The sequence below is a fragment of the Tenrec ecaudatus genome, chromosome 8 (assembly GCF_050624435.1).
Source record: "Tenrec ecaudatus isolate mTenEca1 chromosome 8, mTenEca1.hap1, whole genome shotgun sequence".
Classification (NCBI taxonomy): Eukaryota; Metazoa; Chordata; class Mammalia; order Afrosoricida; family Tenrecidae; genus Tenrec; species Tenrec ecaudatus.
The window spans coordinates 87,360,496-87,491,628 of record NC_134537.1 but is presented as its reverse complement, the minus strand read 5'-3'; the positions used below and the strand labels follow the sequence as shown (position 1 = coordinate 87,491,628).

The window sequence follows — 131,133 nt, the reverse complement described above, 5'->3', positions numbered from 1 at the left end:
AGACAATAGAATATCCTAGTCTCCCCGCCTCTGCAGGGGATACATTTGAAACTGCAGGTATTTCCAGATTTTATACATATTACATTTTGTCATGTACATACATATGACAAATTTTAATTTATAAATTAAGCACAATAAGGGACTAACAATAACTAATGAGCAGGTGGTGGTGCACTATGGCAATACACTCAGCAAAAGCGATCATTCATGCCCTGACACGGGGAGCTAACTGATACTAGAGTTCATCACAGTGTTTGCTAAACAATTTCCACTGGGAGTTGGCCTCCAGTAGCTAGAACTTTGGAAAGGGACAAACCACATATAAAAGGGGCTGGGTAGGCTACTGTCGCACATAACTACAAAGAATAAGGTTCTCTAAACATTTTATAACATAGACAAATCTGGAGGCCACTATTCTGAGGGAAATGAGACTATTACAACGCGAAAAACATGAGGGGAAAGGTCAAAAAGTACTGCTACAAGATGATAAAAAAATAAACCTTTATTAAATGAAACTGACAAAATAGGAAGGTATTGTTATTTTTCACATTTCATTCTAGTCTGTACTCATCTGAAAATGATGTTTCCATCTCTCCAACCCACCTCCCAGAATTCTGAGCTCTTTGATTCACACCACTTCAAAATGTCACTCTGCGGGACCCTTAAGAAACATAAATGTGTTCATTTGAAATGTACTTTGAGCTTGGGGAACAAAAAGAAATCTGAAGAGGCAAGACCATAGCTATAGGGTGGATAGGGAAAGTTTCCCAAGGAAATTCTCAAAGGACAAACCTTGCTGCCCATTGTTGTGATGGGGGAAAAATGTATTGGCACAACTTTCCTGACCTTTTTCTCACCATCACAGTTTTTCATGTTCTTGTAACTTCTTTATAACTAACACTGTAATTTTCCTCTGAAGGCATAGGGCTATAGTCTTATAGTACAACTTAAAGTCTTTTAAGAAAATCTATCAAGATTAACCCCTTGGTAGTCCCTCACCAGCAGCCCCACACCTGCAGAAGTCACCATAACCTTCTGAGCTTACTTACTTCTGTGCTTGAATTTACCTGGATCAGCCTATTCCCTTGGAAAGCAATCGATCAGGCAGTTTTTGCAGGCACCTGAATGAGATTAAGTGTATTGCTGAGAGAACATTTACACCGTCATACAGTAATGAATCTGGAGGACATTAAGAGAAACATTCAAATGTACTGTTTGCAATAAGCCCATATATGTATTAACTGGAACCTTAATAGCAATACAGGTTTATCTTCATAGTGCATGACCTCACTTTTATAAGAAGACAGAATGGAGAGCTGAGTAGACAATTGGGTGTTGTTTTTCCTAGTGATGAGAAAAGTTATATCAAATATGAGTGAATTGTACATAGCTTGACCCAGGCAAATTATGTCATTAATAAATAGAAGAGAATTAAGTAAAAAAGAAAAAAGAGGTTTTCAATAGAGAATATAACAAATATAGCAAATACAATCTTGCAACAATAACCACATGTATGGGTATGTGCCTGCATATGTGTATACATATAGATGTATTTATATGTAAATATATGCATGTGTAACACATATATATGTATATATTCACAGATATAAATTAAACCACATAGTGAAACAGGTAAGTGTATTTCTCAGACATGAATAAACACTTTGTTGGATTAGTATTCTATTTTCAAAGGCATATGGCTGTAGTCTTATAGTACAACTCTGTCAATTGGTGTGTCAGTCCAGATAGACTAAAGAAACAAATTCATAAACATGAATATGTGTATAAGAAAGCTTTATGTAAAAGAGCAATTATATATAGAGAAACATATGAGCCCAGTTGAGATCAGGTCCATTAGTCTGATATTAGCCCTTATGTCCGATACTAAATCTATAAATTTCTCTTCAGATTCACACAACACATGTAATGGTGCCAAGTGCAGGAAGATTACAAGTCAGTGGGTAGAAAGTCTTGTGGATCCAGTGGCAGTAGGGGCATCTGAGCACTGGAAGGGGTCTTCCCATGGCTTCTTCAGCTCCAGGGCTCTAGTGTAGCTCCATGTCTTGTCAGCAAGCTTGTCTAACAAGGAGTGAGGATGTCCCAATTCCAAGAGCTATTTATCTCCTTATCACCTCCAAAAGAGGTCATCAAGCTGTGACCTGATTGACAGGGTAACCTCCACCCTTTCCCTCTTAAATCACAAATTGACAACAGATTATGTAACTACTACAGTGCAATTGGTTCATAAAGTTTATATTCTACATCCTAGCTTGGTGAGGAATATCTTGGATCTTAACATCTTGGGAGACCCCTTCTAAGATATAACTGCTGATCTCTACTTGTCTACAGCAAAAGAGAAAGAAGAAAACCAAAGAATCATAGAATAATTTAGTCTATAAAACCAATAGTATGCAAAAACAAATTGAAAAAAAAGTCCACCAGAAGAACTACATTGTGCCTGGCTATCTTTATAGACTCTTATGATTAGGCCACAATATATAGTTCCTTCTAGAACGGGAGAAAATGTGTTCAAGAACCCAAATTCCTTAGTATCTAGACCCACGAGATCTGTTGAAAGTATGTGACTTGCCAAAACTATTGCCCCAAACTACAATTTGAACCACAATTATACCCTAAGGTCACCCTTTAACTAAATAAAAAGTTGGCTCATAAAATAAGGACTATTGCTTGTGAGTAATGTGCTGCTTCAAACCATGATTTCTATGAGACAAATGGTCAACAATTAGTCAAAAGTAAAGGTGAGATGATCAGGAAGCAGGGAAACTACATAAGTGGACACAGAACAACCAAAGAGAAATTAATGAGAATGTTGACACAGTGTGAAAAATATAACCAATGTCATTAAACAATTTCTGCAGAAACTGTAAATGAAAATCTAATTTATTACATAAACGTTCACCAAAAACAAAGTAAGATTAAGTGTGTCTTGCTTATAGCCATTATGATATGAATAATAGGGAGAAATAATCTTCTATAATTGATAGAGATAGTCTTCTATAATTGATAGTCTTCTATAATTGACAAACTAGTATTCAGTTCCACAAAGAAATAGTCTGACATATGAGCAAAATTTTAGCATATATTTTTGTTGTTTTAATTTTATTGATTAATCTAAACAAAAATATCAAACAATCTTTATACCAGATACTCATGCATCATCTTGAAACCATAGTTAATCTACAGATAAAATAGGTAAAAAGAAATCAGTGAAAGCAGTCTACAGGAATCAAGTGGCTGTGTGGGATTTGCAACAAAGTGTGATGTTTATTATTATAAGCTGTGTTCTGTAAATTCTTTATAGCAGTAAAGTTTATAATACATGTGTATATTTGAATATATTCATGACTATTTCCCCAGCAGCCAATTGTTAAACCCTTACAAGTGTATACCACTAATTAGACTCCACTCTAATACTGTGGTTTGTAATGTTTGGAAATGCAATGCAATCATTTCCTCTAATGTTGGCAATGTCAACAGAATACTAGGTTAGAGTATGCTAGGATGAGTCTATTAGTTTATTCCAGTGGTTCTCAACCTTCCTAGTGCTGCGACCCTTTAATATAATTTACCATGTTGTGGTGACCCTCCAACCATAATATTATTTTTGTTGCTACTTCATAACTATAATTTTGCTACTGTTATGAATTGGGCAACCCATGTGAAAGACTCACTTGACCCTCAAAGGGCTCGCAACCCTCAGGTTGAGAACTGCTGGTCTAGAAGAATGAATATCACCCCTTTTCAAATCTCACTGTACTGAGTAAACTAAACCAGGTGCATAATCTGACCCTTCCCCCTGCCTTTTTCTAAAAAGTTCCTTCTAAAGAATTTCTCTAGAATTTCTCAGATTTTACTTTAATTGGGCAATTTCAGTTTCTTTTTTATTTGCTTGTTTAATAAATCATTGTATTGGGGACTCATACAACTCATCACAATCCATACATCCATCCATTCTGTCAAGCACATTTGAACATTTGTGGCCATCATTTTCAAAATATTTTCTTCTACTTGAGTCCTTGATGTCAGCTCCTCATTTTTTCCTTACCTCTCCCACCCTCATGAACCCTTGACAATTTATAAATTATTATTTTTTCATGTCTTGCACTGACTGATGTGACCCTTTACCAACTTTTCTTTATCCATCCCCCTGGGAGAAGGCTATATGTAGATCAATGTGATCCGTTCCCCCTTTATCTCCCCACCTCCCTATCCCCTCATGGTATGGCTACTCTCAATTTTGGTCCTGAGGGGTTTGTCTGTCCTGAATTCCCTGTGTTTCCATATCTTATCTTTACCCATGTACATGCTCTGGTGTAGCCAGATTTATAAGGTAGAATTAGGGTCATGATAGTGGGGGTGGGGTGGAGAGGAAGCATTAAAGAACTAGAGGAAAGTTGTATGTTGGTGCTATACTGCACCCTGACTTGCCTGTCTTCTCCCTGAGACCCTTCTGTAAAGGGATGTCCAATTGCCTACAGATTGGCTTTGGGTTTCCACCCCAGTCTCCCAGCTCCATTCATATTGACATGAGTTTTTGTTCTGGGTTTTTGATGCCTGATCCCTGGACCCATCAACATCTCATGATCACAAAGGCTGGTGTGCTTCTTCCATGTTGGCTTTGTTTCTCAGCTAGATGGCCGCTTGATATCTTCAAGCCTTTAAGGCCACAGATGCTATTTCTTGAAATAGCTGGGCACCATCAGTTTTCTTTACCACATTTGCTTATGCACCCATTTTGTCTTCAGCAATCATGTTGGGAAGGTGGGCATCATGGAATGTTGTATTATTAGAAAAAAGTGTTCTTGTGTTGAGGGAGTACTTGAGTAGAGGCCCAATGTCCATCTGCTTCCTTAATACTGAACCTATAAGTATATGTACATAAATATAATTCCCCATGATTATATAAATATATTTACACATGTACATGCCTGTATTTAGATCTCTATAAATGCCCTTTGACTCCTAGTTCTTTTCTCTATTTCCTTTTAGTTTCCTCTTGTCCCACCATCATGTTCAGCCTTCATACGGGTTTCAGTAACTCCTCTCAGTTACATTGCTCTTGTTCCAGCCCTACCAGGCCTCCGACACTCTCCTCGCCATCGATTTTCAGTTAGTTGCTTGTTATTCCCTAGTCCCTGGGTTTGTTAACACCCACTTACTCCCCCCTCCCTTCTCCCATGTTCCCCTGGGACTGTCAGTCCCATTGTTTCCTCCTGGCTTATTTATCCGGACTGTCTTATCTAGGTAGACATGCAGAGATAATCATATGCAGAAACACAGACAGAGCGAAACAAAACAACAAAAGAAAATAAAACAGTAACAACAACAACAACAAAGCCAATGACCGAAAAAAAGAAAAGCCTATAAATAGATCATGGTCTGTTTGTTGAACTTTACAAGTGTTTTCCTGTTGAGTCTGATGGGGTGCCACACCATGGCCCCACAATCTATTTTTGGTACTCCCTGGAGACTCTATTGCTCTGCTGCCTTTGCTGTTCTGTTGCACACCCTTAGTGTTTTGCCTCGGTGTGGTGGGGTCAGATGGGGAAAAATTCCCACACTGTGTCTTCAGTGTTGTCTCTTATAGCACTTTGAGTCAGTGAGGGACATCGTGTTTCATGGTGAGGCTGGCACTTTGGCCCTCTCTGTGCATTGGCTGCTCTGAGCAGGAATATCATCCTCAAGGCCCAATTGGTGGGTCAGGGTATACTCCACTCTCTCTCCTTCCCCCTTTGTTTGCTCCTGTGTACTCTGATGAGAAATGTCCTTTCCCCTCAATTATAGCTCCAGTGCTGCCCTGTGAAGTGAATTCTTCTGTGGGGAAGGGGGACTGTCCACCTAGTTGGGATTGGGGCTGACCACTCAGGCCTCTCTATCGGTCCCTACTTCATCATGGTGTGCTAAGTTCTAGTCCTGGAGCACTGAGTTGAAGTCTGGTCCCTCTTTCCCTGTGGAGATACATACAACACCTTCCCCTTGGGTGGGTTAGTGCCCTGTTCCTCTGGCTGCCCATGTCTTTTATCCGCCCCCCCCTTCCTTTTTAGTTGGCTACCATATGTCCCCTGGGTTTAGTCTGGTCCCTGCCATAGTACCTGGACCTCACCACAGGAATGTTTGTATACAGTAGCTTTTTCCCTATGTCCCTTTTGCATTGTTGAGCTGACCGCAGCGGACTCCTTTTGTACTTGTCCTTTGTGCTTGGCTTACTTTGTACTTCAGTTTCTTAAGCATGGATTCACATATAGAAAACTCGGCAAGAAGGAGTCAAATGTTCTGTTTTCTTAGCACCCTCAAGGAATATTAATACTTTCAGCAGGATATTCGACACGAGCGGTATGAAGTAGACAAGTCTTTTTCCAATTCTGCCTGCCAGCATCCAAACGCTGAAAGCAAGTGTGTACTGAGGAAGAGGGGTGATGCATAACATCAAGTAGCCACAATACCTGAGTCCCAAGCTCCTTTCTGGCTAAAATGCCCTTTTATATAATTCTCAACTTTTAATTCATTCCTCACTGTTTATAGATAGATCTGCATTCAGAAAACATATTTAACAAAAATTTAGGCTACTTTATACAGGCATGTATAATTGACAACACAAAACAACGATTTAAATGAAAATATTTCTTTGAACTTATCAGAGGTTATGAAATTATTAAGAAAAAAAGACAATGCTTTTGTTCATAATTAGATATTATTTTGGAATCTTCCATATGGTTGTTTGTAGACTAAACATCTGGTTAGTTTACTTAGATCACACAATATTGGATAGTTTGCTTTTAATGTTGGAAATATGAATACAATTTAAAAGTTAAATGTGATGTGCTTTTAGCATCTAGCAATTATCTTTTAAAGATATAATTTGGTTTCTAAATGAAGAAGACATAAAACATTACTATAGTTCTGTCCTATAAATTAATTCTGAGCAGATGATAGGACTTAATTAGACTTTTTAATCTATAAAGAATCAAATAAAAATTGAAAATGAAATTTAAGTAAATATTTCAGAAAGCTTGAAATGTTTAAAAAGTAACTTTAAGAAGTGAGGAAAAAAATAAGTCACTGTTAATATTCCTTTCAATGATCTTTTTCCTGAAGTAAAAAAGGAGTTTAAACTGAGCAGAAGCAATGCTTTTAAGATAAAGCACAGAATTCTCCACAAATGTCTGGAAAGCCATCTAGATCATTGTTATAATTGTTCCTAGAATTCTCTGGAAGCTTTCATATTGTTACAATTACCCAGTAGAAAGGCTGCTCGGTTCTTACAACAACAACAACAAAAGCCTAGCTGACATTAAGTTGATTCCAACTCATATTGACCATATAGGACAGAGGTAGAACTGCCTTTGAAGGTTTCCAAGACTGTTGCTCTTTATGGGAGTAAAAAGCCTCATCTTTCTCCAATGGAGCAGCAGGTGGTTTCGAACTGGCAGCCTACAAATTAACCACCCAACACATAACATATATAACAACTACACTGCATATCAAATAGAAAACAAAAACCAAGAAAAATATCTTTAATACCTAAACAGATCTACTCAAGCTTCTGACATTACAGATGCTAAGGGGAAAGTAGCTGTGTATAATATGTATGTGTGCTTGCTTTTTGTCTTTCCTCGGTAGATTATGTTCAAACATGGAAATATCTTGAAGCATCCATAAAAAATTGGGAAAACAGGAGAGGGAGAGAAAGACCAGGCTTCAACCCAATATGCTAAGATGTGAATACAACATACTGGCACATATCAGGGTACCAATAGAGAGGTCTGCAGTGCCAGCCCCAATCCCAACTATGTGGACACTGCCCCACCCTCCCCAGAAGTATGCACTTCAGAGGACAGCACTGAAGCTACAACTTGGGGAGAGGGGCAACGTCTGATTAGAGCACACAGGAGAAATGAAGTGAGATGGAGAGGGAGGGGAACACATTCTGGCCCACCAAGCCCCGAGGATGATATTTCTGCTCAGACAACGCACAGAGAGGACCATAGGGTCAGTCCCACCATGGGACACGTTCTTCACTAAGCTTTAGCGCTGCAGGGGACAACACTGCAGATACAGTGTAAGAACTGTGACCAATCTGACCCCATCACACTGGGGCACAACACTACGGGCATGCCATAGAGCAGCAAGGGGAGCAAAGTGATGAACCCCACGGAGAATTCTCAAAATAGACTTTGGAGATAGAGTGTGGCACCCAATCAGACTCGACCGGAAAACACTCATAAAGACCAACAAACAGACCTTGAACTATTTATAGGCTTTTCCATTTTTTGTCAGTGGCTTTCTTTTTGCTGTTGTTATTTTGTTTTTCTTTTGTTGTTATTGTTTTTATTGTTTCGTTAGTTTTGACTTCCTTTGTTGTTTTGTTTGGTGGACAAACAATTCATGCAGAGACGAAAACAATGGGACCGATGGTTCCAGGGGGATATGGGAGAAGGGGAGGTGGGAGAAAGGAAGGGTGGAGGTGGGGAAACCAACCCAGGGACAAGGGAATAACAAGTAAACTAAATTCAATGGAGAGAAGGGAGTAGAATGCCTAGTGGGGCTTAATCAAGGGCAATGCAGTAGTGAGGAATTACTCAACCTGAATGTAGGCTGAACATGATGGTGAGACAAGAGGAAAGTAAAAGGAAATAGATGAAAGAACCAGAAGGCAAGGGACATTTATAGAAGTCAAAATACAGGCATGCACACATGTAAATATATTTACATATAATGAGAGGGGAACAGATCTATGTACTTATATGTATATGTTAAGAATTAAGGTTGCAGATGGACATTGGCCCTTGACTCAAGTACTCCCTCAACACAAGAACACTTTGTTCTAATAATGTGGCATTCTGTGATGCTCCCCTTGCTGACAAGATTGCTGAAGACAAAATGGCACATACGCAAAAATGGTGAAGAAAGCTGATGGTGCCTGGCTATAAAAAGATATAGCATCTGGGGTCTTAAAGGCTTGTAGATAACAAGCAGCCATCTAGCTGAGAGGCAACAAAGCCCACATGGAAGGAGCACATCATCCTGGGTGATCACAAGGTGTTGATGGGACCAGGTATCAGGAATCTAAGACCCAGAAAAAAATCATACCCAATGTGAATTGGTGGGGGGTAAGGGTAGTGTGGTGGTGACCCAAAGCCCACCTGTAGACAATTGGACATCCCCTCACAGAGGGGTCACAAGGAAAAGATGAGCCAGTCAGGGTGCAGTATAGCACTGATGAAACACACAACTTTCCTCTAGTTCCTTAATGCTTCCTTCCCCCCTATCATGACTTTGATTCCACCTTACAAATTGGATTAGAACAGAACATGCACACTGCTACAGATAAGAGCCAGCAGCACAGGGAATCCAGGAGAGATAAACACTGCAGGGTCAACAATGATAATAGATATACCAGGTGGATAAGGGGAAGGTGGGAGGAGAAAGGGGGAATCAATCACAAGGATCAAAATATAACCCCCTCCCAGGGGGACAAACAACAGAAAAGAGGGTGAAGGGCAACAAAGGATGATGTAAGATATGAAAATAATAATCTATAACTTATCAACAGTTCATTAGGAAGATTGGTTGGAGGAGGGAGGCGGAAAAATGAGGAGGTGATTATCAAGGGCACAAGTAGAAAGAAAAGGCTTTGAAAATGATGATAGCAGTATGTGTACAAATGTGCTTGACACGATGGATGATTGTGTGGATTGTTATAGGAGATGTAAGAGCCCCTAATAAAAGTATTTAATTTTTTTTAAGTTTGCAAATTCATTTTCCTAATATGATAGAGAATCATCTCTGGCTGGGGGGATCTCAATAATATAATCAAAGGCAGTTCAACTACCCATGAGAACAGCGTGACGTATGGGTGTACGGGGAGAGAAAGGGGAGAGATTATGCACAGCCTAAACCAATACTAGGAAAAACAATTAAGGTAATGGGAATTGTAAACCTCTGGCCAGAGAAATGGAATGTCCCAAATGGTGACCTGGCGGGGAACTAAATGTTGTGGGTCCTGTACATCTGAACTAAGCCATGGTGCTAATCACCATACAGACCCATGGCATCTGGGCAGTTAACAAGGAAGACAGTGAGACAGAAGAGTGGGAGGTATTTGCATGACGGTGTTGGTGAAAAATATCAAAAGCACCACGTACTAAGACAAGAGCAGACATGTTTGTCTGGGAAAGATGCTCCTGAGTGCTCCTTTGAAGCAAGGATGCCGAGACTTCATCTCAGTATTTTGGACAGGTTGTCAGGAGAGACCAGTTTCTGGAAAAGGACATCGTGCTTGGTAGAGGATCACTGGAAACAAACTGGCAAAGCCTCAAGGAAATAGATTGACACCTTCGCTGCAACAATGGGTTCAAGGTCAAACAACCATTGTGAGAATCAGACATGGCCCTGCTGTGCTTTGTTCTGTTGTACCTCCGATTGCTATCAGGCCAAATAGACACAGTGGAATGGAACAACAAGAAATGCTGGCCGAAGAACCTGAAGCCTTCCTAGACCAGTGTGTTAGTCTGGGTAAATTAGAGAAACAAATCCACAGAAACTCATATGTATAAGAAAGAGTTTTGATGAGGGCAATGAATGTATAGATGTGCTTTACACAAATTGATGTATGTATGGATTGTGATAAGAGTTGTATGAACTCCTAGTAAAATGTTTAAAAATATGTATATGTACATAAAAAGAGAGAGTTTTATATAAAGGGTAAGTGCACATCTAGAAAACATCCCAACCCAGTGCTGCCCAAGCCCACAAGTCCAACATAAACCCATATGTACAACACCAATCCACAAAGTCCTCCTCGATCTCACAAAACAGACACAATGATGCTGATTTCAGGCAGAGAGCCAGATCAATGAATGTGTAAGCTGGCAGGGTCTCCACATGGCTGCCCCAGCACCCAGGGCTGCATTAGGTTACGTCCACATAGCTTCTCTTCAGTGATGTCTTGAAGGAAGTCAGCTTTGACAGCTGAAGCAGGCTAAGGTAGCTGCACCCTGGTCCAACCATCAGAAAGCAAGTGACCTGAGAACTAGAAAGGCAAGGCTCATCGAGCCATTTATCCCTCTGTCCTTCAACTAACCCCACATGTGTTTATCAGCAGGTTGGCACAATAAACTAACTACTTCAACCAACATCCTCAGAAGTGCTCATTCTTAGGTTCCCTGTAGTTCAAAGACACAAAGAGCTTTTTTTTTTGTTTGAATCATTATGAGTATGCTTGATATATAGAACATTTAATGTATGAACTCTGAACAATTTTAAAATAAATCACACATAGTCACAACAAGCATGCTTACAAGGGGGAAATATAACAAAACTAGCATTGCCATTTTGATCCCATTGATTGACAATCATGTCAAGGATTTCTTTATTTTTTTATTAAAAGATCATTTTATTGGGGGCTCTTATAACTCTTATGACAATCCAAATACATCAATTGTATCAAACATATTTGTACATATGTTATCATTATTTTCTAAATATTTACTTTCTATTTGACCCCTTGGTATCAGTTCCCCCTTTTTTCCCTCCCTCCACCCAACATGTCCACTTAACACTGACCACTGTCTCCCTTCCCCTACAGTTTCTGTTATTTGTCCCCCGTCAGGAGGGGAGGGGGGCTTATGTTATATGCCAGTCATTTCAATCAGTTTCCCCTTCCACCCCTGCTCTCCCCACTCTCCCCCTATCCCTCTGGTATCGCTGCTCGCTACTCCCACTCCTGTTGCTGGATTCTGTGTGACATGAGCTCTTATCTCTTAGCTGTACCTGTGCACATGCTCTGGTCTAGCCTGCAGTAAAAGGCAGGACTGGCGTCATGATAGTGTGGAGTGAGGAAGACTCAAGGAACCAGAGGAATATTGTGTGTTTCATCAGTGCTATACTGCACCCTGGTTGACTCATCTTTTTCTTGTGACCCTTCTGTGAGGGGATGTCCCATTGTCTACAGATGGGTTTGGGGTCTATGCTCTGATCCCCCTCATTCTCAACAGTATGGTTTTGTTTGTTTGTTTTGGGTCTTCTGGTGCCTGTTACCCAATCCCTTTTATACCTCATGATCACACCGGCTGGTATGCTTCTTCTATATGGACTTGTTGCTTCTATGTTCAATGGCTGCTTGTTTACTTTCAAACCATTAAGACCACAGACACTATATCTTTTGATAGCTGAGTACCATCCCCTTTCTTCACCACATTTGCTTATGCACACATTTTGTCTTCAGCGATCATGTTGGGAGGGCAAGCATCATAGAATACCAGGGTGTTAGAACAAAGTATTCTTGCATTGAGGGTGGGCTTGAACAAAGGCCTGAGGTCTATCCACTACTGCAGTATATTTCCATATATGTACATAGGCCAATACCTCTATTTTGTGAATTAATGTATGTAGTTATATACACAGCTATGCTTATATTTCTATTCATAGCTTTGCTTCTTAGATCTTTCCTCTATTTCCTTTTACCTTCCTCCATTCCCGCAATCAAGCTCACTCTTCTTCTGCTTCTTAGTAATTCCTCTCAGCTAGATTACCGTTGCTCCAACACCCCCAGGATCTCTACATCCTCATTGTTGATTCTAATTCCCTAGTTGTTCCCATCTATGGCCTTCTTTGCTCACCACTCCCTTCCAGCTCTTCCTCTCCCCTCCAAGGCCCTCTGGAACCATAGGTCCCATTGTTTTCTCCTCAAACTTGCTTCCTTTGCCTATCTTATCTAGGTAGGCAAAACCAACAATGACAGAGAGAAAATAAAAAGAAAACCAAAGATCAAAGAAAATAATAACTAACAAAAAAATCAAAGCATATATAAGTCTAGGTCTGTCTGCTGACTTTTATGACTGTCTCTCCACTGGTCTTGGGGAGTTCTGGGAACTTCCCCTCCTAGCCATGCCCATTTTGGGAGCTCCTCAAGGGCTTTGTGGCTTTGGCTTCCCTTCCGTTGCTGATCTGTATGTTCCCTTTTGGTTTGCCCCACTGTGGAGTGTTCAGAGCAGACTAACTCCCTGCCATGCTCCCCAGTATTATCCTCTGTCGTGGCATGCACCAATGAGGGGACATCATGTTTTGCTGTTGTCAGCCCCACAGCCATCTAGAAATGAGCCTTAATCTTGAAACTCTCTTGAACATGTTCGCCATTTTAAGTAATTGTGTAAACAATAGTGCACACTGACAGCCTCATTTCTTTACAGCTTTGCCCTTCCTTAGTCCCTTGAACTCTCAAGTTCACCAGATTCCTGACCCTATCATATTACTGGCTCTCTTTCTTCCCAAACCACAAATAACCTCCTCATGGTCAGAAGCTACTGGCTATCTCTTATCATTGTCTTATTTTCAGCAACTCTTCATCCTGTTAATCCTCTCTCTTTGAAACTCTCTTCCCTTGCACGAGAGGGCTTCAATAAGTTCATGGAATTAAAAGATCATGGAATTTTCCTATGAGCTTTTTGAGAGTCTCTTGTATCCCATGTGTCCTTGTATCCCTTGTGTCCTTCATAGATGGAACAGAGAAGATCCTTTCAAGATGGACACCGCCTATAAAAGCAGCCTGTCACTGTGACCATCAGCTATCAACATACCAAAAGACTAGTGGCTTGCTTGTGCCTCTTCAAGTTCACCCACTGTGCAGCAGTTGGGATTTGCGAGGCTGATCAAGGAAAAAGACCGTAAGCTATATATTGAACAGCAGTTGAGCGGCTTTACTGGAGATGATGTTCCTCCCTGTAGGAGACATTCCAAAAAGAGTGGCATGGCAGCAGGGGTGCTACCCAGAAGGGGAAGAGGGCAAAGGAGCACTCTGGGAAAGAAGACTTGGAAAGTGTCTAACTGATTATTTCAGTCAGCATCCGAGTGGAAAGTTTCTGTGACAGACAAACATTAGACCAGAGGGCAAATATATCTATATTTAGGTAATGCTGGCTGAAACTTTGCAGGATATGCAAAACAGGCAGGCTCTAGATGGCTAAAAATACAACAGCAGGTGGGCTTCTGGGCCCATGGGGGCAGAGGCCAAAGGACCACATGACTGGAAGGCTGAAGAGCAGAGAGATATTGGCTGTGGGTTGAGGACAGGTGCTGCTATGGCCCAAAGACTGGAACCTTATTATTTTATGATCCTGGCTTGTAGAATCTCGAGCCTTCCCTAATAAACTCCCATCATTGTGAGTACTGTCTGGGATTCTGTGTGGTCACCGTAGCACGTTACAGATCCTAGCGGAAACAGAGCTCTGTGGGAAGAACAGTTAGTGTTGGAAAAAGGTAAGAGAAGGGTGGATGGTGGAGGCATGTCTGGCCTCTGCCTGGTGCCAATCAGTCCAGTGCTGGAGTGAAGCTGAATTCAGATTTGCATCCCAAAGAGGTGAGAGATGCAAACACCCACCTCACACCTCCTCACCATTATCACCACTTGGAGACAGCACTAAAAGGAAAGAACCTTTCATTTCTGAAATCCTAGTGTTTTCAGCAACTTTAAAGACCCATAATAATGAAGCCATAAGAAAAACAACTCTGTAGGTGAGAGAAGAATGTCTGCTTCCTCGGGTATAAAGAAATCCACAGGATGTAAGGAATCAGAGCAATGTTAGAGTCCAGAATAATGATTCTGTGGATAGAAAAAGCAACACAAAGAGGGAGAATGCAGGCTGGGTGGTCCCATTCTGCCGTGTGAAATGAGAAACTGGGCCTTTAGAAGAGCTTTCTCCAGTACAGGAAAACTCACAAATCCACTGCTGCTCGCAAGAGCACACCCTAGCCTTAATATCCTGGGTGTGATCTGCTCTCCCACCTTCCTTCTGCTGCTGCATTCCAAGCATCCCTGCGAGACTTATTGATCCCCTAATACAAAGAGATTTTAAGTGAGAGAAACCAAAATAGCTTCATAGTTTCTCCTAGAAAATCTCTTGGAGAAAGATGTAAGTGGTTCTGCTCCTGGAACCAGTCTCAGATCCCTCAGGGCTCATCTACCTGTCCTATCGGGTCATGAGGAGCCAGCATCCACTCAGAGGCAATGCGTTTGCTCGGTACAGTGATGGGATCCAAAATATAAACAAATGATATTGTGGGGAGAAGAGGGTCCCCAACAAATCATCACAGGCCAGGTAGGCGCAATTGTACAAGGATAATAAGTAAAGATTATAGTAAAGTCATGGAGAGCATGAGAGGTAGGGGAGAGAGTCAAATAATGGAGTCAGACACCATTCATGGTAGCATGCTTACCTCAGCCCTGCTTGGTGGTCCTCGTGGGGGGAGCCCAGGCACAAGAGCAGGACAGCCCCCACTTTATTGCTAACCCAGGGTTATATCTCATTAGGGGAACATGATTACAGGTAACCACATGTCACAGGAAGGGGAAGTACAATAGGCATGCACATCATAGTAGGAAGGGATATATGATAGGCATAAGCATGACAGGAAGGGGATGAGCCAGGGGTGTGCCCATAGGAATGGGAAGGTCGAGGGGTATACATGTGACAAGATGGGCAGACCTTAGACTCATGATGGCAGCCTAACCTTGATTATCCTTGGGCGGGTTTGACCGATGTCTCCTACAAGGAAATAGACAACTACTATCCTTATCAGAAGGGAGTGGGCCCTACTTGTTGTGGGAAAAACAGTGGTGTCTGCTTGCTCTAGATGGCTGATAGCTCTTAGAAAATATGGCCCCTGATCTATTCTTGATGACCTCCAAGTGTACAGCCATTCGTAAGCAGCTAAGTTTGGCATAAGTTTAGGGGAGACAACTTTGGAGAAATCCTTTGTTTCCCATATAATGTGATGAAAGTTAGTTTATTATTTCATACAGATAATACTTAAATAAGAACAATAAGAGTTCTCCCAAAATAGATTGTGTTATAAGAGTTTTAAAATATATTATCTCTGCAGGTCTGTCTTAATAAGATAGGCTGGATAAACTATCTAGAGGAAAAACAATGGGGACTGACAGTTCCGGGGAACATGAGATAGGGGGAGGTGGGGGTAAGGAAGTGGTGTTAACTAACCCAGGGACAAGGGAACAACAAGGGATCCAAATTGGTGGTGAGGTGGGAGTGGCAGGCCTGGTAGGGAATGATCAAGGGTAAGGTAACATAACTAAGAGGTATAGTTGTAAGCCAGGTGGGGACAGAGCATGATAGTGGGGCAGGAGGAAAGTCAAGGGAAATAGAGGAAAGAGCTAGGAGGCAAAGGGCATTTATAGAGGTTTAGACAAACACATGTACATATGCAAATATATATATGAGGATGGGGAAATAGATCTATGTGCCTATATTTATAGGTTTAGTATTAAGGTGTTGGAAGGACTTTGGGCCTCTACTCAAACACTCCCTCAATGCATGAATACTTTCTTCTATTAAATTGGCATTCTATGATGCTCACCCTCCCGATACAACTGCTGAAGTCAAAGCGGGTGAACAAGTAAATGTGGTGAAGAAAGCTGATGGTGCCCGGCTATCAAAAGAGATAGTGTCTGGGGTCTTAAAGGCTTGAAGATAAACAAGCGGCCATCTAGCTCAGAAGCAATAAAGCCCACATGGAAAAACACACCAGCCTGTGTGATCACATGGTTCTGAAGGGATCAGTTATCAGGCATCAAAGAACAAAAAATCATATCATTGGGTGCACACCTCCATGATATGATCGCTGAGGACAAACGGGTGCATAAGCAAATGTGGCAAATAAAGCTGATGGTGCCTGGTTATCAAAATAGACAGTGTCTGGGATCTTAAAGGCTTGAAGGTGAACAAGTGGCCATCTAGCTCAGAAGCAACAAAGCCCACATGGAAGAAGCACACCAGCCTGTGTGATCACGAGGTGTTGAAGGGAATAGGTATAAGGCATCATGAGAAAGAAAAAAAAAATCTTACCATAGTGAATGAAGGGGGAAGTACAGAGTGGAGACCCAAAGCCCATTTGTCGGCCACTGGAGATCCCCTTGCAGAGGGGTCTAGGGGAGGAGATGAGTCAGTCAGGGTGTGATGTAGTTTCGATGAAGAATACAGCTTTCCTCCAGATCCTAAATGCTTCCTCCCCCCCCAACTACCATGATCCGAATTCTACCTTGCAAGTCTGGATAGAGCAGAGGTTGTACACTGGTGCAGATAGGAGCTGGAGGCACAGGGAATCCAGGGTGGACGATACCTTCAGGGCCAGGGGTGTGAGTGGCGATACTGGGAGGGTAGAGTGTGAATAGGTTGGAAAGAGGGAACTGATTACAAGGATCTACATATGACCTCCTCCCTGGGGGACGGACAACAGAAAAGGGGGCAAAGGGAGACGTCGGACAGGGCAAGATATGACAAAATAATAATTTATTAATTATCAAGAGCTCATGAGTGAGGAGGGAGCGGGGAGGGAGGGGAAAATAAAAGAGGACCTGATGCAAAGGGCTTAAGTGGAGAGCAAATGCTTTGAAAATGATGAGAATAAAGAATGTACAGATGTGCTTTACACAATTGATGTATGTATGGATTGTGATAAGAGTTGTATGAGTCCCTAATAAAATGTTTAAAAATAGTTTTAAAATATGAATGAAAAAAATTAAATAATACCCAACTAAAAGCAATAAAACTGTTAAGATATTTTCATATTGCTTCTTGATTGGCATCCTTGCTTACAATATTCTTCGCTTTATCTGAGCATTCGGCTGTGTGACTTCTCCTGAACCTTCTTCACTGTGGGAGCGGGATCCCATTTCTTCAGAGGCAGGCCAATCGACAGCAGTCATTGTGTTTCATGCGTTAGAAACAGGTGACTTCTCTCCTCTGAACATACTCTGTTCCCCTGTGAAAATCCCCTTTTACGTTTCTCCTGAATGTGCAGCAATTGTCCTGGCACTATTTTTAGCTCTCTGAATGCTTTCAGAAATGGTGTGATACACTCATAATATCCGGAGGGGAATTTGCGGGGGAAATAAATCCAAACGGAAAGACAGTGTCATCCTCTGGTTGTGTGGCACATTTTCTCTTTACATTATATGTTTATGTACTCAAGTAACAAACACAAGGGAATAAAAATGTAGTATTTCATTAAAAATACAAATTTTATGAACTGAATAAATAAACATTGCAAGCAGAGTTCCATCTACATCGTTTTGCCCATGGATGGGAAGAATATCATTATAGACACTTGGAATACGCTGCTGCACAGGTGGACATTAGAAAAAGTGTAAGGCAAGATATGAAAATAATAATAACTTATACTATATGAGGAGTTCATGAGGGTGGGCGGGTGGGGGAGGAGGGAAAAACACCAAGGGCTCAGGTGGATAGTGTTTAGAAATGATGATGGCAACACATGTACAGGAATGCTCGATGCCGTTGATGCATGGGTTTTTATAAAAGATGTAAACGCTCCCAATTAAAAAAGAGCATAAGGCCTGTAAATGAGTGATTCCCACACTGGGTGACTGCCCAGCACGCACCTTTGAGAGAGCCCGGATGACAAGCGCAATTTTGACAACTGATTCACTGAATTCAACAAAAAATTAAGTATTGATTCTGCTGAACCACTGGCGTGGGGGCATAGCTATAGTTAAGCGCATTTGTCCCCCCAAATCATTGTACTGCATACCGAAACATCACAATAACGTATTGTGCAACACAATTGTCCTGTTTTGAGAGTGCAGCTGTCCACTGTTATGACCAAAACTAGTCCAAGGATGGATATCCAGCTGCCTTCCACGCCCTTTGTCCTCCTCTTGGCGCCTCGGTCGTAGGTTCCACTGCATTGCTATTTGCCTCATTTGGCTTCTCCATCATCTGTAAAGCCTTTTCCACAACTGACAGAAAGCCACTTACTTCCTAGACTTCAAGTTTTGACAAGGAAGTTCCCTTAGTCTCGGACAGGGAATGGAAGCTTATCACCTCCTTCAATAAGGCATTGCGCCCATGGAGCAGGAGAGATGCGAACTAGAGCTGTCCACGTGGCCTCTGTTAGAGGGCCTCCTACACCAAGGGCTTTCTTCATCTCTCAAGTTACTTAGCCTGTGCCCAAGAGGATGAGCCACGAGCTGCGGCCAGGCAGAGTGGAAAGAAGCCTCTGGGCTTTATAATTCTGAGCTTGAGCTCAGGTATGTGAAATCAAAGTGGACTGACCTTGTGGACAAAAACCTACGACTTTGAGCGCCCTCGTGTGGCTAAAACTCTTACAGAAGTAAAATAAATAAAGCCAGCACTGTCTTGCCAGTTTCACTTTTAGGAAACATTCTGGCTATAATTATTCCAAGACAGGTTTGTCTGTTTTTCTGGCACTCCATGGTAGACCCATTATTCTTCTCCAAAACCCTAACTCAAATGCATCAATTCTTATGTAGTCTTCCATATTCATGGTCTAGCTACTGACCTTATTCTGGGCTTGGCATGTGTTACTTGGTCTATATCCTGAGGTCTTGTCTTTAGTCCTGCAAAGTAATAACCCTCCTGTCTCTTAACTAATACCCTCCATCCAGAACTCCCGAGGATGAGCATGATACAAGTATCCTCTTTTCCCGCTCCTCATAGTCAGGGTTATCATTTATATCTTGTCCAGGTAACAAAGTTTGCTCACTAGTAGAATTGTAGGATGACTCTTACAGTTTCACCTTGCAAAGAGCTATCTCCATAATTGATGGAAATGCATATTAATTGTATTTAGTAATCAAAAGAGTTTATGCATTTTTATTTGCTTTACTGTTGCTTGTTGATGTGCTTAAGTGTTAGGGGTGATATTTCTTTCCTTCATGGAATAAATCAAAGAAATGGCCAACTTAAGGAAATGTAAATTGTGTCTGGACTATTGCAGGACCATATTGTGGATATGCATCTACATTGTATACACGTAGAAGAGCGCTGGCGGCAGAGTCATTAAGCATTGGATTACTGTCTGCAAGGGCGGCGGTGTAAATGATCGGGCGCTCCTCAGGCGAAAGATGGGGTTTCTACTCCCTTCGACAATGACAGTCTCAGAAGCTCATAGTTCCACCCTGTCCGACAGTATCGCTATGAGTCAGCATTGACTCAGTAGCAGTGAGGGTTACATACATAAGCACTTCTATAGATTGAGCACATTGTGGTTGTTAGGCTTGAGCGGGCTCTGTCCTCACCATGGCGGATCTAGTTCAGACCCCTGTTGCAGGCATGAGGTCAATCTGTCTCCGCAAAGGTCTTTCTCTTTTCATTGCTCCTCCACTTTACCAAGCACGATGTCTTTCTTCACAGACTGGTCTCCTGAGTCCATGTTCAAAGTCCACGAGACAAGGTCTTGCCATCTTCACCTTTAAGGAGCATTCTGATGGTAAGCCAAGACACGTTTGCTCATTTTTCTGACAGCCCCAGTATTTTCAATATTCTTCACCAGCACGATACATTTAAAAGTATCGACTCTTCTTCAGTCTTCCTTATTCAACATCCACCTTCCACATGCAAATGAGACCATGAGAAAGATGCACCCTTTCCCTCACAGTGACATCCTTACTCTTCAACACTTTAAAGACAGCTTGTGCAGCAGATTTGCTCGACATGATACATTTTTTTTTAAACTTTCTTGACACAGGTTCATGAGCATTGACTGTAGACCCACGTAAGATATAATGGGGTCAAGTACTGGGAAACCGATACTTACGGTTAACTCCTATGATAAATGGCAGAGAGAATTCCATATTCCCCTCCTAACTGCCCCCAAAAATGCAAGTGAAAAGAGAGGATACTCCCTACCCATCCATCAGCAAATGCTACTTTGACCATGACTTCCCTTTATCTCTCCGACCCAGCCAGCCTAAGATCCTCTTGTTTCCATAAAACACCAGCCAGCAAAGGCACCATCAGAGGGGGCCACCGGGTAAGAAAAGGTGACCCGACAGATGTCTGGCAAACTGGGAAGCAGTGCCAGGGGTGAGGGGCTCATCTGGTGTCTTTCAAGTAATATGTGTTTAGTTACAATATGACTTAGATTCTTTTCCACCTTAAGATTTCTCAAATTGAAACCGACTGCAAAGAAACAACTCGGAAGGGTCCATTGCTCTGAAATCAGTCCCAGCCCACTGCCACTGTGCAGGGCAGGTGAGCACATCTCTGCAGGGTTTCCCCGGCTGTAACCTGTACAGGAGCAGTCTCCTTATCTTTTATCCACAGAGTGGCAGGTGGGTTCAAATGGACAACTTTCTAGTTGGCTGTCAAGTGCACATACACATCAACACGTACACACATACACCCATTCACATGCACACATACAAACACACACACTCCCATATAGTCTCCCCTTTGCTCCCCTTGGGAGTTATTATTAAATCAATGTTGTAGCTAACTAGAATGCTCTCTGTAAACGGAGGAAGCCTGCTAGTTACCTTGCCAATTCTAACAGTGCTACTGGTCCTGACTGAATGCACTGTGAAGCCATGTGTGTGTTCCGGTGACCATTTTGCTGCCTGAAGAAGTTATGTGGCATGATTCTCTTTTATTAGGCAATTCTGACACCTGCTGTCAGAAAGAGAGAGTTTCCCCTCTAGTCCACGACAGGCCTGTCCTGTGGAGAGAAAGGAGCCCCAGAACAGGACAACCTGTAGGAACAAGTGAGCAAACCATCCCCGAAGTTCCCTGAACATTGAAATGTTGGTATTGGATTGTAGGAATTCCTGCTGCTACAAGCCTTGTAGGTTGCCTAAGGCCTTTCTGCCCCCTTTGGCTGTTTTTCTTAGGCTCTGGGGATGATCCCGAGACGGGTAGATAAAAAAAATGATGTGCAGATATCTGTCCCATCCTTTCGGCACGAAAATAGCAAGCCTCTCTCCATAAGCGTGTCCTTAATTTTAATACCATTTATTAAGGTATAATTTACATAGCATCACATGCCCAACAAAATCCTCAAACCTCCCTGAGATTGTGAAGCGGAGCAGGACCACCTACACTATCGTGGATGGAGAGTCAACTGCTGCAGCCGTGTGTCGAGTCCTGTCACTGCGTATCTCCATCATGTTTGCTGACCCTCCTTTTTACCAAGCATGGTGGTCGCTCATGAGCATATGCCCAAAGGAAGCAAAAAAAAAAATGTGTCCTCTTTGCTTCCAGAGAACATTCTGGCTTATTCTAAGAGCGGCATAGTCCTTCTTCTGGAATATAGAACAGTATATTTGATATCATTCAACAACACTGCAGTTCAAATGTTTGAATTCTTCTTCTGTCTTCCTTTACCATTTACTCACTTTTCCAAACATGTGAGGTGATTGGAAAGGCCAAGGCTTGGGTCAGGCACATATTAATGTTCAAAATGGGATATTTGTTTTACAAAATTCTAAAGAGGTGTTTTGCAGCAGATTTTCCCAGCAGCATGCACCTCTCCCCCTCACTCCCGGTCATGAGAAGCAGCATGAATGTCTGCAAGCATCGGCAAATACCTCTCGTGGATCAGAATCAGCTCGATGGAAAGCTAGTGATTGCTTTGGAGCATGAATTTTAACTGATGTTTTATGTACCAAATTAAGCTGTAAAATTTCTTTTTCATACCTAGTTTGCTGAGCTATTTTTAAAATCATTAATGGGTACCAAAATTTATCAAATGTTTTATTGCTGTTATTGAGAAGATTGTACGCTTTTTCATATTCTGTTACTATAATATGCTACAGAGATTGATTTTCTTAATGTCCAGCCAATTTTTAATCCCTGAGGCAAACCCCACAAGGCCATCAAGAACAGCATTTTCATTCCTTGCTGTATGTTGCTTGCTTATAGTTTTGAAGTTACTCATATCTGTTTGTGTGGGAGTTTCCGGCTGCAGTGATAGGTTGGTTTTTACTTAGAGATGAGCGTGCTAGAGCATTTCTGAATTGCCACATTTTAGAAAGGGTCCATGTAGAATTCCTCTGATACTGGATAGAATGTAATCAGCAAGGTGTCCTGGGATTTACGTTTTCATTATCATAAAAAATTTAACTTCAGAATATTTCTTCCAATTGATATAAGGCAATCCAAGTGATCTTTCCCTCATGGAATTCACTTTGTTAACTTCAATCTTTTAAAGAGATTTTTCCATTACTTCTAGGTTTTATATCTATTGATGTGCTAGTCTGGGTACATTAGAGAAACAAATCCACAGAAACTCATATGTATTAGAGAGAGTCTTACATAAAGGGTAAGTGCACATCGAGAAAACATCCCAACCCAGTGCTGCCCAAGCCCACAAGCCCAACGTTAGATCATATAACCTACCCCAATCCACAAAGTCCTCCTCCATCTCACAAACAGATGCAATGACGCCGACTGCAGGAGGAAAGCCGAGTCAATGAATGTTCAAGCATCTCAGCGCTGGCAGGGGTCTCCACATGGCTGCTTCAGCAACCAGGTCTGCATCAGGGTAGGTCCATGCGGCTTCTCCTCAGGGATGTCTTGCAGAAAATCAGCCTTTCCAGATGAAGCAGGGAACTGGTTAAGGCAGCTGCACCCAGGTGCGACCATCACAAAGCAAGAGACCCAAGAACTAGAAAGGTGAGGCTCACTAAGCTATTTATCCCTTCGCCCTTCAATTAACCTTGCATGTGTTTATCAGACAGGTTGGCACAATAAAAACTTTAACTGTCTCAATTGGTATAAAGTTTTACAAATTCTCAGTTCACTTTTAAATGCCTGTCATATCTGTAGTGCATTCACCCATTTGTTAGCATTATTGGTCATTTGTGTGTTCTGTCACTTTTTAAATGATAAATTTAGCCAGAATTTTGTTAATTTAATATTTTTATAAACAGCTTTGGGATGGATTGATTTCCTGTATGTTAAAATACTCAAGTTTGACAAAGTAATATTTTAAATAATTTATATCTGAATTCCTCTTCCTGACCACCATTTAGTTTTAATTCTGTGGAGAACCAGAACATTTATAGGCATCTCATTAAAAAGCCCAATGAGATATCCAATTAATACATTGAGAGATTTAACTGATCACCTTTGTATTTAAGTGAGCTTTGTTTTCTCTGTATTGAGAAAACTCAATAAATAACTAATGAGAAACCACAGTAAATAACTAAACCAAACCCAAACCAATCCCCCCTGCCATCCTACCCACAGTGACCCTAGATGGGGCTTCGGAGACAATGCACATGACCGAGGCAGATGGCCTCATTTCTTTCATGGAGAAGCTGAGGGTTTGAAGGTCTGACCTTGACATCAGCAGTCCAATGTCCAAGCCATAGTGCTACCAGGACACCTCAGATAAGCAAATACTTCAGGTTTGTTGTGTGACTGGTGTGATGAGATCTACTGTGTCTCTCCAAAATATGTACAGACTCGATGGGGCCATGATGCTCAGTATTATATAATGACCCCACATTTTGTGAGTTGATGTAATCGTCCTGTGTTGTAGATCCTAACCTCCACGATGTTACTAGGGCAGCAAGAAAGGCCCTCATCCTCACGAAACATGGGTGATTTTAGCAGCCTGTTAGGAGTGAGTCAATGCTCTAGACAGGGTTGGAAGGGAGAGCAAGAGCGTTTATTGCATTCTGGTACCCAAGAAAAACAAAATGAATCTTGACCACAAAAATTATGCTTCCCTGAGCAACAAGGAATCAATAGGGAAAGGGGATTTTAGAGATGAGGCTTGGGGCAGGAGATGGGGAGCAATCCAGCCATCTGGTCTCCAATTATTCCCTCTGTTTGGAGGGGTACATCCACATTCCAGCTTCAGGTATTGTTTTGTTTTTTTCATCATTTTATTGGGAGCTCATATAGCTCTTATAATCATCCATCCATCCATCCATCCACCGTACATCTGCACATACATAATCAAGCACATTTGTACATTTGTTTCCATCATCATTTCAAAACATTTTCTTTCTACTTGAGCCCTTGGTATCAGCTCCTCGTTTTGTCCCTCCCTCCCTTGTGAGCCCTTGCTAACTGCTCCATAGCACGACACAGTACCGTTACTGAGCCCTTTCCTGCAGGCGGAGATGAGTTCATTTTCATGGACTGTCAGTAAGGAGGTGCTCTACTCCCATAAAGAGTTACAATCTTGGACACCCACATGAACAGATTTATCCTGTCCTATAGGGTCGTTATGGGTCAGAATCCACTTGGTGGCTGTGTTTAGTTTTATGGTTCAGTCTATCTTGCATCTAACAGAAATCCAATTTTGAAACAAAGGAGAGTAGAACAACTGTGCCCTGGGAAGCTCCACTTATGGTCATAAGGCACGATGGAGTCGGTGGAATCAAGTTATAGCTTGAGTCCATCTTTTTAGAGATATAAAAGAGACTAATCAAGATGAATCAAGTAAGCAGGTATCAGAGATCTGACTACCATGAAGAAAGGAGAGTCAGAATTGGAGCCTGCATTTGGACCTGAGGTGCCTGAGTTGAGAACTTCCTAGACCCAAAGAAAGGTTGTGGCCAAAACTCATGGAGAACTCCAAAGAACAGCATCCCACAGATACTGAAAGGAAAAAAGCGAGCTCCCCACAGAACCAACAAGGAAAGCCTTTGTCCTAGAGTGAGTGCTCTGAGTTTGGGACTTAGAGCCTTCTGAAATCTGAGACATTGTGTTTCCGTTTGTCAAAGCCATCCACTTGTTGTATCTACTTAAAATATATATATATATGTTATATATTTTAAATATATATTGTAATATATTTTTACAAATCAAAATGATAAAAAGGGTGAGCTATTCTGCTATTAATCAAAATACTGGAACTGTAACATAATTTAAGATTTCATTTATTAAAAACACAAACTGTAACAGCCTGTTCCTTGAAGTAACAATTCCTTCTATGCTCAATCAATAAATATGTTGTAACTCACTGAGGCAGGAAGTAATGCCACTAAACTAACTGGCCAAGCCTGAAGTATCTCCCATAAGATGTCAAGGGTTGCTGGTGTGGCAAGGCCAGGCATGACAGCAATCCTGAATTTAAATAAACAGGCAGCATGAGCCTTCAAGAAACTGAGGTCTATTGATCCCTGGAGAAATGTGTGGTTGTCAGATGCCATTGAATAGGTTCCAACCCATAGAGACCTTATGTACAATACAAGGAAACTCTGTCCTGTCCTGCACTATCCTCACAATTGTCCCCATGCTCGAACCCATTGTTGCAGCCATCGTGTCAATCCAGCTCACTGAAGGATGAGCTGCCCTTCTACTTGACCAAGCATGATGGCCTTCTCCAGGGACTGGTGTCTCCTGACAACATGTCAAAGCATGTATGACATATTCTCACCATCTTTGTCTCTAAGAAACACTCTGGACATACTTCCCCCAGGTAGATCAGTTTGTCCTATTAGCAGCCCATGATACGTTCAGTGTTCTTCTCCAGGACCACAACTCAAATGCATGGATTCTTCTTCAGTCTTTCTTTTTCAATGCCCGACTTTCACATTCATATGAGTCCATTGAAAATACCATGGTTTGGGACAGGTGCACCTTAGTCCTCATATCAACATCCCTGCTTTTCAATACTCTAAAGAGGTCTTGGTCAGCAGCCTTACGCATAGCAACTCTTCTCTTGATCTCTTGACTACCGCTTCCATGAGCATTGACTGTGGATACAAGCAAGACAAAATCCTTGACAACTTCAATCTTTTCTCTAGCTATCATCATGTTACCTATTGGTCCAGTCGTGAGGATTTGGGGCTTTTTGACATTGAGTCTGAATGCACACTGAAAGTTGCAATTCTTGATCTTCATCAGCAAATGCTTTAAGTCCTTCTCACTTTCAGGAGGCTAGGTGTGTCATCTGCATATCACAGGTTGTTCATAAGCCTTCCTCCAGTTCTGGTGCCAAATTCTTGTTCGCGTAAGCCAGCTTCTCTGATTATTTGCTCAGCATAGAGATTGAATAAGTATGGTGAGGTGATACTACCCTGCCACGCACATTTCCTGCTTTTAAACCATGTAGTTTCCCCTACTCCCAAGGAAATTATCTTCAACTTCTCCAGGAGTTCTTAAACCACCATCTCCTTCCTCCTCATGAGCCTTTATCTAAATTGGAGGATGCTTCCTGGACTGGCCTTACCATACTACCATCCCCTAAGGCTTCATGGGGGATGCGTAGTGACTGACTACTTATCTTAAAGACCTTGTTTATCATCTTCCTGAATTAGAGAATTCCTTCTAATTAAGCTTAAAATGAATTTTTACTGCAAGGGAGGTGGCTGTTGCATTTTGGATTTCTTAAACTAATTCTTAAATGATATGTCTAGTGTTTTGATTAACAGCAGGCTAATTCTTTCACCCCTCTATTACACCTACTTAGGAAATTCTGTGGATTTTAAATTATCTCTTAGGAAGTAAGAGCAGTTACCTAAAGTTAAATTCTTCACATGACAGAAACCTGCTCTAATTTATAATTAACAGGTGCCTTTGCCACAAAGGGGAGTTTGCAGTACTCCACAGTCCTTTTGTCTCCATATTATTTCTTTTGACATATTTTGGGGGTCTACTCCACAAGTATGACATTTGTGAAATTTCCTGTCAATTGGGGCTCCAGCCTCCTACTTACTAGCCATGGATAATCTCTTTATGGTGCAATACATATTTATCTGTCTGTGTATGTACACACACACAAAAATCAAATGAACAGAGAACACCTATATATTTTACTCTATCAATGTAAATATATTGGTTCTGGGTTTGTTTTCTTTTTTTGCTTTCATTTGTGAAACAGACATATGCTTCATACAATTAAGGTGTAATTTGTTGTAAAGAAGGTTGAAAATAACTTATTGACTTGCTCTTTTTAGTGATTTTACTCTTTTAGATAAAATGCATCTGTCCAGAGAATATGGTTGAAGTCAGCTTCTTCTTCTTCTTTTTATTTATTTTTTTTAGTTTAGGAACAGAACATTTTAGTGTTAGAAGAGAAATCCAACAGCAACCATAATGGTTTCAGAACAATTTTAGGAAAGGGTATGTCTAGAACACACACTGATCCCTCCTACTGATGAAGTTTGTGTTTCTTCAGAATCTGTGCTTCCAATTATTTTTCTATTTCCCATAGCCTAAATTCGATTTCTAACTACTAATGTTAGGTTTCTAGAGTGGGTTATACTTCGGTTCTTTGCTTTGCATTCCTCGCTGAAAGAATTCACACTAAGACATGTTTTGTAATCCAAGTGGTTTTTATATGAAGGAATCCAAAATGTTAGGTTTTGCAGTCACGACAGGGTCTGCACTATTTCTGAAGAGCATGGCGAGCTGAGTGGAAGCTGCGCTGGGGTTCACGATTGGTCAAGAAAACCACATGGAAAAGAACACCCACCAAGAGGTCAGGAGAGCCAGAGCCTAAGAGGCCAAGTGCAGGTGGGGCCCAGCAGGCCAGAAGCAGGCTTTGAGGGGGCCACACCCAGGCAGTGAGACCTGGGGCAAGACCAAGTCAAAAGAGAGCTGGCCCTCCTACAGCTGGGGCATTTAACACCTCTGGCTAGGGAGGCTTGATTGAAGGTATTAGTGAACCCCATTGATTGAGTTCAGGCCCACCTGTGCGTTGTACTTAAGGTGGGAGAGCCCAAGTTATTGGTTTTACCTGGGCCTGGGGGGCTTTTGTCTGAGCATTCTCAGTTCCGTTTTTTTCCATGATGTCTAATAGGGTGCTGTGGTAGTTACATAATCTGGTGTCAATTCGGGACTTGAGAAGATTAACAGTGAAGGGGGAGAGTGTAGTTTGTCAATCGGGTGTGGGCATGACCTTACTCTGAGGATTCTGGGAATTCCTGGATTTCCTCCATGGATGCGAGTCTCTCTCTCTATACTCACTTCCTGAGAGATGCTCTACTGACAAGACCACATGGTGTTATGCTGACAGACCCTGTGCCCTGGGAACTGGAGGAACCCCATGAAGACCCCTGCCAGTGCTGAGATGCTTCTACCACCACTGGATCCACAAGACTTTGCACCCACCAGCCTGTGATCTTCGTGCTTTTGGCATCATTGCATGTGTTTCATGAGTGCAAAGAATTTATAGATTGGTATTGGACATATGGGCTAATATTGGACTTATGGACTTGAATTGGACTGGGCTGGGATGTTTTCTCAATATTCAACTGCTCTTATATGTAAAGCTCTTTCTTATACACATATGTGTTTATGAATTTGTTTCTCTAGTCTACCCAGACTAACACAGGTGCCTGATTTCCCCCCGAACCCCATTATGTATTCCTTTGCAGACTTGGGAGGAGTGACCCACTCCTTTGTCCCTAAGTTAGCTGCCTAACACTTTGAATCATGAATCTTGACAGGAGATAGATGCTTGGAATTAAAGGAAAATTCTTCTTTGTTGATGAAAGTGAACGTGAGGAGGTATGTAGAAACAGCTTGTCAGAGATAGGCAGGTATTCAATCCTGGCAACCTGACTCTACCACTTAATGCCAGTATGAAATGAATAGTAAAATTCGTTACTCATCTATAAGATGTAGATGAAGACAGAGGGCGGAGGAGGGAGGCATCACACAAAGAAAAGGTAAATTTTCCAGTCCTTGAGAGGTGTAAGAGCAAGGAATACATCACCTCACCTAGTTCACAGTACCCACCAGTGTCTGGTGACCCAACAGAGTAAACTCGGGGCTCTGTTAAAATCCAAGAAAAGAACAGAACAATCCAGGACTAGACTAGGTGTTGCTTGTAGAGACTCACCAAAGTCCTGTAGCCAAAGGAAAATTTCACAGAGCTTAAATACCTATCACGCACGATTTAACTATAAAAATCTAATTGATTGCCATTTACAAATCAGGCTTTAAAGGCCACATGGTGAGGGCAATACATTATTTTGCTAATCACAAAGTCTGAATCATTTAACAACTTGTTTTATGGATATTTTGAGAGCCAGCCCTGATGAATGCTCTCTCTGAGAGCTTGTGAGAGGAAGGGGGAAGAAGAAAAGGTGGTTGCCGAAGGCTTCCTGAGCCATGCTGGCTAGCTGAGTTTGAAGCCAGCTTAGAGTAAGCAGGAAAGAGCAGCAACAATGAAAAGGAGTCTGGCTCACATCTTTGTTAGAAGCATCTCTTTCCACCAACACATAGCTCTTGGAGCTCTTTCCCCCATACAAACTAGATAAGCATGTTTCTCTTGTGCTTATTTTCTAATCTATCGTGAACAATTTCATTTTTTTTTCTCTCCCAACCCAAAGATTGTGATTCTGGGTTTGGCTGGCATCTGTTCTGCTCCCCATGTCAAAGCATCTTTCTAAAGAATCAAAGAATCAAATGTGCAGGATGAGACAGGTGTTGCTGGGTGAATCGTCTCCTGGGGTCTCCTGGAGCCACAACCTTTGTGACTCTCACCAGATGGCTTCTGTTTTCCGGAGGGGTCCTGGTTAAAAGGTGGAGGAGGAGGGTTGATTGGATTATGTGCCTCCACTGTGTGCGACTGTGAACAGAGTTGACAGTGGTCGTTATTGTGCTGGGTATAAACGGAGTCATCTCAGGAGCAGGAGGAAGCTTCTTCTCACTCTATCCGGGAGGAGGGTGGAAGTTTCAAGCCCCTGCTCTTGGTTCTCACTCGCAAAACTGTAATCAGCTGAGGGATGGCATTTTGGTTGGAGTCAGAGAAAAGATTTGAAGGGAGTGAGGTTATAAGAGGGGCACTCCATCCACACTGGAAGCCCCTCAACTCAAACGATGGCGCTGTGGGATGGAAATTCAAGTTTTATCCAGCTAATCAGTAGCGGTTCTCAACCTGGGAGTTGCGACCCCTTTGGGGGTTAAAGCGCCCTTTCACAGCTGTTGCCTAAGACCATATTTCTGATGGTTTTAGGAAGGAAAGCACCGCTCCTCTATCCCTCCCAGGAAGGTCCGCCCACAAGCACATGTGCCCACATGCATGGTCAACACAGCATGAGGAACTGTATGAAAGGGTCCTGGCTTTAGGAAGGTTGAGAACCACGGAGCTAATTCATGACTTTCCATCATTGGTTGGCTTTCTGGAGGATCTTCTGCTATTGGCTGACATGCCATAGTGTCCCTCCCTTGAGAAGGGGAGGTGCAGGCACCCCAGAATTCTTGCTGTGTCTTTGTTGCCAGAGTCAATTCAACCATTGTGTGTGGAGTGGGAATATCTGCCTTTCTCTGCCTACACCCTTTCACTGTCTCCTTTTCTTCTATTGTTTTTTCTGCCTCCCACCTTCCTTTGTGATTGGAAGTTAAACTGATAAAGGAAATGCACCTTCATCTCTCCTTTGTGTTATAAATTCCTTCAATTATCAACCTCTCTGCCTATAAATCTGTCTGCCAGCAATAGAAAAGAGACTGGAATTGACTCTTTGCCCCTTAAGATCCCTACACGTTGAACACCTTCTCTCCAGGAGCCAGCTTTGACACCAGAGGAGCAGCACAAACACCAGAACCAAGAGCCAGAGCAGGAAACGGAGTAGTAGATTTCCCAGTCCACTGAACACATAAAGCTGGGTGCTTCTGCGCAAGAAGCTGCCTTGTGCAGTGGGGTGCCTCTGGGCATTTAATTGGGGGGGGGGTCAGGGTTTGCTGATACATGAAGTTGGAGTTTAGTGTCTTTGGGTTGAAGCTTACAGCAGAGTGGCATGTCTTCTGCATATTTATTGGCAGACCTAAAACACACTGCCTGAGGAGGGCAGGGGACAATTCAAGGGAGCCAGAGACAGGCTTGTTTGCAGGCATGTCACAGAAGAGATTGTCTGGACTCAATAGCTGTCTCCTTTGCCTTTCTCATCTGAGTTGTAATCTGTTAACTTCCTCAATAAGTTCCATAATCAGGAACAGTGTGTGTAACTCTTGTGTGAACGTTGCACTGAATTATCGAATTCAGCTAAAAGTTGAGAGGGCTATGGAAGGGATGCTTGGTGCTAGAGAAAGGTCAAAAGGGATGGAGGGAGGTCTGTCTGATCTCTGCCTTGTGGCAATCAGTCTTGGGAGCCAGAGGTAGTCGGGTGTGGTTCCATGTTTCCACAGGGATGGAGTACCAGCAAGAAAGACAAGCACAGCCCTATTTGTACTTATCTATAATCTATAGTGACCGATTTGATGAAAAATGTATGAAACTAGTCACAATGATAGGTCGCTAGCTTAGGGACAAAGGGGAGTTGTCTCTACCGAATGCCTGCACCAAGGAAAATCAGCTGTCCATGATACGATAAAGGAGGGGTCACAGGGAAATCAGGCACAAGAATTAGACACCTATGGGAAAATCCAACATGGGACCCCACACAATGCTAGGCACCAGTGACATGACACGACACACGTGTCACGACATCACACAGGTGTGCCTAGACCCTCAACTATGCCTCCCCAGCCAGTGTGGGCAGGAGGGGATAAATAACACAGGCTGAGGGCAGGGCTTTTTCTTTCAGGTGAGCTCTGCAAGCAGAGAGTGGGACTCTCTCCACGTGCACAGTGCAGAAGCACCTGTGGGCTCCCTCCACGTGCACAACTCAGAAGCACCTGTGGGCTCTCTCCACGTGCACAGGGCAGAAGCACCTGTGGGCTCCCTCCACTTGCACAGCTCAGAAGCACCTATGGGCTCTCTCCACGTGCACAGCGCAGAAGCACCTGTGGGCTCCCTCCACGTGCACAGCGCAGAAGCACCTGTGGGCTCCCTCCACGTGCACAGCGCAGAAGCACCGTGGGCTCCCTCCACGTGCACAGCGCAGAAGCACCTGTGGGCTCCCTCCACGTGCACAGCGCAGAAGCACCTGTGGGCTCCCTCCACGTGCACAGCGCAGAAGCACCTGTGGGCTCCCTCCACGTGCACAGCGCAGAAGCGTCTGTGGGCTCTCCAGCCGCTCTCTTGGCCTCGGGGGATTTCCTGCTCTTCATTGTGTACGTGTGGTTTCACATTCCTGCTCCAGTATTCTTTTATATTTTGTTCGTTTTTCATGCTCTCCTGAAGTGGCCACCTTCATCCCCGAGGCCCCTGTGCAGCCTTGCATGCTTTCTAGAAATAGCAAGCACTTTTTGGAGACCGTAACACCTGACACTTCCCTTTCCTTCATGCAGGTCACTTGGATTTACAGAAGTGCTTCTGCCGCGTGAATTCTTTGTGCATTGTGAAGCAAGAACTGAGGTAAACTGCCCCAAAAATCCAACAATAGATTAGTAAATGAAATTGTTCGCGACAGAATAGTAAGCAACACAAGTAAACCCACATTTATATTTTGTTACAGAGGAAAACTGTCCTCAAATCAAAACATTCCTTAGAGATATTTTATCAAACCTTAGATTGGGAAAAGACCAAAAAATTGATAACCCATGTGTTTTAGAATTGTAGCTCTAATCACTTGATGATTGGGTAACTTGCTCCTGATAATTTTAGAAAAAATAAAAGAATATTTCAATAGTAGGAATTACCTTTCTTTTAACTACTCTCTAATGAAATATCTAAACTTTATATTTTCTATAATATCATTATAGCCCTGTACTGCCCACACAACATCTACTGTGGGGAGCATAACAAACTGTAAGCAGCATGTTAAAGAAAGAAAATGCCAGCGCCCTTCATTATGTTCATGAGAACTCTGGATATAGACCAAGAGGCAGTCCTTTGGATGCAACAGAAGGCTTCTGGGAGGGTTAAACTAAGAAACAGTGTGAAGCCGGTTGTCTCCTTTCACCATCCTTGTTCCAGCTGTACGAGGAGCAAACATCCAAGACCTTAGTGATGAAGAAGAATGTGGCATCAGAGTACAGGAAGACAAACTTGCTCTCTGAAAGCGACAGTGAGGGGGACCTGAAGCACTTACTGATGAAGATCAAGTCTACATCTTTCAGCATAGATTTTAACTCAATTTAAAGAAAACCAAAATTCGCATAACTGGACCAATAGACAACATCATGATAAATGAAATGATTGATGTTTTCAAGGATTTCTGTTTACTTGGCTCCATAATCAACACTCATGGGACCATCTATCCAGAAATCAAATAATATATTATATTGGTCTGGTCTGTGGCCTAAGACTTCTTAACTGTGCTAAAGAGTAACTACGGTAGTTACATAATCTGTGGTCAATTTGAGACATATGTGTGAGGGGTGGAGTTTAGCCTGTCACACAGGTCACAGCTTGATGACCTCTTTTGGAAGTGCTCATCTCTTTGGAGGAAGGACACACGCTCACTCCCTGGAAGACATTGTAACTGATGAGACACATGGAGCCATACTAGTGTCCTGAGCTGGAAGAGCCACCTAGAGACCCCTGCCAGTGCTGAGATGCTTACAACGCCACTGGAACCACAAGGTTTCCCATCCACTGGCCTGTGATCTTCCTTCATTTGGCATCATTGCATGTGTTTCATGAGTTTGGAGAGGACTTTATAGATTGATATCAGATATATGGGCTAATATCAGACTTGGAGACTTGATCTGGACTTGGCTGGGATGCTTTCTTAGTGTACAATTACTCTTTATATAAAACTCATTCTTACATACATATGTGTGCTTATGAATTTTCTCCTCTAGTCTACCCAGCCTAACACAGCAATGATGTCACTTTAAGTACTGAGGTACTCTTGACCAGGACATGGTATTTTCAATCACCTCGTGTGCATGTGAAAGCTAAACAAGGAAGATGATGCATGGTGCTGGTGACAAATATTGAAAGTGCCATGGATTGACAGAAAGAAAAACAAACAAAAATAAATGAATCTGTCTTGGAAGAAGTATAACCATAATGTGTCTTAGAAGTGAAGATAGCAAGACTTTATGTCCAGATTTTGCACAAGTTATCAGGAAAGATCCATCCCTGGAAAAGAACATCATGCTTGGTAAAGTAGAGGGTAATCGATAAAGAGTAGGATTGTTCACAAGACCACCTGACAGTGTCTGCACGAATGGGGTCAAACAACAATTGTGAGAATGGTGCAGGGTTGGGCAGACTTCCCTCTTGTTGTCCGTAGGGTTTCCAAGCGTCAGAGCGATTCCATGGTCCCCGACAACAACACTGAGAGCTTAATAGCTAAAGACAGCCAGACATTTTCCTTTAAGAGCACATCTTCCTTGAAATAGTCACATATACAATCATTTACACACCTGTCCCAAACTAGAGGCCACGTAAGGCATGCCTAGAATCTTTATCAGAAGATTGGCAAAGACAGAGAAAGAAAGCCCCTGACCAGTCTGACAGATAAGCCGCCATATGCCAGGAATGGAGAGGCTGGAGGCCAGGAGCCTGATCTTCCCAGGACTTTGCTAAGTGAGACCATAGTTCAGAACTAGGCAACCAGGGACAACTGCTTTGTTGTTGTTGAAAATCCCCAGCCAAGCTCAACAGCCCCTGCCAGACATATAAAAAGGGTCTGCTAGCTCCGGGCAGGGTCTCACTACACTCACCCTTTCAGGAGTATAGACCTGCTGGGGGCCTCTCCCCAGCATATCCTGACTTTACTGCTCAATAAACCTACTGTGTTGCCTCCTCCTCCCTGTTTATTCCGTCTCTGTGTTGCAGCTAAGCTCCTTTGCAGAAGCCGGAGGTGCTAGGATCCTCCCAGCAAAGGGCTCCCCAGACCCTAACAAAATGACCCATTTTTGAAGAGGCAAGCTTAATGGACTGAATTCACTCAGAATCTGAGATCACAATGCCAGAAGCCTCACTGGTCTTCTGTGTTCAGCTGTTGTCATTCTCCAGTGTAGGCTGACTCTCACCCATTTAAATATCATCACTTCGTTCCCTTTTAAATACTGATATTTTGAGAGAGAAGAGAGTTTTTTGTGATATCAGCTGCTGTATATGTTTTAGTTTATAAGAAGTTAGTTAAAGAGGAAACAAATTAGTCTCTGAGAAAGTGAGCGCATTTATTAACGTTCCATGGTGCCAAAGAGCCTAAACCTGAGAAATACCTCTAGTGAGACGTCATATCCTCTATGTTTTCTGATAAAATTAGGGGTTATACATTTTTCAAACCAAGTAATTGACAATGATTTAAAATTTGAGAAACAATTATAAAACAAATGATTGTTGAGCCCTTATTATTTTTTCAAGTAATATACTAGGCCTTTTATATCCATAATTTCATTAAATCCTCAGAAAATCTTATGACATGATGTACTGTTATTATTTCAGTTTCACATATTAAGTTAGTCAATATTGAGCAGCAAATGTAATCATTTTCATTGGAGATCCAGTGTCAGATGACACACAGGCATTATGCCAACTTTTTCTGGCCTGACACACATCAGCAAACGTTGATTCAGGCAGGATTTTCACAATTTAAATACTATTAAATAATTGCCTCTGAGCAGTTTAAAACTTTTATAAACTTAAAAAAATTAATAGGTAATAGAAGGAAAATCACATTGAATGTTTAAAATACTACATTGATTAAGAGAAGAGTTGGTAAAACTTTTCTGTTAACAGCCAGAGAGTATATAAATACAACAGAATTTGCAGGGCAAATAATTTTTGTGGCAACTTTTCCTGCCTTTACAGCATGAAAACAGGTATAGAACATAAGCAACCGAGGCATGGCTATGTTCTAATAAGACTTAATTTGTGAAAACTGACTATCCTCCATAACCCAAGAAGGACCAACTGCCAAAGGGCGAATTCTTCACCCTAGTGACCTCATGTAGGACTTCTGAGCCTGTACATCATTATGGAAGCAAAATCCCCACATTTAACCCACAGAGCAGCTGGTGGGCTAGAACAGACAACTTGAGGTCGGCCTATGAATTTTTCTATATAATTACATGTGAAAAAGCATGATTCTTCAGGACAAGGTGAAAGTTTTATATGGTTGAATTTCTATGTGCAACTATGTGTACAAGCAGGCACCAGAACAAATACCAACAAAGCAGGGTGTAAGGAAAGATACCCTCCCCCTCCCCCCTGCTTGCTCCATGTTTACACGGTCTACAGAGGAGTTGGAAAACAGAAGAGGATGGATTCCTTATTTCCAACGTTGGACAAAGCGCTCGTGGCTGTTGTCCTCAGTCGCCTGAGTCGGCTCTGACTCATGGCAACTCCGCACATAATAGAGCAAAATTGTGTCCAGTCCTGTGGCGGCATCATACTTATTGATATGTTTAAGTCCATTTGGGGGGCTAATGTGTCCCTTCACCTCATTGAAATTCCCCCTAATTTTTGCCGATTCTTTACTAGACAAATCTCAATGTCCAAACAGAAGGCACCAGTTACCTTGAAAGGTTAAAAAACAAAAAACAACAACAACAAAACCCAAACTTGAGGCTGTCTACCACCAATACGAAGTCCCTGGTTGTGCAAACAGTTAAGTGCTCCACGACTAATCCAAAAGCTGAAGGAGCAAACACAGTCAGAGGTACCTCAGAAGTGTTTCTCTGGAATCTTGTAATCACCATGAATTTGAATGGATGGCACAACAACAGGGTCTTTCACTGACACGGGATTGGCTGTGATGCTTAGAAGTGAGAGGTGATGTGAGGTAGTGGAAAATGCATAAATCCATGAATTGTCAAGAAACCGAGGCTTGCCCTAAAGCTCCACGACACACGGTGAATAGTTATGTGATGTAAGAAACGGAGCCTCGGTGCTTTTCTTTCCTAAAACAGCTATAATGATGACTACCATTCTGACTGCCCATTTCATTTTATGTCAGCGTTAAAACTGATGGAGTAAGTGCCTGGCAGAGTGAATTTGGGTGAATTAATTTCATTTCCTCATGAGGTAGCAGGGCTATATTAAACCCAAGTCAAGCATGCGGACTTAGAGCTAAGAAGTCTCGAGGTGCTAAACGTCCCTTCCCTGAAGTTCTTTGTGAGGAGACAACTTTAGTCATGGGGGAGTTCTAGTCTCGGGTGGAGGTCCACCGACAGCTTCTGATCATAATTAGGGAAGTGCTGTAACACCAGACTCGCAGAAGTCAAGTGTGCTAGGTGGAACAATTGTGGATGGAAGCAATCCACAGAATTTCTATGGACAGACACTAGAAATGATATCTTATGTATTTCTATTTTCAGAAAAAGGCATGATAGATACACAGAGGCTATAACCTGAGGCCCCAGTATTTGATGGTTCATGAATAACTCTTGATGACAGGTGAACCTGGGGCTTTTAAGCAGCCTTTGTCTTATAGTACAAAATCCCAAAGGAGGCTTAATTTTCATCAAGGAAAAAACGCTGTACTGCAAATGTGATTTTAGTCACAAGAAACTTTTCATGTGTATTATGGTTTCTGGATAAGGAGTGGTAATAGAGTTATACAAGTTAGTAATCATTTTAAGCTACTATTTTTTTGAGTTCTAACAATGTACAAAGTACGGCCTTATTAGATCATGAAGAGAGTACGTGAATGCGAGCCAAGGTCTCTGTCCTCTACGAGCCTGACATAATTTAACTAATAACACGGACATTGCAAACATTAGGGAACAGAACAAGGCAGATACTCACTTCAGACACATCACACGATTAAGATCTCAACACACAAACAAAACTCAAATACTTTAAATCTCATTATCGCTAGCGCATAAGAACAAGTGAAGAAAAGAAAGAATTTACTCAAAGGTACTCATACAGCCACATGCAGACTATGAAGTAGACCCGGAAGGCAGATTTTCAAAGTCAGAGAAGAGGAGTAGAGTGGGTCATGGTGAATGAAAAGACTTAACAAGGAGGCAGTAGTACATGTGTGAGTCATGGAAGTAGGGACGGGGGAGAGTTCTTGTGGCCAGGGAGTGAGTGAGCATGTTTGACAAACTGGAGTTGAACAAGTGCGTAGAATGAAATATCTGATTAAGCCTCAAAAGGCTCACCAGTACACTGTGAACTCAGTTCAGCCAACCTTGAAAAACAAGGTGCTTTAGTTGGAAGTGTAGGAAGATGAAAAGCGAGACCTGTGTAGGAGAGCTCCCAGAGACGTGCTGTTATGAGGACCATCAAGAACTGGACAGACCAACCAAATTATTACTTGGCTGAGTAAATATCCCTGTTTATTATTTTTCTAGTAGGTTATTTTAAAACATTTTTCAGAGAGTAGCTTAATAATATGATAACTCAAAATCCCTCATATTTGAGTATCCATACAGCTAGGCAATTATCTATTTATTTTTATCTTTCTTGCTAAAGGCTACAATCCTTGAACTTCATCAGCAAGTGTTTCAATTCCTCCTGACGTTCAGCAAGCAAGGTCGTGTCATTTGCACATCACAGGTGGTTAATAAGCCTTCCTCTAATTCTGATGTCACATTCTTTTTCATGTAAACCACCTTTTCTGATTATTTTCCCAGAATAGAGATTGAATAAGTATTGTGAGAGGATACAACTTTTCCTGATTTTACACCATGCGATATTACTTTATTTTATTTGAAAAAGCTGCCTCTTGGTCCATGTAAAGTTCTACATGAGCACAATGAAGTGTTCTGAAATTCCTATTCTTCTCAAAATTATCTGTAATTTGTGATGCCCAACACAGTTACATGTTGTGACATAGTCAATAAAACACAAGTAATCATCTTTCTGGCATTCTTTACTTTGAGCCAAGATCCGTCTTATATCAACAATAATATCCTTTGTTCCATTTCCTCTTCTAAATCTAGCCTGAACCTCTGGCAGTTCTCTGTTGAGGTAGTTTATTGTGCCAACCTGGCTGATAAACACATGTGGGGTTAATTAAAGGGCAGAGAGATAAATGGCTCGGTGAGCCTCACCTTTCAAGTCCTTGGGACTCTTGCTTTGTGATGGCCTGACCAGAGTGCAGCTGCTTTAGCCAGTTCCCTGCTTCATCTTGCAAGGCTCATTTCCTGCAAGACATCCCCAAGGAGAAGCAGCATGGACCTACCCGGATGCAGCCCTGTGTGCTGGAGCAGCTGTGTGGAGACCCCTGCCAGCGCTGAGATGCTTACATGCTCACTGACTCGGCTTTCCTTCTGCAGTTGGCGTCATTGCATGTATTTTGAGAGATGGAGAAGGCCTTTGTGGATTGGTGTCAGACATATGGGTTAATGTTGGACTTGTGGGCTTGGGCAGCACTGGGTTGGGCTGTTTTCTTGATGAGCACTTACCCTTTATATAAAACTCTCTCTTATACATGCGTTTCTGTGGATTTGTTTCTCTAAAGGACCGAGACTAACACATCTGTCAATGTACTATTGCAAGCATTGTTGGATGATCTTCAGCACAATTTCAATAGCATGTGATATAAATGATATTGTTCTACAGTTTAAGTATTCTGTTGGTTGCTTTTCTTTGGAACTGATACAAATAAGGATCTCAACTAGGCAGTTGGCCAAGTGGTTGTCTTCCAAATGTCTGGCAAAGACAAACATATGCTTCCAGGGCTTCATCAACTTGTTGACATATTTCAGTTGGGATTCCATCAAGGCTGGAGCCTTGTTTCTGATGAATGTCTTCAGTGCACTTTGAACTCCTCTCTGCACCACTGGTCCTTACACGTATTTTATCTCCCGAAATGGTGGAACGTTGACTAGTTCTCTTCATAAACTAACTGCGCGTACTTTCCATCTTCTTTTGATGTTTCCTGTATCATTCAATATTTTGCGCATAGAATCTTTCAAGATTACAACACAAGACTTGAATTTTTCTGGAGTTCTTTCAATTTAAGGTCTACTGAGTGTTTTCTTCCTTCTCGCTTTTCTAACTCTAGGCCCTGCACATTTCATTATAATATTGGATTTAGTCTTCTCAAGTTAGCCTTTGAAATTTTCTCTTCAGCTCTTTGCCTCATCATTTCTTCCGTTAACTTTAGGTGTTCTATACATTTAACAGGTTTCAGGATCTCTTCTGATATGCACTTCTGCCCTCTTTTTCTTTCCTATATTTTAATGATGTTTTCTTTCTTTGTCTATGATGTTCTTAATGTCAACCCATTACTCCTCTGGTCTTCTTCCATCCTTAGTGTTTAATGTGTTAAATATATTCTTGAGATGGTCTCTTCATTCATTAATTTTGCCAATGTTTTGACTAAATGAATTATTGGTCTTAGAAAAATCCCATCATGCCACGTCCACGGTCTTTTAATTATTAAGGTCATATTTCCAACTACTAGTCTCTTCCCTTTGTTTCTCTCTCTTACATTTCCACCACCATCTATTATCAATGCATCTTGATTATATTTTTTTATCAATTTATAACTGCTGAAATTGGTAGAATTCTTCAAGTTCTTCATCACTGGCTAAATGGTTACTGTGTGAATTTTCATTAAAGTTATAGTAATTGGTCTTTCTGAGGGTCAATGGATGTTAGTCTATCACTACCTCTGACAAAGTTCTGCTTCTATTTGCACGATTTTTAGTAATTGACATTGTTTCCATGCTACTAGTAAAGTTTTCAGTGGCTTATTCCTCAGAGATTGACAGCCTATTAATTATGTGTAGTTGGTTCTTAGTGCATAAATTCTGCTGAAACCAGTTCATTTGGAGTGACCCTTCTGGTATTTGAAATACAAGTGATATAGTTCCAGAATCACAGCAACATACAAGCCACCCCTGGAGGGCAAACTGACAGACAACTGGTAGCCTATGTGTTGTTACTTGACCAACTAACTGGAAGAGCTCCATATTTATAGAAATTGCTAAGGAAAGTAATCCAAAAGAATGTTCAAATCATAGAGTAATATCACATGCCAGAGAAATTTTACTGAAGATCATCCCACCACAGTTGCAGCCATATGTTGACAGGAGATTCTAGAAGTTCAGTCCAGATTCAGTAGAGAACATGGACCAAGGGATGTCACTGCAGGTATCAGGTGGGTCTTCCGGAAAGTTATATGGATTACAATTCAATGTAAAGAAAACAAAAATCCTCACAACCAGATCAGCAGCTTGCATCATTATAAACAGAAAAAAAGATTGAAGTTGTTAAGAATTTTATCATGCTTGGATCCACAAGCAATATTCATGAGAGCAGAAGGCAAGACATCAAATGATGCATTGCATTGGGTAAATCTGCTGCAGTCACAGTTTCCGTGCCTTCCAATGGGAGGTACCCATCTTTTGGTACAATATCAGACAATGCTTTGTAGTTCTTCATAATGTTCAGTGTCTTATTTTTCAGAAGTGTCCCATGTACAAGTATTTGAATTACCAGTGACATAAATTCCAGCATCACAGCAACCCATAAGCCACTGAAGTAAAGTGAAGAGAAGTGAGTATTGAAAATCAATGATGTTACCCTGGAGTACTAAGCTGCTCCTAACCCAAGCCATGATATTTCCAGTAGCCGCATATGAATTTGAACATTGGACATTACATAAGGAAGACTGAAGAAGAGTTGATGCATTTGAATTATGGTGCTAGTGAAGAATATTGAAAATGCCACGGCCAGTCCAAAGAGTAAACAAATGGGTCTTATAAGAAGTACAGCAGAATGCTCCTTAGAAGCAAGGACAGCAACTTTTTGAGTCATGTATTTGAACCTGCTGTCAGGAGAGAACAATCCCTGGAGAAGGAGCCTCGTGCTTGGTTAGGTAGCATGAAGATGAAACGGAGGAAGGCCCTTGACCAGATGCATTCGCACAGTGGCTGCAGCATTTGGCTCGAGCAGAGGAACAATTGTGAGGATGGTGCAGGACTGGACAGTGTCAAGTTCTGTTCTACGCAGGGTTGCCGGGAGTCATTACCAACTAGACAGCGCTAAACAATAACATGGTCAGAGCTGCTATTATTACCCCACTGCACTAACAACATCACGTGGCTTCGTTTTGTCATCCTCGAAGCCTATGCTCTTTATCTCATGGCTGCCAGTGTTTTCATAGTCAATTTTGGCAAATTTCTGATACTTTTCCTATCATATTTCAGTACTTAGACTTTTTGATCCATGATAGATAATTTTTTGGGAATGAAATAATAATGAAAAGAAAAGGAGAAAATTGGAAAACACAGTTTCTGTTCAGTTACTAATACTGTAACTAATGATGTTTTAGTTTAACATAGAAAGATTTTACAAAATAATTTTGTTAACATTCACATCACCTAAGAAGTGCTATATCAGACATATTTGCAACTGTATTCCTCAAATATTATTCTACAATAAAACTGACAGTGAACATTACTAAGGATCCCGATGGTCTGGTACAAGAAGTCTACAGATGTGGGAGGGTGACAATATGAGTTAGCACACTGGGTAACATCGAGCCTGGTGACACCACGGTCAGTAAGTGCCAGGGACACCAGGAGACAGAAAGATGCACAGAGGAATATTCCTCTATACACTTTAGCCTGTTGGACACCTTGATTTTGAACCTCTACCCTCTAGACTAAGACAACATGAAACTGTTGTTTAGAGTCACGCTGTTTGAGGTCCTGGAGGTACTTACAGTCTGAGCACTACACTCTAACAAATGAATACAGAGGAGATGCATGAGAGACTCTGCCTCCCTAGAGAGGTCAAAATTGGAGAGGGAAAAATCACCCAAACCCAAAACAAACCTCCCACAGGCTATGAAGGCCTCCAAGCCAATATTCTTGGCTGATTATTTCATAAAGAGCTGATTCTAGTGGAGATTAGAAATAAACACAAGAATCTTAATTCTCAAACCTCTTCATGAAAAGCAAGATCAGTGTTGATTAGAGATCTTTCTAATAAATTACTTCATTGATTTGCAACCGAGAACTAGAAGAGGAACAGAACAGTCTCATATTTGTCTAATCATTCTCTAAAATCTGTTCTTCCCTGACATTTGGGGACAAGAGAGTCCCTTTGATATGGAAATCTGTTTCAGGGTTCATTTACTTTTAAAACGCTCTATGTATTTTGGAGAGCACAAAATTTAATTACAAACTCTTGTGACCTAAAAATGAGAGGATAAATTGTAGACTGGTCATAATATGAATATCTTCCTATCCCACACAATAATCTAGTAAATTTTGAAAATGAGGGATAATGGTCTCCAAATTGAAAAATTGATTGGTTATAGAATGATTTGAGAAAGATTTTTTTCTTTCTTAAAAAGAGAGGAAACAGTGTATAATGACAAACAATGTAGATTTGGAAAGATATTTTACTTTAGTCCTCACTTTCTATTTATTACGTATATGCTTGGAATAACTTAAACAGCATTTTGCAAATTTTCATTTCAAAATTCCTTGTTTTTTCACCTATGTTAATTACAGGCATGGCTATATCTGTAATGTTTTTGAACATCAATAAAAGTAATCTAACTATAATCTAATCAGAAATTAACATTTAACACAATGTCATATTTAATTGACATTCGATTGTGCTATTTAAAAATTTGTTTATTCCATTTTTCACAATTTGTACTTTCTCATAGTTAGCTTCAATGTAATTCCCATTTTACTTACTCCTTTTAAGGTACTGTATTTAACAGTCTCTGTGAAAATGCTGAGCATTTCATTTGCGGTGTTTGTTTGGTAAAGAGTTCAATACTCAGATTGGCCCACTAGCCTTCACTTCACCCTTACACTGACATGAAAGAATGTCAGCAATTCTACAAATTGACATCATCATTTGGGCTAAAGCTGTTCCCATGAGACCTTTACAATTTTAGAAAGAGAAAACATTTGATGATATCGTCAGACAATAAGCTTGTTGCAAATTAACTCCATCATTCATTCAATAAATTCATATCGAATGTAGTGTATATAAAAATTAACTCCATCATTCATTCAATAAATTCATATTTGAATGTAGTGTCTATGCAAGACACTACTAGACACTGGCAGAGTTGTGATACTGTCGTTAGTTTCCACTGAATCGATTCAGAGACCTAGTGACCCCATTTCAATAGAACAAAACACTGCCCACCCTGATTCATCCTCAGAATTATTCCTATCCTGGAGCCCACTGTTGCAGTCCATCTGCTAATCCTTTTTGTTGAGATGTTCCCTTTGGGGACTGACACACTACCAAGCAGAATGTCCTTCTCAAGGCCCTGGTCTCTCTTGAAGATGCGCTTCAAGCACGTGAGGTGAAGAATCTCCGTCCTTCCTCCAGAGGAGCATTCTGCCTATAATCCTTTCAACAAGACTATTTGGTTCTTCTAGGAAACCATGAAAGTTTTTTCAACATTATAATCTAGATGCCTATGGTATTGATATTTATGCATCCCATTTAATTCGTATGACTTCCAATGTCCCTACCGATTCAATTTATCGCACATTCAAATTATTATTGATAGATCTTTGCAGCCATTTCTTCTTATTTTTAATTGTATCACATTGGCAAATGAAGGTCCTAGAAGCTTTGCTTCCTTCACATTTTTGAGACCAGCTCTACTTTGAGGAGGCAACTCACCCTCAGCCTTATTTTGAGTGCCTTCTAATCTGAGACATTCGCTTTCTAATGCTATATCAGACAATGTTCTAATACTATTCATAAGGTTTTGGTGGCTAATTTCTCAAAAATGGACTTTTTCCTTATTTCTACTTTACCTTATTCTAGTACCTTGCCGAAAACTTTTCACCATGGATGGCCGTGAGAGTATTTAACATACGGATGGCATAGCAGCTCGCCTGCCAGCACGGACACCACAGCATTCAAGCCACTGCAGTATAACCAACAGGTAGACGAGTACTCCGGACAACAAAAGCAACTAGACGCTTTCTGGAGCTCCTAGCTTGCTAGAGGAGACCAACAATCAAATAATTGGAATAATATTTGAAGTGAAGTATAGTATTCACCAACATAAGTTTTCAGAGGCAATGGGCCCCAGTTTATGTAGAAACCTGATCTAGGCTCGGGTTTGGAAAGATTTAACTAAGAGAGTGATCTTTAATCTGAAAGAATGAGAAACCAGTTTGGACAAAAGACACGGAGAACAGACTCCAGGCAAAGAATTGGCTTGACAGCAAAAGAATAATGATTTGGAATAAAGAGACAGCGACCCTGGGTCTTAGAGAGATGCAGGAATGGAAAGGAAGACAGAGAGAAAGGGCTCAAGTAGAAAGAAGATATTTTGAAAATGATGATGGCAACATATGTACCAATGTGCTCGACGCAATGGGTGTATGGATGGATTGTGATAAGAGCTGTAAGAGCCCCCAATTAAAAATAAAATAAAAGGATAGCAACAAATGAAATGAGTGTGGCAAAGCTAATAAAAACAAAACTGGGGGAATAAGTTGGGCTGCCAGTCACAGCCCCAGCAGTAAAAAAAAAGAAAATCCTTCTACAGCTTTAAATCTGCACCATTCACCCTTTGTCAAGTGTTTTACATACCTGCCCTCCTTTAATCATCCAGCGGTGGCTGTGAGATAGATATCACTGTCTTCTACCTCTTTAGAAATAATAGGCGCAGAGAGATCGTATATTTTCTATGATTCATAAATGTAGGAGCTAAGAAATACTCTGGCACTAAAGTTTGTTCTTTACACTGCATAGCATCCCCTCTTCATAATTAAATGCTAAAAGAATCAGAAATTAATTTTGTTGCATGCATATTGGGGAACTTCCTTGAATTGGAATTGACTCGATGGGAACTGTCTGGTTCGGTGGAACTATGTGAAGCTACATAGAGCTATGCCAGCCTTAAGGACAGCTAATTCACCAGCTTCTTCTCCGGAGAAAGGGTTTTCTACTCCCATAAAGTGACAGTCTCCTAAACTCACAAGGGCAGTTCTACCCTGGCCTAAAGGTTGCCATGAATCAGCAACAACTGGATATAAGTGAGCAAAGCTTTGCACCAGCCACTTTGATAGTCTTTAATGGATTAATACAGTCATTCAATACAAAATGTATTAACAAGGACTGAGAATATACAGATAAACATAATTGTCCAAGTTAGTCCCCTCACAGAGTTGACATTTTAAAGGGGGGATGCAGACAATTAAAATATAAAGAGACAAGGAAGATGGAGCATTGTAGAGAGTAACTAATAGAAGTAAAGGGAAAAAAAGTCTTTCTAAGTGGCAGCGTGGAAGTAGTCTAGGGAGGGGTTTAGGACACCTCCACTGAGATGTTGAAATTTGAAGAGACACCCAAAGAGCATGAGAAACAAACCAGGTGTCTATCTGAGATGAGAACATCTCAGCAGGAGCAGCCAGCAGCTCACTGAGTAGAAAATGTACGAAACATGTTCAATACATATCAAGGACACTGGGTGACAGGGTGAGGATTCTTGAGGAGGAGAATAATGATATCTGAAGTCAGACAACTAAGGTTTCATCACAGAGATGCCAGTGGCTGCTACAGATTTTGATCCTTACTCTGTGATTGGAAGTCACAGAAAAAGTATGAGCCGAAGAGGCACATATGTGATATGTGTTAACAGAATCATTGTGGATGCTACTGTATATGTGTATAATAGATTCAAAGGGAGCAGGGCAATCAAAGGTTAGAGGCAATTTTGAATACCTAGGCAAGAAACTGAAGGATTGCAGTCTTCAGTATGTATTCTAACTTAATGTCAGGAAGACCAAAATCCTCCCAACTGGCTCAATAGGTGACATCATGATCAATGGAGTAAAGGCTGAGCTTGTCAAGGATTTTGTCTTCCTTGGATCGATAATCGGTGCTCATGGAAGCAGTAGTCAAGAGATCAAAAGACATATTACATTAGGTAAATCTGCTGCATGAGACCTCTTTAAAGTGTTGAAGAACTGGAATGTTACTTTGAGGACTAAGGTTCACCTGTCCCAAGCCATGGCATTCACCATGGCATCATGTGCAAATGGAAGTTGGACATTAAATAAGGGAGAGCATAGATTGGATGCACTTGAATTGTGCTCCTGGAGAAGAATACTGAAAGTACTTTGGACTGGTGAGAAGACAAACCAATCTGTATTAGAAAAAGTGAGGCCACAGTGCTCCTTAGAGGCAAGGATGGCAGGACTTCATCTTACAGGCTTTAGACATATTGTCAGGAGAGACCAGTCCCTGGAGAAGAACATCATGCTTGGTAAAGTAGAGGTGAGATGGAAAAGAAGACCCTCAATGGGATAAACTGACCCAGTGATTGCATCATGGGCTCCGCCCTAGGAACAATTGTGAGGATGGGTCAGAGCCAATTCAATGGCATCTAATGACAACAAGGCTAGAAGTGATGTCGGGTTTCAGAGTATCAATAGCTCTCTTTTCGGGCCCTCCATTTTTTCACTGGCCCTCCACTTTACCAAGCATGATGTCCTTCTCCAGGGACTGGTCTGTCCTGACAGTATGTTCAAAGTCTGTAAAATGACTTGCCATCCCTGCCTCTAAGGATTACTCTGGAATACTTCTTCCAAGACAGATCGTTTGTCTTTCAGCTGTCCATGGTATGTTCAATGTTCTTCTCCAGCATCACAATTCAAGGGCATCAATTCTTCTTCAGTCTTCCTCATTCAATGTCTTCGTGATACATTGAGATAGAAAAGATTAGTGAATACCCGGTCTGGAAAAACATCTTGGATTTTATTTTATATTTGTGGAGTCTGAGATCACTGCGAGACATTCAAGCAAGGATGCCAATAAAGAATCACATTCTTTGAGTTTGAAATTCAGAGTAACTCAAGTCAGAGATAAATATTTGGCAGTCAAAAAATCATAACCGATACTGAAAATCATGTGATTGGATGAGACCCATCTCCTTCATAACTGTATATAGAAAAAACTTCCAAATATAGATCCCTGGAAAATTTGACAATTTACAGACTGATCAGCGAAGGTGGATTGAACAAAGAAAACTGTGAAATAGTGCATAATGGAGCGTGAGGTTCATAATGTTCAATGAGCTAAAACACTTTGCCAGCGGTGGAAGTGTTCAACTGTGTCAAGTTAGTGAGGATTAAGCATTGACTTTTGGTTTCAGTAAAATGTAGATACTGCTGAGAAGCCTAGATGACTTAATGGATTAAGCCTAGGTCACTTAACGCGTAAGTGTTTGGTTGTTAACAAAAGGTTGGTTTGAAAGAGCACATGGCTCTCTCCTATGAGGATTACAGCCTAGAAAACCCTGCTAGGAATTTCTGTTCTGTCACATGATGTCATGGTGCGCGAGAAAGGGCTTGTTGCCGCATAACAACAGCAGAGTATTGGTGATATTGACAAGAATTGTGATGGTAAGTGGAGAATAATAGATCTGATGGGAGTAATTTCACAAAAAGAAAGCCTGAGCATAGGAAATGAGGCCAGCAGTATAGATTCACCTTATAAGACCTTTGCCATGAAAGGAAACTAAACATTGGTGGTGGCCTGGTAGATGGGAAGCTTGGTTAAAAAAACAAGGAGAAATATTTTTAGAGACAGAATAACTGGTCGCATGTTTATTCCTACAGTAGATGTAGGAATGATAATATTGAGCAGGTCAGAAGCAATAGAATTGCATGTGTTCATGGTGGGAAGCCTTTACATAAAGGTAAAGATAGTATAGAAACAGAAGGGAACTGAAATATAAGCTGCTTGACATTTAGGCAAATATACACGTTAGAGAGGGTGGTATTTTGCTTCTTTTTCTCAATAAAATAGCACACAAGGTGAGAGTTGGTAAGCAGAAGGGGATATTTATAAAGATGAGAGGAGAGAAATTGTAAAAGAGTAAATGCACAGTGAAGAAATCAGGAATGCAAAATTACCTGTCCATACAGATTCATTTCATACTCACCCTTCCATGTCAGGCAGCGTTAGTATTAGACCCATTGCATGTATGTGAAAATAGAAGCACATTTTGCCCAAAGCCTCAGGGTTAAGTAGCAGTCAATGTGCCATGTTTTTAAGTGGTAAACGTATAGGTAAGAAACCATTTGCCATTCCAACATACTTCATAAGTAAAATTTATTGCCATTTAATGTAGTCAAAATATTGTGCAAACAGAACCAGTACTTGCTTCCAATTTTCATATTACTCTTGGGAGAAACTCAGAGGTTCCTAAGCAGTGGACAGTAAGTGAAACAATATAATCTCTTTGGTCTTTGGTGGCTGGCTTATATCACTTGGCATGATATTGGTCCATCCCTATGGTAGCATGTATCAGGGTATCATTTCAGCTTAAGGCTGAGTAATACTCCGTTGGAGTTTCCTAGTATGATAAACCATTGAGGTATTTTCAATGGGCGTATGAAATGATCAGGCATGCCTTTTGAAAAAGTATTACTCATAGAATGGAACTAAATGAGTCCGTGGTGGTTAGGAATAGGATGGAGGTTTAAAAACTGGAGGAAAGTGAAAAACATCATTTGGAGACTTGAAGTAGAGCACTTCCTGAGTAATTCATTATGAAGCATGTAGAACCATGTCAAAATATGAAGTTTCTGCTTCCAGAATTGAACTGGATGGATGGCAGATCATTAAGTGACAGAGAACAGGTTTGGGAAATTAAGGACTTCATGTTCTGTAGTACTAATGTGAGGGACTGTGAGCCATCCCAGGGACCATGCTAAATAGTGTTGGCTATACAAGTGTGTTGCTGGACATACAAAATATTAGGCAGGGCTAGAGATGATAATTAAACTATATTGAGGAAAAAAACACACAGCTAAAGAAAAACAAAGACAGTATCTGGGAGAACTTCACATTTAAAGGCTGGGTAGAAGAAGACATGGCTAGAAGCAGACTTGACCGTGACTTGTCAGAAAACTAGGAGGAAATACAGAAGACCGTAGTGTTAAGGCCAATAGACCATTTGAAGGGGAGGGTATGATCAGCAAGGCCAAAGGTTGAGAAGGCACCTGAGAATTAAAATACTCACTCAATACAGAAACGGGAAAACGTTTGTTGACACGGACCAGGATTATTGCTATAAAAAAGTGAAGGCATATGCTACATGGGGATGAGTCAGATGAACTGGAAGTGAGGAAGTTGCTGTGAGACATACAGATACATTTTGAATGACGGCTAGCTGAAAGGAACATGAAAAAGAAGATGACAGTGAGACTGCGGGTGGGAATTCTTCAGGGAGAGAGCGTGAGCTTGTCTGCATATACAAGAAGCAGAGTTACCAGTCAACAAGCAGTCGCTTAATTGTTGGAAATAACAGAGGGACCACGAACAACGTGAGATGGAGAAAGAAGCTAGAATCCGAATCAAAGCAAAAGAGTTTCCCAAGCCGGGACTGTGGAGCAGTGCCCAGCACAAGAGAACCCAGGCGCACAGAGAGGTTTGTGCTCATGCAGTCCGCTGCCCATGTGTTTATTTGTGTTTTACTGCCTTTTTATTCATTTTAAAGAGTATGTTATAAGAATTTTGACTCCTCCTCTCCTTTATCATGCATGTTGCTTGTACTTCAATTTTTTGTGACTCATGATATTCATAAAAGAGGGCTTTAAAGGCTATCTAAAAATGGAATTCAATATAATGTATTTCCCAAAGAAGTTTTCAAGAAGATGAAATTTTAAATCTTTCTATTTTGTCTATTTTTATGTAGAATGATTTTCTTCAGATAGCTTATGAAAGCATTCTTCAAAATATTTTAAAACATTTTGGAAGGTACTCATGATTTTATCTTTAACTTTTGAAGTATGACGCCCTTGGAAGTCACCTTTGTATTAGATTTGAAATAGTACTCTACGCCTAGTCTGCTTCCACCACTACCCACCTCACTTGTTTGGGTTGTGCTTAATTAGAACATGCTGTTCCCCTGTCAGCTGTTAACCTCCTGGCAAAACCAACGGTGCACTGTGATCAAGGAGCGTTTCCTTGTGCGGGATCAAAACTGCCTCTGTATCTGATCGGCTTCTCCATTCTTGCACTGGAAACAAGACAAACGAACTGCTCATCTCTAGCACATGTGCTCCTCTTCTATACGAAGCATTCAGAATGATTCCTGGGTGCATACTTTTGATGGTTTTATTAATTTCTCCATTTAAAGGTATGTGTTAAGGTGCTCATTAGGGTTTTTCTATTCTATGAGATAGTGTCTCTTTGGTCACAAAGTTTGAATTGAAAATTATAAAACAATAACTATCTATTAATGTTTTTGCTGTAAACATTCCAACAGGAATAGCACTGTCAATCTTCTCTCTTAATACTGGGGGTGGTGTTCCTAGTGTCAAATTAAATGTAAGATGAAGTATTAAAAATAATGAAAATACAGCTAGGAAGAAAAATAAAAGTTTTATCTTCTCCAGTATTATTTCTCCAGTAATGAAGTCCTGTTAATAGTGTATTGGATTATTAGGCTGCGCTGAAATGCCTGCAAAGACTAGGGAGAGCAAGGAACAGTTCATTAATTTCTTATTTACAAGAACACGGTCTGATTCAAGTTTTTGGTTGGTTTGGGAGAAATACACTGGGTGTGTTTTATTTGCTTGGGTGGTGTTGGTTTGTTTTCCAACTCAATTTCTACTGAAGATTATTATAAAAGGCATTAATTATCAAGAGCAGCACAAAGTGTTTGTTATTAAAGAATTCTAGATGTCAAAGGTGTCCTTGATTGGAATAAAACTACAGAAAGCCCAGTAAAAATTTGAAGGAATTTTCTGCGAATCAAATATATGTGATTATCTTGTATCCTTATACTTGCTTTCCTTTCTTAAAATCAGAGTCTGAAACTTTTAAACGAAGGTTGTGATTAATTTATATATTACTATTAAAAACACTGTCATGGAGTCAATTCTGACTCATAGCTACTTCATAATTCCAGCATAGACAAAGGCCATATATTTTAAACATTTTTCTGCAGTGTGATACAAAGCCAACCTTCTTCACTCTTTTGTTACCAAGCTCGTTTAAGGAGAAGACCTTCGGGGAATATCTGACATAGTAAAAAGGGCAGATCCAGGTATTATATGCGCCAAACTCAATTGCCATCGAGCCGATGGTGACTCGCAGACTCCAGAGGGCCAGGTAGAGCTGCCCCTGTCAGCTTCCAAGATTATGAGTCTTACGAGAGTGGAAAGCCTCATCTTTCTCCTGCAGAGCAGCTGGTGGTTTCAAACCCTGACCGAAGCCCAACACAGTCATGCCTAAACCACCCTGGCTTCTATTTCTTTCTAAGGAAGCATCAACAAGTTCATGGTAAAAATCTATCATACCAATTCCCTTTTCAATGAAGTTTTTGTGCCCCCATGTACTCTGGAGAAGCCCTGGTGGAGTAGGCTATACCTTGAACTGCTGACCTCAGGCTCAGTGGTTTGAATCCACCAGAAGTTCTTAGAGGAAAATGAACCTGTGTGCTCTACTTTTGTCAGTTTAAAGTCTCAGGAGGGCATTTCTAGTCTGTCCTATATGGTCACCATGCAGTGGAATCGACACAATGAGTTGTTTACAAGGTATGTAGACAGTGGAAGTATTTGATGTTTAGATCGCTCCTTTTGGAAAGAACCCCAGTGGCTCAGTGGGTAAGTGCTTAGTTGCTAACCAAAAGATTGCTGGTTTGAATCCACTAGTACATCTTCCAGAGAGGTTTCTGGCAGTCTGCTTCCAGAAGGAGTGGAGCCTTGGGAACCCTACAGGGCAGTCCTACTCTGTCCATTAGGATCGCTGTGATCCAGAAGTGACTGGACCACATACAACCACTCTGAAAGAAAAGAAATACTCAGGAATAAGCTGTGTCCAGTGGAAGATTTAGTATTCCTTTTTTTAGCAGATCAGAAATAATCAGAAATGAAATAATCGCATTCTAACAAATATGTTGAAAATGTATACAGCTTTTTTTCTGAGGTACAATGGTATTTTGAGTGGTGTGGTGGCCTGAACCTAGAATTTAGAGTTGAAAGAGACCACTGTGATGAAAATAAATAAAACCAAAATTAACCTTATATGGATCTATCTCTGCCTTAACTTGACTAGTCATGTAACTTTCACTGACGCACATGATATATATGAAAGTTTAGTTCATCAGCATTAAGAGACTAGATTATTTGGGAGAATCTCAATATCTTCTCTGGAGGACTGAGTCTAAAGATCCCTGTTCATCATCTATCATTTGCCTTCAAGGCAACTGTTTTTTAATGCACATCCAAATTTGGAGACTCCACAATGGGGAGTAGCATTTGAGGAAGTTTGGAAGGTTCTATGTTGAGACAAGTATAAATAAAAGAACTATTCCTAAACATTTGATAGACGATCATACAAGCAAATTTTACACTAATTTTTTCTGTTTCCAGTGTGTGGAATAAGAACCTGAATACCACTAGGGGGAACACAAAGGGTTTTCAGTTGCACCTGGTAAAATCAAGGGACAATCTATGATCAGAGAAATACAGAAAGAAAATTGAATACTTGCTTCAGTGAGTATAGTGGAGGTCCATTCACGGATGCTTCTAGGACATTATGAAATAGAGTAGGGCTCAGATAAGTGGATATTTCATCTTGGGGTGGTATGACTATGAAATACTACATTGCTCGTAAAGACTCTGGCCCACACTGGGAAGCAGGAAGGAATGTATGTTTACTAAGTACCAACAATGCAACCGACACTTTTTTTGGCATTAGCACTTGGTTACACTTTGAAATAGAATTTTCATTTTATATATAGGGAAATTAAGACTAATATTTACAGATGACAGAAATTAGTTATGCTTTTTATGGGCATACTGCAAATAAACTGGTAAAACTTTGAACCAAACTTAAAGCAGACTATAAAAAACTTGTACTGTTTTCCTTTACATCAATATTTAACTATTATTAATGTGCATAGTTCAATTTATTGCAACTCTTAGCAAACCTATAAGACAGAAAGTTCTAGCTCCCTCAGGGTTTCTGGACCTAAATCTTTATCTGAGCAGATCTCCTGGTATTTTCCCAGGGGAGCAGTGGATGAGTTCAAAATGCACACCTTTCTGTTAGCACCGGGATGCTTAGCTATTACCTCACCTGGGTGCTAAGCCGAATTCCCTTCATACATATTTACAAGTTCGCAAGCAAACCTCTCTGAAGAAAAATGATGAAGTTTCTTTCTCCTATAAAGTTGTACAGCCTTGGACACCCCAAGGGAAGTTCTACTCTGACCTATATGGTCACTATGGATTGGAATCAATTCAATGGCAGTGGATTGTTTTGATTTAAGAAAAGCTTATGTTTAGCAATAACTCTTAAGAGTTGTAATTTGCTGTCAGGTCTACTCCATCCCTAGTGGACTTCTTAGTATCAGAAGAGGATTCTCACCCACAGGACTTTCAATGACTGGTGATTTGGGAGTAGATCGCCAGAACTTTTTCTGCAAGCTATCTTTGAATCAGAACTTTCTTCCAAGCTTGTAGTTAACCGCAGAGCCCTGTTGGACCACCCAGGTACTAAAACTAACTCAACACTTAAAACAAGTCAGTTCTGACTCAGAGAAACCATGTAGGACAGAGAAGAATTGTTCCTGTGGGTTTCTGAGGCTATAACCTTTTGGGGAGCAATGCCCCTTGTCTTTCTCCTGCTGGTGGGTTCTAACTGCTGACCTTGCAGTTTGCAGCCAGGGTGTAGCCCACTACACCACCAGGGCTCCTTCAACTAACTTAAAGTGCCTATGTTTCTTCAACGAATAAGAGCTTTGATTTATGGTAACTAAGGCTTCAGATGCAAATATTCCTGGAAAATATCATTCAGTAATTGACACTGAAACTGGCTTTCCTTAAAGGTTAAACTCAGAGACAGTCACTACGAGAATATGATGTCAACTGCAGCAATTAACAAAGATGAGAGACTGGTGTTTTTTGTTTTCTACTTTATGATTTTCCTACTCTGTAAATATTAGTCTCAATTTCCTTGACTAGAAAGGGGACACTAGTCCTTATCAGTCATGGTGCCAATTGGGAGCAAGTGGACTCAAAGAGTAATTCTGAAAATAAATGTAAATGTCAACTGAATTCTTATTCTGATTTCTTCCTTTCAGAAAAAATAATCCTTGGAGCAAATGGTCAAGAACTAGTTTATCTTAAAAGGCTACCTCTGGCGCACAAGCGAGATGTTGAGCACACGCATGATTCTGGCATACAGGTACAAGTTTTGAATTAATGAAAGGATTTATTGATTTCACATAGCATTTGGATATTGCCTCTTCCTCCAACTCATAAGCAAGCAGAAAGAACTGTGGTCCTCGCTCTGTTTAGGAGGAAGCAACCCTGCTATAGATTAGGAAGCAAAAAAGGAGTAAGCAGAAGTCACCTCACATTTGCCTTCAGAATTCGGCATCGCGTGGGTTCAGCATTGGGTTGTTAACCTAAAGGTCTCTACTTCAAACCCACCTGCTGCTCCCAGGGAGAAAGTTGAGGCGATCAGTCCCTGGATTGATTTACAATCTCAGAAACCCCATGGGAGGTCTGTGAGTTGGAAGTGAATTGACAACAGCAGGCTTTTGGGTGTTGTATTTTAAATTTCCCAGTTTACATGAGAAGTTATATCGACCTTTGGGTCCAAATTTTCAGGCTGAAGCAAGGCAACCTCATTTGTATATTCTTAGGGCAATTTGTTTTCTTCTCATTGCCACGGAGTCGACGGTGACATATAGTGACCCTACAGGACAGGGTAGAACTGGCCCTGTGAGTTTCCCAGACCGTCACTCTTAACTGGTGCCAATTGCTACATCTTTCCTCTAGGAGCAGATAGCAGTTTTGAACTGCAGTCCTTGTGGTTAACAGCCCAACTCATAAGCACTAGGCCACCAGAGCTCCTTTTGCTTTCTTAGTAATCTGATAACGTAGTTTTTTCACTTCTCTTTACATGTTCTGCAACAAATCTGGACAAATTTGACAGGTACAAAAAAGGCCTCTGGATTTGTGGCTTACAACGGTATTTACTCATGTCAAAATATTTAAAATATTTGCTTAAAACTAATGAATATTTATCATATATGCACTTATAGTGACTGTCCTGGAAGCTAGGTGGTTTTCTTTTCCCCGTTATTGCAAAATACCCCAGGTGGATGTCCTTAGTACTTCTCCTTGTTCTGATGGTCGCGGCTGTGGCATGGATTCTGAGTCAGGGCAGCCCCCTGTGAACAGGGTAGAACTGCTGCTTAGGGCTGAGCTTTTGGAAGCACATCATGGGCCAGTCTACCAAGTGTCTCTGAATAGCTTAAAAATCAACCTTTCAACTAGTAGAGGAGTTCTTTACTCTTCCCCACAACGCCCAGGGTTTCTCATTAGGCACTGGCATTCGCGGCAGCAGGCTTTCATGTGACACATGTGATCAGGGGTATGTGTCCCAGCAAACTCTGGAAGTGGAAACCTTTCCCAGGAACGCAACTTTTTTTTCCTTTTCACTTAGAGCAATCAACCTTCCTATTTCCTCACATCTCAGGTTGTTCAGTCATAAAAAAGTTTTCAGTGTTCCAATTGGTCCCATTGAGACCTTTTTTCTTTTTCCCATGGCTTGAGATGGTAGAAAAACAACTGTCTATTTTTGCCTTCTTGGAAATAATTTCTCCAGGAATTCCCTCTGCTCCTGTTCTCGCCTTCTGAAGCCGCTTTCTTCCTACATGTTGGTACCTCGCTTAAACAGGAAACCAGCTTTCCACCACTTATTTTGCTTTTCTTTCTTGCTTATCTCTCCTGCCACTTATTATTGTCTTAAGATTTCATCAAGGCCGATATTAAAATGTTACATTAAAAAATATAAAATGATATATATGAACTGTGAAAAGAATTGTATGAGCCCCAATAAATTGTAAAAAAAAATATATATATATATATATATAAAATGAACTTGGAGGAACCTTTAGTGGCACAAAATTTTTAGAAGTACTGGGGGAAAAAACCTTGGACATGTGTCAAATGGACACAGGAGTGAGCTGAAAGACCCACAGAGATCAGACTGGGTCAAATTGAGTAAAAACTTAAATGATATAGTAGTAGTAGTATTGATGCCCTTGAATTATGATAGTGTTGAATGATATTGAACATCCTATGGGTGGCCCAACACTAACTATCTATCTTGGAAGTAGTACAGCCAGAATTCTCCTTAGAATCATGGGTGGTATGACCATGTCCCATGCATTTGGACGTATCATCAGGAGAGACCGGTCCATGGATAAGGACAGCATCCTTGGCAAAGTAAAAGGCAGTGAGAAAGAAGTCTAGGCCGGTGGACTAGAGAAACAAATCCAGTACCCCTCATATATGTATAAGTGAGAGTTTTATATCAAGAAGTAATCACATTATTAAGAAAACATCCCTGCCCATTCCACCTCGAGTCTGTAAGTTTAATACTGGTGCTTAAGTGCCTCTTGAGACTCACATAGGAACAAGCAATGATGCAGAATACAGGAAGACCACAGGGCAGTGAGTGCAAAGTCCACATGGATCCAAGTCGGTGGAAACGTGGTGGGCTTTGGCAGCTCTCAGGGTGGCCAGCACACAGGAAGGTGAAGGCAGAGAAAAGGAGGGCGCTCCCAGGACTCTCCTTATGAGAAGGCCACACCCACAAGAAGGCACCATCAGGCTGTGACCTGATTGACAGTTTGGAAACCACCCGACACTTTTATGTTCTCAGAAGTTGACATAAATTTACCTAAATACCACAAGTTGGATTGACACAGCGGCTGCAAAAACGCACTGGAGCATAGCAACAATGGTGAGGATGGACCAGGCCTGGGCAGTGCTTCATTCTGTGGGAGAGAGAGTCACTATGAGCAGATCTACTGCACCTAACAATAACTCACAGATCCTCACCAAATGTATAGAGATGTGTCCCCATTGGTATAAACAAATGATTGAGTAAATAAACAAAACATGGGGTGGAAAGAAGCATAGACAAACCCTCTATATGGAAGAATCCAAATAAGTTCTGTAGAAACGTTTCTTCAAGGAGATGAGCAAAGCCCTTAAGTCCTTGTTGTGAGCTGCATGCAGTTGCATCCTGCCCAAGCGTACAGAATCTACAGCCATAAGAAGACAATTCAAAAGATCTGTGGGGAAAAACATATTTAATCCTATTTTCCCCAATTTTTAAGGGTGTGTGTGTGTATGTGAAGGGTCTGGAGACTAAGTCCCTTGCTGTCAAGTTGATCCTGACCCACAGAGACCCCGTAGGAGTAGAAGGGTTCCACAGCATTTTCAAAGCTGGGAATCGTTTCAGAAGCAGACTGCCCCAACCGTCTCCTTCTGAGGCTGGTGGTTCCTCTGTCAGCCGTCAGGTTAACAATTCAGCTGCACCACCGGTGTTTATATGCATATTTATCTCTTTTGATGTACATTTATCTGTCTCTATCTAGCTACAGAAAATTGATCTATATACCGAAACTCCATAGGATGGAAAGAAAAAAATAAAATAAGTGGTATAAATATGGATGAAGGGGAAATGTGCATTTTCCAATTTATTTTATTTTACAACTAGGAAAAAAGGTAATAACTTAAAAAGAAAATATTCCATATAGTATAAACTCTATTATGAATTCAATGTTATCAATATTTATAGTTTTTACTAGAAAGACTACTTTTACAGGGCCATAGGAGACCTTTAAAATTCCTTTCCGATCCACTACTGGCGCAGATACACACAAAATCGACATTGTTTTACAGGAAGCTTATGAAGAAGAATTGATGTATGAACTAGTGCTAAATAGAAAAACCATAATACTTCATCTCGTAAGAACAAGGTAAGTTCTATTGTGATGAAATATTTTATAGATGTGGTCAAAAGTAACTCAACTTTAGTAAAGATTGATAGTGACCAAGTTATAGCTATCTATAGGTAAACTAATTTCATATTAGTCTATATCAGTCTATTTTATATCTTTAGAGTTCAGCATTTTTAGTTTCTCTTTTGATGTAAATTTCCATGCAATGAAATTAAAAAATTGTTAGTGTATATCCAATTAATCTTGATAAATGTATGCAGCCGGGTTACCCAAATTCCTACAAAAACATAGAACCATAACTCCAGAAAATTTGGTCATTCTTTCTCATCAACTTCCCTTAAGGCCTATCAACATCTGTTTCTTTTCATATCATAGGTTAATTTTGCCTGTTCTGAAAATCATTATAAATGGAATCACATGAGTAGTAATGTTTTGTGAAAGATTTCTTTATTTCATGATAATGTTATTGTAATTTATACACACTCTGACCTGCAACAGAAGTGTGATTCTTTTATCTTTCAAGTAATATTCCATTGTATAAGTATACTAGAATTTATCCATTTTCCTACTGATAACACCAGGGTTGTGTTCTATAGGAATTATACAAGTCTTGTTATAGACATATATTTTTGCTGAATATATTTGGTGAATATGAAGGAGTAGAATTTCTGGGTCATATCATATATCTATATTCAGCTTTATAACAAACTATCCTACCCTTTTCCCAAGTAGTTATACAATGTTACAGAATTACCAATAATGTGTAAGAATATAGGTTGTTCCATATCTTCTCCATCACTTGTTGTTGACAATCTTTAAAAATTTTTAGCTATATTGATGGGTTTGTGGTGATATTTTTAATTTAATGTCCTGTTGAGAACTTTCTCATGTGCTTATCAGCCATTTATACATCTTCTTTTTTGAAACTCTTTAAATCATTGTTCTTTTTTTGTTGTTATCTTACTATGGTTGAGTTGGAGATTTTTGTACAACCAGCCTTTTCTCAAATATAATTTTTGATAATATCTTCCTCCAGTCTACTACGTGTCCATTCGTTATCCTCTTCTTCTTTTTAAATGGTTTTATTAAGGGCTCATAGGGGGATGTACACCTCTCATCACAATCCATGCACACATCCATTGCGCCAAGCATATCTGCGCAGTTACTGCCATTGTCATTCGTTATCTTCCTGTAGTACTTTCTAATTTGAAAATAGTGTAATTTATCATATCCAACACCCATGTTTAATTTGACTACTCATTTTTCTTTTTGAGGAGTTGCAATTTTCTATAGATTTTAGAGATCATTCCAGGTCTGATATGTCATGGCCAAAAATATTTTCCTAGTCTGTGGAACCTTTTAAAAAAAATTTTGATGAAGTTTTTGATGCACACAAATCTTTTCTTTTCAGGAGGCCCCAGTAATCCACTTTATCTTCTGCTGTATGTGTTTCATTATGCCTGATAATGTGTTTTGCCATACATTAGGGCTCAAAGAGGAGTAGTATTTAAGTGTAGGGCTGCTAACCTTGAGGTTAGCTGTTCAAAACTACCAGACACTTTGCCAGCAAAAGATAGGGCTCTCTGCTCCTGTAAAGAGTGACAGTCTAGGGAACTAAACGCAGGGGCTGTTCTTCACTGCCTTATAGAGTCACCATGCATCAGAATTGACTCAATGGCAGTGAATTTATTTGTTTGTTTTGAGTGTCTTTCAATTTGGACCTATTTTCTCACTGATGATCTTCATAGCTTTAGGAACTACATTTCAGTATTCAATCCATCTTTCATTTATTTTTGCATATAAAGTATGGGTCCTGTTTCATTCTTCTGCAACTCAAAATCAAAATTTTGCCAGCACCATTTGTTGAAGAGACTTTGTTTCTTCTCCATTAAGTGTATTTTGATTCTTTGTTGAAAATCATGTGTCTGTAGGTGTATGGACTTTCTGGGTTCTTTAATCTGTTTCATTGGTCTATGTATCTATCACTGGCTTGAGTGCAATCGCTGCGTAGTAGTTTTTGAGGTTGGGAAGTTAGAGGCCTCTTACTTTATTCTTCTTCTTTAAAAAAATGCTTTATTTATCCTAGCAATTTTTCCTTTCCATAGAAAGTTTGTGATTAGTTTTCTATTTTAAAAAATGGTGGTAGTATCTGGATATGAATTACATTATATTTAGAGACTGTTCTATGCATTATTGACATTTTCACAATGTCATGTCTTCCTATCCTTGAACATGGAATTTACTTCCATTTTTTAAGGCTCTTTCTGTTTTCCTGTAGTAGTATTTTATAGTTTTCCTTGTATATGTCCTTCTTTCTCTGGTTAGATTTATTCCTAAATATTTTATCTTTAGGGTGGCTATTATAAATGGCATTGCTTTCTTGATTTCTTTTTGAGAGCTCTCTTTTTTAATATATGAATCTAATGGATATTTATATGTTGATCTTATATCCTGCCACATTGTTTAATAGTCAAAATCCAAGATTTTCCAGTCAAATATATGCAATTTTCCACACATACAATTACATCAAAGGCAAATACACAAAGTTTTATTTCTTCTTTGCGAATTTAGGAGCTTTTGATTTTTTTTTTTTTGGTTCCTTTTGGTCCAATAGCTCTGACTAAGGCTTCCATCAAAATACAGAATGAGTGGTAATAATGGGCACCCTTGTCTGATTTCTATTTATAAGATAAATGCTTTCAGTTTCTTCCCATTGAGGGAGAGGTTGACCATTGTTTTTGCATAGATGGCCTGTATTATGTTGATTCATTTTCTTTCTCTTCCTATTTTGTTGATAGGTTTAAGAGGAATAAGTGTCATATATTTTTTCTGTATCAATTGACATGATGATGCAGTTATTCCCTTTGTTTTATTTTGTATGGTGGATTACATAGTTTTTCTGAAGATGAACCGTTCTTGTATACTTCCTTCTTCTCTGCCATTGAATCAATTATGGCTGTTGGTGACCCTATAGGACAAAGTAGACCTGTCCCTGTGAATTTACAAGATTGTAACTCCATGGGAGTAGAAAGCCTCATTTTTCTCCCATGGAGCTGGTGGTGGTTTCAAACTGCTGACCTTGCAGTTTACAGTGTAACAAGTAACTACAACACCACCAGGGATCCTAACTCATCGTGGGATATCTGATCTGAATCCCCCTTGATCATGATGTACTCTTTTTTGTTTTTGGTTATTTTGTTGGGTTCTGAGAAGCCCTTGATTAGTAGTGGGCTATGTGTTGGGCTGTCAACAACAAAGTATAAAGGTACCAGCCAAGAGGTGGGAGAAAGATGAGGCTTTCTGTCCCCATAAGGAGTTACAAGCTTGGGAAGGCCACAGGAGCAGTTCGTTCTTGTCCTTGAGGGTTGTGATAAGTGAGAACTGTATGGATGGCAGTGAGTTTGGTTTGGTTTTTCTTGGATTCTGTTGGCTAGGATTTTCTTTAAAATTTTGGCATGTGTAGTCATAAGGTGTAATGGTCCATATATTTCTATTCTGGAAATGTATTTGTTTAGTTTGGTACCAGGGTTATGCTGATTTTGTAAAATTAGTTTGGGGAGTTGAATTTGTGTCAGTTCTCTGAATGCTTGCTAGACTTTTCAATTGAAGCTATTTGGTCTTGGACATTTTTCATTGCAAAATTTTAATGACATGATGTGTTTCTTATTTTGTTATGGGTCTGCTGAAGTTTCTACATCACTCTGTGTTAAAGTAGGTAGGTAGTGTGTCTAGGAATTTACTAGCGTGTGGTCTTTTCTAGTATTGTGTTATTATCTTTTTTCTTTCAAATGAATCTGGAGTAATGTCACCTATTTCTTGTCTGTGGTATTTGCATTGTCTCCTTTTCTCTTGTTACATTTGATAGTGTTGCCAGATGCCATCAAGTTGCTTCTGATGTTATATAGCAACCGTGTGTACGACGGAGTGAGACACTGCTCACTCCTGTGGCAGCCTCACCGTCCTCCTTTTGTTTGAGGCCACTGTTAGAGCTACAATGTCAACCCACGCTGCCGGGAACGGTCCTCTTTTTCAGTGCCTCTGCCCTTTGTCAAGTTTCGGGCCCTCCTCCAGTACTGCTCTCTCCTGAAAACGTGTCCAAAATTTACCAGTCGGTCGTTCATTTTGTTAATCCTTTCGAAGAACCAGCTTCTTGCCTTGTTGATTATTTTCTATTGTTTTTCTGTTTTCTGATTCATTTATTTCTGCTCAACTATTTGTGTTTTACTTTTTCCTGCCAATTGAAGGTTTATTTTGCTCTTGCAATTATTGAAGATGTTGAGTAAAGCTCATTATTTTGGACTTTTTCCTTTACAGACGTGTGTGTTTATTACTATAAATTGTCTTCTGGACACTTCTTTTGCTTTGCCCAAAGGTTTCTGTACGTTGTATTTTCATTCTTATTTATTTTAAGACATTTTAAAATTTCACTACTTATTTCTTCAGTTACATCGTAGGCTTTAAGTATTGTGCAATTTCCACGATCTCCTATTGTTGATTTGTAATTTTATATTACTGTGGTCTGAGAAAAGTGTTTAGTATCCTAATGTTTTTAAGTTTTTAACGCTCATTTTATGGCCTAACATATAGCCTAGTCTAGAAAATGTTCCAGTGTGCACTGGGAAAATAAATGTATGTGGTGCCGATGTTGGGTGGAGTATTCTGTATATGTCTAAGAGGTCAGTCAAGTCAATGAATTGTGTTATATTCAATCCTATATATTGATCGTATAGCAATGGATTGAATGGTAGCCCCTGCCTCCTAGGTGAAGATGTGGAGTTGGCCGCATCATGTGGGAAGAGTTGACCCCATCAGATGGAGTAAAAAGGGATAGTAACTAACAAATCAAAACATAAACTACATAAACATGCACACAAGTAACAAAACCAACAAACAACCTTTCCCCATGCATACATGCAAACACCGAGCCAAAACTAACAGCTGCTCTCTCTCCTTCAGCCACCAATGGTGCTGGGGCAGGGTCTGCACAGGTTGTGCATGACAGAATGCCAGTCTAGAGTGCATAGCATGACTTCTCTGGTCATGAGAGGATTTGGGGAAGAAAGGGATGATTCCACCTCTGTTGTTCCATGTCACTGCACTTGTGGTTTACCCACACAACAAAAGAACAAGGAGAAAAACACAAACAGAAATCCCCAAATCCAAAATCAGAATTGGCCACTACTTTTCATCAAGGCCTCCTCTCTGCAGCTGACATCTGTGGTTGCCAATCATCGTGCTCAGCAGGATTGTTCTATCCTTCTGTGGCATTGGTATAGTTTATCAACTCAAAAGCAACAAGAATGAAAACCAAACACAAACAAACCTTCAACCTGTCCTCCTACTCCGGACCCACGATAACCCCAGGGTCAGACAGACTCTGTGTAAGCTGAGTGCTGGAGGTCAGAGCTAAGTGGTAAATCCCAGCCTTCACTGCCACCCTGCCAAGAAGGGATTTGTTGATCTCTGTCCCCTTCAGCCTCTGGGGTGGGGTGGGGAGGTGTGAGGACCAGTGGGATCAAGTTTTCCCTTCCATAGCCTCCCATGTTATACAGTGATTCAGTCAGGTCTACTCTGCTTTCAGAGGACGCACGTTTTGCTGGGGATGTGCAGGAAGAAGTGCAACCATAGGCTCGGGTGACTAGATCGGAACCTGTGTATTCTTCCATTAATGCAGCAGGTGTGGGGAATACGGAGTTGGCCCCCCTCTCTCGGTTAGGTGCCCCAGAGGTTGTTCTGCATTGTGGGAGGGGTTACTTGACACATGGTTAATCATTTGAGAATTAGCTGTTCCTCTTGAGCTCTCTGTGTGGTTTCCATCCTTTAATTTTCTTTGTGGTTTTTGCTTATTTATTTTTAATTCCTTAGAGATTCATGGCCTGAGATTTTCCTCAATATCTGCTTTTTCACATCATTTTTGATGAATCCGTGAAGAACATCTGTGGAAGGTGCCATCACCGCTGGAAGTCTGCACTTAATTTAAAAATATATATTGCTGATTTTGTTAAGGATTTTATAACGACGTTAATGGCAGATTTTAGCATGTTTTGGGTAATGTCTTCTTCATTTGTGCAATGCTAAAGTTTGGCTTAAAAATGAGTGAAGATGGGTTTCCTTTTCTACATTTTTTGAAGCAAAACTATTTTTGCTGTCAAAGCTATTTCTTTTTTTCTAACCTATGACAAAATTCACAAAGGAAACTAGCTGTGCCTTGAAAGTTTTATGTGGTTTTAGAGGGTCCCAAGTTTAATAAACCATTCAATTTCTTTACTAGATATTGTGTTATCCCAATTGCCTATGTAATTTTCATTTTAAATTATAGTTTCATTGCATTTAAGTTGCCAGAATTTCACATGAAATCTTTGAAATAATCATCTCATTATTTTCTTAATAGCTGACATATTTTATCGATAACCCTTCTCTCATTTCTAATATTGGTAATTTACGTTCTCCCCCTTTTCTGTCTTCATCAAATAACTAAAATTTGGCTCTACTAATTATTTCTTTTTAAAATCACAGATTCTTTTATGTTTATGTTATTACAAATGTATAAGCATTCAAGTTATATTATTTCCTCTACCACTATTTGAAATTCATCGTACAAATTATGAGGTGTTGTGCTTTTGTTATCATTCAGTTCAATTTATTTTAAAGTGTCAAATACTAAATCTAACTTCTTTTATGTATTTTTCAATGAACAGATTATAAAATCATGTGCTATTTAGTTTCTGGATCTTAGTGAGTGGTAGATATCATTCTGTTACCTATTTTTAGTTTACTTTATTATTTATTAAGGATATACTTTGAAGTCTATACATTTAAATTTTTTCATTTTAACAGGTTTTGGTCAAAATATGGTTACTCTTGATGTATGATAAAATACTCTTGGTAACATTAGAGTGTACACTTGAGAAGAATGTGTATTTTATAGTTTCTGGATGTACTGTTCTATAAATCCTAACTAAATCAAATAGTTAATATAATATTTTAGATTTTGTTTTTATTAACTTTTTACACTGCCCCAAGGATCTATTTCCTTGTCAATTGGTGAGACTATAAATCAAATTATTTCAAAATATTGGCAAGTGCTTTTACAATGGGATTCAGGAAAATTTTTTCTGTACTTTTCTGAATTTCTTAATTGACTATAACTAATACGTAATGATGTTATCTAAAAGTGTAAATGTTGGGTAATATATATACATATAAATATATATCTGTGCATGTTTCAAAATATTTGCATTAATTTGGACACTAAGGCAAGAGGTTTTCTCTTTTTTATTAATGAGAGTTTCAGTCTTTATTAGTCTCTCCCAAAACTTAATCAGATGCTCATATACTTCTGGGCATGCTATAAGCTTGAAATTTAAAACACTTTAAATTACTCAGGCAAGAGATTTTTGAATTAGACGGAATTTGATCTGCGTTCTTACTAAAATGTTATTTTGCTAAACTTGTTTAGATTTCTTTTTCTTTTTTTATAGTGCTCATAAAGTCACACAATGTAGATAAAAAGCTTTCCTTTTGATTGGGTTTGTTTTTCTCTATTTGGGGGAGAAGCAGACCTTGTTGAAATTTGAATGTTACATGGTAGTACCTCCTTCACATGACTGCTTTTTCAGAAATCTTGGAGGCATAGTAAAGACCATTCTGCCTTCATTTCCAGGGAACTCCTAGCCTCAAATTACAGTGAAATCTACTCTTCCACAAAAGGAGAAATGATTCGGCATCCTCAAATCACGGTAATTTATGGAACTTTTCTATTCTTCTTCTTTGAAATAACTATATTCGAGTATCATTTTAAAAATTCCATTCCACCTTTACAATCAACTTCAGAAAGTGCTGGATGTAAAATGAGGCACGAAGTGATTGTCCTAACTGAATGATCCTAGAATAAGAGAGCGGACCCTAAGGGCCTAAAAAGAAACCCGCCCATCCTTGTATTTTCATTTAGTTATGACTTCTATGCACCCACTCAGTGCCTGTTCATTGTCTTCAATCCATAGCCACTTCATAAGGGAAAGTTAAGCTGTTCTATAGGATTTCTGAGATGATAAATCATTTCAGGATCAGACAGCCTCTTTTTTTCCTTGCAGAGCAGCTGTTGGATTTGAACTGCCTACTTTGTGGATGGCAGCTCTATGCTTCAGTGCAGAGCCACCACTGACTGTGATGTTAATGCTTGGGGAAGGGTGAAGCAAGACATAAAGGAAATATGCCGCATATTGACAAAGCTGTAATCAAATTAAATGTCTAAAACCTAAAGATATGGAACTATTGAAAAACCTTCTAGAGAATGGATTCTTCTTTTACTTGAGTCTCCTTGCCTAGTCGCTCTGATACACCAATACTGAAGTCTTCTCTGAACCTTCAAAATTGTTTTTTTATTTATTCTATTCTGGTATCTATTTTTATACCCTAATCCCCCATTCTGAGGAAATGCTTTTGGCAACCTTTTAACCAAAGCCAACATTGTTCTTTATTGTCATATCTAAGGTTTTAAAAACATATTCAGGTATCTAAAGCATTTTTCAACTTCTAAAAATGTTAAGCCATCTTGCAATCTTCTAAAAATACAGCATATGAAAGCATTGTTCTATGTAAAGGGTGGGGACTGATCTGTCAAAGTAATGGAGAACTATAGAAGATATAACAGCCAGAAGGAGGTAAGAGCCTAGCAATGTTGGGAAGACTATTTAACTGATGGGATTTCCATGGACAATATACTAGGTTGGGAATAATAATGATGCCACTTGATCAACAACAACAACAACAACAACAAAACCCACTCCCTGCCATTGAGTCAATTTTGACCCATAGCAACCCCATAGGCTACAGTAGAACTGTCCCGTGTCTTTGCAATACTGTAAATCTCTAAGGGGGTAGAGAGCTACCTCTTTCTCCTGCATAGTGGCTGGTAGTTTAGAGCGGCTGACCTTGCAGTTAGCAAACCAGTACATAACTCAGTGTGCCACCAGGTGCAGGAAGAAACAGAATAGAAAACCACGAAGGGATATGGGTGAAGAGTAAAACCTAATTATAGAGGTCATCAAGAGTAGGCAATAAAAGGAAAAACTATAATATTCAAACATTTATATATATATTAAATTTTACATGGAATAAAAGAATATCTCTAAGGAAATTGTAACATTTCTAGAGCTGATAGTTGATAAGTTTTTGTGTCAAGAATCCATTTACTGATCTACATAAAGAAATCATGAAACTAAGATAAAATATTTCAAAAAGGACTCTATCACAGACCTGTTTCCCAATAAAAGAGTGCGATGAATGAATTAATCTAAATAAAATCTATTGAAATGAAAGTCTGGTACGCTCTGCAAAAAATATGTGCAAATTAATACTTGTACTGATCTCTTGATCATGCCAATATTTATACTTGTATTAATTGCCTCTTTATCTCTTTTAGGAACATTGTTTTTACCAAGGATCCATCACACATGTAGTAGATTCTGCGCTCAGTATCAGTGCATGTAATGGTCTGAGGTAAGGGAGTATGTATATATTTCCTTTAGGAGATTTCCTGGAAATTTAAAAAAAAGTATACCTCATTTCTTACCTTTCAGGTTCCCTTAGTCCATTACCTTCTCATAGATTCCAACTCATTGATATGCTATAGGATAGAGCTTTAATGGAAGCAGACTACTACTTCTCTGGAAGCAGTCAAGGACCCCCATGGCTCCTTTTCAGAAACCCTAGTAAAAAGGAATTGAGAGGCGCTGTAGATTCTCACCAATATCTGTAACTTCTGGCCCACTGTTTAATGTTCTTGATGCAAAGAAATGTAATGCACCACCCAAACAAGAGGAGTTTAGCAGCATAGGATCATGGGACTCAGAGTGAGAAGCCTCCTGGAAATCCTCAAGCTTTGAGTTGCAGTGGTTGCGAGGATGGTCCAGAGACAAGCAGTGCTTCATCTTGTTGCATGTAAACAGACAGACAGACGACCACAATCACAAAATTCTTACTGTCATCCAGTTGGTTCTAATTCATAGTAGGGTAGAGTAGAACTGTTCCCTTGGCCTTCCACAGCAGTAAATCTTAACAGGAGCAGAAAGCTTCCCCTTTCTTCTGAGGAGCAGCTGGAAGTTTTGAGCAGCTGACTGTGCAATTAGCAGCCCAGGGTTCCCTTCTGTTGGACACACGGTTGCTGTAAGTCAGAACTCACTGAACAGTGTCTACCAGAATGGTTGATTCTGAAAACCAGGCTTCCTGACTGGTGGCCTTGAGAATCCCCTCATCACATCATAGTGCCTTACAGCTTTATACTAAACCAGGCAGCATGTCGGGTCACTGAAATTAAAATTTAGAGTCAAAGCTTAAGGTTCCCTATTTATCGGGGTTTCGAGAAGAAAGGAAGAAGATTTGGGAAGGCAACGGGGAGAGGAGAAGGAAACGTCTGTCTGCCTTTCCAATGACTTCAGGAGTCCTGAATGTCTCCAGGAATGGGAATGCTGCAATGACAAACATATCACACAGGTGTGCTTGCGTTCATATTATGAATCCATAATTAATGCAGGAGGGGCATGGGAATTCACCAATTACTTGCAAGAACTCAGAGCCTGCCAGGGGTCCACATGCACAAGCAGCAAATAGTCCTTGGTACCCATACTTCAAAATGGAAATGTGACTGCTTCACTTCTGGAAGTCCAAAGGGGTTTACTGTCAGAAAAGTTATTAATTTGGCCAAAGGTCACATGCCATCTAGCATTTTTTAACCCCCTGGGCGCTAGAGTAGATTCTCATGAGGATCAGGCCACGTATCTTTCTTTCTCTTTTCGCTATCTTTCTTTTCCTCCTAATCCTTGTCTTCTTCCTCATCTTCCTGCTCTTCCCCTCTTTTTCTTTCCTTTCCTTTAAAAATAATATATTATTGTGTTTTCTGTGAAATTTTGCACAGCAAATTAGGTTCCCTGTTGTCAATTTCTACACACATTATTCAGGGGCATTTCACATAGTACGTCAACATTCTCATTAATTGCCTTCTGCTTGCTCTATAGTCTTACTCTCTTGAAAAGGTAAATCATTAAGGTACAGAACAGTTACAGATCTTGAATAGATTTTGTGATTTCAATTTCTGTAGGGGGTTCTTCAGGATAAAAGACCAAAGGTACCTCATTGAGCCAGTGAAATACACAGACGAAGGAGAGCATTTGGTGTTCAGATATAACCCGAAGGTGCATTATGCCGCCAATTATTCCTGCACGGAGCTCCATTTCACCCACAACACTGCCCCAAGCCCTAAATCTAGGAAAACTAACATGGAAGTGAGTGCTTTACTTTTAAATCATGTGTCCCCAGGGAGAATACTTATGTCCTTTATTATCTTAAAACACAGCCTAGCAGCCCGGCTAATTAAATGTGTATTTTATTCAAAGTCTGACAATTCATTGCCTGAAATTGGAAATGTCAATTTTGTTTTGTTTTTGTTCTTGATGTATAAAGTGTTCTTTCTCTATAGCAAATCTAATTTCATTTCACTGATATAGAAGATATTTTTCTAAATTCCTACATATAGGTTTATAGCTTTAAGATTGTGAGAGATAATGTTTGAAATGTTCTGAAACCTATTTTAAATATTGTCTTATTTTCTATGTTGCTGGGAGTTGGTGATGTTGGTGATCAGCCATGGTCTCATCTTTTCATTAAGCCAAATGTTTTAACTGGTTAAAAACAATGAAGGGTAATAACCAGTTGAATTTTGATATGGTATCTTCATATGTGAGTCCTTTGCTCGTTTCTCTGTACAACTAGTTCATTTATCCTTCAATTCTCTGCATGCTAATGATACTGTCTGTATTCAGGACGGTGTCTGCAACGTGCCATACACTTAATGAATGTCTGCTGAACAAACAGATCTATGAAAGAATGATTCTCTACTCCATAAAGCAATGCCTTATTTCAAATCTTTCAGTAACCTACTTTTGATGTTTACTAAGTCCATTATTTGCATGCATGCTCATTGGAAGATAATAATGTAGAGACAGTTCTTTGTGTTGGCGTTTGATAAAAATTAAAGGCTGATCTCATGCAGCGTTTCTACAAGTTCTCCTGGAGTAGAGACTGGGAGGAAGTAGAAGCTGGGAGGAAAGGGGAGAGACAGAGGTGCTGCCAATCCCATTAGTTAGTCCTGAGTTTTGACACCCAGCTTCTGATGGTTCCTTTTATTATGAGCCCATGTTTTACTTAGAAAACGAAGGGCTAAATTCTAAAACTAGATTCACTATTCTTCACTTACTATTTTTCTCTTAAGTGCAGGATTAAACCAAGAAAGACAAAAGAGTAAAATATGAGGTGCTGCATCTGACTCACTGAAATCTGATATAAAATAAAGGACCACATCTTTTAGGAGAACAGTGGGTTCTTACAGAGATAAGTTTATAGAAATATTAGATATATTCTGTGCTTCATCTTCTTGTATCAATAACATTTCTTACTTTTGAAATGTGTTTTTGAACTTAAAACATCAAGATGATAATTGTTAATCATACTTTATTAAAATTTCAATTTATTTCCAGAATGCTTATAACGAAAAATACATTGAACTGTTTATTGTTGCTGATTACAGCATGGTAAGTTTGCAGACACATGCCTTGCTCCTCACTCGTCCTTAGAAGAATACAGTTGGGATTCCAACGAAGTGGAAACATGATTCTCACCACCATTCCATGCAAGTTCTAGAGCTCTGACTTCCCCAAACAGATTTATATTCGTGACTGTTGAATTTCGTGGTGATATAGTAAACCAAGTTGTAGTAGTTCCATTCCCTTGCTCATTATGAATATATAGAAATACTGAAATTGAGCATAAGAAATTATCCCTGTTAAGGATGCTTATTTAAATTTTCATCATTAGCAACAAAAATGTAGCTCTTAGGACTTGATTGGGTTTGTAATCTATTCTCTGGGGTTTATTTTCTTTTCAATTTTTGTTTCCATTTCATTCCCTGTGGTATGTGGTCATTGTGGGTAGCCTCCTTGAAGCTGTGCAGTGCATTTGTCTAAGTTTTTCAGTATATGAAACCCAGGATTGCAACTAAGGAGCATTCTGGTTGTACTTCTTCCAAGATAGATTTGTTGGTTCTTTTGGCTATCTATAGTATTTTTAATATTCTTCTCTGGCCCTGTAGTTCAAATGCACTGATTCCTCTTTGGTCTGCCTTATTCGATGCCCAACTTTCACATGCACATGAGGCCATGGGAAATACCATGGCTTGGGTCAGTTCTCAGTCCTCCAAGTACCATCCTTGTTTTTTCAATCCTCTAAAGAGGTCTTGGGCAGAAGATTTACCCAATGCGACATGCCCCTTGATCTGTTTTCATGAGCATGGATTATGGACCCAAGCAAGACAAAATCCTTGACAACTTCAATCTTTTCTCTGTTTATCATGACCTATTGGTCCAGTTGTGAGGGTTTTTGTCTTCTTCACTTTGAATTGTAGTACATACTGTAGGCTGCAATCCTTGATCTTCATCAGCAAGTGTTTCAATACTATCGCCTCGCTTTCAGTAAACAAAATTGTATCATCTGAATATCATAGGTTTTTAATAAATTTTCCTCCAACACTGATATCATGCTCCTAAAGTCCAGCTTCTCTAATTTTCAGCATACAGATTGAACAAGTAGAATACAATCATTTTTTTAAATTCATTTTATTGTGGGCTCTTCCGGCTTTTATCACAATCCATCCAGTCATCCATGTGTCAATCACTTTTGTACATACATTGCCATAATAATTTTCAAAACATTCTACTTGAGCCCTTGGAATCAGCTCCTCATTCCCCCCTCCCCCATCCTCCCTTTCTAATGAACACTTGATACATTATAAATTATTATTTTCATATCTTACATGGCCTGTTGTCTCCCTTCATCAACTTTTCTGATGTTCTTCCCCCTGAGAGGGGTTTATTTATTGACCATTGTGATTGGTTCTCCCTTTCTCTGCCCATCTTCCCCTTCCCCTCCTGGTATCGCTACTCTCATTATTGGTCCGGAGGGGTTTATCTGTCCTGAATTGTGTTTCCAATTCTTATCTGTACCCATATACATGCTCTGGTCTAGCCTGATTTGTAAAGTAGAATTGGGGTCATGATAGTGGGGGGGGGAGGGAGGGCACCTTAAAGAACTAGAGGAAAATTGTATGTTTCATCGGTGCTAAAATGCACCCTGACTGGCACATCTCTTCCAGGTGACCCTTCTGTAAGGGGATGTCCAATTGTCCACAGATGGGCTTTGAGTCTCCACCCTCTCTCTCATTCTCACAGATATGATTTTTTATTCTGGGTCTTTGATGCCTGATACCTGATCCCATGGACACCCCATGATCACACAGGTTGGTGTGTTTCTTCCATGTGGGCTTTGCTGCTTCTCAGCTAGATGGCTGCTTGTTTTTCTTCAAGCCTTTAAAACTCCAGACACTACCTCTCTTGATAGCCATCAAATTTTCTTCCCCACATTTGCTTATGCACCCATTTTGTCTTCAGCTATCCTATAGGGATGGTGAGCATCACAGAATGCTGGGTTATTAGAACAAAGTGTTCTTATGTTGAGGGAGTACTTGAGTAAAGGCCCAATGTCCGTCTCCTGCCTTAAGGCTTAACATATAAGTATATGCACATAGATCAATTTCCCTATTTTTATATATAATTATATTTACATATGTATATACTTGTATTTAGACCTCCATAAATGTTCTTTGCCTCCTAGTTCTTTCCTCTATGCACATTTTTCTTGATTTTAAACCATTCAGCATTGCCTTGTTCTTTTCACACACCTGCCTCTTGATCCATGTATAGGTTCCAAATGAACACAATGAAATATTTTAGAATGTCCATACTTCTCAAACTTATTTATAGTTTGTTATGGTCCCCATAGTCAATAACACACTATGCAAAGCATTTTATTTTTATCGTATTCTCCGCTTTGAGCCAAGATCCATGTGACATCAGCACTGATATCTTTTGTTCTAAGTCCTCTTCTGCATCTGGCCTGAACCTTGGCAGCTCCCTGAAAATGCACTGTTCAAATGATTTTCATCCAAAGTTTACTAGCATGTGATATCAGTGACACTGTTCTATCCCCTTTAATGCTCTAAAGAGGCACTGTGCACCAGACTTACCCAGTGCAGTGATATACTTCTATCCCGCCCTCGTTCTGTTGGGTCTGCTTTCTTTCAAATGGGAACAAACATGGCTCTCTTCCGGTCAGTTGGTCAAGTAGTTGTCTCGCAAATTTCTCAGGGTACATGAGTGAGTGTTTCCAGTGCTTCATCTGCTTGTTGGAACATTGCAATTGGCACCCACCGACGTGTGGGACCTTGTTTCTGGTTAGTGCCTCCAGCTCAGCACTGACTGTGTCTTTTATTCCCATTGGTTCTTGAACATACACTCCCTCTTGGCAAGGATGGAGGTCCACTGGTTCTCTGTGGTACTCTGTACATTCATTCCATCTCCCTTAGAGCCTTCCTTTTTATTCAATGTTTTGTCCATAGAATATTTCGATATTGAAACTCGAGGTTTGAATGCTTTTCCTCTAGTTCTCCCAGCTGATAATATGCTGGACGCGTGTTCTTCCTTTTTTGGTTTGCTCACTCTAAGTTTTTGTCCATTTAATTATAATCTTTTATTGTCTTTAGCTTTCCTGTGAAAGTTTATCCTCAGCTCTGCTGATGTCACAATTTCTTCCATTTGCTTCAGTTATGATTAAAGCCTGCTTCAGATGCTTCTGACATTGACTTGGGTCTTTTCCTTCTTCACTGCCTTTTAAATGACCTTTTCTCCCTCCACGTACGATGTTCCTGAGGTCAGCCCATGGCTCGTTGGTCTCCTGACATTCATGTTCCACTAGTCAAATCCTCTCTTGAGGTCTTTTAGAAATTCTCATGGAACGGATTCAAGGCCTCATTATGGCCCTTGTGGACTTGTTTTGATTTTCTTCAACTACATCCTGAACTCACATATGGCCTATTCCACAGTTAATACCTGCTTTCTATTAGCTACTGATATTGAGCTTTTGTGTTGTCTCTTTCTGTAGATACAGTTAGTTTGATGTATATATATTCCATCTGGAGAATTATCGAAAAAGTTATTATTAAGAAAAAGAAAAAGGTATTATTGATTAAGAAGTTGTTGGTCTTGCAAAATTCTATCATGTGATCTCCAACTTGGTTTGTGTCACCAAGGCCATATTTTCCAATTAGTGTTCCTTCTTTTTTGTTTTTGGCTCTTTCATTACAATGCCAATAACTGTCAATGTCTCTTATGTGCATGTTTAATCAATTTCAAACTGAAGACATGGGTTAAAATCTTTAATTTCTTCATCATTAGCTTTAGACATTGTTCAGTAAATTTGAATAATCATTTTATTGACTGGATTTCCTTGTATGAAGGTAAATATTACCCTATCACAGACAACACTGACTTCATGTTAGGTCTTGAAATGTCCTTTTTGACTATGAACGAAACTCCATTTATCTTGAATTTCTCACTCCGAGTATAGTGAAGCATGCAATTATCTGACTGAAAATAGACAACACCCTTCCATTTCAGCTCACAAATATTTAAGATATTGATCTTTATGTGCTCCATTAAGTTTTTCATGACTTATAATTTTCCTATATTTATACATTCCAAGCTCCAATTATTAATTGATATTTACAGCTATGTCTTCTCATTTTGAGTTCATATTGTATGCATAGCTCACATAAATTCTGCTTTAATATTTGAAGGAGTTTTAAAAGAAGTTTCTATGGTAAACAATCTACATTTGGTTAGTAAATATTTAATAAGAAACTCACATGTGCAGACTTGATGCTAAATTTTTAGTATCAGTCATGCAGGGCAGTTAACATGTTAAAAACACAACAAGAGCAAGGTGGGTTGTTCCAGTCCGAATAGACTTTTTAAGGCAGTCATTAATGAATACTGTATAATATGTTAATAAGTATACTTTGGGGAAAATGTAAATAATTTTAAGTAGGAAAGTACAGTCAAGATGCTGATGCATATAACCAGAGGTAGCCAGTCACTGTAGCAGAAAAGACTCTAATATCTGAATCCCAAACATTTAGTAAAGTATACACAATAATGTAAACCTAAGAAGCCCCAGAAGCCTTATCAACAGTGCATTTAGGGAAATAACTATCAATCTTTCAATGGGAGTCCTGATATGAAATGTATTTACTATAAAAATGTACAGAAGATGGTAAGAAAAGAGAGATACACAATAAAATAACTTAGAAATGGTAGCAGATTCCTAAGTATGAAGTATCGCAGAAGTGAATGGGGCGATAGAAAGCAAGGTGACACGGCATATCTTGAAAGAGAAACGGTCAATAATAGTAGACAATAGGATCAGTAAAAGGGAAAAGCATTTCGATAGACTTGATAGTTAAGGGCGTATTTGTGGTCCTATCAAGAGGAGCCCTAGTGGTGTAGTGAGTCAAATTGGGCTACCAAGCACAGGATCAGCAGTTCTAAGTCACAAGCTTCTCCACAGGAGAAAAGTGAGGCTTTCTACTCCCATTAAGATTTATCATCCAGGAGACCCACAGGGCAGTTCTCCCTTGTCTTGTAAGGTCACCACGAGCAGGAACTGACTGGATAGCAGGGAGAGAAGAAGAAGAAGAGTTTTATTTTCAATTAGTGGCAATTAAAATAAGCCCTTTATAGACTGGGGATCTAGGGATGAGTTAAAAAGGTGAAATGATTCTCATGCTATATCTGTTTTACATATTTAGATAATTAGCAGAGTGATGGACTAGTAACTGGAAGATACTTGCTAGATTAAAAAAAAAGTCACATGAGCAAGCTGACCAAAGTTATATCATATCAAAGTTATAAAAACAGACTCGAAGGAACACCTGTCAATTGGTTTAATAAGTCAATGTAATGTAAAAGATGAAAAAATAAAGTTAGAAACAAATCGGTGCTAACCTTGTCTTTAGGAAATGTTTGTTATATGTAGCTATTTTTTAATTTCCCCAACATTAAGTTAACAAGAACAGTTTTCATATGCATGTACCAATGATTGCTTTCTTTTGAAAAATCTCATCATATATTTAATATTTTCTTGAACTTCTATTCAATTTCTATTTTTAATGAATACTTTTCTGTTTGTATCTCCAGTATCGCAGGAATAATCATCCTTATGATAAGCTAAGGAACCGGATTTTGGGAATGGTCAATTTTGTCAATATGGTAAGCTTTCAATCATTTTGAAACATGTTAAAATATAAACATAAATGAAAATATAGATATCTGCTGAATTTTTGTAGCAACATTGATACTAAAACATCCCAAACAATAAAATTCACCAGAGACTAATTAGTAAAATGTATTGAAATATTCATAGCAACAAATGAACCTCGGAGATTTTTGGTTTTATAAGTTAATGTTGTTAATATTTAAATAAGTTTAAATAATGGCCTCTCATCATACTGTTATTTTTAGAATGTATAACCAAATGTCATTAAATCACTTCTCTGCAGTGTCCCATAACAAAATGATTCTCCAGCTATATTTTTTTGCTCACGATTTTGTGCAGAATTAAACATATATATATTTCAGTAATGTGTTTAATATGCCTAATTCAGAATAAACAGTACTAGTTTTAAAAAGAAATATTGAGAATCATACATATCTTTTATTTACACTGACTCTAAAGATACACTGGTTTCATTAGTAGGATAAGGAACCATGTAGATAAAGATACTGCAAGCCAGGACCACTCTAAGTTAGTAGTTATCCACTCACCAGTTGAAGGATAGATTTCTTTTACTGATAAAAGTGCTATAAATATCTAAAGCATTGTGCACAGTGTAAACATCTCTAAAGCACTGTACACAAAACTGCTTTGCATATTTGTGAAAATGTATACACAAACAAAACTCATTTCATGTAAATACCAAGACAGTGAGGTTAGTGGTAAGTTCTTCATTCTCACAAATTTTGATAAGTTTTCTATTACTTAAATTTAATTGTAAATATGTATGATGACTCTATTGTTTTCTCTTTGATTCAGTTATAATATATAAATGTGTTAACTAACTTGGAAACATTTGGGGATTTTAAAGTATATCTTTGTTATTTAATTTTAATATGGTTTCCATTAAATTTAGATATATAATTTACCCCTTTCAATTATATTAAAATTTTGAGATTTATCTTATAGCCCAGAATCCATTCTATCATGATGAATGTTCATGTGTACTAGGAAAAATCAGGGTTGCTTATATTTTTGTACTAATATCAGTTGTATCAAATCATTTGATAGTGATTATAAGGTCTTCTATATTCTTATTGACTGGCTACTTGTTCTTACAATTATTAGGGGAAGAATATCGATATCTTCAATTATAATTGTGGCTTTATCTCTTTCTCCTGTTACAGAGTTTTGTTTTTGCTTTATATAATTTGAAACTCTGTGGTTAGATGGAAATGTATCTATGTTTGAGGTGCCCTCTTCTTGAATTGGCACTGTATCATTGTGCAGTGCTTTCCCTACTCCTGGAAATATGCATTGTTCTAAAGTCTACCTTGTCTGATGTTACTGTAGCCACTTCAGTTTCCATTCGATAAGGATTTGTATAATACCTTTTATTAACACATTTGCTTTTAACTTAACTATCTCTTTACATTTAAAGTGAGTTTCTTATAGGCAGCATTTTATTTTTTTGCCCATCTGATAATCTCTGTCTCTTAATTGATATGTTTAGACCATTCACATTTAATATAATTAATGATATTGTTGGACTAAAATCTATCATTTGATTTATTGTTTACTACTTATTCCATCATTTATTTGTTTCTTTTATCCAAATTTTCTGTCTGATCTAGCATCAATTGAATGGTTATTATGATTCATTTTTATTGCAGTATTGGAATTTTACTTATACCTCTGCTTCTTTATAGACCACTGTCTACTTTCAGAAAAGTATGTCACTACACATAAAGTTAAAGAAATTGATAATACATCAATATTTCTCATCCGTCTTAATGCTAATGTTATATCCATACTTTAACATGAATTTTATTGTTTAGGACACTTTAATACTTATAACATATGAGAGGATTTCCCAAAGTTTGTGAAAAAAAATGGAAGTGAAAATTTATGGAATTTTTTACAAACTTTTGCCATTTATATATTTTTAAATTGAGAAAATAGTTAAGAGGTTTCTTATATACCTCACATTCAACTTAGAATAATTTTAATATCTTATATTTGTACAGTGATTTTGTCACTCAATAACACATATTTATTAGTTATTACTAATTTTTATTTATTCATATAATCTTTTTCTTAAAACTTAGTATCTGTTTATGAATCAGTATACTATCCACTAAAGTAAGATTGTTGGTATTTAAAATGCAGCAGGGTCACCCACAATGGACAGGGTTTAGGAGCACTTCCACACTAAGAACAGACTGCACAGAACAAATTGGCTGCTGCCTTTGGAGGAAGTGGCAACTGAAAACCTATGTCTAACATGGAAACTCTGTCAGATACTGAAGCCTAATGAATGTAAGAGAACATTGTTGGAAATAGTGCTGGAAGATGGGTTCCTTAGGTTGGAAGGCATGTGAAGTGTGACGGAGTAGGAGCGGATTCTCAGAGAAGAGTCAAGTCTGGTGGCATACGGTACATGGAAGAAAGCCTTCAGGAGTAGACATTTTGGGATCTATATTTGCTGATGGAGCACAGATTAAGGTGAGAACAAACAGCCGCAGAAATCAGCAAATAATCAGAATGTGGAATGTAGTCAGCTTAGATGGACTCTTTTAAATAGAAAACAAATCATATTTTTTACTATGTTGGGAATGAGACAATCAAGAGGAATTGAATTGTATTCATTATCAGAGAATATTTCAAGCTCTATCTTGAAGCACAATGGTCTCCATGACAGGATTATATCTTTCCATATTCGAGGAAATACAATCAAGATAACAAATTATACAAACAATATAACAAATTTACGTACCAACCACAAAAATTCTCACCCACTCAGTGCCTTGTAGCAGTCCTATAGGAAACCCCACAGAGAGTCCCAAACAGTAACTGTTTCTGAGAGTGGACTCTCTGTCTCCTGAGGAGCAGCTCTAGGTTTCAAAGTGTGGATCACAGCCCAGCATCACCACTACATCAAGGGTCCTGGCCACAAAAATGAATGATGAAGAAATTGAATAATACCACCAATGGACATGGATAAAGCTTGCAATCAAGAAGGAGTGGTAGGGTTATTGATTGGAATGCAAAAGTTGGAAACAGAGAAATGGACAGTAGCTGGAGAATGCATTTTTGCAAGACCAATGACTGGTTCATAGTCAATACCTTTGTTGAACAACCCATAGGCAATACACAGAAATCAAATTGACTATCAGTAGGCAAAACCAGAACAGCGGTCAATTGTGGAACACATGAACAATTGCTCATATGTAAGTTCAGGCTGATGCTGAAGAAAATGAAAATAAATCGATGAGGTCCAAAATATAACCTTGAATGTATCCCACCTGAATTTCAAAAACATTTTGAGAACAGATTTGCTGCATTGAACATTAATGACACAAGATCTGATGAGCTGTGGAGGGACATCAAGAATATCATTCATGAAGAAAGCAAAAGATCATTTTAAAAAATAATCAAACAAGAAAGAAGGAAAAAATCAAAGTGGATATCAGAAGAAATTCTGAAACTTGCTCTCCATTGTAGGGTAAGTAAGGTAAATAGAATAAATGAAGATGTAAAAGAGCTAAATAGAAAATTTCAAAGGGCAGCTTGAAAAAACAAAGTCAAATTTTATAAATGAAATGTGAAAAGACTTAGGATTAGAAACCCAAAATGAAGAACACACCCAGCATATATGACACCGAAAAAATTACAGAAAAAAATTCAAAACTCAAAGATCCTAGAGGAAAAATATTGAATGATGCAGGAAACATCAAGAGAATGTGAAGACTACACAGAGGCGCTGCACCGGAAAGAGCCAGTCAGTATTCCACACTCAAGAAGCGCCAAGCTAGCAAGAACTAACGGTACTGAGGGAAGAAGTTCAAATGACACTGAAGGCTTAAGTCTCCAGGAATTGATGCAATACCAAATGAAAGGTTTCAACAAGCTGAGGAAGCACTGGAAGCACTTACCAGCTACTTGTCTGGTTAACTGGAAGAGTTTCATATTTCTAGCCATTCCAAAGAAGGTGACCTGACAGAATGTTCAGAACAATATAATTGATATCACATATGAATAAATTTTTGTTGAAGATCTTCTAACAACACTTACAGGAGTTCCTTGGCAGGGAGCTGATAGAGGCTCAGGCTGGGTGCATCAAAGGACACGGAACTAGGGATATTATTGTTAATGTCAGATGGATTCTGGCTCAAAGCAGAGAATACAAGAAAGATGTTTACTTGAGTCTTGTTGACAATGCCAAGGCATTCAACTGTGTGGACCACAACAAGCTATGGATAACCTTGAGAAGAACAGGAATTCCAGAGCACTTCATCGTGCCCCCGTTGAACTTGCGCATTGACCAAAAGGCATTCATTCAAACACAAGGGAACGTTGCATGGTTTAAAATCAATCAAGGTGTGTGACAGGGCTGTATCGTCTCACCATACTTATTCAATCTGTATGCTGAGAAAGTAATCGGAAAAGCTGGCTTATAAGAAGAAGAATTTGGCATCAGGACTGGAGGAAGACTTATTAACAATGTGATATGCAGATGACGCAGCCTTCTTGCTGAAAATGAAGGGGACTTGCAGCACCAACATCCGCAGATCAAGGATTTCAACCTTTGTTGAGGATTACAACTCAATGTAAAGAGGAACGAAACCTGCACAACTGGACCAATAGATAGTATCATGATAAATGGAGAATAGATTGAAGTTGTAAAGGATTTTGTCTTGCTTGGATCCACAATCAGTGCTCCTGGAAGCAGTAATCAAGAGATCATAGGACACACTGCATTGGGTAAATCTGCTGCACAAGATTCCTTTAGGGTGTTGAAGAACAGGATGTCACTTTGAGGACTAAAGTGCACCTGACCAAAATTATAGTAATTTCAATTGCCTCATATGCATATGATAATGGGACATTGACTAAGGAAGACCACAGAATTGGTGTGCTTGAATGGTACTGCTGGCAAAGATTATTTAAGTACTAGGGGCTGCCAAAAGGACAACCCGTTCTGTCCTGAAAGAAGGATGGCCAGAGTGTTCCTTAGAGGTAAGGACGCTGAGACTTCATCTTGCAGATTTTGCACACAGGACATCATGTCTTGATAAAGTGGTGAGACAGGGAAAAGAGGAAGGCCCTCAAAGAGATGGCTTGACACAGTGGCTGCTTTAATAGGTACATTTGTGAGGATGACACAGGACTGGGCAATGTTTTGTTCCATCTTACATAGAATTGCTAAGGGGTTAAAACGGACTAAATGGCAACTGACAACAACAACAACAAGATCAACTGAAGACCCTAGTGCAAAACAAGGCACTGGGAATGGAATGCCCATTGGACTGTCTAATCAATGGATGCAGTATTGTTCAAGCCACAGACTTTGGTGGAGGAGTAGTGGGCCACAAGATTGGAAGTGCTCTATCCTTCTGAAATAAAAAAGCTAACCCAAAAGAAATTGGGAATTATTTAATAGTATCATTAATATCACATACAAGTAACATATTGTTGAATATAAATAAAAAATAGTTGTAGCAGTACATTGACAGGGAGCTACCAGAAATTTAAGCACAGTTCAGAAGCTTGATGTGGAATGAGGCCCATTGTTGCCAATGTGAGATGGATGTGGCTAAAAGCAGAAAATACCAGTGATGTGCTACTGTATTTTTTTATTAGACCAGGGAATCCAACTTTTTATATCGTAACAAACTGTGGATACTATTACAAAGAACAGGAATTTCAAAACTATTAATTATGCTCATAGAGAGCTTGTACATATACCACAAAGCAGTCTTTCACAAATTAAAAAAAAGAGAGATACTGCATGGTTTAAAATCAGAAAGGGTACACACGAGGAGTGTATCTTGTCATCAGACTTGATCCAATTGTATGCTGAAAACATGATCTGAGAACTAGATTATGTGAAGAAGAATGTAGTACCAGGATTGGCTGCTTCACTCAGTATAATGTTCTCAGTAACAAAATACAGATGGCATAACTCTTATCCCTGAAGTGATGATTCGAGCACTTGCTCAAGAAAATCCAAGGCCTTTACAATGCATCACAAAATCATTTAAAGAAAAGTACTTACAACTAGACTCATAAACAACATCATGGAAAACAGAAAATCGATCGCAATCGACATTGAAAATGTCAATATTATAAAAAATACTTTATAAATTCAATGCAATTCTGATCTAAATCCTACCACCATGCTTCAAAGAAATGGAAAAACTAATCACCAACTTTATATGGAGTGGAAAGTAACCTAGGATAAATAAAACACCATTAAAAATAAAAGCAGTGTAGGGAGTCTTTTAATCCCAGACTTTAAATCCTACTATATATCCATGGTAATCAAAACAGCGAATACTGGTACATTGACAGATGTAAAGACCAATAGCTTAGAAGTGAGAACCCAGAAAAACAAGCTAAATATTTATAGACACCTAATATTTTATAAAAGACCAAAACACATTAAATTAGGAAGAGATAGACCTTTTAACAAATGGTGTTGGAAAAACTGCATCGTCATTTGCCAAACGGAACCCATACTTCACATCATGAACAAAAATAAATTCAAGATGACTAAAGATCTAAATATATATCACACAATTATAAAGACTATCAACGAAATAATAGGAAGAAATTTAAGGATTGGTACAAGGCATAAACACACACCAATCTTCATGATAATAACCACACCATAGAAGACAAAACAAAGATCTGGGATCTACTAAAATATAACACATCATTTATGCAAATCAAAAGACTTCAATGAAAGAGTCAACAGAGAGCCCACAGCCTGAGAAAAAATATTCAGCAATTATACATTGGATGAAGGGCTACTCACTAAAATCCGCAGCAGCAGATTAGAATATCTTAATAAGAAAATACAAATAATTCAGCCAAGAAATGGGCACAAGACATGAACAGACAGTTCACCAAAGACAACATCCAGGTGATCAACAAGCATATGAAGATGTGTTCGAGATTATTAGCAATATAAAAAATGCAAATTAAAAAAACAATGAGCTATCGCCTCTTTTAGCAAATGTTTTTAGTAAAATCCAATAAAATAGAAAATAATAAATGCTGGAGAGGATGCAGAGAGAGGAAGACTTTCACATTATATTACATTGTAGAATGAATTGTACAACCATTATGGAAATCAGTAAGGCACTTCTTTAAACAAATGTACATTATTATCCTGCAATGTCTTTACCGGGGATATACTCCAAAGAAATCAAGAATACAACAACAAATATATGCATGCCTATGTTTACTGCAGCAATTTCCATAATAGCAAAATCATGAAATTATGGGAAAAAACAAAACCCCCAATTCTATAGGAATGGATAAACAAGCTCTGGTACTTTCATACGATGGATTAAAATCATCAATAAAAAAAATGACAACTTTCTTAAACAACAAAAGGCACGGACAAAACTAGAAGCAGTATGCTTAGCAAGTTCAGTCAATCTTACAAGAATAAATACTTAATAGCACCACAGTTTCAACAAAAAACAATGAACAAGAAATGGGGCTTATATACCAATACTTTGATAACTGTGAGGAAGCGGGGAAATGTCACGGGAACAGGGAAAGGGGAAGGGTGGAGAGCTGGTAGGGAGCAAAAAAACCATCTATATGGAAGGTTTAAAAGGATATTATTACTTCATTTCTTGAGATGGGCTGTGTCAATGTATATAGTACGTTTCTTTTAAAACAAAATATACTGCCAAATTCCCTAGCCCCGCCCCCCAAAAACCCTAAATAGTGGTCTGAGTGGCTTATAAAAAGAAGAGGAGACGTAACAGTGAAATAGAATATTTTGTGACAAGCAGGCTCACCTCAAACAAACAAGCAAAGCCTAAGTTGTCAAAGATGTCATTTTACCTGGAAAACACCCATGGAAACAGCAGTGAACAAAGGAAAGGTTGGATTGCAGTGGACAAATGTGATGCACAAGAACTCTTTGCAGTGTTATGGAGATACCTTGTCCTGTGAGGACTGAGGTGGCCTGGTCCAGGCCATTTGTCTTTCCAGTGTCTCACATGCATGCAAAGCTGGATAGCAAAAAGAAGAATGAAGAGGAGACTGAAGAACTGACGCCGCTGAATTAGAGTCGGGGAAGAACATGGACTCTACCACGGACTGCCCAAAGCATGAGCAAATCCGACTTATAAAGGGGGCAGTAAGGGGACAGAAGGGAGGATGACATACGTGCTTTGGGCATTTCTCAGAAAGGACCAAGAGGATAGCATGTTTGGTGAAGTAGAGAGTGGGCAAAAGAAAGACGAAGATCTTCAATGAGCCGGATTGATCCAGTGGTTTCAACCAAGTGCTCAAACCAAGGGAAGGTTGTGACCCCTGTTGATTTTCTACCTCCATCAAGACAGCCATTTCTCCACGTGTGTGCATTGCAATTGATATACTTTAAACTTTTATAACAGCTTACAATCCACAAACTAATTTACCATCTTTGTTTTAGATGGCAAATTATATACTCAAGAAACTAACAATTCGACAAAAGCTATCTTTCATATTTATCTTTTCAGAGATAATTATTTTATTTTGCTTATAATTTTGTTTCTTTTTGGTAATATACTCCACTGTCTGATAAGTTCTTTTAAATATTTTTTGTAGTACATGTCTTCTAAACATGAATTCTCTTTGCTTTGTGAATCTAAATCAATCTTTGTTTCATCTTCATTTTTGAGAAGTATTGTCGCTGGGTGTAACATTGCAGGTTTCAAAGCTTTACTGTGTTTTTTGGTGCTTTCCTTCCTGTACTTTAAAAATCCCACTATGTTTTTTTTCTAGCTTGAACATTTCCTATTAAGAAGCGATGCGAAAATCTTAACTTTATTTCCCTGTATGGCATGTGTATGTGTGTGTTTGGTTTTTATACTGCTTATAATTCTCTGAATTTCTTACATCTGTGATTTAATGTCTTTCACTACTTTTAAAAAGTATTCACCATAATCTCTTCCAATATTTTTCATGAAAGCGCTCTCCACTCATTCTAGGATTACAATTATACATTAATTGAACTACAGAGTTCTGCCTCTGCTTTACACCCTCTGTTCTGTGTGCTTCATTCATTTTGTTCTGTACATTTTATTATGGGTAATTTGCTATTGGACCAACTTTGGTTTCACTTATTTATTCCTCGGTTATGCCAAGATGATTTATCCATAAAATCATCAAATGCATTTTTTAAACTCTGGTACCATATTTTTTTTCTAGCACTTCTTTCATTCTCTCTTACTTTTCCATTTACCTGTTGAAATATACACCTTTTCATGATACTGATTTTCTACATTACATTAAAAATGTGCAGCTTAATCTAACCCATTTAGGAACTCACATAGTTTTTGTGTCAAGTCCAATCATTGCATCAACTGAGTTTCTGTGCAGTGTCTCAGCAGGGTTTCTTAGGCTGAGGCTCCACTGAGACCTGAGGTTCTCCTTACTTGAGTTGGTAGAATTCATTCTTATGTGTGTCTAAGACAGTTCCTTTTCATTCCTTCATTTCTCAGACCTTCTCACAACATGACAGCCAGCGGGGCAAACTTTCTGCATCAACCTTCTGATCCTTTTTAAGCTACTCAGTTCCCTCTAAGATTTACCCATTAGTTCACTCAAACCGGGCTGATTAGGGAACATTAATGTCTCCTCACCTTTGTTATGTAGTGTAACCTAATCACTGTGAAGGAATGCATGACATTCACAATGCAGCTTACTTTGAAGTAGAGGGATTATACAGGACACACATGCCAAGGAGGAGCAAACATTGGGGGCTAGCTGAGAATTCTCTCTACTATATCCATCTTTTCTACTATGAAAGGAAGTAAAAACAAGTATTAATACCAGGGTTTCTGTTCAAGCAAGAATGGGTTTAATTCGATTGAAACTTGCCTAAGCACATCTCTTCAATCCGTGGATGGCTATAGTCAACTTCTCTGAGTAAAGCACTTGTCTCATCTGAGGGCCTTAATAGGGCAGGCGGGGGGCTCGCAGTGGGAGCTTCCAACTCAAATAGTGGCTTGTGCCGGAATTCACGGGGCCAGTGAACTGGGCCAGTTATTTCAAGACAGAGAGGTCAGCTATTTTTTGTGTGTGATTCCAAAGTGGGAACACTGATAAATAGTTTTCACCTCAAAGGACACATGACAAAAACAAGGCTTATTTGAGGAAGTGTCAAAGAAATCAAAACTTGCGTTTATGATAAAATGACAAGGCAAGTCGCATTGAAGATTTATTTTCTCCATGTGACAAAGGCTCATTCTTTGTAGGTAGCAGGCTATCTTACGAGGATTTCTGTGGGAAGACTTAGCCTACTTATACTATAACCCTGATCTTGCCCCTTCCGATAGCTGTTTGTTCCCGCACATCCGAGAACATTGAAAGAAATACAATCTGAGTTCTTTGAGGATGACAAAACCGCCATGTAGACGTGGTGTAAATCACAGAACATAGAATTTTCCAGTGGAGGGTTAGGGAGGTAGCAACCCTGCCTTCAGAAATGGACCTCGATGCAGGGGAGCTAGAGGAAACATGACTTCCTCGTTTAATACTCTTGTTCAATAAAGGCACTACGATTTTGTAGGATACTTTTTCACTCACTCCCATAGATCCTTTGAATGTGTTCATTATAATCAGATAGTTTCAACATGGGGGTCACCTATGTGTCTAGTCTTGTTGAATTTATCTCTTGTTTTTTTTTGTACTTTTGTGTTAATCAATACAGGAAATTATATGAGTACACAAGATAGAGACGGAGGCAAAAGGGATGATATGTGGAAATGGCATACTTCTCCTCCTAAACCGTTACTATATGGAATGGAATCAACACCGTTAGAAATTAAACATTTTAATGCATTGTTGTTGTTATGTACGGGATCTGTAGCATCAATTTTAAATTCCCCTAGCATGAGCTCTACCCAATGACTTCCACAGAGTCAATTCCAACTTATATCAACCCGAGATCTGGGTTCTATTAATTTTGTGAGTTCTTAAGTCACATAATTTATCATTAATTCTTTCTTCAAACATACTTTGGAGTTACACACACACGAGGTGTACTTTAAAAAAACTGAAATGTTTTTTTCAAAGCTATGAATTTAATATTTTTTAACCAAACAAACTTATCATCTTCAAAGTACACATTAAGTATACATCCCTGACACTGAGCTTAATACATTTGTCAAATCTGCGATTCTATTCTTGGGAACATTTTTCAAACTCAATCTAATTGACTGGCTGTCATATTTTCCTTGACCTCTTCATTATCAAATTGCTGTCCTTTCACGTCCCTCTGCATTGGCAGAAGCAACAAGAAGTCATACGGAGCGAGCTCATGTGAGTAAGGTGCATGGAGCAAAAGAGAAATGCTGCTTTTAGCCAAACAATGGTGCAGGGAGATGGCTGGGTGAGCAGGGCAATGTCATCATGGCAACACCAGTCCCCCATCTGATCGGCCACAACCAGGCCTTTATTGTCGCACACCGTTACACTCTTTTCAGAACCTTTAAAGAGAAAGCATGATTAACAGTCTGACCCGGTGGAGCAAACCTCAAATGCACTATGAGTTGACATCTTCATCCATTGGGGAAGTTGACAAACGTCCAGAATGAGGTTTGCCATCAATCGATATTTCACCTGTTTTGAAATGAGGAAACCACTCATACACTTGAGTTTTTCCCATAGTACTATCCTTGTAAGCTATCTTCCACATCCAAACAGTTTCGGTGGCATTTTTTCATGAGCAGGAAACAGAATTTCACTGTTGCATGCTGTTCTCTCTAATGAGCCATCACAAAATATGACGTTTGAGTGAAGCTGCTTTTCGAGAAAAATCACTGTGATCAAAGAGAACCTTCCCAGGCTATAGCGAGTTGCTTAATGCTCACCTAGCAGGAAAAATGTGTATGTACTGCAAAAGCTCCACTTCATATAATATAATATAATATTATATATATATATATATCCAGTGACTATTATAAAATGTGTAATCAACATGAAATTATATCCTTTGTCTCAAAAATCTCCTAATAATTGATCAAGTCTGCCATCTTTTGTCTTGGCACTAAAGTAAGTATATCAATCAACTAGGTGGAAGCAGAGGGGAATAAGAGTGCAGAGGTGTATGGGCTACAGTTATTTCTACCTATTTTAAACAATCCCATCAATGCTTCTTAGACACCAAGGTAGTTCTAAAAATCAAATACAGAGAACAAATATGGCAGAGAGATGTAAAGCAATGCATGACTCAGGTAGAGAAAGGAAGTTTAAAAAAATAAAAGTATTCTATTTTGTCTCCTGTTGAGAAATTCTCATTATTATTATAGCGCAGATCTTCAGTAAGTTGTTCCTTGCAGAGCCATCGCAGTCTAGTGACTGTCAGGTTCATCATGGCTCAAAGGGACTCACTTTGCTTCTTTGTCGGACATAGCAATTCACTGAGTATTCTGAATGCTCGACTCGGCATTGTGCAGCATTACAACTTTCATAAAATGATGCCTACACTTTTAAGTAAATTTATTTTTTATGTTTAATATAAATGAATATAGGCATGATTTTGACTGGGTGAAAATGTATTGTCTCTTTAAACAGCTTTACAAAACATTGAACCTTTATGTGACATTGGTTGGGTTTGAAGTGTGGACAAATGAAGATAAAATCAAAGTAGATGCAAACATAGAAACTACTTTATCAAGTTTTTCTTCATGGCAAGAAACGGTCCTTAAAAAGAGGGGGACATTTGATCATGTTGTGTTGCTCAGGTATGTCTCTACTCTATTTTCCTGCACGGTTCACTGTGAATTAACTTTTTAAAAATCAAAATAAATTACCCCAAATGTTATGTCTAACCCTGAAAAAACCACTATAAATGCACTATTTTTTAATCCTTCTAATATTGATTAACACTAGAGAGACTGGAAAATCCATATGAGAATGGAAAATATCATTAGGTAAGCAAAGTGAATTTAGAATCTGTTTCCTTCATTTACACAAATCCAATGCTGACACTTTCACCCTCTAATGCCCTGATGTCCTATGGGTCCCCTTGTGAGAGTCCTCGAAAGTCTACTTTTCTCAAAAAGCATCTCATTCTCTGGGCATTTCTTGCTCATTCAAAGTACCGCTGCACTGATTATGCCTTTGGATTACTAAAAAGGTGACATTTCAATCATTTTTTGTTATTCAGAAATTTGGTCCAATACTAAGACCATGAAGAAATGATCAATAATTAATTATCTGATTTGACTATAGGTTTATGTGGCTGTGTTTCTGTGACTTCGAGGAATGTTTAATTGTGGAAGAACTTATTTGAACGGAGTCTCTGTAGAAGTTCCTTTGATCCACATAAAGCTAATTTATTAGAATAGCTTCCGCTTTATCTTCTTCATCAACAGCAACAAAAAGTTTCTCCTGATGACTGAAAATACACTTTGCAAATTTTTATGTCTAGATGTTAACTTTCAGTTTGAACTCAGAACTAGCGATGCCTTGTAGGCCTGCATTTGAAGGTCAGATCTAGCTTTCTGGTAAGTGGATGAGACTAAACCATACTCCCGAAATACTGTCATTCCTATATTACATATCTGGGATGGCCCATGGCACGTATCTCCAGAGGAGAAGTTGAACTTGGCTAGGACTTGGGGCATTCATACATTACAAACCCAAATCCTAAGCGACAGCCATTGAATTGATTCTGACTCATGGTGACCTATAGAATGACCTAAAATCATGAGGGATAAAAGTAGTAAGCTTTTACTATGAAATTTATTTAGCTGGGTAAAGAGAACCTCCTAATCTCCTTTTGCAGGTATTTTAAAATAACACATAGGCCAGAAATATTTAAAGTGGATTTAAATTTTAAAAATTTTATTTTGATAGTCTTAGACTGAGCAGTGAGCATTAATTAGCATTTCATGCAAACAGGATATCTGCAGTTAGGGTAGTAGAAAGAGAGGCACTAGTAAAATACCATCAGGGCACATTTGAGACTTGTGCTGGCTTTCTTATATGCTTTGCTCTTGACACTGACATAGGTTTACAAAGGGGTGAGAGAGTAGCACGAGGCTACCATCATGTCATTTTTGTTTTGACATGACCAAGGAAGAAATCAGCTCCAGATTGCACCTCTCTGGTATTGTTTCAAGCCCATCATTGATCTTCTCCCAAGATCTCCACAGTAGATAAAAACAGAATTCTAAATATCTCTAAAATGCATAGTCAAATAGTGAGACTTAAAAAGTGCAGAAGCAGGGTCCTTTAAACAGTAAAGAAAGAAATAGAACATATAACTTTGATTTTTAAAAAACAATAATGACAACTAAGTCTTAAAGAGATCATTTAGCCTAAAAGCCTTCGTATATTTGAGTCTTCTCTACAACAATTGTGATCATCTCTTTTTAGAGTTACCCAACTCTGAAAACAAACCCAACTTGGCTCATCTGTTTTTTATTTAGATAATCTTGAAATAGTCCCATTTTCAATGGACAGCTCTTTTCAAGAATTTTAGTTATAAAATCCTCTGTGAGTTTACAGCATTGGTCAAATTAAAAAACAACAACAAAAAACGGCCATCTAGATCAGAAGCAACTAAGCCCACATGGAAGAAGCACACCAGCCAGCCTGTGTGACCATGAGGTGTCGAAGGGATCAGGTATCAAAGAACAAAAAATCATATCATTGTGAATGAGGGGGAGTGCAGATTGGGGACACAAGCCCATCTGTAGGCAACTGGACATCCCCTTACAGAAGGGACATTGGGAGGAGACGAGCCAGTCAGGATGCAGTATAGCAACAATGAAACGTACAACTTTCCTCTAGTTCTTAAATGCTCCTCCACGCCCCACTATCATGATCCCAATTCTACCTTACAAAGCCGGACAAACCAGAGGATGTACACTGGGACAAATAGGAATTGGAAACACATGGAATCCAGAACAGATGATCCCTTCAGGACTAGTGCTGAGAGTAGAGATATTGGGAGTGTAAATTGAAGGTGAGGTAAAAAGGGGGAACCGAGTACAAGGATCTCCATATAACTTCCTCCTTGGGGGATGGACAACCCAGTGTAAGATATGACAAAATAATAATAATTTATAAATTATCAAGGGTCCATGAGGGAGGGGTGAGTAGGAGGAAAGGAGGGGAAAAATGAGGAACTAATACTAAGGGCTTAAGTAGAAAGCAAATGTTTTGAGAAGGATGATGGCAACACATGTACAAATGTGCTTGACATACAACAGATGGGTGCATGATTGTGATAAGAGTTGTATGAGCCCCCCAAAAATGATTTTTAAAAATATCAACAGCAACTAATTATGTATAACATTGATTCCATTCATTCAAAGGACTACTTAATTTATTTGTGGGCATATTTATTTATTTAGCTCCTTTGAAAAGTCAGAGTAACTTAGGTGGTGCATGCAATGTGCAATCCCTGCTAAGCTAAAGGTTGGCAGTTTGAACCCATGCACAGGTTCCACACAATGACCCCAAGCATAGGTGCCACAAAGGAAAGACAAGGCGACATTCTATGGTACAGGTCTACTCGGTCGTATGGGGCTGCCTTGAGGAAAAATCAACTAGAGAGCAATGGATGGATTAAACAGTCAGCGCTGAGGCCATTCACAATTTCCTTTCCCTCTGAACATTTATTTATGTCTTTTCAAATATTTAATGAAGAGACAAAAATAAGGTAGACTAAAGTCAAGTAAAATGATAGGCTACTAGTTATTTATTTAAGAAAAATCTTTTTACAATTTCAGCCTAGGATTGCATTAAGTGTACTGGGGTTTACAATATACCACTGGTGTCAAATGAACTTGTGACCAATGAAAATCAACCTCAATTCCAGGACTTCAGAAATAACCCAATGAAAAAGCATGGGCATTGTGGTGGTTCACTGTAATTCAAGGTCTCTAACGTTGACTGAGCAGTGCATTTGTATCTTGCTTATAGTGGGAAATGGCTCTACACACATGCACAAGGAGCTTCTTATCCAAGGGGTATGTGCCTGGCCTATTATTCTTCCAGTGTCGTTAAGGTAGGCTACATGTTATTTACTTTGCATGACCTCCTCCGAGAGAATGGATTCAATTTCTGTAATTCCCACTGTCTGATTAAAGGGGGGCATGTAAGCTCTATATTATACAGTCCTACAGATATGTCATGAAGAGACCGTCATATTCCCTTTATCAAATTGAAATATAAATATTATATAAAAACTATCAATTGGTATTGGAGGTAAATCACCATGGTTTGGAGTTTTAAAAGAATATTTTATCCCAGTTAACATGTAAAGATTAAGAAGGCTCTTTGAACATTAAATATGGTTATTTATAACAACATGTGTTATACACAACACTTGATGGCTGATTTAGCAAATTAGAATAATTATTCTTACACTGATAGAAAACACATGAACAATATATCAAATCATGACAACCTTGAAGCTCATTTTCAGAAACCATTAGACTTACAAATAGGCAACCCCATTTGATTATCTGATCCTTTACAAGATCACTAAGCTTCTAGCAAAAGCTGCCCAGCTAACTTATGATGTTCTTGAAAACTTTAAGGTTTGCCTTGATTTCTTTTAGTGCATTTAGTATTCCTAGTCCAGTCATGTTCAAATTTCAAGATTAATAACTAGAACTTGTTACAATTACTACAAAATCTGTTGATTATTTTTATTCCTATGGATATGCCTACTAGTGTCAATATAGTCTAACAATTATTAGTCTATTTAGGTTAGTATAAGTCCAGGACACATTTTAATCATCATATTAATGAGATAAAAGTACCAAATTTGAGCGTTTTTATCCTTACACCTGCCAGATAGCTAATTTTACTCTTTGGAAACTAAAAGTTGTCATGAAAATGGAGACTCAAGCGTGTGATACCAGGACAGGCTAAGGCAACAACCAACTCTGCCTTGGGATCTAAGTTTGCCTTACATGCTTTCTTCATGACATGGACTCTCCACATGATTCTTTAAACATTATTTCACTAAACTGAACTCTGCAACTGGGATTATGTGTATGTTCTACCTGTTTGATATCTGGGGTAGAGTAGTTGATCAATTATATTTCTCTTCTCTTGTATAATCATATTCATTATTGTTTCAAGGCTATTTATTAGGACTCTGCATAAATATAACAATTGCTATTATTATGCTCTAAAGTAGAATTTCAAATGTTACACTAACATCTCTAAAATATCATTTGTCAAACCTCACTTTGTAGTTCACCATCTTGAGGCATGAGGACAAGAAGTGGCTAAGTTATTGCTTTCTGAGCTAATAGTTAGAAATCAGATCACTGAACCACCGGTTCAATACAAGATGTGCTTCAGTGGACTATCCTGTAGCGATGCCTCATGCACTATTGTTTTGCATTAGGATCTCTTACCTGACCTAAATATAGTTGCAAATAGGATGGCCCATCAGCTGGGGCATAGCCTTGGGATGCAGCATGATGAATTCCCGTGTATATGCAACTCCGGAAAATGTGTGATGGACAACAGCGGAAGGTAAGGTTCTGACATTATAGAGAACATGTTTAAAATTTGGGGGTGGGTGGGTGATTTTTTCAGTAAAATTTCATATTGTGGTAATATGTTGTTATTCAGTGGATTTTTAAACCATAATAGCCCCTACAAGATACATCATAAAACCAGGCATGACAAGGAGTTCCCCTTTTAGGACTGAATCTCATCTGTAATAGTCTCTAGTGATGATATGGTAATAGAAATTCTAAAACTCCAGCTGAGAATTTTGGAAAAGCACACAGGAACAAATTACTATTATCCATACCAGGGCATTTAAAAGAGAAATACACTCCTTTATTTGCTCATCTGTGCTATAACCTATTACATTTTTCTTTCATTTCCATGTTCATCTCAGTAAGGTCCTTAACAGCCACTTGACCAAAACTTTCAATCCTGTCAACACACATGTCCAGGCATGTTCCATTGCCTTTTGGTTATTTCTCCCTAGCACTTACTCATTCTACATATTTCACATATATTTTTTAATTGACTTGACTCGTGAGGTCAGAGATTTGGGTGTTTGGTTTATTGCTACTGCCTACAAAAGCCTCAGGAATGTTATTGTTAATTGCATGGAATTTGTCCTTGACTCATGGTGACCCCATGCACAATAAAGCAAAAAGAGCGGACAGACATCTCTTTACAAATTGCAGATGTTACCACTGAGACCCATGTGGTTTTCATGAACTAGTTTTTAAGAAGGAGATCACTAGTTCTTATTTCCTGGTCCATCTTAGTCACTGAAACAGTTCGGCATTAGAGCATCACACACACTCATTGCCATTAAGCGGATCCTGCTTTATAGCAACCTTGTAGAACAGAGCAGATGTGTCCCAAAGGGTGTCCAACCCTGTAGAACAGAGTAGACATGTCCCAAAGGGTGTCCAACCCTATAGAACAGAGTAGACATGTCCCAAAGGGTGTCCAACCTTGTAGAACAGAGCAGACGTGTCCCAAAGGGTGTCCAAGACTGTAATCTTTCTGGACGTATATGGTCACGTCATTTTCCTATGGAGTTATTTGTGAGCTCAAACCACGGATCTCCCAGTTAGTAGCTGAGTGCTTAACCACCGCACCACCAGGGCTCCAGCCACATCCAGGCTACCACGATCAGATGGGTCCTGGCCATACAGGAGATGCATTGGCCAAAATCGACGCCCAGTCTCCTGCATTTTAGAAGAATCCAATCATCCACTGCCCCCTAGGTATATTTCAGGGACTCCATAGTCTTTATGGAATGAATCAATGTCCTGAATTCCCAGAATCTACTGGAAGCATTGTGTAGTTAGCTACTAAGTCTACACATCTTCACAGTGGATTTCCTAACAATTAGAACATGTCTATTTATGATCACCAGTATTCATTCCAATATCACAACAAAGGCAACAGAATACGTAAAGCAGCCAATAGAGCGACGGAAAGAAAGTGAGGAGCTTATACCTGACATCTCGCTTTACATCATCATCGCATAATTAATATTGTATCTTCAGTGATGCCACCATCACAATCGAACGTAATCAGGTCTACGAGTCATAGGTTTCTAACCACTGTGTTGATGCAATATCAAGCTGAAGAAAGATGGGAGAAGTGTAAAATTTTCAGTTTCACATTCCTAGGATATTTAAGATATCATCATTAAATAAATAATTTTGTTTAACAAATATTTTGAGAGGGCAATTCTGCACAAGGCACCAAGTCAACAAGTAGTGACTTATAAAAAAGTTGAACTAGTTGTTGCCTTGAGAACCCTAGAAACGTGTCAGGGTAATAAAAAAAGGAAATTATTGAAAGAGAGACAAATGTCAATATGGAGCAGCAAACACTTAAACACTAAAATAGCATGTTGGTTATATATAAATGACTTTTAAAATTAAAGAACCAAGTTACTTAATGCCTTGTAAAGTATGAAAATTATAAGAGACGTTAATGGGCTTTTAGGGTTTATTATTTGTAATCAGTAGTTCTATACTCTTCACAGTTGTTTTACTACTGTGCCTTATTTTTATGATTGTTTATTTTTAATCCATCATATCTGTAGCATCCCTGCATTAAAATTTAGTAAATGCAGCAAAAACCAATACCTGACATACCTGAAGGATTATAAACCGCCATGCCTTATGGACGTTGCATTTTCTGAGAAATTCACTGATTTTCCATATTGTGGAAACAAGAAGTTGGATGAAGGAGAGGAGTGTGATTGTGGCTCCATTCAGGTACTTCTAAACATTGTTGTGGTTAAGTTAGAAACGTTATCCTCAGCTGGAACCCAACAGTGATATAGCCATCAATCTGCCATGGTTTCCTGAGAAAGCTTCTAAGGCGGCACGTTTTGTGTTCATTTGGAAACAAGCTGATGGTGTAGCCCCATTGCAAGGTTTATGAAGTTATCAATAATCACATATGATGTTCTTGCTGGAGATCAGCAGCAGCTCATTTGCCTCATTCACATGTTAACTGGTTCTTCTCCTGAGAAGGACCCACAGGGGACTTTAAATCTACTCTCCCACGCCCAATATAAATGTGCTCTACCGAACCTCTCCTAGTCAGTTATTTGAGTTTTTAACTCAGAGGTTAGGATGCTAGATTATATCACAGTAGGCCCGTTCAAGTTATTAGAAAATGCTTTCTTAGAGCAGGAACCTTTTAATCTGTCACCTGTTTTTTGGAGTCTTGGTTTCTGGAACATGTAGCCTAAGTCCTTGAGGGAGAATTTAAAGTAATCCTTATTCTGCAGCACAGATTGTCTATTTCTTTTAAGAACATGTCATAGAGTTGCTGTGGTTGTTATTAGGGACCATCCAGTCAATTCCAAACCACAGAGACTTTATGCAAAATAGAAGGAAACACTGCCCAGCCCTGCACCATCCTCACAATTCTTAAGCTTGAGTCCATTGCTGAAGCCTCTCCATTGGGAGAAGGCTTCCTCTCTATCACTCCCACTCTGCTTTCCCACGCATGATGTCCTTCTCCAGAGACTGGTCTCTCCTGACAGTGTGACAGAAGTAGATAGGACGAAGTCTTGCTATCCTTTACTCTAAGGAGCACTGTGGCCATACTTCTCCACACAGACTTGCTAGCCCTTTGGACAATCCACGGTGCTCTCACTGTGGTTCTTACCTGGGGCTTTAGCAGCACTGCAATTCCACTGCAGAAGTTCTCCGTCTGTTGTACCTAGCCAAGGTCCAACTTTCACGTGCATCTGATTTGATTGAAAATACAATGGTTTGGCTCAGCACCACCTTAGTCCTCAAACTAACATCCTTGCTGGGCAACAGTCTAAGGAGGTTTTGTGCAGCAGATTTACCCAAAGCCATGCATCTTTTGATCTCTTGACTGATGCTTCCATGAGCATTGATTATGGATCCGAGCAAGATGAAGTCCTTGACAACTTCAATCTTTATTCATTTGTCATGATCTTACCCACTGATCCAGTTGTGAGGGTTTTTGGTTTTCTTTCCATTGAGCTGAATCCGCACTGAAGACTGCAATCCTTGATCTTCATCAGCAAGTGGTTCGAGTCCTCGTTTTCAGCAAGCAAGGTTCTGTCCTCTGCATATTGCAGCTTGGCAATAAGCCTTCCTCCAACCCTGATGCCACATTCTTCTTCATATATTCCTGCTTCTCTGATGATTTGCTCAACACACAGATTGAATAAGTATGGGGAGAGGATACAACCCAGACACACACCTTACCTGATTTTAAACCCTGCAGTATTCCTTAGTTCTGTTTGCACAATTGCCTCTTGGTTCATGTAAAAATTCTGCATTGTGCCAATGAAGTATTTTGGAATTCCTATTCTTCTCAAGGTTATCTATAATTTGTTATGACCCACACGGCATAGTTAATAAAACACAAACATCTTTCTGGTACTCACTGCTTTGAGCCAATCCATCTGACATCAGCTATGATATCTCTTGTTCAGCATCCTCTTCTGACCCCAGCTTGAACCTCTGGCAGCTCCCCGTCAATGTACTGCTGCAACAGTTGTTGGATGATCTTCAGCAAAGTGTTACTTGCATGTGATATAGTACATATACTATATAATCACTTCTCAAAATGTAAATACCTCAGAGCCCTGTTGGTATAGTGGTTCATGTTGGGCTGCAATCTACACGATCAGCACTTGTAAACCACCAGCAGCTCTTCAGGAGAACGACTGGGCTTTCTACTCCTCTAAATAGTTACAGTCTCAGAACCCCACAGGGGTTCACTATATACCATCATCACTCAATGGCAGTGAGTGGGCAGTTTTTGATTAATCACCTGGAGATGTTAAAAAGTGGCTCATGATTCAGTGACTATGTGGTAGGGCTGGCATTCTATATTCCTATCAAGTTCAAAGTTATGCAGGTGCTACTAGTCTGAGAACTATCTTCTTCTTTTTTTGTATATGCTCTAGACATACACCATCCAAAAGAGATCTGACAGGATGGTGAATGATCACACTCTATTGGATGACTTGAGAATTTACTTGCAGACTAAACCTATTTATAGTTCACAACATATGGGCTGCCAATGTCTGAATGGTACATGTGAAAACTTTTGAATTGCTAGCTATTGTTTTGACAAGAATAAAAACATAGAAAAAGTATTTTTGTTTTGAAAATAGGCCATGTTGCCCAGTCTTTGGAACAGTTCTGCAGTTCAATCTTAGCATGTAAGGTACCCGGGCAGACACAATTTTCTTTGTCACTTTAATTTTATTAAAGCAGATAAGTGAGCATCTTCAGTAGTCAGTCAGTGATAGATTGGGGGAAATTTGTTTTCTATATACTCTTGGGGGCTGAGAAAAAACAACAACAGAAACTTACAAGTTGTATTATCACACAACTGCCCTTATGTATCAAGAAACAATGGACCCTTTCAGGTATTCAAAGTCATCAGGAGACTCCAGTGTCACAAGCTTTGGACACTATTGTTTCCCATGAGAACCTGTTAGCTATGGGGTACTGGATAACCATGAAGGGAGGAAACACAGTAAAATTCCAAACACAAGTTCTGAGCAAATAGTTTTTATATACTTATCATAGTGGAGGGCCATGTATTTGTATTTAACTCTTAGAGATAATAAATGTTAAATTGCACAGTCATGGACCAGCTTAACTACTCAAACAGAAGGCAAACCACAAATCAATTCCTCATCTTTCATTCTTTATTATGCCCAAGGAATGTACTAATTCTTGCTGTGATGCAGAAACATGTATGTTGAAGCCAGGATTTACTTGTGCAGAAGGAGAATGCTGCACATCTTGTCAGGTAAGGTCTTCTGTCTGAGACAAGGTTTCTCTGCTCATCAAATGCACAGAGGATGAAAGAGCTCTCTGACCACTAGGTTCTACACAACTGGTCCCACAATGCAATGGGGCTTGCTAGCACACAACAAGCCTCTTCTGGGATGCTCAGACTTCTAAGAATTGGGCTGTATTAGGTTCTAAGAAATGAGGTAGCTGATGTAAGTAAGTATCATTTTTGCCCCTTATTAAAATCATTCCCAACTTACAAAATGTCAGAGAGAAGAACACTGGTAGGCCAACAAGTAGGCCTGAAGGGAGAGGGCTTATGCTAGGATTGGAATCTGGTAGAAGAGAGTAGTCAGTAAATATTGCTAAAGTAGAAGATGAGAAGTCTAAATGACACTACCAAAAAATCTATCAACATTTCTTTCATCTCATAAGATTAAAAATTCTTTCAGCATCATGGCCTCCTCCCAGTAACCACAGCCCTTTAATAAAGATGTGTGAACTGAAAAAAAGATTAAAAATGATTAAGGAAATGCCATCATGTCTTATTCCTTTGTCAAACTGCCCCAGAATTCAACACAATTGCATGTGTGCTAAATGGACGAATCCGGGAATATTTCCATGTTATTCAGTTCCCCTTAGGAATGAGAGCTAACGATTTGTGGCTCATTCATTTGGATGAGTTCATTTGGAGGGGTGTGATTTCTTAGGAATGGGCACTCCATTTATACACAGACGTGCCTAGTTGTTGTGACTGGATGTGTTTCTGTGGCAGAGGGAACAGGATGTGTGGGAACAAGGGATGAAGAATATGAAGGAGAATTCTTGGCCACTTCTCCACTGTATTCTATTCTAACTCTGCTCAAGGGTGGGGCACAGTGACGTTCAAAAACATTTCCTTGCCATACATACCTAAAGTTACGCTTACGGATAGTAGTGACTAGAATGAACAAGGAACTTAGGGCACTAGTGGGATTCAGCTGAGTCTCACAGGTCCAGCAGAGCCTAGGCCTAATCTTCTGCTGAGTCCTGCAAACCCCTTGCGAAGATGACACTTGCAATGAGGGTTTACTCTAAGATGGGTGACTGGACAACCACCCAATTAAGAAATCTATACTTATACTCCGTATTCTTTGTATCACGTGCATCTGTACTACAGCAGTGTTCGGATATCATTTTTAGATAATAAGCAACCTTTTGGTATATCATTGTCCTGCACTTAACACCATCATTAGGACTGTGAACCAGTTGTTAAATGATTTGACTGCTACTATTGGGTTATGGTCCATCCTTAAACTCTTTGTTTTTAGATGCTTAACTAAATGAGTCAACTTTCTGCCCACCTACTAAGCTTTTACAATCTCAACATATCCCTTCAGTCTCTATGTTTTCCCTCCACAGCTGAAAGAAGCAGGGGCCATGTGCAGACCAGCCAAAGATGAGTGTGATTTTCCTGAAGTGTGTACTGGCCACTCCCCTAGGTGTCCTAAAGATCAATTCCAAGAAAATGGATCTCCTTGCAAGAATTCGGAAGGCTACTGCTTCATGGGGCAATGTCCCACCCGGAATGATCAGTGTTCTGAATTGTTTGATGATGGTGAGAGGCAATAAAAGGGCACGCCTGCATGATTGAGGAGGAAAATAGCCTGTACTGCTCTGCTACTTCCTTGTACAGACAGGCTAGGATGTAGTGCTGTCTGTGGCGTTCCTGCAAGTGATTACACAGCATCTCTCTGGCTGTGGGCTTCATAACCTTGAGCTTCCCTCTAATATTCCTTGGTTGGCTTTTTATGCAGGCTAAAGCACAATTGTTACTTTTTCTGTCTATTCTCCTTGCTAAAAGGCCCCCCTGAAGCAATAGGATAGCTTTTTGTTCCATTTATTCCATCCTCTTTCACCACCACATGATACTCTCAGATCAATCACATTAGAAAAGTAAGGTGTTTTATGAGTCATGGTATTCATGCTTTCATTTTTTTACTTTCATCACCCAATTTGGACCGCAGAGGCGAAAGGAAGTCATGATATCTGTTACAAACTGAACAGAAACGGAAATGCATATGGATACTGCAAAACCACAAAAGGCAACTTTGTTTCCTGCAAAGAGAGGTAAGTACCTGGTGAAGCAAAACAAGTGCCCTCCAACAGTTTTGCAAAATCAGTGTGGCTTCTGGTGTAACGGCTGCTAAGGGTTTTTCCCTGAGGAGTTGGGGAAGAGAATGGAGCAGGAACACAAGAGCATCTCTCCTGTGCAGGACTAGCTGACATGGCCACGCTGCACACATTCAGGTGGAAACAGCGGAATATGAGGAAGAAAAAGGAACAACACATGAGATGATTAGGACCCAAAGAGCGAAAAAGAATGAAAGAGAGGAAGCAAAAATTGAGTGCAAAGGGAAAAAAAGAGGAGAGAATGAAAAATTAACTTAAAAAAAAAACAAACAAAAAAGGAACTCCTGGCTATCAAGTCACTTGCATAGAAAGCCTCAGCATTTTCCCAGAGAGAAGCTGATGAGCAACCCAACTAAAACCCATCCCTCCACCAGTGCCCCCTAGTGTACAAGAATGGCTAAAATTTAACAGACTTCCATACATTGATAAAACCAAACATCGAATTCACTGTCATTGGGTCAATTCTGAGTCGCGTCAGCCTGTTAGACAGAGTAGAACTGCCACTGTGAGTTTCTGAGACTGTCAATCTTCACAGGAGAAGAATGCCTCATCTTGATCCTGGGCAGCCACGGGTGGTTTCACACTTCAGACCTGGCAGTTAGCAGCCCAGGCCATAACCCACTACATCACCAAGGCTCCGGGAAATGAAGGAATGAAAGCCAGAAAAGAAAGAGTGGTAGAACTTGAAAGTGGAAGGGAGAGAGGGCGAATCAGATCGATAGCCTGCTCTGAGATGCAGTTGTAGGTTCGCTCCCCACACACCCCAAAGTTTTTCCTAAGTGCCACAAGGCAGCAGTTGGAGTGAAAATGGCAAAGAGAGCAAAAGAGTCTTACGTTCAAGTTCAAGTCAGGCAAACCATGCCAAAATGGGTAAGCCTTCTCTTCCTTTTCATTGCTGACAAATCTGTAAGATAATGGTCTGTAATAATAGCAACCTCACAGGTTCACGGCCCAAATCAATTCGTGTGCTCCATGACAAAAACAGCAATATGGAAATCTTATGGGGATAACTACAGTAGTGCTAATCCAAATGATCAGTAGAGTAATATCGATTTGTGAAAATCAGGAGAACTCAAAAAGAAACATGGTCCTGACCTTAGTGGCCAACAGTGTGCCTGTCTCTTCTCCTGGCTCCTCTTACATCTGCTGACAAGCTGGGCCCAACAAGGCCGGCCTAGCCTCTACAGTTCTGTCTCCGGCCTGTTTCTGAGCATACGCTTACTTTCTTGCAGGGATGTCCAATGCGGAAAGATCTACTGCACAGGAGGAAAGCAATCCCCTCACTGGGGAGAAGATAAGAGCTACCACCTCCAAGTCCCAAAGAAGAATGCTACCACTGAATGCAAAACCGTCTTTTTTTACCTAAATGCTAACGATGTGGGCCTGGTTGCTCCTGGAACAAAGTGTGGAGACGGAATGGTATGATGGAAAGTCTGGTTTTCTTTTGTATTAAAACTTCTTGTATCAGTCACTTAAAAGAAAAATCATGGATCCTCTTAGAGCACAGGGGAAAATTGGCATCATTTTATTATACAACATATGTTATCATCAATAGTGATTTTGGCTAATCTTAATTACCCCAAATGATATTTCATTGTTACAAGTGCTCTTAATTAGTGCCTCAAAGAAGACAGATGATGCATGGTAGACCTCATTTTTTCTAAGTGATGCAATCTGGCTTAGCCATGCATTCCTAATTTTTAAAACTCATTAGACAATATGTAGATTTTTTTCAAAATCATTTTACTGGGAGTTAATACATACATCATTCCAAAGTTCATTCACATCCAGCAGTCTGGTACCGTTGCTACCACACTTGTTTCAACACATTATTTTCCTTCCTGGACTCCTTGACATCAGCTCCCATCTGCCCCCCTCCCCCACAGTGTCCCCACCCCAGAAACCCTTATTCTACTTACTGTCCCTGTAGGTTCATCAGTTCTGGATTTCATGTACTGAAGAGCATTATACTATATTTAATGGCAAGATATTAGGGCCAGAAATTGTGTCGTGCACACAGGAAGTACAGATAAGTCCACCTGAGAATCTTACAGATTCAATTGAATACATGACTTCAACTCAACAGAAATGCTTTCAGAGGGGTTAGACCAATGCCTATTTGGAATCCAGGAGAAGAAGTGACTTATTTTTCTCTTAAAGAATATGGAATGGCATCTTAAATCAGGTGACATTTCAGCTTTGATCTGATGAAAAAGTTTTTGGGTTTTTTTAAACAAACAAAATGGAGAAAGACTTCTTATAAAGAAACATCCACACTACATGTAAAGGCAAGCACGCAGAAAATATTTATGTGACAATTCCAGGACGACTGAGGTTTGAGTCAACATTTAACAGAGACCATATTTTAAAAGGTTTATAGTGCAATTTAAATATCTTTAATGTAAAAAATCTATATTTAAAATTGAGATGCTACATATATAGTGATAAAGATATATAAACCATTGTCATACACATATAACAAAAGTGACCTGAAATGGAATGGCTTCTCTCTGTGGCGTGTCTTCTCCTATATTCCTAGGTCACACCCACCAACATGACAGGCAGGACAGTAATATTTACATAATGTGACAAAGAAAGGAAATGGTCCAAAAATTTAATAATTGGGGAATAAACTCCTAAGAAACTAAATTTAGATTGAATATTTGGAAATAGAGAAAAAAATTAAAAGTGTTTTCAAATGTCCCTAAACTGAAGAATATATAGGGGGGAAATTCCAAGAATAAGATGAATATTCTTTAATGATGACTTGCCTTCATGCCAGGAAGGTCAAGAAATTTTTTTGAGTTCTATAAGATTAAAAGAAGGCAAATAAAATTTCCCCTATAGGAACTAATCCTATAAAAATCGTGAGACTGTCATCATACTTCTCTGCAAAAAAAAAAACAAAAACTACCAGAATACACTGTAATAAAAATTACAGAATCTTGAGACACAAAAAATAGTTAATACTTATTTGTCCTTGAAATTGATAAAATTAGGTGAGACCAAAATTTTGAACTGAAGATTAAGCTGATTCAAATTTTAATAAGTGAAATATATAGCTATTTCAAATTCTTGATAAATGTGGAACAGAAGTGACATATAATAAAAGATTCGCTAAATAATCTAATATTAGAAACCATATAAGATAATTGGAGTAGATGAAAGATATTACCTGTTATAATAAATATTAATATACTAAAATATTTATTTTTTAAGTTTTTATTCAGTCGTTGAATTAGTTACAGAGAAGAATGTCCACATGTATGCTTTGTGCATAAGTTCCCAAAGTTATTTGGTCTGTTACTACTCTTTCAGAAAAATAAAAGGAAATTACTCAACATCCCCAGGGCATTTAAAAATTTTTGTATTACCCAGAAATAATAAGAAGGGCTGTAGGCCCAGAATTCCAAATGGAGTGAAGGTCTCTGCTTTTGCAGCCCCTCTATATGGCTCTAGCATCTCCCGGGGATAGTTTTGCCTATTTTGGGAAACACTGCCCTATATGAAATAAATAACTAAAATTAAAAATTAAATAGCAGTTAAAATTAAATCAATGATCAAAGAGAAACCAAATAACTCAAAAGCAACAATAGTTTGATGACATTAAAAAACAAACAAACCAAACTTAAATCATTAAGCATAAATCAGATTAAATGATATAGTTGACAATAATTACGTAACAAGCATTGATCTTTATGCCAAACCAAAAGGAGAATTTGATAGGAATCACAGAAAGAACTGTTGTAACTACAATTGTGGGATTTTTGAGGTAGTAGTATTCAAAGAAGTAATAAGGGCTTTGTGTTAGACTGGGTTCTCTAGAGGTAAAACCAGTGATACATATAATTTTATCTCAAGAAAGTGACCCCCCTACAGTTGTAGAAGTGATTAAGCTCAGTCGGATTCAAGTCTGTGAATTAGATGCTAAGCTGGTGACGTTTATTGGCTTGTGCAACTTCCAGGTCTGATGAAATAGGAAGCAGGAGGCAGAATTTTGGTGGAGCTAGAGGTGGATTAGTCCAAAATCAGCAAGTCAGGTCCATGACTGCAGAGTAGAATGAACCCAAGGTCAGCAAGCAATATGGCGGACCACTGATAGCTCCCACAGTGGGTAGGCAAGTAGCAGGCTGAGGAACCAGATGCAAGATCCCGACCAGCAAGAAGGGCTAAGCTTTCCCAAGAGTCTGCTTACATAGGAGTGTGCCACATCCCTGAGGGAATTTCCTTTGAATTTCCTTTGCTCCAAATATTCCCAACAACTGCTTGGATGTTCACAGCAGATTCCATCATGGGATTGATCACATTTTGTTAGCTCACATCATGGCAGAGGGAAAACCCCTGACATTCCTGACCAAGCCAACTCGACACAGAACCTAACCATCACAAGTAGAAAAATTACCACCTTCAGTCAATTCTGACTGAAAGCAACCTCATGACATACAGAGCAGAATTTCTCCATAAGTTTTCCAGGCATGTGTTCTCTTATACAAAGACTTAGAGTCAAAATACCAACCCTTAGTGTAGGGCAAATTGTTTGTGCCACCTAGAAACAATAATAAAGGACTATCTTTTAATTATTAATAAGATGATGTACCATAATGTTAATGCACACTCTCTTTAAATATCCAGCATAAATTTGTAGTGAATTTCTTTCAAAGGACAAGTATACTTTTATAATTTTAAAATAGAATAAAACCAAATAAATTGTAAAGACCAAGTCATTCTGAGTCATGTTGGTTGCTTCATCCCTAGGTGTGCCACCATGGTGAATGTGTCAACATCAAAGACGCCTACAATGCCACCAACTGCTCCTTCCAATGCAATGAAAATGCCGTAAGACTGATCCTTTTAAGCCAATGTCTTAAAATGATTTATACAACTAGAACATCATTTCTGAACCTATGTGTATACAGTATATATGAATATATGTATACAAAGGGGTGCCCCCCAAAAGGAATGTCCCCCAAAGCTATGTACTTTAATTTTTTCACAAAACAATCTTATCGTCTTCAAAGTACCCTCCATTACACTGGATACATTTGTTACACCTGTGCTTCCATTCTTGGAAACAGTTTTCAAACTCATGTTTGAATGGCTGACAGCACTTCCCATATTTTTTATTTCACCTTTTCTGCATCATCAAATAGCTGCCTTTCATATCCCTCTGCATTCACCGAAACAAAAAGGAGTTGCACAGAGTAGGGTCAGGTTAGTCAGGAGTGTGAAGCAAGACAGGTATGCTGTTTTTTGCCAAAACTGGTGCACTGAAGTAGCTGTATGAGCAGGTACATTGTTGTGGTGGTAAAACTAGCCCCTCAACTGCCACAAATAGACCCCTTTTTTTGTCACACAGTGTTACACAATCTTTTAAGACTTCTAAATAGAAAACTTGATAAGTAGTCTGACCTGGTGGAACAAACTCCAAATGCACTATAAGTTAACATTTTCATCCATTCAGGAAGTTGCTGGACGTCCAGAATGAGGTTTTTCCATCAATAGACATTTCACCTTTTTTGAAATGAAAAATAACCACTCATACTCGAGTTTTTCCCATAACACTGCCCTTGTAAGCTGTGTTTAATATCACAGAAGTTTCTGTGGAATTTTTCCTTAGCAGGAAACAAAAATTCACAGCCACACACCATTGTCTTAAATCAGCCATCACAAAACATGAGGTTCAAGAGAAACTGCTTTTACAAAAAAAATTCACTGTGACCAGAGAGAATCTTCCCAGGCAATGCCACTGGGTACGCTAACTCAGAGCGAGTTGCTTGATGTTCACCTAGCAGGAAACGTGTACTATGAAAGCTCGGCTCTGCCCAGTGCAGTTCCTTTTTTTTTTGAAGTACCACCTCATATATTTAGGTACACTTATTTTTTTCAATCAAACACACACTACAGATCCAGTTTCCTCTTATGCCATCATTGGAATTGATCCAAATAGCCAAATCAGGTGTTACACATAGATAATTTCACTATTGCAAATATGTTTTATTATGAAATTACATTGGTAATATAGACCCTGAGGAATATATATAGTTATATATGAAATCTTGACATAACATTGATATTATCATAAGTTAGATATGTTATAGTAATATTAACATTAACTACACATTCTTGAGAAAAAATGGACAGTTTTTTTCTTAATCAGTTAACACTAAAATTAGCAGTTATTAGTAGTTTGAGCTTATGGATAATATCTTTCCTAACTTGATTCATTTATAACACTGATATTGAATTATGTATTATCAGGCGCTCCCTCGAGTGCCGTATGCATATACATGTATACTAAAATTAAAAACCTGTGTAACCACCTAAGAGGTAAGCACTGTCTAGGCCCACTTTACCAGATGGAGAAACACAGGAACACTGGTGTTGTGCAATTTGTTAGTGATTCTGGGGGTTAAAGTCAGAGACTCTCACTCCAGGGTCTGCATACCTGCCTTGTAAGTAACGCTGGTGTTTCATAAACTAAATATTGTGCCACCAGAGTTTTCCCCTGCAACAGTACCCAGTCATCCCTAAGCCTCATTGGAGTCTGTTCTTCGCTTAGAATACATCAACTACTAGCAAAACTACAACAAAGTCACTGCCATCAAGTTGTTTCTCACTCACAGGGACTCTATAGGACAGAGTAGACCTGATCCTGGGGGTTTCTGAGACTGTGAGGGAGTAGAAAGGCTTATCATTCTCCTGCAGGGTGGCTGGTGGTTTCAAATTGCTGACTTCCAGGCCAGCAGCCCAAAGCATAACCCACTATGTCATCAGGGCTCCCTAACTCTAGCATGGGTCATTTATATAAAGATATTGACTAAAGAATTTGGGCTGTGAACCTATATTTAAATTTATCCGAGTCATTCATTTTTTTAAAGGACTTATCTAAAGGGGGTTGCTTCTTGCATTTTGTTGGCTTAGTTTTGTGCAATGTTGATTTCTGCATTCAGTTTAGTTGATTAATCAATAAAATGTTTGAGTGTATGTGAATACATGTGAGATGCAAAATGCAGATCTATGTCGGTTTTTATAAAATTATCTCATTTAATGTTTTTCTAGGTGGATGGTCATGAAGTGGAATGCCAGTGTGAAGAACAAGGATCTCTAGACTGGGAAGAAACCTTAAATGTTACCAGTGAGTATCTTAGGAATATTAATTAATTACAAATACCAATGATTGTGTGTGTTAAGAGTGTTGCCAGAAATGTCTAATTTTCTAAGTTTGTTAAATGCTTTGTTAAGATCTCATACATATTTATACTATCTATATTTCTTTGCATGTTTTGACATCTGAATTACTATTCACTACTGTTGTCTTTCGCTAGGAGTCAGAATTGACTCAATGGCAGTGAGTGTGTTTGTGACTGCTGTGTTTTAGAATCATGGTTTCCTTTTCTGGCTGAATTTGGCAAAACTCTTCTGAGAACCCACAAGACAACAAGTACTGTCTGATTGCAATAAATAGCTAATAATCAAACAGTTTTTCCCACTGATTGTGACTCCCTTAAAGATTAGTAAACTCCGCATGGAGTCAGCAGTTTTTAAAGATGATAGTAATGCATATGTTTTGGCCCTAACTTGGGGGGAAATGAAAGTCCTCGTGGAAAGGAGCTTATAGCAATTATAATAATGCCATTAAAATTAATCAGGTTAATATTTCCCTGCCCTAAAATTGACACTTTAACACAAATCCATGTTTCTTAATGTTGTAGATATCATCATCCTGGTTGTGGTTCTTGTGCTAGTTGTTGTCGGTGTTGGGGTTGTCATATTATTAATTCGTTACCAAAAATGTATTACGTTGAAGCAAGCCCAGAGGTAAGTGCATGGAATATAAGCATTACTGAGAGCCTATGAAACTGTAGACATAAAGGATATTTGATGTGGGAAACAATATAACCTTCTTGAGCAAGATTCGATGATCACAGGGTATCAGCTTTCCCATATTTTGTTTTATCAAATGTGCATCCCAGAGGTTTCCAAACTTTTCTGTACCCGAGAGTCATTTGAGGACCTCAAGAAAATGACTGATGCCAGCTCCCATTTACAGACATGGTGGTTTGCTATAGGTTTGACTTAGACATCAGTATTTTTAAATACTTATCAATTATTTAATAACACTTAATTTCCCTCCTTGGAAGCCCACCTGGAGACACACGTGGAGTTGAGAATAAAGCATATTTTGGTGATGAGCCACAGACGAGAAGCGATCCAGCCTTACCGGATATCCATCCCCTACACGTAAGGAGTTTTCATTTGTAGTAGTAAATTAATCACTAAAAACAAATTACTTATGTATTTAATGTGGAATGAAAGATATAGAAGAATAATTTAGCATGGTTCCATACAAATAAAGTTAAATCTCTTTTTAGGAGATTTGGAAAGGAGGGAAGATCTAGTAGATTTGGGAAGGTGGAAAAGTGAAGGAGGTTATTGGTAAAGAATGAAACATGAAAAAAGCCTGTGTTTAATGCACACCTGGAGACATAGATTAAAAATGAGAGTAATTTGTACTTTGTTGTAAAAAATATATGAACATAGACCATACTCATGCAAATCAGGGTAAAAGAATTCAGGTCACAAAAATAATCTCTCACTTAATAAAAATATATTAGAAACCAATAATAAGGAGGATTGGAAATCTCTGATTATGAATTAAACAACAAATTCATAAGGATGTATAGGTTAAAAAAGTATTTGGATTAAAATGAAAATGAAATTAATCACAACAAAATGTGTGGAATGCAGCTAAAGCAGTGAAAGAAAATGTGCAGCTGCACCATGCTTATGTTTAAAAAAAAATCATCCACTTTAGCTCGCACTTGACTAGAAACAGAAAAGGAAAGCAAAGCCCTGCGTGAACAGTGGATAGGAAAAGATTAATTTACAGATTGGTAGCCAATGGAATGAAAAGCAAAAGCAACAGAGAAAATTAATCAAAACAAAAGTAGATTTTTTAGATGAGTAAAAAAACTTATAAATCTTACAACAACTACTGAGAAATAATCAACAATAATAGAGATTATTAATATCCGACACCACAGAGTTGCTATCTCTAGTGATTCTGCAAGTAGCAAAGAGCTAGAGAATTTTTGCAAAATGTTTTCATAAACCCTACAAGTATAGATAAAATGGAACAAGTATAGCCTGAATACTCCTACATCCATTAAATAAACTGAATTTCTAGGAAAAATACTTTCCCCCCCAAAATTCTAGGTCTATACGGTTTCACTAGTGAATGTTGTCAAATATTTGAAGAAATAATATCAATTCTAAATAGACTTATCCCAGAAATAGGGGGAAAAGGAACATTCCCACATAATTTTATAAGGTCAATATTTCTCCGTTACCAACCTAGACAAACTCATTTAAGGAAAGAAAAATTACTAACCAGCACCTTTAATGAAAACAGGTGCATTGATTATTATTAGTTGTTAGTCAGTTGACTCCCACTTAAAAAATGATACTGCATCCCAACCAGGTAATATTTATCCTATGAATGGAAGGTAAACTTGACCTATAAGGTAAACAGTTGGCCATCTAGCTCAGAAGCAACAAAGCCCACATGGAAGAAGCACACCAGCCTGTGTGATCACGAGGTTTCAAAGGGATCATATATCAGGCATCAAAGAACAAAAAATCATATCATTGTGAGTGAGGGGGAGTGCAGAGTGGAAACCAAAAGCCCATCTGTAGGCCCCTGGACATCCCCTTACAGAAGGGCCACTGGGAAGAGATGAGCCACTCAGGGTGCTATGTAGCAACGATGAAACATACAACTTTCCTCTAGTTCTTAAATGCTTCCTTCCCCCCACTATCATGATCCCAATTCTACCTTACAAATCTGGCTAGACCAGAGGATGTACACTGGGACAGATAGGAAACACATGAAATGCAGGGCGGATGATCCCTTCAGGACCAGTGGTGAGAGTGGTGATACTAGGAGGGAGGAGGGGAGGTGGGGTAGAAAGGGGGAATGGATTACAAGGATCTACATATAACCTCCTCCCTGGGGGACAGACAACAGAAAAGTGTTTGAAGGGAGACATCGGACAGTGTAAGACATGACAAAATAATAATAATTTATAAATTATCAAGGGTTCAGGGAAAGAGGGGCAGCAGGGAGGGAGGGGGAAATGAGGAGCTGATCCCAAAGGCTCAAATCGAAAGCAAATGTTTTGAGAATGATTATGGCAACAAGTGTACAAATGTGCTTGACCCAATGGATGGATGGATGGATTGTCACAAGAGTTGTAAGAGCTCCCAATAAAACGATTTTTAAAAAGAAATAAAATAAATACAAGGAAAAAGAAGAAGACGAAGTACTATAGCCACCAGAAGAGCAAACCAATCTGTCTTGGAAAAGTACAGTTAGAATGTTCCTTAGAAGGTTGGTGGGAGGGAGAAGGGGGAACATAGAGGAGCTGATCCCAAGGGCTCAATGGAAAGTAAATGTCTAGAAAAGAACGATGGAATACATGTAGGAATATGTCGTGATACAATTGATGTATGGATTGTAACAAGAGTTGTAAGAGCCCCCAACAAAATGATTATATATAAAAAAAATTCAACCAAACAAATTCACCATTTGATCAGACTTAGGGAGTACAATAACAGACTATCTCTGTAGATATAGAAAAACATTTGGGAAAAAAATCTAACCAATCTTGATAAAATTCAGCTAATTAGCAAAATAATTAGGATTTTGTTGGGCGGGGGGGGGGGGGTAGGGGGTGGCAGTGTTCTGATTGTAAAGTTTGATACATTTTGACTGTCCTGTCCTAGCTAAAATGGCTCATACATCCAGTGTTTTTACCACAAAATATTAACAAACGTGTTCCCAGTCCTTCCATGCACTCCTGAATGACTTTATAGAACCAACGTCTCTTCAAATTTGCACTGAGATAATTAGAGATGCCCAACTGACAAACCTCTGCTTATATGGGGATATATTACGATTCTTTTCTACTTGTCCTCTTTATTACACCAGAAATAAAAGTGTTTTTTTTACTAATGGTAAATACTACAAAATAGTAAATCCTGTGAAAATGGAGAGTGAGATTGGTATGAATAAGGATGTAAGCTTTGGAGAATTTCTGCCAATAAGCCACGTGATGTGAGTGTGAGCCCTGCATACTTACTCTGAGGTTCCAATGTATACATGCATGTGAATGTACCTGGCAAAGTTTAGTGTAGATTGCGCATCTATTATGCATACCTTTTTAAAATTCTGTTTTACTAAAATTAATATGTAGAGCCTATGCACTCTGGAGAAAGGAGTCCTGAACAACCGCCTGAGTGTACAATGATGTGTAGTCACAAAGGCCAACCTGAGATTCACATAGATGGACTATTGAGGAAGAGGTCCTGGTGGCAACAGTGGGTTATAGCTTGGTCTGTGAACTACGAAGTCAGCAGTTTGAATGTACCAACTGCTCTGTGGGTGAAAGACGAGGCAGTCTGCTTCTGAAAAGATATGCAGCCTCCAAACCCTACGGAGCACTCTTATTCTGTGCTGCAGGGTCACGATAAACCGGAACTGACTTTATGGCAGTGGGTTGAAGGGTTGTGGGTGGATCCTAGGTGATTTAAAAGGTAAAGCACTTGATTACGAGTGAAACGGTTGGTCTGAGCCCACCCATAGGTACCTCAGATGACAGGTGCAGTAATCTGCTTCCAAAAGGCCACAACTTCGAGTACCTATGGAGCTGTTGAACTTTGTACATGTGCAGCCAACTTGCACTGAAATCAACTTTTGATCAAATGACATAGCTTTAACCCCTGAAATACGGCTTGGAATACATTGTTGAATCTATAAATGACTACGGAGATTGCAGGAGCCCTGGGGGAGGAAGTGTAGTGTATGTATTATGTATTGGGCTGTAATTCACAAAATCAGCAGTTTGAACTGACCAGCTGCTTTGAGGGAAATGAGCCTTGTTACTCCTCTGAATAGTTACAGACTCAGAAATGCACAGGGATAGTTCTAGCCTGTCCTATGGGGTAGCTGTAAGTCAGAATCCTGTCCTATGGGGTTTCTATGACTCAGAATCAACTGTCCTATAGGGTTGCTGTGAGTCAGAACCCTGTCCTATAGGGTTGCTGTGAGTGAGAACCCCCTCCTAAAGGGTTGCTGTGAGTCAGAATCCTATGGGGTTGCTGTGAGTCAGAACCCTGTCTTATAGGGTTGCTGTGAGTCAGAATCCTGTCCTATAGGGTTGCTGTGAGTCAGAACCCTGTCCTATGGGGTTGCTGTGAGTCAGAACCCTGTCCTATAGGGTTGTTGTGAGTCAGAACCCTGTCCTATAGAGTTGCTGTGAGTCAGAATCCTGTCCTATGGGGTTGCTGTGAGTCAGAATCCTGTCCTATGGGGTTGCTGTGGGTCAGAACCCTGACCTATAGGGTTGCTGTGAGTCAGAACCCTGTCCTATAGGGTTGCTGTGAGTCAGAACCCTGTCCTGTAGGGTTGCTGTGAGTCAGAACCCTGTCCTGTAGGGTTGCTGTGAGTCAGAACCCTGTCCTGTAGGGTTGCTGTGAGTCAGAACCCTGTCCTGTAGGGTTGCTGTGAGTCAGAACCCTGTCCTATGGGGTTGCTGTGAGTCAGAATCGACTTGATAGCAGTGGGAAATACAAAAGAAACCACCACCACCACCAAAACTACTGCCGCATTGCTGTTATTCTTGTGGTGCATACACCTCACACACTCCAAATGCGGAGGGTCAGGAGTGGTTTGAACCCTCATATCTCATGCTTAAACCCTTTGTTTTTTTCTTCCCATGAAATTCTCTAATAAAGGCTTAGCTGGTGCTTGTTTGACACGTTATTTACTCGTAAAATTGTGCTTTAGGAAAGGTGGGGCGCTTGGTGACTTGCTCTTTGTTTTGCTTTGGTTGGGTTGTTTGGCCATGTACTTCCCTGTAGTTGTAGTACTGTCCACTGTGGGTTTCACTGAGACCCTGGGGCATGTAAACAGATAAGTCATCCAATGACTAACCAAAAGGTTGGAGGTTTAAGTCCACCCAATGGAATAAGAGAACTCTCTTTGAAGGATGAGGTGGTACGGAAAACAAACAAACAGATCCCCCCCCCAAGCTATGTATTTAAATGTTCTTACAAAACAACCTTATCACCTTCAAAGTACTCCCCATTACACTTAATATATTTGTCAAATCTGTGATTCCATTCTTAGAAACATTTTCAAACTCATCTGTTTGGATGGCTCACAGCACCTCCCTAATTTTTTTCTTCAAAAATTCCCAACTACACACTGTTCTCTTAAATTAGTCATCATAAAAAAATGAGGTTTGAGCGAAACTGCTTTTACATAAAAATTCACTGTGACCAGAGAGAACCTTCCCAGGTGACGCCACTGGGTGCACTAACTCAGAGCCAGTCGTCTGACGCTCATCTAGCAAGAAAAATGTGTACTCTAAAAGCTCCTCCTAGCAGAGCTTGTTTTCATCATTTTGAGAGTATTTACAGATATTATAACAATCCCTAATTCAATCACATCAAGAATAATTGTACAACTGCTACCACCATCATTTTCAGAACATTTTCTTTCTTCTTAAACTCTTTCATATCAGCTCCCCTCTATCCCCTCCCTTCCCCAGCTTAACCCCCAGGAACTTTTATTATGGTTATTATTATTTCTATTTTTAAATTTTTGGCCATCTAATGTATCCATTCACGTAGAATTCTGTTATTCGTTCCTCTCTAGTGGGGTTATAAAATCATCATTCCCTCTTCCCCCCACCCCTCTTTCCATACCCTCAGGGAATCATTACTACCATTACTATTTCTTAAGAGTTTATTTATCGTGGATTTCAGGCATCAAACCACTTTAATTATACAGATGAACATAAACAGGTCTCACAAGATTAATGAGGTGAAACTAAGACCATAATGGTAAGGGGAGGAATTATTTAAGAACTAGAGGATATTTATGCACTTCATCAGTGCTATACTGCACCCTGGATATACCATCCTATCTGTGTGGTCCTTCTGTGAGGGACTGTCCAATTATCAAACAGGTGGGTTTTGGTCCTGGCTTTAGGAATCTTCTAAAGTTGGTAAGATACAAAGAAATATAGCTGGTTATGAAATTTCAGGAAATCGAACAATTGGAGATCTTAAGATGTGAAAGTTGAAAGACTTGCCTTGTTATTGCCCACATCGAACTTAGTAAAAGGGCTCACTCTTATCTCATATGTGCTACATTCTAGGTCGATTCTTAGAGCACATGTGGTAGGACAGAATGAAGAGAAGAATATTGTTCCCATGTGCTGTAGTACTAGGATCTTTCCTACGAATAGATTCATAGACACCTAGAGATTCAACTTATGGCTTTTGGAAATATATATACTTGATTAAAGTCAACCACAGTTAACAAAGGGCATCTCTTTTTACTAGCAAAGAAGTGCAGAGTCCTATGAGAGCCTTCCTGGCTTTTCCAGTCCCCACTACATCACACTGGTATGTTCCCTTTGCCTTTCCTGTTGGATGTGCAAGATTCTGTGTTCATTTCAATAATAAACCCAACCGCATTTAGCCATTTGGGGGTTTCATAAAGCAGATCAATAATAGAGCACAGATCTCTGATTTTTGGCCTAGATTTTGATTCCTGGCACAGAATCAGGCTGGGGCTAAGGTGAGAGAAGTGACAGTGAGAAATGTGGCTGGATTTAGAATGTTAGTATTGCTCATTATAATTCTTTGCATTAATTTTGATTTTTTAAACTCATATGATTTATCTTGATGATTGAGTTTGTTTGGAGCCTCTCACCCCCTGTTAAAAATTTCCCCTGAGGTGAATGCTTCACCCACTCCCTGTAGACCTGACTCTGTTTCTCAAGGGAGAAAACATCAGCATAGCTCCCAACAAGGTCTCGACCAAGCCTTCCACTGAACCCTTGAGTAACTGAAGTTGTATCTTTCCTGCATTAATATGTAGGATAGAGACACAAATTATCAGACATACAATAGATTAGAAATTAAGTTGAAAATAGATAAATAATCACTAAGGGGTCAGTCAACTTCTAGGGTCACAGAACAGAACACTGTGACCTTATTCAGAACTGATTCCAAAGTCCTGAAAAAATCTTAACCCCTTGCTTTTAAAATCACAATTCTCATTATTATTAATATGATTAGGTGCCATCAAGTCAGTTCTGATTTACAGTGACCCTATGCTCAACCGAAAAAAAAAAAATAAAACAGTACCTGATCAAATTGCATTGTGAGACTTGAATTTCTTTTCTTGATTTTTTCCCCCGCTTCGGCTATGCTGAGTGTGCTGTTCCTTTTTTTTGCTTTCCATTTCTAGGCCTTTGCATATTTAATTCTAATACTCTATTTTGTTTGCTGGAGCTGTCTTTAGAAAACTTCTGTTCAGAACTTTTACTTCCTTAATGTTTCCATTTGCTTTAGCTATTTTATGTTCAAGAGTAAGTTTCAGAGTGTCTTCTGACCTCCACTTTGGTCTGTTATTTCTTTACTGACTTTTTAATGAACTTTTGCTGTCTTCATGTACGATGCTCTTGATGTCATCCCTCAGCTAACCCATCAGGTCATCAGTCATTAGTGTTCAACACACCAAATCTGTTCTTGAGAGGTGCTCTAAAATCCGGTAGGACGCACTCAAGGTTGCATTTGACTCTCGTGAACTTGGGGTAATTTTCTTCAACTTTAACCTGAACTCACATGTGAGACCATGATGGTCTGTTCCGCAGCAGCCTCAGACTTTGCTTTGGCCGATGGTAAGGCGTTTCTCCCTGCTCTCTTCTCCAAAAGGTATTCCCTTTGATTCCTGCGCATTCCGTCTCACAAAGCCCACATGTCTGTAAGGTTGAAAAGCAGTATTTGCAATGAGGAGCTCATTTATATTGCAAAATTCTATCAGGTGATCATCAGCTACATCTCTACCAGCTACATTTCCAACGACTGTGACTTCTTTGTTTCTAATTCCAATAGCCAGTAATCATCAATGCATCTATCTTTATTGCATGTTTCATCAATTTCAGACTGAAGAAATTTATAAAATTCTTCAACTTCATTACTGGTGTTGGTGTTTGATGTGTAAATTTGGTCATAGGCATATCGATATTATCCACTCACAGACACCATTTTACTTCCAGAAAGGTATTGAAATGTTCTTTTTAATGATGAATGTGATACCATTCCTCGTGAACTTCTCATTCCCAGCATGGGAAACCATATGATGGTCTGATTCAACATGACCAACACCAATCAATTTCAACTCACTAAAGACTAGGATTATTGATCTTTATACATCCCATTCCATTTTTGAAGAGTTCCAATTTCCTAGATTTTTTCTTCAGACATTCCATGCTCCATTTATTAATGCATATTTTCAGCTATGTTTTCTCATTTTCAGTTGTGCCCCCTAAGCACGAATGAAGGTCTTTAAACTTTACTTTGTTCAAGTCATTACTTTCAACTCTACTTGGCATCAAACCCCTCCAACATATTTTGATGGCCTTTCAACTTGATGGGTTCATCTTCTGATTCTCCATATGCCCATGTTCTGCTGCTGTTCATAGTTTGCAGTGATGAACCTCTCAGAAGGGTACAGCGTATTCCTTCTTTTCTTAGTCTGGAAGATTAGCTGAAACCTGTTCAACACAAGTGACTGCTGCTATTTGACATTTCAACCGGTGAAGGAGCTTCCAGCATCACAGTAACACCCAAGCTACCACGGTGCAACAAGCCGACAACAGAATCATGTCATTAGGGTTTCTTCACTTATGATTAAAAGAATATAAGAGTTTCTGCTAAAGCATCCACGGATGACACTGAGGTTCTGAATGAGCTGTGCAGCCGAGAATGAATAAAAATGAGCAAATCATCCGACTCCACATTCAGCCTGTGGTAGCCATTAAAAAATTATTTTCATTGAAATGTCGATGAATTTTAATTTAATATTCCAATTAATACTATTATAATACTTTGGATGCTTAAAAACCTTTGAAACCCTCTTATCTAATATATTACTGTAAGATTGGCAACATGGTTTATCCAGAGAAAAAATGGTTATTAGTGAAATTGCACTTAACCATAGCTATCCCCTCCTCTCTGCTGTGCAATGTTTAAATTTGCCTTCGCTTGTCCACAGAGTAGAAGATGTCATGTACTGGGTATGTGTGTGCATATATGTGTGTGATACAACTTAATTTGTTTATTATAGAAACCTGCAGGTAAAGATCTAAGAGGAATCACAGATCCGAATCCAAGTACTAAAATGGTAGGTTCCTATGATTGACAGCACCTTTTTAGATTCCTATTGATAATATCTACATGCAGTCTCTAGTCCCCAATATTAGCATCTCATCTGAATACTTATCAGCTCACCGAGTGTATGAAGACATTATTTTCCCTAATCAAAGTAATATAATGGTTGGTATTTCCTTTTTGTTTTTACTGCTATATCGAAATTCCGACCAGATTATTCTGCAGAGCATGCTTTAACCCTAGAGATTTCAATCTGGCCAAAGGAACAAGCTGTGATTTCACAAGATCAGAGTTGATACATTTTAGAAATTATTTAAAATAAAACCCAACATTTCATTCATCTATTCATTTATTTATAGTGAGATCCTAAAATGTGCTGGGTACTGGGTTACCATCTACCTTTCCCCAACAAAGCATCCTTACAAGGAACCCTGCATGCACCACCCCTGTTAGAGACTGACAAGCAAGCTTTCTAATGGCCCTACCATGTCCTCATGATAGACACTAACACTCTCCTGTCATTGGGAGTTGAATGTGAAAACCCTGACTTGTGGAAGAAATAGCCATATGCAGAAAACAAAAATAATCTTCTTTTTTCTGACACACTTTATCTCAGTGTGTCAGTCATTCACTTTATATAACCACTCCAAGAGCCCTTAAAGCTGGAGGAACTAGGAAAAAGTCTGAATCAAGGTAGTATAATAGTTTAATCTGTAAATGTTATCCTATTTTGTTGACATAAGCAAGTCACTAAAGTACATGTTTATAGCTTTGACAGATAACAACTTATTTTTCATAATTTCTTTCTATTTAGAGCCTGAAACTGGATATCCAAAATGGCTTTGCTGGGCTAGGCTGAGAATTCTGGATCAAGATCTTCTCAACTTTCCATGGATATCTATGGCCTACATCTCTGGTAGTTTTTAAAATGCTCTTTATCCAGAGAGGACATGTTTATGAGAAACAGCCCCTATCTGGAATAGTTACCTATAGAATTCCCAGAGGCATGTACTACTAAAAATTTTCATGGGTGTTTCCAATGCTTTTTTAGCTAACTGTAAAAATAGTCTCCTTGCTCTACAATTCCCCTACCCAATGTTAATCCAGTGACTTTTAAAAGACTCAAGACATTGAGAAGAATAAATTATAATCATGAGCCTTAGAAGCAAAACATGCTTTAGAGAGAGTCATTCTTTGGGGATAGAAAGGTATTTCCCCTGGTCTGAGCATGACATGGTGACCGCGAATTCTCCCCTCAAGGAAATTATTTCCGGCAGGAAAGAAACCACGAATACCCAGCAGGATGGCATCCAATTGCTACAGACAGCTAAAAGTGAGAGGGTTGACCTTGTGTATTCCCTATCTATGAAGGGTGGGAGGTTCTTAGGTGTCTCAGGACAGTCACCTTATTTATGGACTGGTCCTTGGAACCATAGTAGTACAAAGGAAAAGAAATACTCCCTGTAATTCTAAATCCTTAGACATGCCTTTCTCGGGGTTCTCCAGACGCTGAACAAGGAAGCCAAAGGGCTATGGGGATGTTGTAAAATTGACTCCCGCTGAGAAACACTCGTGATTCTTATAGTGGACATTTGAGATGCTTCTAATATATGGGTTCGAGCACTTGGAATGCACTTTTCTCATCCTTGTCCATTGATTGTGGTATGTGGGGTGGTCCTGGGAATGATCTCCGTTACTCCGTATATACCTGCTTCTCTGTGTGTTCTCAAGTTTGCTTTTTGCAAACAGCTAAAGGAACATGCAACATTTTTTTCTCTCACGGAAATAAAGTGTTGAAGTGCAAAGTGAACACTTTCTGATTCAGTTCAGGAGAGGCTGTAAGGAGGTGGGAAGGCGCGCTGTCCCGGGTGAAATAGCTATTGCTCTGCTGAATCCTTGCACGTCCTGTCCCAGAGCAGCAAAAGAGCAGCCAAGGACAGCAGTGACTCAGCTCTCTTTCCCTCTGCAGCTTCAGTAAACATTTGCTGTTCTGAAAATAAGGACAAACGTGTACTTAAACCCAGTATGCTATGTTAACTCAGCTTCAAGTCATTTTTCACTCACAGAGGACCCATTTGACAAAGTAGAAATGCCCCACAGGGCTCTGCTGACTGTCATTTTTACATCGTTTCGGCAGCATCTTGCCAGCTGCGGTCACCAGGCCTTTTCTGCCCAAGGGCAGTGAGTGGTTCTAACGGACAACCTGTGGATAGCGTCCAGATGCTATGACCATTGTTCCCCCCAGAACAACAACAACAAAGTTCACTGGGTAGAACTGCTTCTGCGGGTTTCTGAGACTGAATCTCTTTATGGGAGTAGAAAAGGCCATCTTTTCCCCAAAGAGGTTGGTGGCTTCAAACTGCCCACCTTGCCATTAACAGACTCATAACCACTCCGCCACCAAGCCTCCTTTAATATGCGTCTATACTCATTCTTTGACACCGACTCACTTATGACTCATGGTGACCCTGTAAGACAGAGAAGAACTCACTCCTGTGGTTTCTGAAGTTGCAAATCTTTATAGAAACAGAAAGCCTCATCGTTCTCCCACAGAGCAGATGATGGACACCAACTGCTGGCCTTGTGCTAGGACACAAGAGCTCATTTAGACATGGCCTAACGCACAGGAAAGCTCTGGGGGTGCATAATGGGTACAAGCCGGGCTGCTAATTGCAAGGCCAGCAGTTGGAAACCACTAGCCCCTCCCCAGAAGAAAGACAGAGATTTCTACTCCCCTATGGAGCGACAGCCTAGGAAACTAACAAGTGCAGGTCCATAGGGCTGCTATGAGTCGCCATCAATTCTATAGCAGTGAGTTTGGTTGTTTGGCGCCCGTATTAAAGCAAACACTAAGCCTTCTGATTACCAATCTCAAGGGACAGTCCCCATGACCAAATAGTTTCATATTTTCCTGAGCAAATTGTTTGTTGAGGAACACACGTCTCTATTCAGGACAGAGGGGGGGAGGACTCAGCTATAGAGAGCAGCACAATACCCAGCACTTGGAGCCGGTGCATTTCCACCGCTGCATAGGGATGCTCTGACCAGCAAGCGGAGGAAGCTTAAACTTTGGGGCTATCACACGACTGCCGCTGCCAAGACATTGTCTCTCATCTTAGATTACATTTTCCTGGTAACAATCCACGGATTTGATTCGGGAGACAGGGATACCAGATGATTTATTAGTTACAGTGACAGAGTCTAAAGGAAGCATACAGGAAACAGAAACCAAATTCCTCTCTGTTAGACAGTTTGTGATCAGAGCTGGGACGGGGAGTGCACAAGACGGGGAAGCCGAATGGGGCGCACTTAGAGATCAGGGAATCGTGGATGGTTTTGACAAGTTCTTCCCTGACAAACTTCAGAGGACTTGCATGGGAGTGGAGACCCAAGAAAGCTCCACAGCAAATGAAAAATCCTCAAGAGGATTAAAGGCTGGCTGAGCTTTGAGTCCCATTCGAAACCCACTCAGGGATCAATGGCAGAGACCCAAAGCTTTACAGGTTCCTGGGATTTGTGCAAAGCCTTTGCATAAACCACCGGCTGGCCATTAAGAGATGCATACCCAGAGGCTACTCGTGGACAAGAAGAATCAAGTCGAAAAATAAGCCTTATAGCTTGAGAAGAGCCATACTGGCTGCAGGGGCCAGAGGTGGATGGGGCAGGGGGGCGGGGGAGGATGGAATAGATTCTGCAATTTAAATGTAGGCAAGTAACATTGACAACATTCTACAAAATAAATTAGATACATATTTGGCATATTATTCAAATACTATTGGTCCAAGCAATCTCAAGTATACATATATACTCATACTGGCAGGAATTCAGTGATAATTCAAAACAGTATAACACCCTCACCCATAGACGATATGTCTAGCATTCAAGGTTCAACAATCTTTCTATAGCTGCTCTGCCTTTCCTTGAAGGTACATATCCTACAAGATGAATGTAGATTTACAAAACTGACGCTGGATGATCTGAAATCATTCTAAAGAAAACAGAGTAGCCTTCTTCTTACTGTGTGCTAAGTGTACTAGCCTGCAAATGAAACCATCCATTAAGTTCCCAGAGTGCCCAGTAGATGGCCACATAGGAAATGAAATCGCAGTTGAAAAATCTTTAAAAAAAAATGCTATCCCTTTTCTAAGCCTTCAAAGTCATGACTTTAAATAAACTCGTTAAGAAATGTGTTAGGCTCCGTGCTCCGGCCTTGGAGACAGAGATCTGGGTGTATTTTCCGGGACAGCACTTCTTTCCTTGACAGGGTCACTGGTGGAAACAAACAGGAGCCATAAAACCCAAACTCCAATCCCCCTGCGCTCAGAACCATTCCAACTCTCCATGAACCATTAGACCCTGTAGAACTGCTCTCTAAAGGGTCTGAGGAGCACAGTGGGGAAAGCATGACACTGCTAACAAGGTCAGGAATTCAAACCCAGCAGCCTCTCCATAGAAGAGAAATGAGACCATCCCTGCTTCCATCAAGATTCACAGCCTCTGAACAAGGGGCAGACATACCCCTACAGGAGGGGAGCGCTAGGCTGAAGGCTGGAATGGAGATTTTAAATTGGGATGATGAATCAGACCCACTCTTGGTGCTGGAGCCAAATCTTCTCGGTGCTTATGTACCAATAGACTTAAGTATCACGCTCCCTAAAACTACTCCAGGTGCCTAGTTCTTATTGTGTTTTTTTTAATTTAAACATATATATTTATTTAAGATAAACAATATTACTTGATATATTGCTTCCATAGAAACCCAAAGAGCTCCCCACCTATCCACCCCCACACCCACCCCTGGCCCTGATGTATAATGGATACTAAAGGTCAGGAGAAGCCAGTGGCCCAAGTGACTGATCTATCTTTGTGGTGGGCTTTGGATAACAATTAATGTACCTCTACTAATCATCACCAAGGGTTGAAAACCATCAATTAGGTTCCTGAGGTTATTAGAAGCTTCCTGATTGTCATCTAACTGAAGGTCAGGCTTTTAGGAAGCTCCGGAGCTGTTATGTAGGGAAGTGGCTGTCTCCCTGGCTTGACGGAATCCATTAACATCATTCGGCAGGAAAAGCTGTGATTGTGACCTCTACGTAATGGATATTGATTACTCAGGAAAGAAAGGCACTTATTACTGTAAACTCAGGAGTCTCCATGGGCCAACGTTACAGGACAGGGGTCCTCAGGATCCCAGGAAATCTCAATGGCAAGAGAGTGCATCTGTGTTGTTGTACAGAAGACTCTTAGGCAAGTGAATTCAAAAGCCAAGGGCACTGCGACAAAACTCAGCACCAGCAAACTCCTTAGGGAGTGGACATTCCTGGTACCTCCGACACGCCTTCTGTATGATTTCACTTTACTTCAAACCAAATTGCGCTAATATTAGCATCCTCCTTTTTATGCTTTCAAAAACACTGAGTCCCCCAAAAGTTATACCTTTGCACAAAGAGATACAGTGGGTTCAGTAGTGTAATCTGCATACTAGCAAAGCATGAACACAAAAAGCATGCTGTCACCAATACGCTGCCACTCTAAGTAGAATTTTAACAGAGAGAAGAAAAAGAAAAACCAAGTCCCTTCCTAATGCAGGATGTGTAATGAGAACAAACACTCTCACATTCTCAGTGCCCAGCCACCAACCCACAGAACCTAAGAGAGGGTGAACTGCACTGACAAATGGTGGCTGAGAATGGCCAGCAAGGGACGAAGAGGGAAGCACACCTCCATTTGGTCTCTCCATGGCTGAGATGTATGCTGATAGATCTGAGTCTTCAATGTCATTTCTATAGCCCTCGTGGGCCACTCCACAGGGGATGCTTATGATTCTGAAACTGTTTTTTGTTCAACAACTACTTTGGATTCTGTCCCCAACTGATAAGGCCTCTGAGCTTCATCCTCCATACCCACCCCAGCCCCACCAAGCTTGAAGATATCTTTGTTCGGTTTGGCATGCCTGAAAAAGCAGGTTTTTGTGGTCTCAGCAAGCTCTGGGCAGGGAAGGAAAGCCAGAGGAACTGTGGCCATGGGAGCATCCTGTGAGCCAAAAAAAAAAAAAGGATGGCAGGGGTCAATAACAAGGTAGCCTTCACTCTGGTTTTAATAAAAGGAAAAGATATCCATTATTGAACAATGTGCCAGATAACAGCCGCTTTAGCACAGAGAACGGAGAATATCCGCAGAACACCCTCTCAAAGCTCTGGGAACCTGCACGTTTCGCCTTTGGTCCCCCTTGTAAAGCTGTGGGGCAAGTGTTTCAAAGACTTGAAAATTGGGGATGAGAGGGTCCCAATCACACAGTAGGTAAGTGGCAAAACAGCCATCTGAACATAGGCAGCAGGTCAAAGCCATCGCCTGAACTCTTATCTATTGAGTTTTGAGACTGAACTGCATGACATCACCTTTGAGTTCATCCCTGGAAAAGGGACTTTGATCTGGGAAGGAGCAGAGAGAGGACCATCCACTCTTCTCGCCTAAATTTTTTTAGATAAAACCTCAATTTAATTTTCACTTCTTCTCTAGGTTCTTCAATAGAGTAACCAAAGACTCAGAAAGTTTCAGAGATTTGTTGCCATTCTCGTAAAAATCAAGAGAAAATCCAGTGTGTAAAAAGTACACACAGACAGACACACACCATAGGCTTGAGGGAGAGGAGAAAGTTTCCAAAAGTTCTTGGATAAATTCCATTATCTTGCAATTACACTTTTACACAATATCTTTGACAGCCCTTTATATATGTGTGTGAGGTGCCGCTCAACCTCATCCTCCTCCAAGCGTGAGTGCCTGTGGACGATGAACCGAGCATCCTATTAGACAGTCCTTTGGACAAGACATGGCTAGACCTGGAACTGCTGCTGATCATGGAAATAAGCTGTAGCTGTTTGGAGAACATGCCTATCCCAGTGTGGACACACCCATGTCCTTGACAACCCACCTCCACCCCAACCACCACTAACTTAAACTTCTGCTACAACTGGGTCAAACCTTGACAGACCCACCCTTGGAGGGTGGAGAGTGAAAAAGCACAGTCAGAAGAGATTTCAGCAGAAATAAAATCAGTTCTCTCTTGAAATATATCAAATCAAAACAAATTAATAGAGATATGATTCTATATATGAACCTCTATCTATATTGATAGATACATACTCGTACATACATAGATGTAGAGAAAGATTGATCCAGCTCCCTGATTACACAGGGGTTCAATAGGAGTGAGAATCAGCTTCTTGGCACTGGGCATGGTTTGGAATGTGTGTGTGTGCCTGCACGGTAGCACTTTCAACACAGCTTCCAGAATTTAAAATCATTGTTTCACGTCATTATAAGCATTGACTGAGTGTGAAATGTGGCCAGTGACCCCCACGTTTCCAGGTTACATTCTGACATCTCTTATGAGACTGACTTGACTTGGGACCATGCCTCCACAGTTCCCCAGCGAGTGTAGCTCACTGGGGGTTCATCTCATCTGCTTTAAAATGCCTTTGGTATGCCCTCTGAGAAGAACGGCACTGCCACAGTCAAGAAGTCATCAACTACTGCAGCCTTTGGGCTGGCTAAGAGAAGGAAGGAGCAATCTCCTTAGTAGCACTGAACAAATTTGACGTGTCAAGATTGAGGCACTGCCAAGCAATTTAGAAGAGAACTAAATCAATTCATTCTATCATTTTAAAGCTGCCTTGGTAATTTAACCTGTTTCGATGCAGAAACCATCACCAGCTGTACACTATGAGACTCGGTATCCCATCTTCAGAAGCGAATTGTCACTGACAGGTCCAATCTAATACCACACTCTCCTCCTGGTTTCCTTGGATCTTCAAGTGAGAGAACATTTACATTCAGAAAGGCAGAGTAAGAAAATAGTGTCAGCACACATACAGATTCTCTGTATCAGAACAGCTTTTAAAATCTACACACTAGCACCCCACCAATGACTCTCCTAAAAAATCATAAAACAAGAGAAAGAATTGCAAACACACTATATTTGAGGTAGTCTAGGTACTCAAAGACCCTAAGCAAAGCATGTCTCATAGGAAAGTAACAGGCATCTAAATAGCCAGCCATGGAATATGATGATAAATGAGGAAAGGATGAAACAGTAGGTGTTATTGTCCAGAGACATATTCTGTATAGAACAGATAGGTAAACTTTTATCAAGGTCTTACCAGCTCCGTAAAGGTTCCTAACGCAGGGAGTCACCTGGGAAGAAGCAGCGGCGAGTCTCCCCAGGTTCAGTACCTTCAACACATGCACAGTTTGGTCACCATCACCAGTAACTTTCCCCAACATTTTTATCAGCCACAACAGTGACCCTGTACCCACTGTGTTTTAACTCCCCAATGACGCTTCCATTTAAAACATCATATTTTGTTTTGGGGGTGAAAGTTTACGCAGAAATTGGGTTTCTGTTTGACAATGGTTACATAGATCCTTCATTAGTTACGTTAGTTACACAATTCACATGTGTCCACATTCTCTTGAGTTCGGGTTGTTCCGATTCCAGTACTCACATCTCTGTGCCCTGTATCTTCTCATTTTTCCTTAGACCCTTGGGTCTCATATGCATAGATTTTTAGTAGAACACCATTCTTATGGCAGCATCCATCATTTTGTGTGCTACTTCACTCTTCCACTAAAAAGTAGTCTCAGTGGACAGCTTCAGATCAAGGTTTAAAGAGTGCTTCCGGGTCAGAGTCTTTGGGGGTCCTCTGGTCTCAAGTGGTCCTGTTAATCTGGCCCGTTTTTCCTAAAGAAATTGAATTAGACCCTGTATTTTTCTCTCATTCTATCCAAGACCATCTGTGGTTCCCTGATCAGAATGGTCAGTGGTGCCCCTGGACATAATCCAGGCTTTCTGGTCTGAGTTCACAAAGCATCGGCTTCTATAGACTAGCAGCCTTGTACATTTGTTTCTTCTCTGAGATTCTGATTAGTTCCACATCTTCCTGTACCTGGTAAGTAGAATCCAACTCTGGTGGCTGCTCTTAACCTTTTAAGACATCCTGGTACCATTCATTTCACTAGGATATAGAACATGGTATGACCTTTGTGGGCTACATTATGCCACTTGGCTGACTTTACCCATGAGAAAATACTATAAAACTTCTGAATCTAGAAAATCTGTTTTAAAAGAAGTTTGATTATGTTTTAGGACTCTCTGTAGTTGTGTCATACAGATGTAGATGTGCAGGCATAGAGATCATTGTACAAAGATATATTTCCATCTGTTTTTTATTTTTTATATATGTATGAACTGATATATGTGTGTGTGCAAATTTATGTATATGTATTTATGTTGTGGGTTATGAGTTGAGCTACTTTGAAAACTCTGAGGAAGAACAATGGAGTTTTTTACTCTCTTAAAGATTTACAATCTCAAAAGCACAGTTTTGCTCTGTTCCGTATGGTCTTTATGAGGCCCCTGGTGGCATAGTGGTTCCACAGTGAACTGTGAACCACAAGGTCAGCAGTTTGAAAACACCAGCTACACCTTGGGAGAAAGACCAGGCTCCCACAGGGAGTTCCAATCTTGGAACCTCTCAAGGACAGGATCACCCTGTTCTATGGGGTCGCAAGGAATGAACATCAACTGTATAACAGTTTTTTGTTTTGTTTTTTAAGTAGGATCTCTATGAGACCGAATTGACTAGCTAGAAGTGAGTTTGGGATCAATTAGGATGTGACTACACATTCCGTTTTAGATCTTCATTGGAATGGCTGCCGTACCCCTCCCCCCCCCCTCGCCCAAATCGGGAGATTTTAAAGGTTCTTGAAAGCAAAACTATTTGCATCCTGGGCAATAGTCAAAGGGAATTCAGTAGAGACTTCATCTGTATGGGGATTCTGCAAATGGATTTTGAGTTTTCAATATCCTGGATATCATATTTTTAAAAGCACAAAAATACCAACAACAATGACAGAGGAAAACCTCAATTAGAGAGAAAGTAGAAAATAGTAAAATCTAGAACAAATATAAAATGGGTCAAAGGGGTGAAGAAAAGATAAATGGTTACCTTTTACCTTAATTACGTGTGCTTTAGCTCACTCTGCGGTGCACTCTGATAGCAAGGCTGTTCACCCGTGGCCAGAGAGGATTCATCAAAACTTTTGGGGGAGGGAGGGGGAGGGGATAAAAGAAAATGAGCTGATTCCAGGAACCCAAGTGGAGGGCAAATTTTGAGAATGATGAGGACAACGAATGTATAAGGGTGCTTTACTCAATTGATGTATGTATGGATTGTGATGAGTTGTATGAGCCCCTAATAAAATGATTTTAAAAAATTAATGCACATGGTGACCTTGCAAATGGATTTTGGGCTTCCAATGTCATCCATAGCCTTCTGTAAACTGGGTGCTCAAAATTTAAGTGCTACTACCATTCTTTCCTCTATTCTTCAATTTTATTATTTATAATCCTTGAATCACACAGGCTAGTGAGCTTCTTCCCTGTGGCTTTAGCTGACACTTCACTTAGATGACTTCTTTAGCTTTAAGGTCCCAGATGCCATTGTTTCTGATAGCTGGGCACCATTTGATTTCTCCACCACACTTTGTTATCACCCCCATATCAATCAATCAATCAATCAATTATGCACAATCAAATGAACAGAATTTGATGAGGTTAAAGCTCAGGAGGAAAGCATGGAAGAACAGAAGCAGTAAACAAGGGAAAGGATTAGGAGAGTGCTGTTACATTATGGGGTCTACAATCCTGAAATAAAATGTGCATCCATTTTCTCTGTAAACTTTCATTCAATAAAAGTTGGGATAAAAAAATGAAACAAAGTCCTAGAATAGAAAGATATCATCTTGAAGACCAAGGAGCGCTTGTCCCAGAGTATAGTATTTCGGATCATCATATATGCCTCATAAGACTGGACAATGAATGAAGAAGGCTAAGGGAGCATTGGCTCATTTGAACGATGGTGTCGGTGAAGGATATTGCATATACCCTGGGCTACCAGGAGGATAAACAAATCTATCTTGCAGGAGGTTTAGACAGAATGTTCCTTGCAGTGAGGACAGTAAGACTCAGTCACGTGTTTTTGGACATGTTGTCAAGAGGGACTAGTTCATGGAGAAGGATGCTGTGCTCAGTAAACAGGAGCATCCGTGAAAACGAGGAATGCCCTGAATGCAATGGCTGGACAGAGTGCCTTCCACGAGTGGTTCAAGCAGAGAAATGAGTGTGAACCTGGTGCAGGAACAGGCAGTGGGCAGGGTTTGCTTCTGCTGTAAATAAGCTCGCTGTAAGTTGGGATTGACTCAACGGTGCCTAACAAGTAATAGCAATTAATGGTAGCGTTATCTCCTACTTTTTTCACTCAAAAGCAGAGGAAATCGAAGGAAAATATGTGTGGAGGGAGATTTTTCACTTTCTTTCCTAGATTACACTTCCTCTACTTCTGATAAATTGATGATTGATAGATCCTATGTCAATTGCTCTTACCTTAATCTTTTAAAAAATCTACACAATATTGA

At 39.6% G+C, this 131,133-nt stretch overlaps 1 protein-coding gene across 1 annotated transcript; it reads left to right on the top strand.

The window, feature by feature from the left end:
- Window positions 1-51,549: 51,549 nt before the first annotated feature.
- On the top strand, window positions 51,550-120,517 carry ADAM7 (ADAM metallopeptidase domain 7). Its single transcript, XM_075557207.1, has 22 exons — window positions 51,550-51,601; window positions 55,556-55,659; window positions 59,181-59,257; window positions 66,903-66,978; window positions 68,664-68,740; window positions 70,338-70,527; window positions 71,773-71,826; window positions 77,380-77,451; window positions 90,044-90,213; window positions 93,407-93,491; window positions 94,848-94,978; window positions 97,035-97,209; window positions 100,163-100,252; window positions 101,638-101,833; window positions 102,243-102,345; window positions 103,641-103,827; window positions 107,164-107,244; window positions 109,468-109,543; window positions 110,121-110,226; window positions 110,550-110,649; window positions 119,615-119,671; window positions 120,473-120,517. The coding sequence occupies exons 1-22, from the start codon at window positions 51,550-51,552 to the stop codon at window positions 120,515-120,517; spliced, it is 2,304 nt and encodes a 767-aa protein (XP_075413322.1).
- Window positions 120,518-131,133: the final 10,616 nt, after the last annotated feature.

Bases quoted from the DNA above. Each gene is read 5' to 3' on its own strand.
- ADAM7 (XM_075557207.1), top strand. From the start codon at position 51,550: ATGATTCCTGGGTGCATACTTTTGATGGTTTTATTAATTTCTCCATTT. The intron at 55,660-59,180 runs GTACAAGTTTTG...ATTGTTTTACAG, and splicing joins CGCATGATTCTGGCATACAG to GAAGCTTATGAAGAAGAATT. The intron at 93,492-94,847 runs GTAGGCTACATG...GTTTTGCATTAG, and splicing joins ATTCTTCCAGTGTCGTTAAG to GATCTCTTACCTGACCTAAA.